We start from the raw sequence: 144,179 nt of genomic DNA, 5'->3' as shown, positions 1-144,179 counted from the left end.
CCAGCCCCGAAACTCGCCCTATGTGTCCAACCCGTGAGCGCAAACCCATGTGCCAAGCCCGTGAGCCCATCCCATGTGTCCAGCACGTGGGCCCATCCCATGTGAATAGCCCGTGAGCCAATTCCAGGTGGCCAGTCAAGGTCTAGTATGCCGAATATAATTGACTGTTACTTAAGGTTGGTTTATACCGGTTTTAACTGACTGGTAATGAAGTTTTTGATGGCAAGTTTCGCTCCATATAATAAGAGTTGTGGTAATTATCACATCCAATTGCTTAGGAATATAAGTTATCAATGGATGCATGACGACAGAGGCCACCCTCTTTGTTTACTTTTATCACCCTATATTCTATTTTGACATTCAACGACATAACGTGATAAATATGCATATTAAGTATTATTATTGAAATCTACGCATTTATGCCAGACAAATCTAGAAATGACCTTTCCACATACCCTTCCATTTAAAGTTATTTACAGAATGTATGAACCCGGTCGACGTTTGATTCGGCCAGGTGCCGTTTTTCGGGTGCGGAGGTAAAACATGTATACAGGAATCCCATCGTGTTTTTAACGCTGTACTACAGGACTGAGTGTTATATATATAAAAATAAATCTATAACAAGTCTAGCAGGAAATTATATATATCACCCTCAGTGATTCAGGGCTAGACTCGGCAGTTTATCGTTTAACCCGTGTTTCAGGGCGGCACTGTTTACGTTACTATGGTAATCCCTTGCTTCAGACAAGGGCTGTTTTCCCCATATTCGTACCCGGACTGCACACTTCAGTTTAGTATTCCCGTCTTTCAGGCCCGGACTGTACACTTCAGTATAGTATTCCCGTCTTTCAGGCCAATAATGTACACTTAAGTGTAGTATTCCTGTCTTTCAGACCCGGACTGTACACTTAAGTGTAGCATTCCTGTCTTCCAGGCCCGGACTGTTCAGGCCCGGACTGTACAAGTGTAGTATTCCCGTCTTTCAGGCCCGGACTGCACACTTAAGTGTAATATTCCTTTCTTTCAGGCCCGGACTGTACACTTAAGTATAGTATTCCCGTCTTTCAGGCCCGGACTGTACACTTCGGTATAGTATTCCCGTCTTTCAGGCCCGGACTGTACACTTCAGTATAGTATTTCCGTCTTAATGCCCGGACTGTACACTTAAGTGTAGTATTCCTTTTTTTAGGCCCGGACTGTACACTTCAGTGTAGTATTTCCGTCTTAAATGCCCGGACTGTATACTTCAGTATAGTATTCCCGTCTTAAATGCCTGGACTGTACACTTCAGTATAGTATTCGCGTCTTTCAGGCCCGGACTGTACACTTCAGTATAGTATTCCCGTCTTAAATGCCGGACTGTACACTTAAGTGTAGTATTCCATTCTTTCAGGCCCGGACTGTACACTTCAGTGTAGTATTCCCGTCTTTCAGGCCCGGACTGTACACTTAAGTGTAGTATTCCTTTTTTTAGGCCCGGACTGTACACTTCAGTGTAGTATTTCCGTCTTAAATGCCCGGACTGTACACTTCAGTGTAGTATTCCCGTCTTAAATGCCCGGACTGTACACTTAAGTGTAGTATTCCTTTTTTTTAGGCCCGGACTGTACACTTCAGTGTAGTATTTCCGTCTTAAATGCCCGGACTGTACACTTAAGTGTAGTATTCCCGTCTTTCAGGCCCGGACTGTATACTTCAGTGTAGTATTCCCGTCTTTCACGCCCGGACTGTATACTTCAGTGTAGTATTCCCGTCTTTCAGGCCCGGACTGTACACTTCAGTGTAGTATTCCCGTCTTTCAGGCCCGGACTGTACACTTCAGTGTAGTATTTCCGTCTTAAATGCCCGGACTGTACACTTCAGTGTAGTATTCCCGTCTTAAATGCCCGGACTGTACATTTAAGTGTAGTATTCATTTTTTAGGCCCGGACTGTACACTTCAGTGTAGTATTCCCGTCTTTCAGGCCCGGACTGTACACTTCAGTGTAGTATTCCCGTCTTTCAGGCCCGGACTGTATACTTCAGTGTAGTATTCCCGTCTTTCAGGCCCGGACTGTACACTTCAGTGTAGTATTCCCGTCTTTCAGGCCCGGACTGTACACTTCAGTGTAGTATTCCCGTCTTTCACGCCCGGACTGTATACTTCAGTCTAGTATTCCCGTCTTTCAGGCCCGGACTGTGCACTTCAATGTAGTATTCCCGTCTTTCAGGCCCGTGTTGTATACTTTACCGATACATTTACGTGGTTAAGGGCTGGACTTACCGTTACATTTCCGTGCTTTATACCCGTAATGTTTACTTAATCGTTGTATACCTGTGGTTTTTGGGCGAAAGGCTTTAAGACTCCATCTTTGCATTCCAAACTGCATATAGACTGTATCAATGCATCTGCAAATATATGTAGACTTTAGCGATGCATTCAGGGCCGGTCTGCTTATTTGCTGGACTGTATGTAGACCTTCCCGCTGCATTCCCATGTTTCAGTGTTAAACTGCATGTAGACTTTACCGCGGCATTCCCATGCCTCAGGGTTAAACTGCGTTTAGACTTGACCGCTGCATTCCCATATTATATGACAGGACTGTATGCAGACTTAACCGCTGAATTCCCATGTTTCAGGGTTAAACTGCGTGTAGACTTGACCGCTGCATTCCCATGTTTCATGGTTGGACTGCATGTATATTTTACCGCTGAATTCCCATGTTTCAGGGTTAAACTGCACGTACACTTTACCGCTGCATTCCCATGTTTCATGGTTGGACTGCATGTAGACTTCACCGCTGAATTCCCATGTTTCAGAGTTAAACTGCACGTACACTTTACCGCTGCATTCCCATGTTTCAGGGTTAAACAGCATGCAGACTTTACCGTTGAATTCCAATGTTCCATGGTTAAACTGCAAGCAAACCTCATCGCTGCATTCCCATATTTCAGGGCCAAATTGCTTGTAAATACAGTTGCATTCCCATCATCCAAGATACTTTTTTGGTTTCAGGTCCGAACTGTAGACTAGCTGTGAAGCCTGACGATGATCTCACGATCGGTCAGAAGCTTCTGCGGGAGCCGATCTGGATTGGCATGATCGTCATCCTGAACATCGTCTTCCTCTCTTGCGTTTCATACGTTGTCCGCCGTAAGTGCGGCACGAAAATCGCTAAAATGCTCCCAAAATGTCAGCGGCGACCTGCAAACGATTCGAAAGGTAACTTTCCTAGTTTTTGCTTAATCATAAAGTTCAATTAGTTGGAGTTTGTTGACGTATATTGCATTTTGTGAAGTGAATGTAATTGTGTGAGTTATTTGAGTGTTTGAACTCATTTCATCCAAGATTCATCCATAATTAATAACTAAGGCTATAGTTGGGTTCCCTTGGCACAATAAAACCTGCAATGTTGATGAGTCGTTAAGCAATATCCTATCACGTCGACGTGTTGATTGCAAACAGATCGGCGCCCACTCATGAGTGAAAAAGTATTAAGCCATAAAATAAATTTTGTTTACCATGAAATAGCCTAGCTTTCAGGTAACACGTACTGATCGTTGTCTGTGTATTTCCATTCCAGAGTCCTCAAAAGGCGAGCCTTCTTCGGCGTACAGTGGTGCGGAGCGAAGCATGTCGGGTACCATAGAGACACCAAACGTGTGCACGGGCCGGACGTGGAGCCCCGCTATCACGATTTCCATGTTCGGGAAGGACAGGGTAAGATGTTCGCGGGTGAAATTAAACTAATTAAACACAATTAACGTATTGTTAATCGCTTCAAAATGCATATGCCATGTGTGGCTTGGAATGAGAGGTAGGTTTTTTAACATAATGAATTCAATATTTGGTCATTTCGAAAATGAGTTCGACCGGCATCTAAACTTGGCAAGGCGAATGTCTCTCGCTACTTTTAGTTTCCTTGTTTGCCAGTTGTTTTGCACATGTACATTTACAAGGCGAAAAAAGGCATTGGAACGGACAGGTTAAAGATTTTAACACTGACGCCATATACATATTTGCTTAATTAAATTTGATTTATATATATTGACTCATTCCTGCAAGCAACAACAACAAAACAATATTTCGTTTGGAACGATACTCGTATTTGGTCAACTCTACAAATATTACTTTCGGCCATGAATAAGAGCTCTGCGATAAAATAATAAAAGACTAGTAATTGTATTGGTCTGAATTAAGGGGTATTTCTAAAAGGATGGCCATCGAACGCATGCATACTTTTTATGTTTAATCTGTGTCTGGTATCAAAACAAAATCACATTATATCATATTATCATATCATTTTTTATGTCGAGACTAGTAGCCTTCATTTTTGTTCATATGATTTCATTAAAATGGTACGTTTTTGGTTTAAAATAAACCAAGCATAAAAACTCAAATATCTAAACGTGGTTAATATTATAATGCTACACGATATTGACACACGTCCACGAATTTCAAATGCACCAACGTGTATCAAGAAACTCGTTATAGACTAAGGATAATTATATTTGGCTAAACCAGGTTGTCAATGATATCCTTCTATTGTTTTCATTTTTAATACTCCGTGTCATAGATAATTTTATTCAAAACATTGAAATCAGTATTAACGACTCTTCAATATTGAGCATTTCTGATTCCCAACCTTATTTGATTTGCATTCATTTATTTTTATTTATTTTTTTCATTAAAAAATAACCGAATACTACATAACATATCCATTATTTTATTATAAAATAATTTATAAGGCTTTTGAATTAAGAAATCAAAATGCTCAACTAAACAATTTATCATTACCCTGTTATTATGGAAGACATAGATAGATATTGATTCACACAGTTTCGCCGAAAACCATCTAATGCTATTTCATTTTAGTTCAGGCATTCATACAGTTATCTTTCTATTTATAAGCCATACACCATAGCCTATAATTATGTATATACGCATAAGTAAAATTTATCAATAATCAAAGGTATTTAAAAAAAAAATTGTTTGAACTGTTTAAAAAGAAATAAACTTTGTTCCGTTCTGTTTTGTTCTGTTTTGTTTTTTGGCATATTTTTGTATTATAACTCTTTCTGTTAATTCCAGGACACATCCGTACCGACCACACCCGTCATTAACGAGGACAACAAGGACGCTGCCCTTAAAATGTTCGAGTCTTACAAAGCGCGGCGGGACAGCACCATCCCCGGGATCGCCGCTTTAGACGTGCACGATGAACGTCTCGCGCAAATTAAGGTGCGCGACATCACTGCTTGCGGTATCCAGGGTGGCTCTGTCACCTTAAACCCCGAGGGGAGGAACCTGCCGGAGCGGTTCCACGGAATGCTGCGGTCGTACACGATAAGTACGGCGCTCGGAAATTATGAAACTAAAAAATCCTGTTTCCGGTCCGACGAACGGCGGGCATCGTCCTTTTCCGGCTCATCAGATTTGCAGCATGTTGAGATTTTGGATCCGCCACGTGGTACCGGTATTAAAGCCTTTATTCCGGGTCCTGATGAGACAATCACACATTGTTATCCAGAAATACGCATTATGAACGAAAATAACGTTGAGCAGCACTACTCTAGTGACGCGGAGTCCGTTGGCCTGGACATCGAGGCTGCAGAAGTGGCCGTGAAACCGAAGGAGGTTAAGGTGGTGGAAGTGACGGACAGTGGCTACCCGTCCACCACTATGTCCAACACGACCACCCAGTCGAGCACAGTGCACGAGAACATCCAGTCAGTCACAGGACCGAAGTCCTCCGCTTCCGTTAAGAGGAAACTGTTCAGTTCGAAAAGTTCTTCGTTCTATAACATAGGAACTATGGATAATGATAATATGCCGATGATTGATATTGCTAATGTGACTTTACTGGAAGATACCCGTAGAAATGAGATGATGAGACAAAATACAGACAAGTCTATTTCATTCGAATCGGATAACTGTAAAACGTGCCAAATTGAGCGACTTAGGCGGCAGGCGTATTCGTTTGACTCTGACAGGGAGCGATTCCATAACTTACCACACAAGGTTCACTCGTATGACAGTAGCAGTAGTCGATACAAACACAAGCGGCCTGGGCACAGGCGACGATGCGGGTGCAGCAGCCACCGGTCAGACCCACGCGACAATAGCTACAAACGAACCTCCTCTTGTCACCACAGGCACCACGCCGGCGCGTGCGCGAGCACGACCGACCACCGTGGCGGCAGAAGCAAATGCACGCGGACCAGACTCCCGACATGGTCCAGTACCGAGAGCGACAACGCTCTGTGTAAATGTTCAATCATTGACGAATCAAATCACAGGCGGAAGTACTATACATCACGAGGTGCCCTTTCAGAAACAGATTATGCAAATTTGAAGGACTATCGAGCCCACCGCGAGCCTAGGCGGAAACAACGCCCTCGTGATATACATTCCATTGACCATACCCAATCGTATAAAAATAAAATGATAAACTCTTTCCTGATAGACACGTACCAGGCCAAGTGTCAGGCGTACTGTGACGCCATGTTCGACCCCGACCGCCATAGGGACATGTTCCTGCCGCTGGAGACTGTGTCTCCTAGTCAGAGGCGTATGGTGAAGCAGCCTAACACCGTTAGGCCCTTAGACATGAGTGCAACCAGAGAGTCGCACAATTACTCACAGGCGGTGGTTGAAAAGTCGGTGAAACGCGAAGATAGCTATAATGCCCCGTTCACCTACCCTTTCTACACGAATTCAAGGACAATTGCTCCAAAACGGTTTGACTTTTCTGAAGAGTTCATATCACAGACTCATGGTGCTATGGCACGTGCAAGCCACGAGAATGAAGGGTTCGAGGATGAAGAGGACAAAACCCTCTCCTTTGACACCTCTGTGTACACCACGGATGAAAGCGGTGTTCAGCTGTATGAGCGGGACCTGGAGCCGACCATACCAGTGAGTCCCGGGGTACAAGACCTGAGGCAGAAGGACTCGGCCTACCAAACAAAGCAGTCGTCCGTGGAAAAGTTTAGAGAAGACAGTACATTTTCTCATTCCGGTTCTATAAAAGGAAAACACCAGTCCCTCAAGAATAGGTAAGTGCTAACTTTAGTTTATACTTTATTTATTAAAAAAATAGCATACAAACACACGTACGTTATACATTGTATGTGAAGTGCAAACTTTAGAATTCCGAACCACAACTTAGCCAACTTCTCGATATCTCCATTAACAAAACTGTTAAATGGTGATGATAGGTGACTCCCTGTGTTTTTGGTATAAATTGAATGGAGTGTGCTTGTTGATAACTACAATCGAACCCCGATAGCTGGAACTCCCAGGAACCCCGTTTGCACGACCTCCCAGGAACCCCGTTGGCTTGAACTCCCAGGGATCGTCGAAAATACTTCGAGCCTCGGAAAAAAAGAGCCAAACGGGAATGCTGACATTCAGTTTATAGAAATCGGTCCTTTACATCCAGTTCGAGCCAACGAGGATTTCGAGCCAAGCGATTTCGAGCCAACGGGGTTCGACTGTTATTTGTTTAAAAATGACAAATAAAGTTTTTACAGTTTGTATATTTGCCACTCATTTCGACTAAAATCAACCTTGAAATCCCATGTTGTGAAGTCCTTGAAAGTCAAAAAAGCTTGTTTGTTTAATTGTGAGGTTTAACTTTGACATAACTGTCCTTTCATAAGGTTACAAAATTAATATTTGGTGAGGAGGCATCACGTTTGCGAGTCAGACATCTTTATGTTCATGAAGCAGTTTATTCTGTATTCTGACTGAAAAAACACAAGGATATAACCAGGGACTTCTAAGCGATTATGTTTGTGAAAAATAAAATATGTACCTAAAAGGGAATGTTTGTCAACTGAATAAAACACTCTTAATTATCACCAGTGTATCATAAATTTACCAGCAGACAAATCAAATGACAGAGTAAGATGAAACTGATAATAATAATAGCTGAACACATTGCTATTTCTTGTAACTTAAAAGCATCATATGGCCAGTTGCTCTCAGCTGTTTCTTATTATAATGTTGTTTATTATTTTGAAATGTTATTTACACTACAGTAGCTAATGGTAAAATACAATGGGTATAATCATGTTTAACCATATATTCTATCATCTCTGTTAAGGAAAGTTAAGGGCATCCGGTCCGATTTCTAAAAACTTCTTACTTTAACTAATTTTCCGTAAGATTTACTGCTTTAATTTTTTTTAGAATCACACTTTTGATGCCCGTCGATAATAATTGTGTGTAAAGCTTATGAAATCTTAAGTTATCACACGAACTATCTTTATAATTATCACAATAAACCCTTTTTTACATTATTGAAATAAGCTACTTAAGTCTGTTAAGCCAAGAGAATTTCGAGAAAGTTGGGATCATGTGATTAAGGAAGGAAAGCGGAAAGTTGGTATCATATATAATGTTTCATATTTCTTGTTTCACTATTATATACAAATAATTTGAAATTACGTCATCTTTTTATCAGACCAGACGCGAAGGTCCGCAAGCACCTGCACCAGGCGGCGCTGAAGCTTGCCATGATCAAGCGTCTACAGAACCGAATGCACGTCTCTAAGGACAGCGCCGTGTGCACGTTCTCCGAGGAGGATCTGTCAGCAGACGATACAGACACTAGAATGTAAGGGCTTCTATCCTTAAACATTCTAGATTATTATTTTTGATACAGACTTTCAATCAATACTTGCCCTATTTATGCACTCTACTAAGGCATAAAGCATCGCAGAGGCACCGCTGTTAATACTGGAACGATTGCTATTTTCTGAAAAGCGTTAACAAATTCTCAAAGAGATGAAAAGAATCAAGTATATGTATATAATAGCAATCGCTTTTACGTTCTCATTTCAACACAACTGTTTTTTTACCACAAAATTTCCCTCTCATTGGAGGGAAATGGTGAAGTGTTCCTGGTGTTTATTGTAACCTGTCAGACTCTCTGTTAGTAATCGGTTATGTAATAGCGTCAAACTCCGTCATTATAAAATGTCATTGATTTCAAAATGTCTAGAACGTTGAATATAATCTGCCAATGTCACTTTTACAAATGATGTTTACGCTTTTCAAAAGTGAAGACTATTATTAGTAAATGAGTCTTGTTGTTCACGGTTGTTTTCAACATATGAAAAAAGTGTTTGGTAACTCAAGCGATGCACCAATCAATTGTAACCATGGCCCCCCAGATCTGGGGTATTGCGGAGACTTTGACTATCAGTCTAGCCAATATCGAGTAAAATATCTGCGGGACAAACTGCTGGTCAAAATCCCCGCAAAATGCCCCCGCACCCCGGGATACCTAGGTATGCCATTCCCCGCTTTTTTCGGCGCGAAAACAAAACCACCGCTTTCTCTCGGCACTGCTGGGCCACCTAGAAGGTAAAAACACGGCCCATTTCCCCGGCTATCCCCGGTATACCCGCGGACTTGGGGGCCCTGGTTACAATTGACCGGTGCATAAAAAACTAAATCAACTAAAAGGTAGATATGTTTTTGCAATATATTTTTCAATCAGGTATAACATATCTGTTAATGTTGGGACCATGTTTATCTAAAATCCGTCAATATAGCAACAATTGTTAATTCCCCAAACATAAACACAAATGCTTTTTCAACACGCTTCATACGTTTCGATAGGATTTTGGTCTCATTGTGTATATCACAAACCTATACCCTGCGTCATAATGCATCAGTCAATTGTAACCACGCCACGAAAACAAAACCACCGCTTTCTCTCGGCACTGCGGGGCCACCTTGAAGGTAAAAACACGGCCCATTTCCCCGCCTATCCCCGGTATACCCGCGGCCCCCAGGTCCGAGGGTATACGGGGGGTATAGCCGGGAAAATGGGCCGTGTTTTACCTTCCTGGTGACCGCAGTGTCGGGTGAATGTGGTGGTTTTGTCTTCGCGCCAAAAATAGCGGGGAATGGGCCTTAACTAGGTATCCTGGGGTGCGGGGGCAATTGGCGGGGATTTTTACCAGCTGTTCGTCACCGCAGTGCGGTGATTTTACCCGGGCATGGTTGGACCGAAAGTCAAAGTCCCAGGTATTCCCCGGACCTAGGGGAGCCGCGGTTACAATTGACTGGTGCATTACATTTTGGATCAAGAATGTTTTAACCTTACGTGAATGCGTCTATGTTTTAGGGTGCACCGGCCGCTAGCGAAGCGTCTGAGCTGCGGGTTGGCCTTCCAGCTGGGGGAAATGAGTCTTTCGCAGGTGAAGGAGGAGCTCTCCGGTGTATCCAGGGATACAGACAACTATAACACACCCACTAACGAGCCCGCTAACGACCACTCTGGGCCACCCGATCACTCAGGCCATCATCCGGAGCCCACCGTTCCAATGGCAACATTCTCCTCGAGGTCGGAGATTACGAGGGACATCACCGCGATTCTCCATATGGAGGAGACCCCTGTCTGATACCAGCACGCCGTCTTGTGTTTACTTGTTATAATGTCTGTCAGCTCATATGTCCGTGTTTGACTCGGCTGGTTGCGATGGTCAGTGGGAAATTATGTTCTAGTATAAGTATTAAAACATTATTGACAATGACATTACTGTGTACACGTTGCCAATACAACGCATTTATATTATATTTCGACGGTGTGTGTTAGTCTTAGAGAGCCTGTGATGGCAAAGAAATGAATGGGAACTCCTTACGCTTATCCATCTTTCTGAGATCGTCGATCAAAAAAGATACTATATATTCTCCACCACAGTAACTTCTCTCCTACCCCTACCCACAACCTCTTCGAGCCTTGTTCTAACGTACTGGTCAGAGGACTAAAACTGTGATTTAACTCTTTCAAAGCCGAAGAACAAACAAAATACTATTACCTATTTAACTAGTTGGTAAAACAAACGATTCATTCAAGCTTAAGAGCACACTTCATTTCTTGAAGATAGCGAAGTATTCAGGCTTATTGTGATATTAAACGTAGCCCCAACCCCCACCCCTCTCCCCTTGCGAATCGAATGTTGCTTCATTCTCTACCCTAATCCGCGTACAATTAATATTCAACTAATTTTGATATTTTACAGTTTCCGCGTACCGCGTACAACTTTTTTGAGTCACGAGTACTCCCCTGAATTCTGCGTACAAATGTGGGGCTACCCGGTCTCCGATTCGATTTTCTTTTTACATTTTTTTTTACAATTATGGTATCAAAGAGTAAAATATTTTATTAAATAATTGTCCTGAGATTCGTTACAGAAAAAAACTTTTTGGGTGCCAATCTGGTGTATAGTCCCTTTAAGGCTTGTCGTTGCTCATGATGGTAAACCAGTCATATAATCCGTGGCAATAACTTATTTTAATTGAGGCTTCTGTCTTAAAAATATCTTAGGTCATGGTAACAAGATCCCGAGTTTCTAGGAATACGTTTGACGTCAGTGTAGAGAAGGTGTGAAGTTTCTTAATACACAAGTGTATTTATTTATGAATAAGTGTACAACAGTCATTCAACAGCTTCGAACCATTATCAGTGTATATGTAATCTTGAAATAATCAGATATAAGCTGGGGCCAATTGAGGCGAAAACCAGAGCCAAATTACACCAAAGAACTTGAGTCGTATAACTGACTAAGCATGCAATATATGATATTTTAGCTAACTGATTGAATTGTTATTTTTACTATTTAACCAGAGTGTATGATTTTGAGTTGGGGAATATTTGTTTGTCTTAGAGTGTTCGTGAAGCCGGCCCCAGGTCACTAACAGGACGTATGGGGGAACATGGTGACGATGTGCTCCCATGGCAACGGGTGTCATGTCAATGCAAAGAGTTCCACTATTTGTGAAATTTGATGAATAGTTTGTACGAGAGCGCACATATTTAACTTGTTATACATTAAAACATACCTCAAACATCATTGTTAATACCAAATGTTCAATTTGTGATACGTGTTCAGTTGTTTAATAAAAATAACAGTCATTGGACTGCTAACCATATATTTATGTTTCTTTTCTTAAGAGTGTCACTTGTAAGGAAATAGATGTGGAAATAGTTGAAGTTTGATCTAGTACACTATCTCTCACGTACAATGAGATTTGTACTACCTGTTATTAAAATCCATCTTCATCAAGTAATACTAAGGCGTTACATGCACAATGTATTTTACAACATACAAAATGTATAGTCAGGCCCTGTAACGCCGCATAACAGCATCGCCGCATAAAAGTGTTTTTTCTTTTCTTTTATGCGGTGATTTTCAACGCATAAACAGGGCGACCACGTTTATGCGGCGACGCCCAACTATAACAGAAATTGCTTATATGGGGCGCAGCTGTGCCTTTGTGCCACATAAAGAGGATTAACTTAACCATTTATTATAAAGCTAAAAAGTAGAGTCCTAATATTTCAACAAAAACGATAGTGATGACGTTGATGATGATGATGATGATGATGTGATGTCCGTCCGGCCGTCCGTCCCGATATCTTGTGACATGGGAGTCTCCAGAGTCACTTACCTTTATTCATTGGTGTATGAAGCTGTGTACCTGCTTTAATTATTTTATTTCTATTGTTCCAGTAACGAAATATGTTCCTTGATTTAGTCAAAATTAAGATATTCTTTTCAGAATAATATTCAAAAGGGATTGGTTCAAAAGCCCCAATATTCCCCGGGGTGTGGCAGTTGTTACAAATCGCATGTGCATATCAAAACCTATTGCAATGGACATTGGAACAAGTAAAGTTTGAAAAATATTAATATCAGATGTACGTGAAGTTAGCGGCCTAGCGGCCTAGCGGCCTAACGGCGTGAAGTTAGCGGCCAAGCGGCCTAGCGGCCTAGCGGCGTGAAGTTAGCGGCCTGGCGGCCTAGCGGCGTGAAGTTGGCGGCCTAGCGGCCTAGCGGCCTAGCGGCCTAATTATTTTTTCTATGTCCAAGCAATTGTTAATGCGTTTTTTTTTTAAAACAATGATAAATCAAGGTTTTTTATTCATATAGTTACATAGCGGCCTTAAATTGTTATCTATTCAGAATATCTTTCTTTATCTTTTATTCTAAAACAATTTTAAATTAACTGTTTTATGCACATAATATCACTCTGAAGCGTTTTTCAACTTTTTTTCAAAAAAGTCGATCGAGCACTTCAGCGGCCTAGCGGCCTAGCGGCGTGAAGTTAGCGGCCTGGCGGCCTAGCGGCCTAGCGGCCTAAAATGGTATCCTATTTCAAAGCATGAATACATGCATTTTCTTCTAAAACAATGACATCTTAGCTATTTTTATGCACAAATTAACACTTTGAAGCTATTAGCGATTATCAACTCTTTTTTTTAAAGCGTCGATTAAGCAGTCAGCTATTTCAAATCATTAAACATGCCTGATCTTCTAAAACAATGATATATTTACTGTTTTTATGCACAAATTATCACTCTTAAGCGTTTTTTATTATTTTTTTTTTAAAAGTTCATCGAGCACTTCAGCGGCCTAGCGGCCTAGCGGCGTGAAGTTAGCGGCCTGGCGGCCTAGCGGCCTAGCGGCCTAAAATGGTTTCCTATTTCAAACCATGTATACATGCATTTTCTTCTAAAACAATGACATATTAACTGTTTTTATGCACAAATTAACACTTTGAAGCTATTAGCGATTTTTTCAAAAGTGTCGATAAAGCAGTCAGCTATTTCAAAGCATTAAACATGCCTATTCTTCTAAAACAATGATGTATTTACTGTTTTTATGCACAAATTATCACTCTGAAGCGTTTTTCAATTCTTTTCCAAAAAAGTCGATCGAGCAATTCAGCGGCCTAGCGGCCTAGCGGCCTAGCGGCGTGAAGTTAGCGGCCTGGCGGCCTAGCGGCCTAGCGGCCTAAAATGGTTTCCTATTTCAAAGCATGTTTACATGCATTTTCTTCTTAAACAATGACATATTAACTGTTTGAATGCACAAATTAACATTTTGAAGCTATTAGCGATAATCAACATATTTTTTTTCTTTCAAAAAAGTCGATTGAGCAGTCAGCTATTTCAAAGCATTAAACATGGCTGATCTTCTAAAACAATGATGTATTTGCTGTTTTTATGCACAAATTATCACTCTAAAGCGTTTTTTTTTTTTTTTTTTTTTTTTTGCCTAGCGGCGTGAAGTTAGCGGCCTAGCGGCCTAGCGGCCTGGCGGCCTAAAATGCTCTCCTATTTCAAAGCATGTATACATGCATTTTCTTCTAAAAAATGATATGTTAACTGTTTTTATGCACAGACTATCACTCTGAGGCGATTATCAACATATTTTTGAGAAGGATAGGCATGTTCACATGCTTTGAAAAGCTGACTGATTGTTCGACTTTTTGAAAAAAAGGTTGATAATCGCCTCAGAGTGATAGTGTTTGCTTAAAACAGATAATATATCATTGTTTTAGAAAACAATGAATGTATACATGCTTTGAAATAGGATGCCATTTTAGGCTGCTAGGCCGCCAGGCCGCTAACTTCACGCCGCTAGGCCGCTGAATTGCTCGATCGACTTTTTTGGAAAAGAATTGAAAAACGCTTCAGAGTGATAATTTGTGCATAAAAACAGTAAATACATCATTGTTTTAGAAGAACAGGCATGTTTAATGCTTTGAAATAGCTGACTGCTTTATCGACACTTTTGAAAATATCGCTAATAGCTTCAAAGTGTTAATTTGTGCATAAAAACAGTTAATATGTCATTGTTTTAGAAGAAAATGCATGTATACATGGTTTGAAATAGGAAACCATTTTAGGCCGCTAGGCCGCCAGGCCGCTAACTTCACGCCGCTAGGCCGCTAGGCCGCTGAAGTGCTCGATGAACTTTTAAAAAAAAATTAATAAAAAACGCTTAAGAGTGATAATTTGTGCATAAAAACAGTAAATATATCATTGTTTTAGAAGATCAGGCATGTTTAATGATTTGAAATAGCTGACTGCTTAATCGACGCTTAAAAAAAGAGTTGATAATCGCTAATAGCTTCAAAGTGTTAATTTGTGCATAAAAATAGCTAAGATGTCATTGTTTTAGAAGAAAATGCATGTATTCATGCTTTGAAATAGGATACCATTTTAGGCCGCTAGGCCGCTAGGCCGCCAGGCCGCTAACTTCACGCCGCTAGGCCGCTAGGCCGCTGAAGAGCTCGATCAACTTTTTTGAGAAAAAAAATAAAAAAACGCTTTAGAGTGATAATTTGTCCATAAAAACAGTAAATACATCATTGTTTTAGAAGATCAGCCATGTTTAATGCGTTGAAATAGCTGACTGCTCAATCGACTTTTTGAAAAAAAAAATATGTTGATTATCGCTAATAGCTTCAAAGTGTTAATTTGTGCATTCAAACAGTTAATATGTCATTGTTTTAGAAGAAAATGCATGTATACATGGTTTGAAATAGGAAACCATTTTAGGCCGCTAGGCCGCTAGGCCGCCAGGCCGCTAACTTCACGCCGCTAGGCCGCTAGGCCGCTGAAGTGCTCGATGAACTTTTAAAAAAAAATTAATAAAAAACGCTTAAGAGTGATAATTTGTGCATAAAAACAGTAAATATATCATTGTTTTAGAAGATCAGGCATGTTTAATGATTTGAAATAGCTGACTGCTTAATCGACGCTTAAAAAAAAGGAGTTGATAATCGCTAATAGCTTCAAAGTGTTAATTTGTGCATAAAAATAGCTAAGATGTCATTGTTTTAGAAGAAAATGCATGTATTCATGCTTTGAAATAGGATACCATTTTAGGCCGCTAGGCCGCTAGGCCGCCAGGCCGCTAACTTCACGCCGCTAGGCCGCTAGGCCGCTGAAGAGCTCGATCAACTTTTTTGAGAAAAAAAATAAAAAAACGCTTTAGAGTGATAATTTGTCCATAAAAACAGTAAATACATCATTGTTTTAGAAGAAAATGCATGTATACATGGTTTGAAATAGGATACCATTTTAGGCCGCTAGGCCGCTAGGCCGCCAGGCCGCCAACTTCACGCCGCTAGGCCGCTAGGCCGCTAGGCCGCTAGGCCGCTGAAGTGCTTGATCGACTTTTTTGAAAAAAAGTTGAAAAACGCTTCAGAGTGATAATTTGTGCATAAAACAGTTAATTTTAAATTGTTTTAGAATAAAAGGTAAAGAAAAATATTCTGAATAGATAACAATTTAAGGCCGCTATGTAACTATATGAATAAAAAACCTTGATTTATCATTGTTTTAAAAATAACGCATTAACAATTGCTTGGACATAGAAAAAACAATTAGGCCGCCAGGCCGCTAGGCCGCTAGGCCGCCAACTTCACGCCGCTAGGCCGCTAGGCCGCCAGGCCGCTAACTTCACGCCGCTAGGCCGCTAGGCCGCTAGGCCGCTAACTTCACGCCGCTAGGCCGCTAGGCCGCTAGGCCGCTAACTTCACGTACATTATTATCAGTCGGGCCAAACGTCATTTCAAACGTTTTCGCAGAAAGATCAATTGGTTTGGTTCACATTTAAACCGATCTTACTAAATCTTTGTTAGAATTTACGCCTCTAAAAGCCTGTTATAGTATGTGTTTTAATTGTTTTTATGTGGCGAAAGTGTGCCTTTTTGCCACATAAGAAAGTCCTGTTAATGCGTTGAAAATCACCGAATAAACGTGGTCAATTTCGTTTATGCGGCGATGCTGTTATGCTGTAATGCGGTGTTACAAGGCACGCCGGAGTCTTGACCTTCTGTGTCATATGATTCTGCCCGTCAGTAAGACCTTCTTCATTTAAACACAGGGACAACTTCTCCTTTATAATGTCTCCCCTGTTTACGAATTTTAATTAAATAGTAAATGCATTCAAAATTGTTCACAATAATCAACCGAAGCAATGTTAAAGTTCAAGGTCAAATTAGGGGAAAAGCCTCAAAAGGTCAAATACCGTTGTTGTTGTTTTTTCTTATACGTTCCATTATAGTTCGTTGTCACACTTTTCCCAAACATTTTCTGCATTACATTTAGAGGGTTATGTCACTAAATATGAACATTCCAAGTGTTTTCCCCTAGTTTCTGAATATCGTCTCGATGGTGCAACGATGACCTACACCTTGTATTGCGTAATAAAACAACTTCACATCCATGATGTAAGATGTCTACCGCAATAACTTTATTTTATCTTTACAAAGGAGCAACGTGATACATGATGTATGTGCATATTGGTTTATAGCACACCTGCACCAGACATAAAAGAACCGTTCATGCAATTTTTCTAAAATGTTCATATACCTAGATAGTACGGTGCACTCGTACTTACATTGACTAAAATGTTCTTGCACAGTGTCCAGACTTGAAACTGCACTCTGAGATTGACCGATTTAGCAACCTTTTTTTATTTTATGTCTTGGAAATCGCGAATTTTTCGTGAATGTCTGGAAACCAGTGATAAAGACTGCTGACAAATACTCAGTTCGCTTGTTTTCATATTTATATTTAAACCATGATGTTTTATGCAATTTTTCTAAAAGCGTAAGTAACGGTTTTAGCCATAAAACATAAAATATTTCGAACGGAAATATGAAAAAACTGCAATCTTATATGACTGGTTTCCTTATATTTACGCAAAGTTTGGTTCATTCCAAGACAAAAAAAAAGATGTCAAAACGGTCACTGTGTGAGAGTGCAGCTTTAAGGTGTCATAGCGTTGTACACATACGAATTATTTTGCTAACAATGTCTACCTTGCAGGTTGATTTAGTATGTTCACTTAACAAATGCACCATCTTCCTGATAAATGCAATTAAAGTAAGTTCAACTACTATAAAGTATAAATACTAGTAACAAAGCAAAGTAACGTTACGTTGCGTTTTCGCATTTCCCTTGTTATATAACAACTCCATATATTTCTAATTGGTCTAGACAAGTCCGAAGATAGACTTGATTATTTGCGTACACAATAAAACAAATAGTTTTGATGGCTAGAATTGACCATGATAATTTGTTTAAAAAAGGCGTTAAATGGAATGAGCAGGAAATGTCACACAAGTAATTACGCTAAAGAATGCACGTGTACATGTACGCCTCTGGTCATGAATAAAGAGGTGGAATACAAATTGAACGGGTACATGTACGCCTCTGGTCATGAATAAAGAGGTGGAATGCAAAATGAACGGGTACATGTACGCCTCTGGTCATAAATAAAGAGGTGGAATACAAATTGAACGGGTACATGTACGCCTCTGGTCATGAATAAAGAGGTGGAATACAAATTGAACGGGTACATGTACGCCTATGGTCATGAATAAAGAGGTGGAATGCAAATTGTACGGGTACATGTACGCCTATGGTCATGAATAAAGAGGAGGATTGCAAATTGTACGGGTACATGTACGCCTATGGTCATGAATAAAGAGACGGAATACAAATTAAACAGGTACATGAACGCCTATGGTCATGAATAAAGAGACGGAATGCACATTGAACGGGTACAAGTACGCCTCTGGTCATGAATAAAGAGGTGGAATGCAAATTGAACGGGTACATGTACGCCTATGGTCATGAATAAAGAGGTGGAATACCAATTGAACGGGTACATGAACGCCTATGGTCATGAATAAAGAGCTGGAATGCAAATTGAACGGGTACATGTACGCCTTTGGTCATGAATAAAGAGAAGGATTGCAAATTGTACTGATACATGCACGCCTATGGTCATAAATAAAGAGGTGGATTGCAAATTGAACGGGTACATGTACGCCTATGGTCATGAATAAAGAGGATGTACGTTTGTACGCCTTTGTTCATGAATAAAGAGGAAGATTGCAAATTGAATGGGTATATGTACACATATGGTCATGAATAAAGCGGTGGATTGCAAATTGAACGGGTACATGTACGCCTATGGTCATGAATAAAGAGGTGGAATACAAATTGAACGGGTACATGTACTCCTATGGTCATGAATAAAGAGGTGGAATACAAATTGAACGGGTACATGTACGCCTATGGTCATGAATAAAGAGGTGAAATAAAAATTGAACGGGTACATGTACGTCTCTGGTCATTAATAAAGAGACGGAATGCAAATTGAACGGGTACATGTACTCCTATGGTCATGAATAAAGAGGTGGAATACAAATTGAAATGGTACATGTACATTTGTACGCCTTTGTTCATGAATAAAGAGAAAGATTGCAAATTGAACGGGTATATGTACGCCTATGGTCATGAATAGAGAGGTGGAATACAAATTGAACGGGTACATGTACGCCTATGGTCTTGAATAAAGAGGTGGAATACAAATGGAACGGGTACATGTACGCCTATGGTCATGAATAAAGAGGTGGATTGCAAATTCAACGGGTATATGTAAGCCAATGGTCATGAACAAAGAGGATGTACATTTGTACGCCTTTGTTCGTGAATAAAGAGGAAGATTGCAAATTCAATGGGTACATGTACGCATATGGTCATGAATAAAGAGGTGGATTGCAAATTCAACGGGTACATGTAAGCATATGATCATGAATAAAGAGGTGGATTGCAAATTGAACGGGTACATGTACGCCTATGGTCATGAATAAAGAGGTGAAATACAAATGGAACGGGTAAATGTACGCCTATGGTCATGAATAAAGAGGTGGATTGCAAATTCAACGGGTATATGTACGCCTATGGTCATGAATAAAGAGACGGAATGCACATTGAACGGGTACATGTACGCCTATGGTCATGAATAAAGAGGTGGAATACAAATTGAACGGGTATATGTACGCCTATGGTCATGAATAAAGCGGTGGACTGCAAATTCAACGGGTATATGTACGCCTATGGTCATGAATAAAGAGGTGGATTGCAAATTCAACGGGTATATTTACGCCTATGGTCATGAATAAAGAGGTCGATTGCAAATTAAACGGTTACATGTACGCCTATGGTCATGAATAGAGAGGTGAAATGCACATTGAACGGGTACATCTACGCCTATGGTCATGAATAGAGAGGTGAAATGCACATTGAACGGGTACATGTACGCCTATGGTCATGAATAAAGAGGAGGATTGCAAATTGTACGGGTACACGTACGCCTATGGTCATGAATAAAGAGACGGAATACAAATTGAACAGGTACATGAACGCCTATGGTCATGAATAAAGAGACGGAATGCACATTGAACGGGTACAAGTACGCCTCTGGTCATGAATAAAGAGGTGGAATGCATATTGAACGGGTACATGTACGCCTATGGTCATGAATAAAGAGGTGGAATACCAATTGAACGGGTACATGAACGCCTATGGTCATGAATAAAGATGTGGAATGCAAATTGAACGGGTACATGTACGCCTTTGGTCATGAATAAAGAGGAGGATTGCAAATTGTACGGATACATGCACGCCTATGGTCATGAATAAAGAGATGGATTGCAAATTCAACGGCTACATGTACGCCTATGGTCATGAATAAAGAGGATGTACATTTGTACGCCTTTGTTTACGAATAAAGAGGAAGATTGCAAATTGAATGGGTATATGTACGCATATGGTCATGAATAAAGAGGTGAATTGCAAATTGAACGGGTACATGTACGCCTATGGTCATGAATAAAGAGGTGGAATACAAATTGAACGGGTACATGTACTCCTTTGGTCATGAATAAAGAGGTGGAATACAAATTGAACGGGTACTTGTACGCCTATGGTCATGAATAAAGAGGTGGAATAAAAATTGAACGGGTACATGTACGCCTCTGGTCATTAATAAAGAGACGGAATGCAAATTGAACGGGTACATGTACTCCTATGGTCATGAATAAAGAGGTGGAATACAAATTGAAAGGGTACATGTACATTTGTACGCCTTTGTTCATGAATAAAGAGGAAGATTGCAAATTGAACGGTTATATGTACGCCTATGGTCATGAATAGAGAGGTGGATTGTAAATTGAACGGGTACATGTACGCCTATGGTCTTGAATAAAGAGGTGGAATACAAATGGAACGGGTACATGTACGCCTATGGTCATGAATAAAGAGGTGGATTGCAAATTCAACGGGTATATGTAAGCCAATGGTCATGAATAAAGAGGATGTACATTTGTACGCCTTTGTTCGTGAATAAAGAGGAAGATTGCAAATTGAATGGGTACATGTACGCATATGGTCATGAATAAAGAGGTGAATTGCAAATTGAACGGGTACATGTAAGCATATGATCATGAATAAAGAGGTGGATTTCAAATTGAACGGGTACATGTATGCCTATGGTCATGAATAAAGAGGTGGAATACAAATGGATCGGGTAAATGTACGCCTATGGTCATGAATAAAGAGGTGGATTGCAAATTCAACGGGTATATGTACGCCTATGGTCATGAATAAAGAGACGGAATGCACATTAAACGGGTACATGTACGCCTATGGTCATGAATAAAGAGGTGGAATACAAATTGAACGGGTATATGTACGCCTATGGTCATGAATAAAGCGGTGGACTGCAAATTCAACGGGTATATGTACGCCTATGGTCATGAATAAAGAGGTGGATTGCAAATTCAACGGGTATATTTACGCCTATGGTCATGAATAAAGAGGTCGATTGCAAATTAAACGGTTACATGTACGCCTATGGTCATGAATAGAGAGGTGAAATGCACATTGAACGGGTACATGTACGCCTATGGTCATGAATAGAGAGGTGAAATCCACATTGAACGGGTACATGTACGCCTATGTTCATGAATACAGAGGACGGGTATATGCACGCCTATGGTCATGAATAAAGAGGTGGATTGCAAATTCAACGGGTATATGTACGCCTATGGTCATGAATAAAGAGGAAGACTGCAAATTGAACGGGTATATGTACGCCTATGGTCATTAATAAAGAGGAAGACTGCACATTGAACGGGTATATGTACGCCTATGGTCATGAATAGAGAGGACGGGTATATGTACCCCTATGGTCATGAATAAAGAGGTGGATTGCAAATTCAACGGGTATATGTACGCCTATGGTCATGAATAAAGAGACGGAATGCACACTGAACGGGTACATGTACGCCTATGGTCATGAATAAAGAGGTGGAATACAAATTGAACGGGTATATGTACGCCTATGGTCATGAATAAAGCGGTGGACTGCAAATTCAACGGGTATATGTACGCCTATGGTCATGAATAAAGAGGTGGATTGCAAATTCAACGGGTATATTTACGCCTATGGTCATGAATAAAGAGGTCGATTGCAAATTAAACGGTTACATGTACGCCTATGGTCATGAATAGAGAGGTGAAATGCACATTGAACGGGTACATGTACGCCTATGGTCATGAATAGAGAGGTGAAATCCACATTGAACGGGTACATGTACGCCTATGTTCATGAATACAGAGGACGGGTATATGCACGCCTATGGTCATGACTAAAGAGGTGGATTGCAAATTCAACGGGTATATGTACGCCTATGGTCATGAATAAAGAGGAAGACTGCAAATTGAACGGGTATATGTACGCCTATGGTCATTAATAAAGAGGAAGACTGCACATTGAACGGGTATATGTACGCCTATGGTCATGAATAGAGAGGACGGGTATATGTACGCCTATGGTCATGAATAAAGAGGTGGATTGCAAATTCAACGGATAAATGTACGCCTATAGTCATGAATAAAGAGACGGAATGCACACTGAACGGGTACATGTACGCCTATGGTCATGAATAAAGAGGTGGAATACAAATTGAACGGGTATATGTACGCCTATGGTCATGAATAAAGCGGTGGACTGCAAATTCAACGGGTATATGTACGCCTATGGTCATGAATAAAGAGGTGGATTGCAAATTCAACGGGTATATTTACGCCTATGGTCATGAATAAAGAGGTCGATTGCAAATTAAACGGTTACATGTACGCCTATGGTCATGAATAGAGAGGTGAAATGCACATTGAACGGGTACATGTACGCCTATGGTCATGAATAGAGAGGTGAAATCCACATTGAACGGGTACATGTACGCCTATGTTCATGAATACAGAGGACGGGTATATGCACGCCTATGGTCATGACTAAAGAGGTGGATTGCAAATTCAACGGGTATATGTACGCCTATGGTCATGAATAAAGAGGAAGACTGCAAATTGAACGGGTATATGTACGCCTATGGCCATGAATAGAGAGGACGGGTATATGTACGCCTATGGTCATGAATAAAGAGGAAGACTGCACATTGAACGGGTATATGTACGCCTATGGCCATGAATAGAGAGGACGGGTATATGTACGCCTATGGTCATGAATAAAGAGGCGGATTGCAAATTAAACGGGTACATGTACACCTATGGTCATGATTAGAGATGTGGTTCGTAAATTAAACGTGTGCATGTACGCCTATGGTCATGAATTTGGAGTGGAATGCAAATTGAACGGGTACATGTACCCCTATGGTCATGAATAAAGAGGTGGATTGCAAATTGAACTGGAACATGTACCCCTATGGTCATGAATAAAGAGGTGGTTCGTAAATTGAACGTGTACATATACGCCTATGGTCATGAATTTGGGGTGGAATGCAAATTGAACGGGTACATGTACGCCTATGGTCATGAATGGAGGGTGGTGCACAAACTGAACGGGTACGTGTACACCTTAGGCCATGAATAGAGAGGTGGTTCGCAAAAATTGGACGGGTACGTGTACGCCTACGGTCATGAATAGAGAGGTGGTACGCAACTTGAACAGCAACATCTACACCTATGGTCATGAACGGAGAGGTTGTAGTTAACTTGAACGGGTACATGTACACCTATGGTCATGAATATAGAGGTGGAATGCAACTTGAACGGGCACATGTACACCTATGGTCATGAACATAGAGGTGGAATGCAACTTGAACGGGTACATGTACACCTATGGTCATGAATATAGAGGTGGAATGCAACTTGAACGGGTACATGTACACCTATGGTCATGAATTGAGGTGGAAGGCAGCTCGAAAGGGTAGGTTTACAGCTTTTGTTATAAATAGAGAGATGGTACCACAGGTTGAACGGGTACGTGTGCCCCTATGGTCAAAAACAGAGAGGAGGTACGAAAACTGAATGGAACGTGTAAACGCATGGTCATAAATAGAGAGGTGGTATGCCACTTGAACGGGAACGTGAATAAGCTGAGTATCTGTGATTATTCAACTTTTAAGAGTTAATTGGCAAAGGTCTTTAAAGTGAAACTTTTACACATACATGTAGCTACACAGTATTTCACAACCCTTCTCATATGTTAAAGAATTATTCAAGCAATTTTCTTCGTAGTTGTTTACATCGCATTTTAAGTCATTTTACCAACAATTACGTCAAGCACACTCATTCACTCTTGAGTATACACTAATAGTAGTGAACACAAAGCATACACGGTTGTAATACTTTATTTTATTTCATTACATGTATAAACAGCACCAGATGAACATTGTAAATGGGTACAAATAAACAAAATAAAGTGTTGTCAAATTTCGTTAATATCAAACATGTCCATAATTATTATTACATTGAATGAATATATTGAAATTTATCAACATCGCAACAGAAGTTATCAACATTCAAATGTTAATGTGTATGTTTTCAGGTTAAGAAATCATACATACTATCGAGCAAAGGTATCTCTTTTGTCGACTCTTTTGGCTTTCAGACAGAAGGTTATAAGCTGTCAATAGGCCTGATGCTTCCTGGCTTCCTTTATTTGTTAATATAAAGAATTATAATGACCAATTCAAGAGTGTGGCTTAAATCTTCTCAAAAGTAATTGACATCTTCAACATCATGAGTCATGAGTCATGATATGTTGCTTGCTTATGGCTTGTCTGTCACTCGTTAATTGTCTGTTTGTCATTGGCCTCTGATACATGTGCCATCAAAGAAGATCAGAGTAATGGTTGTGCCCCCCCCCGTAGCTTTATTATTAAAGGCCTAGTTTAAAGACTGTTTGGCATGACAGGGGCCAATTTCCTGTGTTATCCTTTATTGGCTCAGGGCCATTTAGGGTCCATTTAATATAATAAAACCTCCCAAACTGCACAGCAGGATACTCAGATCGGAGATCTGATAAGAGGGATCAAGGCAAGTAGATTAAGATCAATACCCAGAGGTTGTGTATTGTACACAGATTGGGGGGGAGGGGGGGGGGGTCACTTATAGAAGGCTTAAACCTTTGAGAAGCAAGTATCCATAACAACTCAATAACTTATTTAGTTATTACTGATATCAACGGGGATCAAAAAAATATTAATTAAGAAGTAATGTCCCTTATTTAAACTAATAAGATGCAATTACAAGCTCTTTTTGTTTCCAGAGAAATAAACACGTGGTATGAAAGATATCTGGCTATTAAAACAAAACCAGCCCGATATTGACATCTGTACATTAACACTCCTATTGCATGTGGTTACATAAATTAACTCATTTTTTAATTACATTCATAACCAGAGGAACGCAATACCTCTAATAGTACAAAAACGAAGGTCCTAATTGGTCAAATTACGTTTTATTCGGGTAATATGAACGCAATGTTGATGACACAAGTGGCGTCATTGAAGCAAAGGCTGTTCAAACAGCCGAAATTATGCTACGTTCAATTGTCTGGTAAAACAGATCTGCCTTCCTCTGTCTATGAAAACATTAAGTCAATCAAAGTTTATCATAAACTGACCAAATATTTTCATACACCTTACCACAATACTAAATAATAATTCAATCCATAAATGTTTGTCAAAACTTCTGCGTGCATCCATCTTACCAAAGAACATACATGTATTGTAAGATTGAGCATTTATTCTTGGTTGTATTGTACACAGAGAGAGTGGCTGAAAAGGTTACACAAAGTTTATTTGAATATTAAACTCGAGTCTAACACATGCCTAGCATTTGTCTTACAATATCTTTTATGTGTGCACGACAGTAAGATGGCCCCCGTGCCTGTTTTTGATATCCACAGACCATTTTGCATGCTTGTACTTGACCAGTAAATAGGGTGCAGCATATTGCTATAAGCTTATGCACCAGTCAATAGTTACCACGGCCCCCCAGGTCAGAGGGTATACCGGAGATAGCCGGGTAAATGGGCAGTGTTTTTACCTTCCAGGTGGCCCCGCAGTGCCGAGTGAATACGTTTTTTTTGTCTTCGCGCCCAAATAGCCTGGACTGGGCCTTACCTATGGTCCCTGGGGTGCGGGGGCATTTGGCGGGGATTTAACCAGCAGTTGGTCCCCGTAGGCCAGGGATTCTACCCGGGGTTGGCTGGACCGATAGTCAAAGTCCCGGCTATACCCCGCACCTGGGGGAGCAGTGGTTACAATTGACTGGTGCATTATTAACTTAATAAAACATTGAATAATGAACATCTGACACTGGAGATAAGTGTTTTCATCCGTATTTAGACAACAAAACAAATTCATTTGATACTACATATACATTGACAAAGCCAGTTACTAAAATTTTGTATTTATATCAACAGTTCATTCCATATACACCAAAAATTTCTTCCATTATTTGACAGCTGTCCAGCATAGTATTACCAATACTAATGTTTATGTGGAGAATGCAAGCCCCGTTCACTGCGCGATAAGCCCAAAGCGTCAGCATCATGCAATGGGCAACTGTGTCAGACGTCCTTAAGCCCAGCCCCTACTGCCTGAGACACACTGGTGAAGCCATCCTTCCTGAAACATACATAATGACAACCATAAGACAGTTATACTCCTTCACCCACATTGGCGAATTCATCATGGGTGGACCTACAACCTGTTATGTTTTACACACTTGCATAAAAATGGCAAAACTAGAAAAATAGTTGAGGGCAAATTGAGGCCCTAAGACTCGTTTGCTTGTGCACACTATGAAGATTGGCTTAGCTGCTTCATTGACAATGGTCTAGGAATGTCTGTCAAGAAAATCGGAATTCGGAACAAACAGAATTAATTCAGTTTTACTGAGTGTATTCTTAAATGAATTTAATCATAAGTGAATTGTTGTGTCATATTGCAAATCACATTAACATTAGTTAAACTAAGTTCATGCCACAGTATATTGCAGGAAAAACATGCACATATCTTAGGCTATTTTTAATCAAATCTTGTTGAATTTTTAACCAGCACAACATAGATGGGATTTTTTTACACAAAAATGGAGTAAATCATGCACGTTTTAATGAGGGGAATAGGACCGAAGATCAGACCCAGAATCTTTACAAAGATGACCCTGTGGTCAATTTTATCTATTGAGAAACAACAGTCAATATAAGGAGCAATTAACCCACTAATAACCATAATTGCCACAATGTAGTGACGTCTGTCTTCAAAACTTGTTGATCAATACAAAGAGATATATATGGAATAACACATATGAATCATTCTGAAGGTTTTAATACATCAGCTTCCCATAATTATCCATAGTGTCAATGAACGGGCAATATCATTACCACTTTCCATGCGTATCTGATACTAAATATTCATATCATTTGTAATCCATTAAATACATAGATGAAAAACAAATTGGAAATGGCCAATTATGCTTTCTACTGCAAAAAAATATAATGTAGAGAAACACTAACTACTGTCTAAAGAAGAATTACAAGCAAACGTCAATATAATGGTAGTTTGCAACTGAACCTAATGACAATTTTTTTACATGCAGTGCTTTGACATAAGCCAGGATATTTTTTACATTGAAATACAGTGTATAACTAAATGAATTTTGAAAATATCTTAATGAAAAGCAAGTCACCTTTTAGAGCCCACAGGCCTGTTTTATTAAAATTTAGTTGTCAAGGGAAACTATCTTAGTGCATGTACATGTATAATGTTCTTGTCAATTAGCTATATACATGTATATGTATTTGTAAGAACCGTAAGAACTGGCCTCAAGTAAGTATTTAAGTTGAAAACAGAGATAATGAAAGAAATCAACTTGTTGCCATTTCTGATGTTTCTATACAATGAAGATTTGTGAAGGTATGACTGAGAGCCTTTAATGAATTGAGATCCTGAAATTCCACTGTTCTTTTTGCATGGATCATTCAAGTCATAGTGCCATTAAACTGACCATTTATCTTAATGCATGGATCATTCAAGTCATAGTGCCATTAAACTGACCATTTATCTTAATGCATGGATCATTCAAGCCGTAGTGCCATTAAACTGACCATTTATCTTAATGCATGGATCATTCAAATCTTAGTGCCATTAAACTGACCATTTGTCTTTTTCCTGAATCATTAAAGTCTCAGGGCAATGATTAACTTGACTAGTTATCTATTTGCCAGAATCATTCAGCGCCATTAAATAAACAAGTTATCTTTTTGCTAGAATCATTCAAGCCTAGTGCCATTAAACTAACTAGTTATCTTTTTGCCAGAATCTTTCATATGTTAGTGCCATTTAACTGACCAGATATATTTTTACCAGAATCATTTAAGTCATAGTGCCATTAAACTGACCAGTTATCTTTTTACCAGACTCATTCAAGTCTTAATGCCATTAAACTGACCAGTTATCTTTTTTCAGAATAATTCAAGTTTTAATGTCATTGCCATTTGACTGACCAGTTATCTTTTTGCCAGAATCATTCAAGTCGTTGTGCCATGAAACTGACCAGTTTTCCTTTTGCCAGCATCAAGTCGTAGTGCCATGAAACTGACCTTTTGGCCAAATCATAAGTCTTAGTGACATTAAACTGACCAGTTATCTTTTGCCAGAATTATTAAAGTCTAAGAGCAATTATGATTCAACTGTCCAGTTATCTTTTAACCAGAATCATGATTTAACTGTCCAGTTATCTTTTTGTCAGAAGCATTCAAGTCTTGGTGCCATTAAACTGAGAAGTTATCTTTTTGCCAGAATAATTCAAATCTAAGTGCCATTAAACTGACCAGTTATCTTTTTGCCTGAATCATTCAAGTCTCAGAGCAACTGTGATTAAACTGACCAGTTATCTATTTGCCAGAATCATTCATAACTTAGTGCCATTAAACTGACCAGTTATCTTTTTACCAGAATCATTCAAGAATTCGTGCCATTTTGATTTAAGTGACCACTTATCTTTTTACTAGAATCATTAAAGTCTTAATGTCATTATGATTAAACTGACCAGTTATCTTTTTACCAGAATCATTCAAGTCTTTGTGCCATAATGATTAAACTGGCCACTTATAACCTAGTATTTTTTTTGGCTTCTGCACTTGACCATTTTGTTTCATACATTCAGATTGAAATCAGCATCAGGCCTAAATTCCTCCAAACATGTCAATTCCCTTATAAACAGGTTTAGAATAAGCTCACTTTTATTTTGTTTCTGTACAATTTGTGTAATATTTCTGAAACAATTATCTTGATGATGATCACTCTTTTTTATATTGTAGTTTAAGTAAGCAGTTTGGCTAAAGGAAATAAGTTACATAAGCTTTTTTCACTGACTTATATCAGAGGGTTTGAAAAAATTAGGGCCTCTTGGACTTAGCAATTACATTATGGCAATCTGATTTGGGTTTGACTGTCTAATCAGATTTTTAGATTTCAGACAGGAAAGTATTTGCCCACGTAGATTGTTTGTGTAACTGGCCCATGCTCTAAGGCAACTGTATGATAATGGTGTTTCTCACTTACTCGAGCAGTTCAGCCAGCTCACGTTTGATGGTCTTTACGACAGGTGGCCCCTGGTACACGAGGGCTGAGTACAGCTGCACCAGACTCGCGCCCGCACGGATCTTCTCATACGCGTCCTGGCCACTCGCCACACCACCCACACCTATGATAGGCACCGCCCCTGAAAATATAAACAATGTTGTATTACTACTAGTATGAATGATGACAGCAAACAAGAGCTGTCACAGAGACAATTCTCAACTTTTCCACTATTTTTAAGTTTAATGATTGCAAAGATTCGGTGAAACATGCAAGGATCACTGAAATTATTATGCATTATATGCAAAACCTTAACCAGTCAAAGCATAAAGGGGCAAAATTTGGTATGCAAGATAGAGTTATCATACCTGATTGAATGAAATTCAATACATAAAGTAGTTGCAGAATTATTGTTTAAAATGTGCTTACATGCAAATCCTTAACCAGAATTTCTATGTTGAATAATAAAGGGGAAAAATATATATTAAACAAGAGCTGTCACAGTATGTGACGAATGCCCCCGAATGTGACATTGACCTATGAACAGGTCAGTACAAGAAAAGTTAAAGATCAAACAAATACATATGGCAAATTATTTTAAATTGCCTCTGAACATAAAAAATACCACCCATACTTGACAACCTACATTCTTATGTCCTTATATTCAGCATTCCATTGTGAATAAACACTAAGTGTATCTTTCACCTTAGAGGTAGGGACACGGGTCTTGCACATGACACGTTGCCTTGGTATGTCGTACACATGTGGCAAATTATTTTAAATTCTGTCCATACAAGGGAAAGTAACAGCCCGGACACGACAACCTATACTCTATGTCCTTATATGCAGCATTCCATTGTGAATAAACAGCTATTTGTGACCTTGACCTAAGAGGTAGGGACACGGGTCTTGCACGCGACACCTCGTCTTGGTATGTCGAACACATGTGGCAAGTTATTTTATAATCTGTCCATACAAGGGAAAGTTACAGCCTGGACACAACAACCTATACTCTATGTCCTTATATGCAGCATTCCATTGTGAATAAACACTAAGTGTGACCTTGACCTAAGAGGTAGGGACACGGGTCTTGCACGCGACACGTCGTCTTGGTATGCCGAACACATGTGGCAAGTTATTTTAAAATCTGTCCATACAAGGGAAAGTTACAGCCCGGACACGAGTTATTGAGCCGGACACACTGACGGACGGACGGACGTTCCCACATATCGACCTTTGTTAGGTACTTTACCATTACTCCCATTATAAAAATATACCCACTAAAGCCCTACTAACCCTCGGGGGCATAATGAAAAATATACTTATCTCACTTGATTAGTTAACAAGAGGGCCATGATGGCCCTAAAACGCTCACCTAAGCAAAGGGCCACAACTCTGTGATAAAGAATTAATAAAAATGTTGCAATTTAAACATATCTTTTCTGTTGACGATGCCTTTTTTTATGTTTGTAAAGGGTCATGTAATGAAGCTACCTGTGAAGTTTCATTGAATTTGGCTTGGTAGTTTCAGAGGGTTTTTTTTAAACAAAACAGTAAGTCGGCAATTTTATTGTTGTTGTTGTTGTAGATTAATTTCAATGCCTTGTTGTATTTTTGTAGAGGGTCATGCAATGAAGCTTCCTATTAAGTTTCAGTGAATTTGGCCTGGTAATTTCAGAGATGTTTTTTTAAAGCAAAACAGGAAGTTGGCCATTTTGTTGTTGTTGTTGTTGATCAATCGTGACCCCTTGTTGCGTTTTTGTAGAGGATCACCCAAGGAAGCTTCCTGTAAAGTTTCATTGAATTGGGAGTGGTAGTTTCAGAGGAGATGTTTTTTAAAGCAAAACAGGAAGTCAGCCATTTTGTTGTTGTTGCTGTTGTTATTGATCAATCGTGACCCCTTGTTGTATTTTTGTAGAGGGTCACCCAAGGAAGCTTCCTGTAAAGTTTCATTTAATTTGGCCAAGTAGTTTCAGAGGAGATGTTTTTCAAGCAATTGTTGACTGACAGACAGACAGACGACAGACAAAGACCGATCACAATAGCTCACCTTGAGCACTTCGTGCTCGGGTGAGCTAAAAAGTTTGGAAGGTTGGGAGCCCTTTATAAAGTTTAAATGCAAAACATGATGTATTTGCTGAGATATTGACTTAAGTGTGGTCACATCCAAGACCTAAACAAGAGTTTCTAAGTCAAATTATAAAGGGCCATAATTAATACTAATGCAAAATAGAGTTATCTAACTTAGCTAGTCAAGTCGTACGAATGGTGAGTACCATTGCACTAAGTCTCAATGCAATACATTAAGTATTTGCTGATATTTTAACCGATGTGTGCTTACATGAAAAACCTTTGAATTTTAAATTGAATAATAAAGGCCCATAATTTGCTGTTTTTTCGAAAAAGTGTTATCCTACTGCATTACCTTAATTAAGTAGGTTGGATAGATTGGAACACATATCTTAAGTTTATATACAATACATAATGTATTTGCTGAAATGATGACTTGAAGGTGCTTTCATGCAAAACCTTGGTTTGACACCAACGCTAGGATAAGTAACCTTAGCCTACGTTTGACACTGACACTAGGGTGAGTAGTATAGCTCTCCTTATTCCTCGAATAGTAAAACCATAAAGATGTCAATACAAGAATGATCTATCTTCCAAAGTGGAATGTGGTTACAATCCTCATCAAAAAAATTATAAAGCAAAAAGCTCTGCAAAGTTTAAGTTTGTATTTTATAAAGTCATTATGAATATGAAATTTGTAAACAGTTTGATGACAAATATAATATATTTTATTAATAAAAGAGCATTAACTCTCATGGTACTGATCCAAGCTAGGCCCAACCTATGTGTGAACCATCACACTATTGTTATACACACTTTATAAAAGTTTTATTTCTGCTCATGAGTTACATAGAAATTTCTGTCTATGAATTATGTAGAATTAATTGTCTGCACTATGGTTATTCTTCATATAATGCACCAGTCATTTGTAACCACGGCCCCCCAGGTCCGGGAAATAGCAGGGACTTTGACTTTCGGTCCAGCCAAGCCCGGGCAAAATCTCCGCTCTGCGGAGACGATCTGCTTGTAAAACCCCCGCCAAATGCCCCCAATGCACCCAAGGGACCCTAGATAATGCCAATTTCCCACTATATTTTGGCGTGAAGACAAAACCACCGTAGTCACCCAGCACTGTGGGGCAACCTGGAAGGTAAAAACACGGCCCATTTCCCCGGCTATCCCCGGTATACCCCCGGACCTGGGGGGGCCATGGTTACAATTGACTGGTGCATAAGACTCACTAATTTCTGTCTAATTACATTAAAAAAACGGATCTGTACAGATAATATGGACAGAAAGATAATGGACAGACATAATACCTAAAATCCAAACCCTCAGCAGGGAATTATAAATTATAAAAGATCAAAATTATTTTTTTATTGGCCATTTTGGACTAAATCAAGAGAAAATCACAATTTCTCCCACTATCATAAATTTTGAAATAAAATAAGTGTGGAATAAAAAGATGTGTCACCAAAGGTTTATTGTAAACAGTACGTCAACCATCTGTAAGTTGATACAGAAATCTTTTCACTGCTTGCCATATCACATTTCATACATCAAGATAATGATGTTCTATATATAAAAGCACACAGCATGCTATAATCTAATGGCTGTTCACCAGCTAACACCTGAGACAGATGAAAGGATCGATCTCAACAGTCAAACAATACAGAATCATGAAACAACTCTTTTATTGTAGCAATCATTTGATGGAGTTCGAGTTTTATAAAAAAATATCCATTGCCATGGTTTTAAATGCTAGTCAACAGTTCCACTATTTTCAAATACCATTTTTTTTATTAAAAACTGTTCTTTAATATTTAGTATGGTCATTCTATTGTACAAAAAAGTGGATTTTAAACAAAATGAAAGCAAGACAAAACCATGAATGCCCGCCTGTTTTAATCAGTAGATTAATTTGGCCTGTTTAGCAAATATTTAAGTCAGAGGTATGCATACATGACATATCTCCGGTGTGGGGAAAAATCCCCCAGAATTTTAATCATTCCCCAAGTCTCCCGGCCTGGGATAAAAATCCCCCGGAATTTATATAAAAAAAAAATGCCAAAAGGAAACTTTTACAAGAAATGATTAATTTCTTAGTTATAATGATCAAAGGCAAACACATATTACAATTTGGGAAAAAATATACTTGTAATTTCTATTCCATACTCTTTTTGTCTTTAAGTCATTATTGCTGATAATAAGCATTAAACTGACTTTGGAGGAAGGTAAAAGCCATTTAAATAGTCTCGAAAATGCATTTTTCCTATGACATGGTTTTTTTCTTCAAGTGCATTACAGTCTGACATGATCATAAGAATATGATGATTTATAAAATACCTCTCTATTTTCAAAAAGGTAATGGTTTTTATAGCAATAAATATTTTTTTCAATTTGCGTCTTAAATTATTTTGATATTTCACCAACTTAGACCTGCTGAAAAAATCCCCCTGAACACTACCAAAATCACCCTGAACACTACCAAAATCACCCTGAATGTTCAGCCTTTCTGAACAAATCCCCTGGAATGGTCTCCAGAAATATGGCATATATGGATATGTGACTTGAAAAGATAAGACAACTGTTACAATGACTATCACCTTACCATTAGTAAGCCTGTACATGTCTACTATGGTCTGTGTAGCAAGTGTTTTCAGTGGCTCCCCGCTCAGGCCTCCACTCTCACTCTTATGTTTGCTCTGCAAGCTGTCAGGCCGGGATACGGTTGTGTTACTAACTATCAGGCCATCCACACGACCCTATTAAAATGGAGCAAGAGGCTTTTATGTCAAAACTTGTAAAACTAGTTATTTTAAAAAACTGGTAAATGGTATTGTTCCCAATCAGATCAAAGAATGTGTCCTCCACCCCTAAAAAAAACAAAAAAACAACAACAACAATTTCTAATGATGCCATTTCAGTTCATCAAGAGTTCAAGAGGTCGTTGTCGAGGAATTAAGTCAAATGCAAATTCAAAATAGGCTTATGACTGCAGTTTACAAAATGCATTTTCCCAATTGGACCGGTACTTTAGGTATTCCCTTAGTAGTGAAAAATCACTGACTAACAACTTAACTTTGTTCTGCTGATTGGTTACTGCCTTGTTTTTGGTTTAGTCAGAGTTCCGAAAGTTACACACCCTGATATGCACACCGGACTGGAACAGTACTTGCTGATCAAATTGTTTAAGATAATGTATTCTCCCACCTCAGATAAGTAGATCCAAAAATTTAACCATGCTAGAAATTCTAATCTTGCCCACGGGCAAAGATAAAACGCCCGTATGGAACTCGTTTTTAACGGTTATTACATTGTAATTACCTCCCTTGTTGAAGACTGTCGTCTGTAGCATCATAGAAACCTTGTCTTGTTGCAACATTTAGAATGTTAATTAATTATTTCTCGCTTCAAATGTCACCATAAAAAAGTTTTCATGCACCTTTCAAGAAATAATGCTACACTCTAATCAGAACTAATTAAAGACCGATTTGACTATTAACATAACCTAAATCAATGCGCGCGTATCCATAAAAACCACGAATTATCACATCTATATCCATACGCATTTATTTTCACTATGCACAAAAGAGTTCCAGCATAAAATACACTTTTACTAAATTTTGTTTAACTGAGGTGGGAGAAAAAGCATCTACCATAGCCGCTCGTGTAAGATAGGTTCATCCCAAACCTCGCGCAGGGTGTTTTGCGGAAACCTCGTTTCCGCAAAACACCCATCCCAAGCCTCGCGCAGGGTGTTTTGCGGAAACCTCGTTTCCGCAAAACACCCTACGCTTGGGTTGGGATGAACCTATCTTACACTCACAGCCATGGAAGATACTTATATAATGTCCTGTGTTGGATAGTGTTGGATAGTGTTAAATAGTGTTGGATAGTGTTGAATAGTGTTGGATAGTTTTAGACATATTAGATAGTGTTGAATAGTGTTCCAAATTAAAAATGTGCATGCAAAGTAATAGAGAATGTACAAATTCAAACAGCCTCCTTAATGAGCTCTTGAATATTTCATTTCATTTACATTTGATAGCGATCAAGCATAATGCACCTTAAATTGCATTAAAACAGCTCGACCTAGTTACTTAAAATATGAGAAAATAACTTGCATTCTCAAGATGAACTATATATCTTGTATTCTATGTTATTAGGTCACACTGTTCTGCTTGTATCCCATATCTACACTATCTTTTACAAGTATTAGACTCTTGCAGTAGCCCCAGTAAAAATGTCAGTGGAATACCAGTGGAATACCACTGTATTCCAGTGGTTTACATAAATACACTGGTATTCCAATGAAATACCACATAATACCAGTGGAATACAAACGCATTTCAGTGGTAAACATAACAACACTGGTATTCCACTGGTAACCAATAATCAGTTATCATGTTCTTTAATTAAGATACTGAATATTGCTTCTTTACCAGATTGTTATGGTGGCAAGTGAGATGAAAACATTTTGAGTTAAAGAATAAAAAGTGCTGTCACAGAGACAGCGCACTCGACTATTCCGCCGCTTTTCAGTGTAAGGATTGAAAAGTTTTGGCGAAACATGAATGGATCACTGTAAAATTAGATTAGAATGATGCTTGCAAAGATTTGTTTAAAATTCAAAAACATTCAGCCTTTAATGAAATACAGACTTGATGGAAATAGCATGCAATACATTAAGAAGGTTGAATGGTTTGGAGCCTGTGTATAAAGTTTCAATGTAATACATGATGTATTCGCTGAGGTATTGACATAAAAGTGGTTACATGCAAAACCTTATCTAGAATTTCTATGTCGAATAAAAAAGGGCCATTATTTGAATTTAATGAAAACTAGAGTTATCTTACTTGGTTATTTAAGTAGATTGGATGGTTGAGTACCATTGTATAAAGTCTCAATGGAATACATCAAGTAGTTGCTGAGATATTAACCTATATGTGCTTACATGCAAAACCTTAACCAGAATTTCTAAGTCAAATAATTAAGGCCCATAATTTGCATTATATTCAAAAAAGAGTTATCTAACTTCATTAGTTTAGTAGGTTAGATAGTTGGGATTATATATAAAAAGTTACAATGCAATACATGATATATTTGCTGAGATATTGACTTAAATGTGGTTACATACAAAACCTTAACCAGAATTTCTAAGTCAAATTATAAAGGGCAATTATTTTGCATTAAATGCAAACTAGAGTGATCTAACTTGATTAACTAGGTAGGTTGTATGGAAGGGTACAGTGTATCAAGTCTCAATGCCATACATCAAATAGTTGCTGAGATATAAACCTATGTGTGCTTATATGCAAAACCTTAACCAGAATTTCTAAGTCAAATAATAAAGGGCAATTATTTGCATTAAATGCAAACTAGAGTTAATATGCAAGATAGAGTTATCTTACTTGATTAATTAAGAAGATTGAATGGTTGGGAGCCAGTGTATAAAGTTTCAATACATGATTTATTCGCTGAGGTATTGACATAAAAGTGGTTACATGCAAAACCTTAACCAGAATTTCTATGTCGAATAAAAAAGGGCCATTATTTGAATTTAATGCAATCTAGAGGCCCATTATTTGCATTATATTCAAATAATTGTTATCTAACTTAATTAATTTAATCTAAATAGTAGGTTAGATAGTTGGGAATACATATCCAAAGTTTCGATGCAATAAATGATGTATTTACTGAGATAATGACTTAAGGGTGCTTAAATGCAAAACCTTAACCAAGGTGTGACGACAATGCCGATGCCGACCCTAGGGTGAGGAGTATAGCTCTCCTTATTCTTCGAATAGTCGAGCTAAAAATGAAGTGATACGGTATCTTATATTTCTGGCTAGATTTTAGCGGTATCAATGCCAAATATTTATAAATCATCTGATGTTTCAGCCTGTAAAGCTCTTTTACATTCTACATAACATTCTGATATGTCCTAAGTTTATCTTAATGAAATTTAAACCAAAACACTTTTTTTCAATGCTGAAACATGAATAGACATCATTTTACTTGATACTGAAAACTTGAAGGCTTTGACTTCAAGTTAAGATGTCTTGAAAACATACATTGTCTGATAGAACCAATACACTATAGTGCTATGTTTTGTTGCTAGAAAAGTATCACAACTATGAATAATTAATGAGGCAGTTTCATTGGTTGTGCAAGAAAATCTGACACTAACATATGAACGGAAACACATAATAATGCTTTCCCATAAAAGTATTCTGGCAAGAGCTCAAATTGAACTCAGTTCGCCTGATAACTTCACAGTTTAAACCTGTCACTAAGACCACTCGCCTGCGGAGGCAACTGATAGTATAGGTTATTGAGTTGTATTCGATTGTAACCTGCAATTTCACTGGAAGAAGAATTGTCTCCCCTGCCTTATGCATTAACAAGATTCAATTTTCCCAAAGCATTTATAAAGTTTAACAGAAAAAGGTACTGTGGTTGCTGACAATGGAAAACTTACAGGTGTTTGAAGGACAACAGCTGCTATATCAGTTTTATCTTGTTCTGTCAGGTCGGGGGCTATCTTCACCAACAATGGCGGCTTTCTCTCGGAGTTGCTGCTATTTCTTTCCTCTGATACCTGCAGTATAAGATCACCAAGAATGGTATTCATAAAACATATTAAGTCATTTCTTAACTTAGATCAATGAATTGAATTCTTAGTTGTCAAATTAGAAGATATTGATGAGAGTTGCTTTTTACGTGATAGTAGGAATTTTGATTATAGTTAACAAAGCGAATGTCTTTTTGACATTGTCGACATATAATATCATTTTACATTATACCAAAAAAAAGAGTTAAAAAATCAATAAAAACAAGCATCATAATTTATTATGACCAGTAAGATACATAAATTAGGGAAATGACCATGAGTTAGGAAATGCTTTGAGATATTTTATGAATACCAGTCCCCATTGATAATTAACATCTGAAAGGACCAAACAAGAGAAGAACAAGAATTGGTCAATGCTCATCTGTTTTATTTCAGTCAATCCAAGGGCAACAACAGAGTAAATAGATTGGCCGGTGCAGAAATACAACCTTTCTATTTGTTTTATGTTAAAATATAAAAGTTTTATAGACATTTCATGTTTTGTTATACACCAAAAAAAAAGACACTTCAAAGTATAAACTGAACAAGCACTATCATAGAAATGTGACAAATGCCCCGGAAAGGCCTTGTTGGGCAGATAATCATTAGTATTGGGGCTTATATGGACAAATAGCCATTAGTTTTGGGACTTATATGGACAGAAAGCCATTAGTATTGGAGCTTATATGGACAGATAGCCATTAGTTTTTGGACTTATGTGGACAGAAAGCCATTAGTATTGGGGCTTATGTGGACAGAAAGCCATTAGTTTTGGAGCTTATATGGACAGATAGCCATTAGTATTGGAGCTTATATGGACAGATAGCCAATAGTATTGGGGCTTATATGGACAGACAGCCATTAGCATTGGGGCTTATATGGACAGACGGCCATTAGTATTGGGGCTTATATGGACAGACAGCCATTAGTATTGGGGCTTATATGGACAGACAGCCATTAGCATTGGGGCTTATATGGCCAGATAGCCATTAGCAGGGGGGCTTATATGGACAGACAGCCATTAGCAGTGGGGCTTATATGGACAGATAGCCATTAGCAGTGGGGCTTATATGGACAGACAGCCATTAGCAGAGGGGCTTATATGGACAGACAGCCATTAGCAGTGGGGCCTATATGGACAGACAGCCATTAGCAGTGGGGCTTATATGGACTGACAGCCATTAGTATTGGGGCTTATATGGACAGACAGCCATTAGCAGTGGGGCTTATATGGACAGATAGCCATTAGCAGTGGGGCTTATATGGACAGACAGCCATTAGCAGTGGGGCTTTTATGGACAGACAGCCATTAGCAGTGGGGCTTATATGGACAGACAGCCATTAGCAGTGGGGCTTATATGGACAGACAGCCATTAGTATTGGGGCTTATATGGACAGACAGTCATTAGTATCAAACATATTCCCCTACCATCTTGTGAAGTTTGTGAAGTTTGGACATATTGTTCGCTAAAATTTTAAAAAGCAAAGCATGAACATGAAGATGAAGAAGTCACAGCAAGATCGAGTGGATGTCAATTGTTGTCTGTTGTTCTTTTAAATGAGATATTTGCATTTTTGAACATGTATGTACATGTATGTGAACATTTGACATAACTTCAATAAATATTTTTGCCAGGATTCAAGCTTTTAATGTAAACCTAGAATAGAAAAATGGTGTGAATATAATAACCTTTTACGGTATGTTACAGAGAATGAAGAAACAAAACACCTAGCCCTGGAAACTTTTAAAAATAATGCTGTTGGTAAATGGTTTGATCATGTTTCCCTACTAAATCCTAGTATCCATTTTTCACTGTCAGATATGAATTTTGTGATGATCATATTATGTTCACTGTAAAACAGCAAACCTTTCTACAAAAAATATTTCACTTTGGTGGTGGTGGGGGGGGATTGGCCCTCATATATCGGCACTGTTAATGTATAATGTATGTACAAAGATTCATGCGAGTTCAATAGCTTTAATAGCATGTAAGTAATGGCCTACTGTAAAAACATTTGCATAACTTCAAAGGCACAAAAAACTAAGCTTACAGAGCAGAAACTTGCACCACAGCTAAGGGTATACTTGTTTGATTCAAAGAACAGAAGAAAACAAACGATTAAATGTGTGTGTTAGTATCAGTGAGAAATTAGAAATCTCAGTTGAAAAAAGATTTAGTAAATAATTCTGTACAATATGCAAATATATAGAAAAGAATTTCAACTATGTTTCTTTCCATTTATACAACAAATGAAGAATATACCTCACACCATTTATTTCTAATTTCTATGAGCTGAAACTTTATATTGAAAGAATAGATCAAACACCAGATCCAATATCTTTCTAATGAAATTCTATTTCTGTCAGAATATGTTCTTCCAAGAATAGTCAGTCTATTTTAAAGGCCAGGATTCTAGATATCATAATTTGAAAAGGTTTTATAAAAGTACTTTTGGTATCAATATTTTATCTTTTAATGAATAAATAATAACTTATAATTGTTTTTATTTTTATTTCAGTTCAATTTGAAATTCATCTAATTCATTTCAATAATTATCATTAACTCATCCACTGTTTCTACTTATGCTATGTTATGAATGATGACCTAAACACCACCATGACGGCTATGAATGATGACCTTGACAACACCATGAAGGCTATGAATGATGACCTTGACAACACCATGAAGGCTTTGAATGATGACCTTGACACCAACATGAAGGTTATGAATGATGATCTTGACACCACCATGAAGGCTATGAATGATGACTTTGACACTACCATGAAGGCTATGAATGATGACCTTAACACCACCATGAAGGATATGAATGATGACCTTGACACAACCATGAAGGATATGAATGATGACCTTGACACAACCATGAAGGCTATGAATGATGACCTTGACACCACCATGAAAGCTATGGATGATGACCTTGACACCACCATGAAGGCTATGAATGATGTCCTTGAAAACACTATGAAGACTATGAATGACAACCTTGACACAACCATGAAGGCTTGTAATAATGACCTTTGACACCATCTTGCAGGCTTTGACAATAACATGATTAAAAACAAGAGTTGTCACAGTATGTGACAAATGCCCCCGAATGTGACATTGACCTAGGAACAAGGTCAGTACATGAAAAGTTGATCTTGTCTTCACGTGTCAAATACATATGGCATGTTATTTTAAATTGCCTCTGAACATAAAAAATACCACCTGTATTTGACAACCTACACTCTTATGTCCTTATATGCAGCACTCCATTGTGAATAAACACTAAGTGTATCTTTTACCTTAGAGGTAGGGACATGGGTCTTGCACGCGACACGTCGTCTTGGTATGTCGAACGCATTATGGCAAGTTATTTTAAAATCTGTCCATACAAGGGAAAGTTACAGCCCGGACACGACAACCTATGCTCTATGTCCTTATATGCAGCCATTATTGTGAATAAACACTTAAGTGTGACCTTGACCTTAGAGGTAGGGACATGGGTCTTGCACGCGACACGTCGTCTTGGTATGTTGAACACATGTGGCAAGTTATTTTAAAATCTGTCCAGACAAATGAAAGTAACAGCCCGGACACGACAACCTATACTTTGTGTCTTTATATACAGCACTCCATTGTGAATAAACACTAAGTGTGACCTTGACCTTAGAGGTAGGGACACGGGTCTTGCACGCGACACCTCGTCTTGGTATGTGGAACACATGTGCCAAGTTATTTTAAAATCTGTCCATAAAAGGGAAATTTATAGCCTGGACACGAGTTATTGAGCCGGACACAAGGACGGACGGACGGACGGACGGACAGACGTTCCCACATATCGACCTTTGTTAGGTACTTTACCATTACTCCCATTATAAAAATATACCCACTAAAGCCCTACTAACCCTAACTAACCCTACCTTACAAGGGCTACCCAACAAATTTGATCTTCTATAAGTAATGAAGGAATTAGGTTTTTAATATGCTCACCTTCGGGGTCATAATAACAACAAGAAATGATCTAAAAGTGGATGTTTACTCTAGCTCTCTGCATCTAAATAATGACCAATTGTATAAAACTGTTGAATTTTATCAGTGTGCCAAAACACTTCAATTGGTTTGCCAAAATTCATCCAATAATAGCTTCTATCCAATCATACAAACTAGACAGTACAGTAGATGACCTGTGGACAACTTTGAATGGTGAAGATCGTAAAACACAGTTGAATGACATTATGTGCCAATGAAGGGTCATTCTGTAGGAACCTGGTCAAATAGCCCCCAAGTCAAATAGCCCCCATTTTGGTCAAATAGCCCCCACACTTTTGGTCAAATAGCCCCCACATAGAAAAAAATGGTCAAGAAATCCCCAATTTGGTCAAAATGCCCCCATTTTGGTCAAATAACCCCCACTCCTTTTTTATTTGAAATTATATTTTAAGGTCAGTTGTTATATTTTTAAGCACTTCATTTTGTAAAAATAAAGGTTTAAAAATGTTTTGGAATAAAATAAGTATGCATACATACATATAAAAAATAAAAAGTGGGGGCGTTTTTTGGGGGCTATTTGACCAATTTTAAAATGTGAGTGGGGGCTATTTGACCAAAATGGGGGCTATTTGACTTGGGGGCTATTTGACTAGGAAGCCTTCTGTAGCCTCATTCTGAGATTGATCTTTTCTAAAATAAAATAACTATGTAAAAATCAAACCAACTCGGGAACAATATAGTAAAAAAATGAAATGAAAACACATCCTAAAACGCTATACTATAGTTACATTTCTAAGCATTTCTAACATTGAAAACAGTTTATAGCAGATAACAAGCACATGTCATTCATATCATCACAGCGATTTGAGCAGTATTGCACAGCTTTATAACAGCCAAGACCACACATTTGTGTGAAGACTGATTCCTTAAACCCCAATTGGCATGGTCATTTAAATAAATGCATAACTGATTTTTGTTTTATGACACTTGTTCTAATAGCCAATTAGTGTAAGGGGGTGTGTAAGCTTATTTATACTCGCACTCCGGCCTTCCACATCCAGTGAGTGCTCTGATAAGATTGTTAGTCATTGGAAGACAATTAGAATTTTTCTAGTGCTGCGGCAGGGAATTGAACCTGCGATCCCTGGGTTGACAGTCAGGTGTGTTACCACTAGACCATAGATCCATTATTATAGTAAAATTACATGTACTGATTGTATAGTCCCAGACAATATGTCTCTAATTGACATATGGCACGCATATAGTGTAATGTCGTCAAATTCACACCTCATGCATTATTGTGAAATGTTGTAAACACACAATAAACAAACATTATACACAACAGCTCAGTTGTAGGCAAAAGGTTTATTATTTCAGTGATTCAACAAAAAACAATCAATATTTGAATTTCGATTTTAACATTCGAATACCAAACATTTGATTGATTATTCATTTGCATCCATTATAATAGACCTCTGTTTAAACAAAGCTGAGTGGCAGTCATTTCTAACCTGCATTGTGGCCACTTAATACAGTTTTGACAGTAGTTTGTTTCCAATTTCACTGCTATTGGTAGGTCTTCATTTTTTCTTTAGGAAAAGAAACGTCATTTTCACAACTAAGCCACCAGGGGAGAAAACTCCTGTTCCCTCTCACACATACAGAGTTACCTACCTTGGCTATGAGTTCTTCCAGCTGTTGTCTCCCCTGTAGGCTCCGGAGGCCTGGTGTGTTGGGGCTGGAGACATTCACCACCAGGTAGTCTGCCAGGGGAGCAAACTCTCTCACGCCTTCCACATAGTCTCCCACGAGGCTGTCAGAGGTCTTGTTCTTTCCCAGGTTTACCCCGACAACACCACCACAACCTGGTGTGATACAGAGGAGGGTTGCAATACACCGCATGAAAGCCTGATTAAGCATTAACTTGTGATGCATATATATATATTATAAGTCTCAACTAAAGTCAAGACAATACCATATTTTATCCAGTCAAGCATATCCTTTTTTACCTTATAGATCTGCCATAAAAAATGGTTTAAGGAAATAAACATTATCACATTTTCAGCTGACCTCCTGTCTATTAGAAAAATGTAAATTTATTTTTTTCAAACATTTTTTTGCAAAAACTTGTACCGGGTAACTCAAATTCAGAATGATGTTTACAGACACCTAAAAAAGATACAGATGAGCTTTAAGAAGGATGTTGACAGGCCCAAAATATCACAATTGAGCAACATAATAATCCTGTTGATGTCTTTTAGAGGCACAAAACAGCCCATGAAACCACAATTCACAGATGAAGATGTATATTAAAGCATGTGAATCTTCATTAGCCTTTTACCTTACTTTGACAGTGGAGCGGAGGTGTGTCCGGACCCCAAGTTTCTGTCCACATATTTATATTTAACATATTGCGCTCTTCAGATATGTACGGATAGTAGATCTCATCTAGTAAATAATCAAACAGATAATTCACTATCAGTTGAAAGAGGAACACCTGAAGGGTATGCAAACGCTTGTCTGTATTTCTATGTCACAGGCAATCCAGCCCTGCCCCATAGAAAGTTGGAAAAGATGTAGGAGCATTTTTTACAAAATATGTTTTTCACAATGAAGGTTTTTTTTACTTCAGTTTTTTAGTATAAACATTCAATTTTAAATGTCTTAGACCTACTTTATTAATTTTGATGAAACTAAGCGCTTTAAGATAGTTTAAAGTTGTTGAAAAATTATAACGATAGGGCAACTCAACAGTTAGATATTGGTTGAATCAAATGACAAGTAGTGCTGTGACCTCACAAGAAGTGGTTTTGAACATAGTAGCAATAAGTAAGATACCTTTTAAACTAGATGTAAAGGTAGGAATGCTAAAAAGCTTGCAGTTGGCATTGTTGCACATACATGTATGTATACTGTCACATGTACTGAGTTTTATGTTATTAATTTGAACAGATTTTGATTAAAATGCTGAAATTCTGCACAGCAAAGAAACTGTGACACTGTAGCTATGACAATACCTCCAAAATATATTTTTAAAAAATCTAGCACAAATTGATGAAATTTCAATAGATCTAAAAGTGTAAAAGGCTTTTCTCACACTTAAAGAGTTTATTAGTCCTGAAAAAATGGGGAAAAAGTATCATTTGATCATGTAACCTATTGTACCTTTCTTTTGATCTGCAGTTCTTGCTTGTAATCTTTCTTTGACAGCTTTGTGACCATCACTGTTGAAACCAAATCTGCAAAGTCATAAAAAAACCATTATTGATGTTTCCATAGCAACCTTTTAAAATTGAAATGAAATGACTGAAAGATACATAATTGTGGAATGTTTATTTATCAATCATGCTCCCATTCAGTAATATTGTAGTATCAATTTCATACTGGACTATTGTTTTGTGATCCTTTAAACAGGGTATCAGGTCTGTGCCATTAGTATATTGTTAACTGTTCTTCTTTCCATAGCTAAGTATCACTAAAATAACGTAATGTGAATTTTTATTTGCTGAAAATTATTTATTATGACATTAAATTAGATAAAGCAGATAAATATTCATAAAATAATGGTAATGTAGTCAATAAAAAACCTGAACATTGGTCAAATTCTTTAACTTTGGTATGAATATCAAATAAAGCAGATTGGTTGCCATGGGAACATGCAGAATAACTTTCTCACAAAGGTTTTTGTTGCTTCATAGTATTGTATTCTTGATCTGAACACTAAAGCTAGAAAAAACAAATGAATGACCATTGACATATTTGCTTGTTTCTCTCCAATAAACAGCTGTTTTTCAATTATATTGTAGCACACGCCATATAACAAATGTTGTCCAAAATAAACAATAACATAAGTTTTCATTTAATTGCGTTCAATATTAATGTGAATCTTCATTTTACCCAAAAATTCTTCAATTGATGGATTTTATTGATGAACACAAATGTGTTTTTATGAAAAACAATAGCATATGCAAAATAACAGTATAATTTTAAGACAAGAAATTGTCTCCATGGTTACCGTGGAATCAATTTCAATTACTGATAGCTTAATTAAAACTTTAACATATCAATATCACTGTCTGAAAGTTTGAATGCTGTAGAACAAGTATTATTTAAATTGTATTCTTTTTAAGTCAATGTGTGATATATTTAACATTCACTCAAAACAACTCAGCAGTGAGAACTGAACTACACTTAAAACATTGCAGCATGGTAAGGGTTAATAAAGAGCTTTTACTAAAACCTGGGCCACTATACTAACATAATGTACACTTTAAATCTCGCTTTTTATAATTATTATACTGTAATAGAACTTGTATGTATTTTTGTAACAAACATATCAAGTAATGTATAAACAAATAGAACAAGAGCGCCAACTGTCACAAAATATACCCTTCCTTAATTACGGACACCAACTTTGGTGTCTGTACGTTAAGCCAAATTTTAGAAAGTTATTGCCAATTCAAGGGCCATAACTCTGGAATGACAGAGGAAACATGGCTGGTTTTCAGACCAGACCAAGATATTCTGCCCATACACATTCTGTACAAAGGCTTCTAAAGTAATTGATCAGACAAGATTGATTATAGGTAATTTACCTATTTAAATAATGTCTACTTGTGTGTGACTGAAGCAATATGGCTGGTTAACAAACTTTTCCAAGATATTATGCCCATACACAATCTGATCAAATTCGTCGTGATTGGACAAAGGATTATTAAACTAATGATCAGACAAGTCGGATCTTAGATATCGTCTATAATTAAAGGGCAATAACTCTTGAGTGACTGGAGAGACATGGCTGGTTATCAATTTTGTCTGAAATATAATGCTTATACACATTCTGACTAAATTTGGTGATAATTGGGCATAGGTTTCTTAAGTAATTGATTGGAGAAGTTCGAGGTTATTTCTATAATGGAAGGGAAATAAATCTCAAGTGACTACAGCGCTATTGCTGGTTATCAATCTTAATTGAGATATTATGCCAATACACATTCTGCTACATCTGGTGATGATAGGACTAAAGGCTTCTGAAGTTATTGAGTGGACAACAGCCTGTACTACGCAGGTTAAACTATTAAAAATATTATGTCCAGCTTTTTTAAATGCTTTAATGTATTTATTGAAGTTGGGTATGTTTTACAAATATCATGTTCAAGATGTTATGGCATGTGTACAGCAGGTTATGTCACACGTGCAGCATGTTTTGGCAAGTATATTGAACAGGTGTATGGTATGGTGGTACATGTTTGGTGGTACAGCGGCCTTGATTTAAGTGTTAGCCTAGAGAAAGCATCTAATTTATAATTGGATTACCAGTACCGTATATAAAGGTCTGAAACTTAAAATATAAGTAATGTTTCACCAATCAGTCATGGATGTATAACTTTAAAAAATGCTGGGATGTAATTGAAAAACACTGCATTGTGTGTGCTGCATTAATAAAACCTCAGAGAACAAAAGAATCTGTGAGAGCAATACCTGTTAATGACTGCTTTATCTTCCACTAGCCTGAATAGTCTGGGTTTAGGGTTCCCAGGCTGGGGTTTGGGTGTGACACTGCCGACCTCAACAAACCCAAACCCTGATTCCAACATGGCATCAACCCCAACCCCGTCCTTGTCAAAACCAGCCGCTACGCCCACTGGGTTCGAGAACTCCCGGTCCCACACCTTGGTTTGCTGTGTAGGTAAAAAGTTACATGTACTCTATTAACTTTTAAATAAAATAAATGCTATATACCACTTAAACAAAGACATCTTTAGCTGACAAGAAACTGTTCCTAGTCAGTGACCATTTTCAGAACAGGTACTGCAGAAATATATGTTTTCAAACAATGTGAAAAGTTAAACAGTACACATGTTGCACAGGTATGTTATATCTTTAATAATATCATTGCTTGCATTCATATTAACACAACTTGATGTCCTACTACAAAATACGTAACAGTAAAATCTGCTTGAAATGATTTACCATAGGAATTAGTTGCTGGCAGAAATGATATGACTAGCAGGGATTATTTAATGTATACTTATAAACATTACCAAACTGGCAGGATCAGCGTAATTTTGTTTTGGAACAAGTTTGTGTTTGGCAATGAAGATGGCAAGATTGTGGGCACTTTCTGGGTCGAGGCAGCGCATCACACAGGGCATTATGTAGTCCCGGTAGAATCGCTCATTCCCATTGTAAACCTGGATTCCGACAAACGCCAGAGAGCCTCCACCGACTATCAAGGCCATCTCCTTCAGCTGTTTCTACAAATTGGATGTTATTGGTTATTTCAAATTTGTTAAAACATTTGTTTAACATTTTTAGGGTTTAATCGTTACTTTTACTAGTGATTCTGCTGATCTTTAGAACAAAGTCAACTGTCTAATAATAAAAATCTTCCTATGAGACAGCATGAAATGACTTCCTTCACTTATCATATATGCCATGTGTGCCATAAAGATGTAGTTTATTTCTTGCATTATACTGAAAGAAATAAAGTAGTTTGAAGCTGTTATTATCATTTGCAGTCTTAGGTGTCTTACTATGTTTTGTTTTGTTATTTTTCATGTTAAAATTGTTTGGCTATAAGATTTTGACATTGGCAATGAAAACATTCAAAGTCATAGCCACATTGGCTATGTTCTAAAAATTTAGATTCACACTGCTGGTATATTTTTGTAATACCCAAAGATTTAAGTCATACCAGTACAATGTACATGTAATAGGGTTTTAGCATTGTTTTAAAAGGGCAGGGTACTGCAGAAAATGGACAGGTGCTGTAGAAGAGGGACCAGGTTCTAAAGAATAGGCATATAGTATCCGGGATGAAATGAATTTAGATACTAGAATTATAAATTTGATAAAAACATGTAAGAAATGTGTTTAATTTAAGTAATCTTAGATTTCATCTGCCAGATATATTAAGTTTGCGCATATTAATAATAATATAGTGAGCTTTTAAGCACTAAGAATATTGGTTATATAGAGTAATCAATTCTAAGAATGCAGGAGGCTGCACAGTCATGCTGGTCTCAATGAGAACATAATGGTATTACCATAAAAGGACAGTTTGCAGCACCCATCTATTTAACTACATGGTAATTGAAGTTTGAGGAAATATATCTTGTAATCGTTATAACTGATTATTTTTCTACCAACAAGTATGACATATAACATGTATCATTGTATGTGATATCACCAGCTGGATGTTATGAAGTCTGTTGATATGATTTTAAAGTAAACCTGGGAGGAAAAGAGTGGGCGGTGTGGGGCTAGCCACAATAATGCGCGTATAGGGAACTTTTTTTTAACATTTGGATATTCATTTTGTTCCACAAGTCGACTGATTCATACCAATTTAAAATATATTCTTCAACTGTAACTCCACAATATTTAACACTTCATTGTTGAAAACACAAAAGTTACACATAAATTATTTTTAGCCAAATCCTTTCTCTTTAATATAACACTTTTAAAGTTTTTCATGAAACACAAATTCAGATTGATCTGTCAACAAAGCATCCCAAATTCTGAGCTAGCAGGTGCCCATTATCTTTCAACAATACTTCCCGCTGGGATCTGTCATTCTTGACTAGGAAAACAACGAGTGGGATATGGACGCGTAGACTCGCCAAAACAAAAATCGTCAAAGACTCTGAAGCGGCTGTTTATATGGACTAGTGTGGGGCTCGAACAAACGAGTGCCAGAATACTGTCACAGTGCCAACTGTGCTTACTGGGCAGCCTACCCACACACACTACACTCCTTCTCCATTAACCATTCAGGCAAATCAAATACATGTAAGTTGTGGATGCCAGATGTAGTTTTCACAGAATTTAGTCCACCTAAATGGCTGTCAACAAGTCTTTTGACGATTTTTTTACTATGGCAGACTCGTGACGTCCACCATCCCAGCAAAAAGTAGCGAACGGTCCATACGCAGAGAATCCTCGCGGCCACAATTTTGAAATTATCTCCGTGGAAATTCAAATTTCTACGAAAATATAATTGCCTACTACATGTGTATTAAACACATATTTATTTATGTCATTATGCCAAATATATTCAGATATCATAAAACACTTACATGTGTCGATTGTTAATCAAGTATCCTGATATCTGTAAATCAGGGACAAATCTGACAGGTTGTGTACATGTATAAAAGGGTATTCTCAACCCAGAATATATTTATGTGAAAATAATGACTCTAATGACAAATTCAATCCAGTTCAGATGATCACTGTCGGGTATATATTGAACAATTTTGTCATTATTATTCAACATCGATGCATAATATTATTATACATTCTTTCGCCCGGTGTTAAATGGTAGAGTTGTAGCGTTACAGGGATACATAAGAAATGTCAAAATAATAAAAAAAAAAGTATCCCTGATGATCATTATTGTAGCTACACCGAACTATGTGTCTTTTTGGCACCAGATAGAATGTGCGATGCAATACGATCAAAACGAGACTAAAGACCAACCATAAACGTTGTCTGGTTTCTTGCACCCATGTCTGTGGAATGTCAACACAGAAAACTGTATAGCGGTGACCTGTTATACAATGTGACAGATTCTACTTTCACTTTGCAAACGACCTTCACCTTGGATTTTTAAGGCTTCGAATATGAGAGTGAATAAATATTTTTTATGTATAACTTCATTCAAATCAATCGCACTAATTAAATGTTAAACATAAATTTAAATAATCAATGTCAATTATTGATCTAAGTAAAATATTTTAAATTGATTCGAAACTATGAGTTTACAATGTACGAAAGTCACATGACATACAAAATGGCGGACAACAGTAATTGACAGGTAATTTTTATAGGGTGCTATGTTTCGCCATCAAAACAATTTCATTTACTATTACAATTCATTTTATAAATAATACTTAATAAATACTAGTTTTCTTTTGTCAAGCAACACAGTGTCAAGTACAATTTGATGAATTTTAACTCCTTTAAAGTTAAACAATAGTCATGTTATTTTTTGACTACTTGTCCAAGTTGTTGCACTGATATTTTTTTCATGCTGGGGCAAATGTAAGATAACTACACCTCATAAAAGACTCGCGTAATGTGGAGATTTGTATTATCCAGTGTAAAACTCTATCCGATTTACCTTGGGGTAGCAAGTCAAAATGTCCCCAATACAAAATGTTCCCAAAGTCGAAACGCCCCCTTTTGGATAAAACACAACTACAGTAAGTCAAAACAAAGCAACACATATAATTGGTAAAAACATGGCCTGTTTGTGCAAAACTTCCCAACCTGAAAGTGGAAAGAGCATGATCCATGTGTTCATACAAATTTTACTAATTTCAAGACCATTCATGTATTGATTTAGAAATACTGACTACACTTTTCACAATTACTCAACACCTAGACTGTAGGCAGAGTTGAAAGGTGGCAAATTACCAATCAAGGAACAGGATCTAGTGCAGAGTAGCTGAACCTATGGATTAAAAATATGTATAACCTGTCAATTAACATTAAGAAATAATGAGGAATGTTTGTTTCTCATTACTTGTAGAAAATGATACTAAAGTTCAAGACAAAAAAGCATAACTTTTGTTTAATTATTGAGAAAAAATAGTATAAAAAAGAACTTTTTTTTCAAATTCATCCATTATCACCTAAGGTTGATGACACAGTCATCAAACCACTACAACTTTGAATAGTTGTCACCTTTTTTCTGCCTGAAAACTAATTATGTAATGACCTATTCATTTTTAGCTCGACTATTCAAAGAATAGGTGGGCTATACTACTCGCCCCGGTGTCGGCGTCTGGTTAAAGTTTTAGGGCAAGTTGGGATTTTCACTTATAAGTCCAATACCCTTCATTCAATTGACTTAATACTTCACACAGTTGTTCAGGGCCATCACATGATGAGGTTAGATAACTCCATATTATTCTTTACTAAGATTATGGCCCATGATTGACTATGGAACTTGGTTCAAGTTTTAGGGCAGGTTGGGATATTTATTAATAACTTGTATACCCTTTGTTCAATTGACTTAATACTTCACACAGTTGTTCAGAACCATCACACAATGAAGTTTCATAACTCCATATTATCCTTAATACAAGTTATGGCCCCTGATTGACGTAGGTTAAAGTTTAAGGGCAGGTTGGGATATTTATTAAATACTTCTATACCCTTCATTCAATTGACTTACTACTTCACACAATTGTTCAGGACCGTTACCCAATGAGGTTACATAACTCCATATCCTTAATACAAGTTATGGCCCCTGATTGCTTTAGGTTAAAGTTTTAGGCAAGTAAAAGTTAAGGGCAAGTTGGGATTTTAATAGAAAAAACTGCTATACCGTTCATTTAATGCACTTAATAAAATTCAAAATTATTTACGACCATCTTACAACAAGAAACATTACTCCATTTTAGCCCTAAATACAAATGATGGCCCTTGAATTGTTCTGTTTTATTTTTTTATTTCTTTTGAAAGGCATATTTGTATATTCTTAACCACATTTTCATAATGGAAAATCAAGTTATTTGAATGACTTGCGTCATTGTTCGGGCGGGCTGGTGGGAGGGCAGCATCAAAGTCACCTTATGTATCGAATAATTTTAGTTAGGTTTGACATAAAGAGACCAAACTTGGTAATATTACATCGTTATTGTATTCACTTCTAAGTCAAAGCGATGTAGTCGAGCGCGCTGTCTTACGACGGCTCTTGTTATTTGTTTTGTTATCTTTTGCACCTCCCAATGTAGGGTATGGGATAACTATATACATATGCATGATGTCAGCATCCTGAACGGGTATGCTTAAATGGTGCCAATTCCATTTTTTTGGAGTACTGCTTGACCACAAATCAATAGGGGTCTACTGTCAACGGCAAGGGGGCATAAAAATGGGGACATTATGACCGATCAGTAGATAGTTTTGACTGGCTTAAAATTAAAATAGAACTTAGCGGGGTAATTCCTAGATAGTGTTATGTCATCAATCTTAACATAATATCAACTTTAGGAGTTTCAGAAGTCCTCAAATACCATTTACTGTTACTTTCATAGTGGCTATGCGATGATTCTTTATTTGTTTCTTAAATTAGTCCATCATTAATGTTATTTGAAAAACTATTGTTTAAGTAACCATTTAATGGGTACCCGAAATAGTATTGTTAGCTTAAAAAAAACTCATTTTTAGAAAGAACTATAAGAAAAAAAGCGCCTTCTTAGAATAATAAAAAGTCCAGCAACTGATATCAACATTTGGCACATCCAGTAAAGAATGTTATCAGGCGCTTGTCAAAGAAATGAGGGAATACATTGCTTTGCACATGTCTGTCAATCGGTCAGTAGACCAAACATTGTTTAATTGAAAACTAGAGTGCACTTCGGCCTAAGGTCCTCAAACTTGATAAAGAAATTGGTCATGACATGCAGATGACCCCTATTGATTTTAGTTTAAAGGTCATGGTTGCCAAGACCTTAAACACAAAAAGCTTGCTTGATTGATAACTAGAGAACGCTTGGGCATAAGGTCCTCAAACCTCGTATTTCATCTAGGTTCACATTGTTTCTACCCATCCAGCCTAACTCTGTTTCATGTCCTTGAATATAATGTTATAACTGTGTCAAAATGAAGTTGTAAAAAGTGCAAGAACACCTGTCTTTAGTAATACAAATTCAATGTATGCTTTACAATGACATGGTATATATCATCCTCCATAACTTGTTTTGCTTTAGGGGTTTAACTGTTAACATGTCAAAATCATGACTGGTTTCTGTTTTCTTCAGAATGAATGTAAGAATAAAATATCTGTTTTAAACATTTGGGTGATGGCAAGTGACCACATTACAATGGAGAACGACCAAGTGGATGGACCGGGGACGAGCGCTGCACTCCCAAGGGTCAAGAAGACGCTGGGTAAATCGGGAACTGCCGTACAGGAACCGAAGGAAGCTGACAGCAACTTTGCCGCAGATGATGAGTACAGCTTCCTGGCTGCTGTTAGTATTTTTATTAAACCTGGTATAAACATCCCTCAATGAATGTACTTAAACGCAGTGTGTAAATGTTCACAACAATCCTGTTAATTGTTGAGTAAGCCTCTTGACTGGACACATGCATTCTGGCCCTAACTGAATTTATCCATGCTCTTTCTCGTCACAAAAACAAGTGAAAGTTATCCCGCAAAGTGTTCACACCTCGTATCAACAATTCACACACACATTATCAAATGCTCATGAAAATTTATAGGGAATTAATTTTGTGTTTGCGACAAGCATACGGATACGATGAAAACAGCAACACTACGTTCGAGTGTTAATGTATCTGAAGTGTCTTATTACAAGTGTTTATCCTTTCTTTACTCCGTTCATGTAACCTAGAAAAGACAAAAACAACTAGATTTGGAATTTCTTCTGTGCTATTGTGCAGCCTGTGTGTAGAATAGCTACAGTACCCTTTACAGCCTCTTTGAGATTTTGCCATTTTACCTGAAATTTTGGCCCATATGGATGGGTACCAAATCTTGAATCAGTGGATATATGACAACAAATAACAGAATTGTTATGACAAATTATTCAGTACAAATGTATATAATTATCTTGGTCATTTTATAGTTTAAGTTCACTGTCGTAGCCATTGTAGCCTGGAATTACAGTTGGTCGCTACATGTTAATAATTATAAACGATTTATCATGTACTCATAATATCATGTTTGCATGATAAAAATATATTCTTTAAAACCATATTTCAGTCATGCAGCATTTAGTATTGAAGCAGTAAGAGTTTATTTTTCAGCACTTCAATACCATTACTTGTAAGAATATTGAAAACATATTATTGTTGTTTCAGCAAGGTTTTTGTTACTGATGTTTTGTTTGAACAAGTTCAGGCGTTGGCATTTTTTTAAATATTTATTTTCTTTCAGGGCAGAGATTTTGAGTCTATGAACACAACCCACGTGTACACAGATCAGGAGCGTCAAACTCTGGCTGCATATGAAAGTCTGGATTACCTCCCCTCACACAGCGATATCTACAAAACCTGGCTGAAGAAACAGAGAGTTTCTATGTAATATTTGCTGTGCTTTCCATTAAGTTACTTACTACAACCAAGTGCATAAAACTGGTTAATTCTTTGATTTGGTTAAAGTCAGCCAAAAAAGTATTGATTGGGCAATATTTATTATACTTTTTCAAAAGTTTGTGTGTTGACCAATCATATTATTTACATGACTGCATGGATATCGAATTTAATTGGATATTTCAATTTGATGCTGTTTCCTGAACACATTTCAGTTTGTCTTAATTATGTCAGTAAATTGCTTGACTAACAAATGACTTCTTGTAGCTGATTTATTTAACAAATATGATTTACGATGTAAGGCAAGTTTTATAATGGGTTAAAGATATCATTAAAGAAATACATTATTGTAATTTTAATTTTTATGAGGTGCTTCTGTATTAAGTCATTGCAAAACCTTGAAAACTACAAGACTTTCCTTTCAGTTTGCTTTTATTTTGTGAGAATTTAGTAATATCACTTTTATTGTGTTGCAAATTTAAAACTTGCTTTAATATGATTTTTTTTAAAAGGGGGATAAACCTTTTAAAAGCGGTCAAAACACAGAAAACCTTGAAAAAATCCCTGTCAGTTTATGGCAATCTGCATCTGTGTTCATGAAATACCAGCATGATACCAAAATATTAATAGATATGGGGTCACTGGGGACCATATTCACTATAAATAAACATCTTAAGTCTTAGTTTGAGAATTAAGACTCATCACTTAATTTCGTTGAAAATTGCTTTTTGAATAGCAATAACTTGCTTCATATGTTTAAAATAACATGTTTTGCAGTAATTTGCAAATCTTTTGTCAAAAATAATTATATCAAAAATACTATTCAACTGTTTTTAAATTCGCCTTTCTGTGTCTGAGTCTCAAACCCAGACTGTAGACCCTAGTGAATATTGACCTGGGCATCCAAAGTTCACATCTGTGTGTACCAGATACCTTATGTTAGGTGCCTTGCCCCAGTATCACGAAAATACTTAAGTCAAATCTCAATCTTAGTCTCACCAAAGGTCATGATTGATCAACAACAACAACAACAACAACAAAATGGCCAAAATGTAAAATCTGATAGTGATGTAAAGTTTGCTCTTGAAGCAAGGGCAGCAAGTCTTGCTTATATGGTCTCCCTTTTTGTTGGAGATTCCACTACTTTTATTTTTAGTAATGCACCACGTAACCACGGCCCCCCAGGTCCGGGGGTATACCGGGGATAGCCGGGTGAAATGGCCATGTTTTTACCTTCCAGGTGGCCCTGCAGTGCCGAGTGAATGCGCTGGTTTTGTCTTCCCAAAAATATAGCTTGGATTGGGCCTTACCTAGGGTCCCTGGGGTGCGGGGGCATTTGGCGGGGATTTTACCATCTGTTCGTTCCCGCAAAGCGGGGATTTTACCCGGGGTTGGCTGGACCGCTATTCCCCAGACCTGGGAGGGCTGTGGTTACAATTGACTGGTGCATAACAAGGGAATAGATTTTGAATTTTATTAAGTCTTCAACATAGTCACTTAAAGGCAATAAATTATTATTGTTCATTTTTAAGTTCATAGTTTCAAATAATTATTATACACTTCATTCTTTAGAAGAAATTTCATTTTTACTTAATAATAAATTTAATAATCAGACTTTTCCATTGAACTTCATGTAGATTATTTTAAGCTACGATCTCATCTTCTGTGTGGATAGTGAATAAGCCTTAATGCATTTAAAGATATTTTTTTTATTTTGAACATGTGAAAGAAGGTGATGTTGACACAGATGGATGAAGCAATGATATTAGTGGAAGGTGCTGAATGTGTTCTGATATTTTGATTATTAGAGATTAAGGCAGTTTATTGATTTTATAGGATGGTGCACTGTTTGTTGTTTGTGTATCTATACTAAAAGTTCTTTCAGTGTGCAAGCAATTTAAAATAGTTTTGTCAGTGTGCAGGCAATTGAATGAAGTCCTGTGTGTGTGCAGGCAATTGAATAAAGTCCTGTCAGTGTGCAGGCAACTGAAAAAAGTCCTGTCAGTGTGCAGGTATCTGTACCAAGTGCTGTCAGTGTGCAGTCAATTATCAAGTCCTGTCAGTGTGCAGGCAACTGAACAAAATCCTGTTAGTGTGCAAATATGAGAATCAAATTCTGTCAGTGTGCAGTCAATCACCAAGTCCTGTCAGTGTGCAGTCAATCACCAAGTCCTGTCAGTGTGCAGGCAATCACCAAGTCCTGTCAGTGTGCAGTCAATCACAAAGTCCTGTCAGTGTGCAGTCAATCACCAAGTCCTGTCAGTGTGCAGTCAATCACCAAGTCCTGTCAGTGTGCAGTCAATCACCAAGTCCTGTCAGTGTGCAGTCAATCACCAAGTCCTGTCAGTGTGCAGTCAATCACCAAGTCCTGTCAGTGTGCAGTCAATCACCTAGTCCTGTCAGTGTGCAGGCAACTGAACGAAATCCTGTCAGTTTAAGGGCAACAGTGACAAGTCCTGTCAGTGATTATCCTGGCAACATGTTTGATCAGTATGTTTTTCAATACAACAAATATCAAGCTTTATTGATTACAAAGGTCAAACTCTTTTACTCTTTTACTCAGGTGAGCGATTTAGGGCCAATATGGCCCTCTTGTTAATGGAATGTGTTGATAAAAATAGTCAATATTTAGAAGAAAAAAAAAATCTACAGCAAAAATATACTTAAGTAATTGTAAAAAAATAATGGATTGTACTCAAATACTATTTGGCTGTAGAATTATTTTTCCATTGGAATCATGACCAAAGGTTTTTAATCAACATCTTCTATGATAGAAAGGCGCTCATAAAAGGTGTAAAAACATGAATTTAAATAACTTTTGATGTTATATGGTAAAATGAGTTAAGTTTGAGATTTGAGATTGAGATTTGACTTAAGTATTTTCATAATATTGGGGCCTGGTGATCCCACACCTATTAAGGATCATTTGAAAGGATTTTATGTTCAGAAAAAAGTATATACAAAAAATATGATAAAGATAATATTACAACTTTTTTTGGTCTTGAAATATTGCAAAATAAGTCATTCCGTATCATTTTTTAGTTGAAATAAAGAGCAAATATTCCAATAATAAGTAATAATTGAAGGTATAATGTATTTTCAGTTACAGTATTTCATTCAAATATTAATAATCAGCATATGATACCCATTCAAACGATACTTAATTTGTATTGGGTGCCAGACATCAGAATTTAACAGTGTGGTAAGGGAAAGGTTACCTTATATCTTTGTTAGATACCTTAAATCTTTGTGCTGATTTTCAGTTTCCAGCTGGATGTGTGGTTTATGATGGGCCTTATTGGGTTCTGTATTGGGCTCATTGGCTTCGTTCTTCACCAGCTGATAGAGAAGATTGCCGCCACCAAGTGGACCATCACACAAAAATATATAGAGGTAGGGAATGTGTGGCACATACCGTGTATTGTATTTTCTAGCACTCCATACATAATGTTGTGACTCAGAGATTGTAAAATATCTTAGAAGTGTGCCTGAAAGTTCTTGTTTTTCAGAGGTTTTCAGTATAAAATACTTGATAATAGAAAACATTATAAGTGAGTGTAAAAAAATATTGTCCACTTTTGTATGTTGCAGGATGGTGAGTTACCAACTGCATGCTTGTTTGCGACGGGATACAGTGTGCTCTTTATCCTCTTCAGTGCTGGGATTGTCATTGTAAGTAGTCCTCTCAGTGCTGGGATTGTCATTGTAAGTAGTCCTCTTCAGTGCTGGGATTGTCATTGTAAGTAGTCCTCTTCAGCGCTGGGATTGTCATTGTAAGTAGTCCTCTTCAGTGCTGGGATTGTCGTTGTAAGTAGTCCTCTTCAGTGCTGGGATTGTCATTGTAAGTAGTCCTCTTCAGTGCTGGGATTGTCACTGTAAGTAGTCTTCCTCAGGGCTGGGATTGTCATTGTTTGTAATCCTCTTCAGTGCTGGGATTGTCATTGTTAGTAGCCCTCCTCAGTGCTGGAATTGTCACTTAAGTAGTCCTCTCCAGTGCTGAGATTGTCATTTTAAGTAGTCCTCCTTAGCGCTGGGATGGTCATTGTAAGTAGTCCTCTCTTAATTGGTCCTCTGTAGTGCTGGGATGGTCACTGTTAGTAGTCCTCTCAGACTCTCAGTGCTGGGATGGTCACTGTAGGTAGTCCTCCTCAGTGCTGGGGATGTCATTGAAAGTAGTCCTCCTCAGTGCTGGGGTTGTCATTGAAAGTAGTCCTCCTCAGTGCTGGGATTGTCGTTGAAAGTAGTCCTCTCAGTGCTGGGATTGTCATTGTAAGTAGTCCTCTTCAGTGTTGGGATTGTCATTGAAAGAAGTCCTCTTAAGCGCACAGATTGTCACTGCAAGTAGTCCACTTCAGTGCTGGAATTGTCATTGTAAGTAGTCCTCTTCAGTGTTGGGATTGTCACTGTAAGAAGTCCTCCTCAGTGCTGGGATTATCGTTGTAAGTAGTCTCCTTCAGTGCTGGGATTGTCTGTAAGAAGTCCTCTTCAGTGCTGGGATTGTAACTGTAAGTAGTTTTGCTCAGTGCTGGGATTGTCACTGTAAGAAGTCCTCTTCAGTGCTGGGATTATCATTGTAAGAAGTCCTCTTCAGTGCTGGGATTGTCAATGTAAGAAGTCCTCTTAAGTGCACAGATTGTCACTGTAAGAAGTCCTCTTCAGTGCTGGGATTGTCACTGTAAGAAGTCCTCTTCAGTGCTGGGATTGTCACTGTAAGTAGACCTCTTCAGTGCTGGGATTGTTACTGTAAGTAGTCTTCCTCAGTGCTGGGATTGTCACTGTAAGAAGTCCTCTTCAGTGCTGGGATTGTCACTGTAAGTAGTCTTCCTCAGTGCTGGGATTGTCATTGTAAGAAGTCCTCTTCAGTGCTTGGATTGTCATTGTAAGTAGCCTCGCAGTGCTGGGATTGTCTGTCAGAAGTCCTCTTCAGTGCTGGGATTGTAACTGTAAGTAGTCTTCCTCAGTGCTGGGATTGTCACTGTAAGAAGTCCTCTTCAGTGCTGGGATTATCATTGTAAGTAGTCCTCTTCAGTGCTGGGATTGTCACTGTAAGAAGTCCTCCTCAGTGCTGGGATTATCATTGTAAGTAGTCTCCTTCAGTGCTGGGATTGTCACTGTAAGACTTCCTCCTCGGTGTTGGGATTGTCACTGTAAGTAGTCTTCCTCAGTGCTGGGATTGTCATTGTTTGTTGTCCTCTTTAGTGCTGGAATTGTCATTGTAAGTAGTCCTCCTCAGTGCGGGAATTGTCATTATAATTAGTCCTCTTTAGTGCTGGGTAGTCATTGTGCATGACAAAGGTACCTACTATGATGAGATCTACCATTGCAGTGCTTTTACAAATGTTTTGAATATTTTGTAGTAATTCCTGTTATTATACCCCCACAAATGAAGTTTGAGGGGGTATATAGGAGTGAGCTTGTCGGTCGGTCGGTCTGTCTGTCGGTTGGTCGGTCGGTCGATCTGTCTGTCGGTCGGTTGGTCGGTCAGTCGGTTTTCATGGTTTCCGGACGATAACTCATGAAGGCTAGACAGATTTGAAAAAATTTTGGTACACAGGTGTAACATCAGAAGATACAGGTCAAGTTCGATATTGGGGCTGGTGGGGCCAAGGTCAAGGTCACTGTTACTAAAAATAGAAAAACGGTTTCCGGACGATAACTCATGAAAGGCTTGACAGATTTGAAAATTTTTTGGTACACAGGTGTAACATCAGAAGATACAGGTCAAGTTCGATATTGGGGCTGGTGGGGCCAAGGTCAAGTTCACTGTTACTAAAAATAGAAAAACGGTTTCCAGACGATAACTCATGAAAGGCTTAACAGATTTGAAAATATTTTGGTACACAGGTGTAACATCAGAAGATACAGGTCAAGTTCGATATTGGGGCTGGTGGGGCCAAGGTCAAGGTCACTGTTACCAAAAAAAGAAAAATGGTTTCCGGACGATAACTCGTGAAAGGCTTGACAGATTTGAACATTTTTTGGTACACAGGTGTAACATCAGAAGATACAGGTCAAGTTCGATAGATCCTTCAAAAACTAAATGAGCAAATATTTACCTTAAAAGTAATTGACTCTTGGAAGATAAACAAACAAAACAAATCCAGCATGCTTCATTTGAACCAGATGCCAGTGGAATACCAGCAGAACTTAAGTATGGCATATTTGCCACAGTAGTGCTTACTCCAAATATTGACCTGTCAAATGGACTTGTTAATTCGGCTACAGGAACAGTCCCGGGATTTATTCCCAGGTGGATAAGGATGCATTCAAGCCCAAATATGTACTTGAAAAATTTGATGATGATCATGTTGGAAGAAAAGCTCGTGAATGCTCTAGATGTCTTATTCCATAAGAGATCAGCTAGAGCATCAGCTAGTTTTTCTTGTCAGCAGTGTAACTTCTAAATTACTCAACAGATTTAAATAAAACAATACATGCATGATAAAAGAAGATGCAGTGTGCAGTAACCTTGGAGTTATGGCCTCTTTTCAAAGGAATGGTTTGCCATTCCTGTGTCCAGGCGGCATTTGGGGGTATTAGTCACTCCTGTGACAGCTCTAGTTTTGAATTTAGCATTCTGTGATTTGTTTATATGATATTGATGTATTTATAATAATACAAAATCAAGTTCATTGTAGCTATATTCTTAACATTTAATTAACTGTATTATATATTCCCATATGTATTTTGAGTGTGTTCAACCTAAATAAGCATCGATCAATCAATCAGTATATTAATTAATCAATCAATCAATCAAGTCTGTCTATGGGGTTATTAACTATTATATTTAAAAAGTTGTTTGTTTCAGCATAAAAAATGTCAAAATAATGTACAATATTATTCATTTGTTTGTGTTCCATACTATTATGAGAAAGTTCTCTTTTAAAGGAATAAAGTGTAGTAGAGGAAACCTAGAAGACCGTATAGGTTCCAGACACCCATACAGATAGTTACAAGTTAAGTTTGAGATATAGGGTACCCGTATATAATTATTTAGAAATTTAAGTAAGAAGACAAATAATTAATTCCATGATTTCAATATTAATATAAACTGAACTATTTTTATTGCAACATTTAGTACCTGCGGCCCTGTGCTGGAGGCTCTGGTATTCCGGAGATCACAGGTTTCCTGAACGGCACAAATGTTCGGCACATCTTCAACATTAAGACAATGGTGGTGAAGTTTCTGTCGTGTGTCGCCTGTGTGGGCTGTGGGCTGCCTGTAGGGCCCGAGGGACCAATGATACATCTTGGGTTCGTATACAATAAAAGTCTTGTTGGCTTTTCTTGATTCAATGTATGATGTAGTACATCATTAAAAACCAGAAATAATTCAATCAATATTATAAAAACCTTAACCTAGAATACTCAATAAACTTTCGGCTAAGTTGGGTTTGAAATAATTTTAGGTATTTGATTCATTGAAAAAAAAAAGTTGATTTTTTTCGCATAATTGTAAGTTTAAGATATGATTTTGTTCCTTAAATTATTAGCAATCTGGCAAAAAGCACCTGAAAAAATTGTAAAAAATGTTTACTTAAAAGGATACAAAGATGAAGAAGAATCATGAAAATCATGTTCAGGATTGTGTGAAACTGTTTCTCCATTCCTGAATGAACTTGGTATTTCAGAGCGTTGATAGGAGCGGGTGTGAGTCAGTTTCGCTCCGAGACACTGGGTATTAAACTGCCAATTCTGGAGAAGTTCAGAACCTCGGAGTCCAGGTAATGAATAGAGGACTACATGTCAAGTCACATTGTATCCCGTGTCTGTTAATCTTTTCCCATTAAAGGAAATTATGAACATAACTAGTGAAAAAAGATTTAACTTCTAACTGTGAATATTGTGAAAGTTAAGAAATGTTAATTGCTAATGTTAAAAGAAAAAGTGTTTATGTTTCTACAGTTGTGCTTCAAGCAGGGAAACACTGATATCAATAGAAAGCTTTTAAACAGATATGTTACTACATGTACATTGACCATCTGTTGAGTTGCATTGTATGTTTATTGGTACAACTGTTGACACATTATCTATTTAATTCAAGGAGAAACTTCATAACTGCGGGAGCTGCGGCAGGGGTGGCCTCGGCATTCGGAGCGCCGGTGGGCGGGCTACTCTTCTCCATGGAGGAAGTATCATCGTTCTGGTCCGTCACGTTATCATGGCAAATATTCTTCTGCTGTATCATAGCAACATTCACAACAGACCTCTTCAACTCAGCATTTAAAGACTTCAACTACACTGGAAGTTTTGGAGAATTTAAAACAAACAGATATATCTTATTCCAGGTGGGTCACTAAAAGGGGCTGAAAATATGGTGTTTTGGTTTTGAGTGAAGATATTCGTTGAATGATCCTACTGTTAAACAAAGCATGATAACAATGCCATATCACATCTAGAGGCAGTCAATTTGTACAGCCCGAACAGTTGCTTTCAACATTCAGCTTCAACACTTCTCAGGATTTGTTTGTCACCTCACCGATCTTGCAAATGTATTTTAAAGTTTATCAATTAATGAGAAACAAATGAATACTGTACATTTATGGATGCTTTACGAGGGTTAAGAACCTGCCTCTCAAGTAGTTAGTTCCACGTCATACGTATAATATACTCCAAATTACTGATAGGGGCAGTCAGTTTCATTGATGTGTTAAAGGACCATACAGGTTACAGTTGCTGCACTTGATTTGACAAACATATTTGATGAACTGGGAAAGAGTAAACACTATAGAGTGGACTCTAACTATATGTCTTGAAATATGGCTACGCGATCCAGAAGGGATTTCAATGACATAGAGTTAGAGTCCACCCTAGAAAGTCATGATCATCCAATACTTCAACAACTTGAAACACTAGCTAGTTTCATTTGCAAATGGTAGTAGGAGTGAGTTCATAATAACAATTTATGCCTGATTCTTTGTACTGTTATGGCAGATTAGTGTAAAACAGCAGAGTTTGCTATTCACATTTGATAATTTCTGGACTCAAACTGTTGCTATGCACTCTCCAATTTTGTAAAAAAAATTGCTAAAAATTTAAAAACTAGACTTGTATGTATTGTAAACTGAACTGGACTTGTATGTTTTGTAAACTGGACTTGTATGTTTTGTAAATTGGACTTTACGTTTTGTAAACTGGACTTGTACTTTTTGTAAACTGGACTTTACCCTTACACTTTTGAACTTATCTACATTTTAACAGGGATGTTCACACTGTATTTATGTTGTTGTTGTTTTATTTCAGATTGACCAGGGAGTTGATGTCAATATTGTGATGTTCTTGCCAACTGTGATCATTGGAGTTATTGGGGGATTGCTTGGTAAAATAATGTGGATCTTTATGAAAGAAATATAATCAGTTGAACCCCATTGGCTCAAACTCCCATGGACTGGCAAAAATACCTCAAGCCTCAGAAAAATTCTTACTCTCAATATAAAGAAATAGGTTCTCAACGTACAGTTTAAGCCAATGAGGAATTCAAGCCAAAGAGTTCAAACCAACAGGGTTTTACTGTATAATAATAACTTTTCTTTTAACATCTCATCATCAATACTGCTCTAGTTTTATTTTGTAAACTGACACTTGATGCAATCTACATTTTGTTTAAAAAAATAAACAACTCATGCTCGTACTCTTTCAGTCATATACTTTGAATAAAATGCTAGGGCACAGCAACTAGTAAAGTAGCGCTTGTAAGATACTATAAGTAAGATACAGTTAGTAGGGTACAGCTAGTGAGGTACAGCTAGTGAGGTACAGCTAGTGAGGTACAGCTAGTAAGGTACAGCTAGTGAGGTACAGCTAGTGAGGTACGGCTAGTGAGGTACAGCTAGTAAGGTACAGCTAGTAAGGTACAGCTAGTGAGGTACAGCTAGTAAGGTACAGCTAGTGAGGTACAGCTAGTAAGGTACAGCTAGTGAGGTACAGCTAGTGAGGTACAGCTAGTGAGGTACAGCTAGTGAGGTACACCTAGTGAGGTACAGCTAGTGAGGTACAGCTAGTGAGGTACAGCTAGTAAGGTACAGCTAGTGAGGTACAGCTAGTGAGGTACAGCTAGTGAGGTACAGCTAGTGAGGTACAGCTAGTGAGGTACACCTAGTGAGGTACAGCTAGTAAGGTACAGCTAGTGAGGTACAGCTAGTAAGGTACAGCTAGTGAGGTACAGCTAGTGAGGTACAGCTAGTGAGGTACAGCTAGTGAGGTACAGCTAGTGAGGTACAGCTAGTGAGGTACACCTAGTGAGGTACAGCTAGTGAGGTACAGCTAGTAAGGTACAGCTAGTGAGGTACAGCTAGTAAGGTACAGCTAGTAAGGTACAGCTAGTAAGGTACAGCTAGTAAGGTACACCTAGTGAGGTACAGCTAGTGAGGTACGGCTAGTGAGGTACAGCTAGTGAGGTACAGCTAGTGAGGTACAGCTAGTAAGGTACAGCTAGTGAGGTACAGCTAGTGAGGTACGGCTAGTAAGGTACAACAGCTAGTGAGGTACAGCTAGTAAGGTACAGCTAGTGAGGTACAGCTAGTAAGGTACAGCTAGTAAGGTACAGCTAGTAAGGTACAGCTAGTAAGGTACAGCTAGTGAGGTACAGCTAGTAAGGTACACCTAGTGAGGTACAGCTAGTGAGGTACAGCTAGTAAGTTACAGCTAGTGAGGTACAGCTAGTAAGGTACAGCTAGTGAGGTACAGCTAGTGAGGTACAGCTAGTGAGGTACAGCTAGTAAGGTACAGCTAGTGAGGTACAGCTAGTGAGGTACGGCTAGTAAGGTACAACAGCTAGTGAGGTACAGCTAGTGAGGTACAGCTAGTGAGGTAGAGCTAGTGAAGTACAGCTAGTAAGGTACAGCTAGTAGGGTACAGCTAGTGAGGTACAGCTAGTAAGGTACAGCTAGTGAGGTACAGCTAGTGAGGTACAGCTAGTAAGGTACAGCTAGTAAGGTACAGCTAGTGAGGTACAGCTAGTAAGGTACAGCTAGTAAGGTACAGCTAGTGAGGTACAGCTAGTGAGGTACAGCTAGTAAGGTACAGCTAGTAAGGTACAGCTAGTGAGGTACAGCTAGTAAGGTACAACAGCTAGTGAGGTACAGCTAGTGAGGTACAGCTAGTGAGGTAGAGCTAGTGAAGTACAGCTAGTGAGGTACAGCTAGTAAGGTACAGCTAGTAAGGTACAGCTAGTAAGGTACAGCTAGTGAGGTACAGCTAGTGAGGTACAGCTAGTAAGGTACAGCTAGTAAGGTACAGCTAGTGAGGTACAGCTAGTGAGGTACAGCTAGTGAGGTACAGCTAGTAAGGTACAGCTAGTAAGTTACAGCTAGTGAGGTACAGCTAGTGAGGTACAGCTAGTAAGGTACAGCTAGTGAGGTACAGCTAGTGAGGTACAGCTAGTGAGGTACAGCTAGTGAGGTACAGCTAGTGAGGTACAGCCAGCTAGTAAGGTACAGCTAGTAAGGTACAGCTAGTAAGGTACAGCTAGTGAGGTACAGCTAGTAAGGTACAGCTAGTAAGGTACAGCTAGTGAGGTACAGCTAGTGAGGTACAGCTAGTGAGGTACAGCTAGTAAGGTACAGCTAGTAAGGTACAGCTAGTAAGGTACAACATCTAGTAAGGTACAGCTAGTGAGGTACAGCTAGTGAGGTACAGCTAGTGAGGTACAGCTAGTAAGGTACAGCTAGTAAGGTACAGCTAGTAAGGTACAGCTAGTAAGGTACAGCTAGTAAGGTACAGCTAAAGGTACAGCTAGTGAGGTACAGCTAGTGAGGTACAGCTAGTAAGGTACAGCTAGTAAGTTACAGCTAGTAAGGTACAGCTAGTGAGGTACAGCTAGTGAGGTACAGCTAGTGAGGTACAGCTAGTAAGGTACAGCTAGTGAGGTACAGCTAGTGAGGTACAGCTAGTGAGGTACAGCTAGTGAGGTACAGCTAGTGAGGTACAGCCAGCTAGTAAGGTACAGCTAGTAAGGTACAGCTAGTAAGGTACAGCTAGTGAGGTACAGCTAGTAAGGTACAGCTAGTAAGGTACAGCTAGTGAGGTACAGCTAGTGAGGTACAGCCAGCTAGTAAGGTACAGCTAGTGAGGTACAGCTAGTAAGGTACAGCTAGTAAGGTACAGCTAGTAAGGTACAGCTAGTAAGGTACAACAGCTAGTAAGGTACAGCTAGTAAGGTACAACAGCTAGTAAGGTACAGCTAGTGAGGTACAGCTAGTGAGGTACAGCTAGTGAGGTACAGCTAGTGAGGTACAGCTAGTAAGGTACAACAGCTAGTAAGGTACAGCTAGTGAGGTACAGCTAGTGAGGTACAGCTAGTGAGGTACAGCTAGTGAGGTACAGCTAGTAAGGTACAACAGCTAGTAAGGTACAGCTAGTGAGGTACAGCTAGTGAGGTACAGCTAGTGAGGTACAGCTAGTGAGGTACAGCTAGTAAGGTACAACAGCTAGTAAGGTACAGCTAGTAAGGTACAGCTGGTAAGGTACAGCTAGTGAGGTACAGCTAGTGAGGTACAGCTAGTAAGGTACAACAGCTAGTAAGGTACAGCTAGTAAGGTACAGCTGGTAAGGTACAGCTAGTGAGGTACAGCTAGTGAGGTACAGCTAGTAAGGTACAACAGCTAGTAAGGTACAGCTAGTAAGGTACAGCTAGTGAGGTACAGCTAGTGAGGTACAGCTAGTGAGGTACAGCTGGTAAGGTACAACACAACTTTTTCTTGAATCCTTACCATTCGTTACCCTCCCCAGATGCAGTGTTCAAAATAGTGATACTGAATATTGTATAAGCCAAGATGCTCATCCATGAGATGAAGAGAGAATGTTACAATAAGTTAGCAGTCACCAGTAAGCTCTTTCAGTAGTCATTCCACTCCCCAGGTGCGGCATTCACGATCGTGAACCTGAAGATTGTGCGAGGGAGAAGTACTCTTCTTCACAAGATACAGCGAGATTGGGTCCAGAAACTCTGCAAACTCCTAGAACCCTGCATCATCATGGTAATAACATTTAGAGACGCCTGCCACATCGTTATTTTTGCAAGCTTTTTATACTTTCTTTGCAAATGCTCCCATGGTCTGTATAGCCAAACTTTAATCATTTCACAGTCCTGGAAGGCATGACCAGCAAAAAGCATCAATTATAAGTTTGTGGAGTTCATAGATATTTTCTTTCTAGAAAGAGTCTGATAGAAACCTTCTCCAACCTGTTGCTTGTCCTTGGTATAAATCAGCACTTGTGAATAAAAATGACCGAAAGAAGACACCAAAAGCTAAAACTAAAAATGATGACAATCGTTATAAGAAGATAAATGAAAGAAGGTACCTGGTAATTGTTCATGTTTTGTTTGCAGATACTAGTGACAGTGTTTTCCATCCTCGTTCCCAAGGCCTTTGCTTGTTCCAAGTTCACATGTATAGAGGGCAGAAATGGAGACCCCACGTAGGTTACTCGTCATCTTTAATTATGAAAAGGATTTTATGTGCCGATATTGCAGTCTCTAGCTTATGCACATACAGCTAATTATGTATAAACAATTTGACTACTCACAACATAGTTAAACGGCTATAAAAGAAACAAACTGCATGGTTTAATCATGCAATATGCACTTGTTATAACAAATCTTTAGCAGTTTATTGTGTTAAACTAGGATAAGTTGTCCACATATCATAATTAGCCTAGCTGGGTTATTTAAATGATATAATTGGTAAGAAATAAGTATTAGATACATTTGTATAAAAATGTTTTTTAGTTTAGTTTAATTTATTTAAAATGTTATCCATCAATAATTAACCAATGAAAACATTTCAATGAGCAAACTAACCAAACAATAACCTGTGGACAACTTATCAATGTTTTCTACAATTGACTGAAGGTAATCTTCTTGCCAGAAGAAGTGGGTAAATTTTTACCTAGTAGTATTTTAACCATGAAATAATAGATATATAAAGTTTATAATGTCACAAGATTATGATTGTTCTACGGTATATATCTGCATACTACAGTTATTTAACTTATTTCAGTTATGGTTGCTATAATGACAGTCGTAACCATCTGCATGTTGACCCAGAGGTGGTGCGCTACTCGTGTTCCCAGGGGAAACCTTACTCGATCTCCAATACAACATTCTACACCAACTCAACTTACAATGAAGGTAAGTACTCCCAGGGTGGGGCAGAGTGGGGTTAGAGAGGGTTTCTTGTGTTCCCAGGGGGAGCCCTATCTGATCTCCAGTACAGGGGCAGGTTGGGGGTGGAGGGGTAATCATAATCAAAGGGTTAGCCATTTTAGGTCTTGAAAGCGGTATTCAACACCAATTCTACATACAAAGAAGGTAACTGTTCCAAGGGTGAAGAGGATGGGGCTGAGAGGTACTGATGTTCCCAAGATGGTACAGGTTGGGGTGGGTGGCAGAGGAGGTATACTCCTGGTCCCAGGATGGGATGGGTAATTGGGGAGTGTATTCATGGTCAAAGGGTGGACGGGGGAGGGGTGTAGGAGGATTCTCATGTTACGGGATAGTGGAGGGGTACTCATGTTCCCAGGGTGAGCTCCATCAGGTCTCCAATACAGCATTCTACACAAAATCTAACATAAAATGAAGGTTAATGATCTCAGGGTCTAGGGGATGGGTAATCATGTTCCAAGTTCCAAGGATTGGGCATGTTGGGAGGGTAGGAGGATAATCATGTTCAATGGTAGGGGAGGGGTACTCATGTTCCGAGTGTAAGCCCTATCATGTCCCAAATACAGCATTCTACACCAACTATAACATAAAATTAAGGTTAATGTTCTCAGGGTTTTTGGGAGGGGTACTCATGTTCATGATCCTTTCATAATGTCTTGGACACTGCCTGGATGGTTTGTTCTCTCCTTTCATATTATCCAATATTCCTTGCTTGGCCGTCTTGCATCCATATCCAGTATAGTAAATTTAAAACAAATGCCATTGGTTGTATTTCAAGTTGCCTCTCTGCTGTTTGGTACGTTGGAAGATGCAGTGACGTTCCTGTTCTCTCGCGACACCCACCTCGAGTTTAACTACGCGTCTCTGTTCTCCGTCCTTCCTTTCTACTTCCTGGCAGTGCTGTGGGCGTGCAGTACTGCCGTGGCATGCGGGGCTCTCGTACCCATGCTGTGAGTAGAGTTTTTTTTGCCAAGATTTGTTGCTGTATTATTTTGGATTTGCTTTTGTTTTAAAATGACAGAATTATTTGGAAATTATCATCTGTTTTATACAGTTATTTACATGAAAAGGCAGAAAGGTGCCAGACTAACCAATTTCAAAATATTTGTCTTAGAGCCCATAAACAATTGACTGGAATCATATCATTTTGGAAGCTCTGTCCTGGCCCATAATAATGAATATCAGACTCAAGACTCAAAGCTGAATATTGTTATTTCATTGTTATGTAAATATTTATTTATCTTCAATAATATCAGTGGTCGAAATTAGCACAAGCCCGCAAGCCCTGCACTGGTAAAATGTCTTCCGGGCTTGCTCAAATTCTGAATTTTATATAGCTGGGCTTGTTCAAAAATATGATTCCATGCAATATTATAAGAATTCGGGCTTTTTCATATGAAAGTCTAATTTCAATGACTGTAATATTGATAGTAAAATTAAAAATTGCTGTACATTTTACTCCTAGTATGTTGAAACATCAATAACACATAATTAGTAAAAATAAAGAAGATAAATGTTTGTTGTAGTGTAAGATTGCAAGATATTTTATCGAGTGCGCATCAAAAGCTATACAATATTTCTCGATTGGTAAAGCCACAAGTGAAATATTTATGTTTGGTGTTCACAGGGTGAAATACATTACAATCCGACACTGAAACAAACAACTTTTCCTTTTCTTATAGGCATTAAAAGGATATAAAATGAATTTTATTTTTATTTTTTCAGAAAAGCATGCAAACATAACTCCACTTTAGAATTGACATCATTAAAATTGTGTTGCACTGTCTGTGTGCATTAACATTTGATTTTCACTTCATGGTCTTAAACAACAGTGAAAATTATCAATTTTATATTTTCCCTGTTTGAAACAGTGAAATATCATTAGTATTTCACTGATACATTTCTATAAATCAATTGAATGCATATTAAAATAATGCCATATGAATTATTTTATTGTATCATCTTAGTCTAGACTCACATTTTGGATATGTACCGGTACATGTAAAATTGGTAAATTGACACACATGTATGTTAATGACAGCTTAAGAAAGCCGTTCCTCTCTTATCCTCCAGGATGGTGGGTGCAGTGTATGGTCGTATTGTTGGTCGTTTGATGGTGACCTTGTTCGGGGTTCACCAGGCGGGCTACTGGGAGTGGATGGACCCCGGGGCCTTCGCCCTCATTGGGGCCGCATCATTCTTCGGAGGTGTCACTAGGCTCACCCTGGCAACAACTGTAATAATGGTAAGGAAGGCATTTCGTCGCCAATGCATGACTGAATTATTACCCTTGATTATTACCCTTGAAATGCAAAATAATTTTCTAAGGAAGACAACTTTTTACAAAAGAGTTGTGTATTATTGTAGTAGTTCTTTCCCTTTGCTTGAAAAGCTGCCAAGCAAAATTATTTTCTAAGGGAGACAAATTGATACAAGTTTGAAAGTTTATTTCATAAATCAAGGCATGTTACATGCATGTGATTTGAACATGAAACTGACATACAACTACATGGTTGAAACAAGTACCGGTTTAACAATATGTAGTACACATACAAAGCGACAGTTTAAATATAGTCTTTAGATGTTTAAATAGATATATTAGTTTTGTTACATATCAACATTAGCCAAAAAAAATTCAAATAAATGATACAGGGAGAATTAGATCAATTAAAGTTAGCTAGAATAATTTTACAAAATAATGCCATTTTCACAAGAACAACTCTTTATCTTTAGTGTTCACCAATTGTTCAAATTTGTAAACATTAGGATGTTTAATATAAAATTGCTGAATATACTTTTTTCTGTCATTGCTAAAGTATCTGCATTCCATTAAATAGTGATATTCATCACCCAACAAATTATAAGTACATACAGAGAATTGTGTATTATTGTAGTTTAGTTCTTGCCCTTTGTGAAACATGATTTACTGATTTAGTTTATTTGAATATGTTTGCCAGTAGAGCATAGGCCCTTGTGGGCCTCTTATTATTTGATATTTACCAATTTCAGACAGTAGTTAGATATCCATGAGGCCTTAGCCAGGTCTGCCCATGCATATTATGGGAGCTCTTTTGATTACAGAAATGTTGCCATTTTCAAGAGCCCCCATAATATAAAATGAAATTAACATTGCAGGTTATATGTTACATGAATGTTATGACAGGGCCCATTAACTAGCACAGAATGTTTCAAATGAACTATCAGTATGTTGCCTATTGCCATACTTACATGCTCTGGGTAGAAAATGACCCCAAAAAGCTGTGGCAGTAGAGCATAAGCCTTTGTGAGACTCTCAATATGTTTGATATTTAGAAGGTCCCTTTGATGTTTTTTCATTAAGTTCATGTGTTCTGACATAACAGCCTCAGTGTGTGTATCACTTATGCAACAGGTTACTTCACATCTTCCTGATTGAAATCAAATTCAAAGACAGAGAATCAATATAAGCCATTACTTTAAAAAAACATTTTTATTTTAAAGACCTTTTTGTATAATAGGATATTTCTGTTGATATAAATACATCATATTATGTGGAATATAATTATATTATTCCCCCTCAATACCAGAGCAATGGTTTACAGCAAAATATATGGTAAATGTCAATTTCCAAGAGAGAAGATTTACAGATAAATAATAGTAATTCATTATTCTGTCTGTTTCATTTAACAAGTTTTTGTTTGTACAAGCGTATATTTCTTGTTGCCAGGAATATTATGTGGAATATAATTCCCTCTCCCCTCTTGTCATCAGATGGAGCTGACAAACGACGTGCAGGTGTTGTTGCCTGTGATGGTGTCTGTGATGGTGGCCAAGTGGGTGGGGGATTTCTTCACTCACCCCATCTACCACGCCCTTCTAGAGCTCAAATGTATCCCCTTTTTGGATCCTGAGCCCCGTGTCACTGTTGATAAAAAACAGTAAGTGCCTGCTTATGCAATGGTAATGTGTACGTGGAATGTGCATCCGTGCATCTGTAAACAATTGCTTGTGAACATGATACAGTCTTCAGTTTTGATTGTATCTCGATCAAACTTGTACAGTATTTAGATATCCATTAGAGCTCGGTTCCTTTCGAAAACCAGCCAGATCCACCTATGCATGCCTAGATTATGGGTCTTGGAAGTATAAAAAAATGCTATTTTTAGCAAAGTCTATTTTTAGCCAAGTCTTCATGAGCGAAGTCTATTATTAGCCAAGTTTACATGTTAAGTCACAAATGCTTATGAATGTTTGTTCAAATTATGCCCCTGGGGGCATTACTGGCCACGCCCCGGGTTCACAAGTTTGGTATACTTAAATTGGGAAATGTTAAAAACCTTTTTGTCTGAAACAGCTATGCAGATCCTTGCTATTTTGAATAAGACTTAATTTAGTGGTCCACTACCATGGTTGTTCAAATTATGCCCCTTGGGTCAAAACTGGCACTGCCCTGGGGGTCACAAGTTTCCTAGAGACTTATTTAAGAAATATTTTCAAAATATTCTTGTTTCAAACCACAAGGCCCATACCTTTAATATTTGTTGTGGAGCATCATATGATGACCGTCTAGCAAAACATTTCAAATCATGCCCCTTGGGCAAAAGCTGGCCCCACCCCTTTTGGCTTACTATTTAATTTTTAAAGCTACAGCAATGAAATTTTGACCATGAGTACAGTTTTGAAAGCAAATAATTTTAACCCACAGATTACCTTTACTTGACACATATTAAAATAGTTCATGCAACTAATCTGCTTACAACACTTTCTGTCCTCAGAAGTTGAACTTGCAGCGTTTTCAGCTAACCCAAACACTAAAAGTGAACTATATATTTGTTGCCTATTACTCATACGTACATGCTCTGGATTGAAAATGACCACAAGAGCCATGCCAGTAGAGCATAGGCCCTCTTGGGCCTCTTGTTTGTCATACGAAGAAAAAACAACAAATTGTCATCATTGCAAGCATTCAATTTGGATAAATATGAAGTGATTCATGATTTGACAACTGTTGTACTTCTATTTTCTAATTAGCTATCAAGGCATGATTGGAGGTATTTTGAGATTTGCAATTCATGTGAAATGTAGCCTGTCTACTTTTTCTGAACTCATTTTAAAATATTATTTCATTAATTACACTGAACTATCTCTTTCATATAAAAACTACTCGGCCAGTGCCCACATTAAAGTGTTTTCTTTCTTTTTTGCACCTAAAGGGTGCCATATAGGTTTGGCAATGTTCGTCTGTCCTCATGTTTGTCTGCTATAAAACTTTGTCCTCACATTGGCTCCAGAACAGTTTCACCTGGAACTATCAAACTTTAGTGATTACTCATCACCAGTAGATGACCCCTAGTGGTTTTGGGTCAGTAATACAAAGGTCACAACATGGTCAACAATCTTAGTTAAAAATTCATCCAGTACAATAATTGTGAAGAAAGTTATATCAAATTAAGTCACTCTAATTGGCATGATGTTGCACAAGAGTGCTGTAATGTGTTGTAAGGGAACCAGAGAACCCAGAGAAAACTCATATGGTCGGCTAGGTGATCAGGCATGGATTTGAACCTGGGTCTCCTTGGTGAGAAGCTAGTGCGCTAACCAGAAAACAGTCTTGTGAAATCTTAGTCCACACAATATCTTAGGAATGGTTTGATCTATTTCTATAAAACTAAGTGGTAGACTGCTAATGACCAGCAGATACCCCTATTGATAGTGTGTTCAGAAGGTCAAAGGTCAATGAAGCATGCATTTTTAAAAAACAATTCCATTGAATTATCCTTTGAATGTTTCTGACAAAGGGGACGTAATGTTTATTGATAAAACATATTATGCTTTAAATGTCTGGTGATATAGGAACACTGTACTGGCTGGAAAAAGGTTTGTACAACATACTAAATGTTCTTTTTTTCATAAAATAATCAAAAGTACATATACATTTATTTTGTTGAAGTTAAAATTATTATTATAGTATTTATAGTAATTGTTAAGAATTGTTTATTGTCAATAAATTCATCTTAAGACTTAAACAGTTGTAAATTAAAACATTAGCAACTTTCATTTAATCAAAATACATAAATTAAACCAAATACGCTTGCTTAGACCCCGGCTTTCCTTTCATGTAAGTTTAAGAAATATCCAAGGCATTAGCTTTGCTTCCACATTCTAGTATTGCTTTTGGCACACATCTGTCTTTGATATTGTATCTTGCAAAGCTTACAATTTGTAATAGCACTTGTGTACATAAAAGTTAAACATTAAGTTGCATACTATGATCTATGATTTTAAACAGATGCCAGAATATTAAAACAAACTTCATTCAATATACATTGTTTTCAACTCAGCCATCAGGCTTTTCATGCAAATTTACAGATTTGTACTATTTCCCCACTTGAAAAAATATATTGAACACAATCATTTCATGGTTAATGGGTAACAGTCAAAACTGTTGTCCCAAGGCGGAGGGGATGACATTTGAACTATTCCTCGAGGCTGATATGCCGAGGTCAACAGTTTAGAAAGTCATCCCTTACACTAAGGGGCAACAGATTTGACTGTTACCTAAAAAAACATGTAATCGAGTTAACTGGTTTTTTTAGTTTGTCAAAAGTTTATCTAAACAGAAAAGGAAGTAACTGTTTTATTATTTCTTATTATTTATTTTCTGATCAAAGTTTTACTTTAAGAGATGTACAAATATTAATGATATGCTGTCAAAAAATGATATGCTGTCAAAATATAAAATTTGGAAATTGCAATGACGTCATAGCGTGCGAGAGTGAAACGTTCTATTTATTATCAACTGGGGAATAGTTCAATCAAAGACTAATTGATAGCTTTCATGTTAAACAGCAAAATATAACAGACTTGTACTTATATACTAAATCAGGTTATAATAGTTATTAGGCCAGTCTACCCTTTACTTACGAAATATATAACTGAACTGTTTCACTTCCTCTCTATGCAGGCTGCAGTTAGAGCTGTACACGGCCGGGGACATCATGTCACACCCCGTGATCTCGGTCCGGTGCCATGAGCTCATCACCACACTTTCCCACCTCCTCTTAGAGACCTCCCATGGTGGCTTCCCCATCATCAAGAAGGGACGGGATGGTGAGGAGCACTTCTACGGACTAATTACCAGGTAAGGGGGCACTGTGTGGTGTGCACCATAAGCCAGGGACAGATTGATTAACATGGGATAAAAGCCTTTCACTTGCCTTCATTAAACTGCTAATGCAATTTTCCTACAGAAAAAGAAATAAATGTCCTTTCCTTTCTTTAGCCTTTCTTAGAAATAATCATGACAGTAGAACATATATGCCTTTCATCAATAAAGGCTGTATTGCAGCCCTATATTGTGTTTACAAATAAATGGTATAACAGTACTATAAATGGTAAAGTTCTGAAGTATTAAAAATGAAATCAATTTTTGAAATAAGATGACATTACAAATCGCCATTGTTATCCACTTCTGTACCTTAATCCTCTCCTACTCTCTGTTTGCAGGTTGGAGTTGACTGTGATCCTAATGAATGAGGACTTGTTTGTGCCGGCCCAGGATCTAGAGGACTCGGACACGGCATCCTTAGGCTCACACGATGTGAACTGGATAGAGTTTGACCAGGTGGGTTTCTGAATTACGGGGCTGAATCAGACATGTCATCGACTATGTTTCAGTGCTCCCCGAGGGCTATTCCAGTAAAACATATAATCCCCGGGGGGAAGGCAATTATTTAAATAGTATATAAGTGGGTGTCTTTTTACGCTAGTTTGGAACCAACAAGGGTAAATTTGCTACTGTAAGGGAATGGCACAATTTAAAAGTGTCTTCCCCCCGCCACCCCGGGGGTTATATGTTTAAATGGAATAGCCATGAACAGTTTGTGTTGGGTCAGATACCATGCTTTCATCAGGTCAGAGGATGCACATGGCTAGGGCTTCATCAGCTGTAGCCGATTTTATGATTGGTTAAACTTCATTTATTCCCTGAACTATCATTGTAGCATTGTTTACGTAGTCTTACTATTAAAATAAAGAGATTATACTGAAATATTAAGGGTATGAAATAGCTTTTCCTAACTTTATTTTTGAGTCATCATCACTGATCAGGGTTGTTTTTTCCTTCAAACTTCTTGTTTCTGATCTATAACTTTTGAGCAACTTGATGTAGTATTGGTATTCACGTTGCTACTGGTCAGTAAAGGACTTCTATTGAGTTTGGGGTCAATGTCAACAACTAGAACAATTAATGTCACTCCTGACATTACATCACATCTGGTTTTCAAAATTCTTGTTTAAAACAAAAAAAAAACATTTACATTTACATTTTATTTTTATCTAATGCCTTTTATAATTGTCTCAGTGTTTACCATGTGTGTATTTCAGCTGAACATCCACAAACTCAACAATCCTGAGGAGACAAGCAGAGTTCTCAACAAGTACCTTGATGATCCAAAATATAATAATCTCTGTCTCGACCTCGTACGTACCAAATTCTTTCTGTTCATGTTATCTTGAGAAATGTTGTGTCTGCCATGTGTATGTTTGAAAACAAAACAGTTCAGTGGTAGTTCAATTTTATTAAAATGTCTACCAAATTATAGGAAACTTATGTTATAGGACACTCATGTAACCATTGATAAACAATAAAATAATTTTAAAAAAAAATGTAAATCACTTTTTGTTCATTTCCTTCTAGTGGAAACTATTTGAATGAGAATAACTCATGAAGGCTTTTAAGAAATGTTTTCAGTTTTAGTTCTTCAGTTTTCTGATAAAGATAATGGAGGTTTTGTCATAGCTATGCAATCAGTGTCATTCGCGTAATCATTAGTGTGCAAAATTGTTAACTTTGGCCATACCTTAAAACCATTCAATATATTCAAATGAAACTTGGTACATATGTTTGCCAGATAAAATTGCACATACACAGTAAGGCTTTAATAACTGTTTTACACCAATCTTGATTTTTTATATAAGTTGTCAGGTAGCAAAACCCTAGAATTGTTTTGGGGTCACCAGGAAACAAAACCTTTTTTTTCTTTCGCCCTTCTTCTATCCTGTTTCCCTTTTAGATGCCATACATCAACCAGTCAGCCATGTCAATCCAGGAGAAGTTCTCGTTGAAGCGTATGTATGTCATCTTCCGTACCCTCGGCCTGAGACACCTCGTTGTCACCAACAGTCGCAACATCGTCAAGGGCATTATTACGCGTAAAGACCTGATGGGATTCAGTATCCAAGAGAGACTTACGAACAAGATCCTCAGTGATCATTCTCTGAACGGTACGGTGGAGTTACATGCTGTTGCCAGTTCAGATAATAAATGTGTTTGATGTTTGGTGCTTATGTAGGAGTGCTTGTAATAGTCATAGGACAGCCATCTTGGTCAGCCTTGGTCAGCCATCTTGGTCAACCTTGGTCAACCATTTTGGTCAACCTTGGTCCGCCATCTTGGTCAACCTTGGTCAGCTGAATTGGTCAGCATTGATCAACCAGCCTTGGTCAACGTTGGTCAGCCATTTTGGTCAGCCAATCTTGTTCAACCTTGGTCAGCCATCTTGATCAACCTTGGTAAGCCATCTTGGTCAGCATTAAAAAGATGATCTCTTAGAATTAAATGCTTGTCAGTTTTAGAGAGCAACTTCATTTCATTTTTATAACAAATGTTTTTGAATAGTTATAGATAAAAGCCAATAATGTCCAAATGTATGAGCTGTTTCTGTATTCTTTGTCACAATGTATCATGAAGAACTTTCCTGCTAAACATGTAGTTTGAGGTCCAAAACTTATTTTTGCTTTTCAGCTATTAAAGATGTGTTTGTAATGTGTGTTATTCTTTGTATCATACTTCCATATCATTCAATATTTATTTGCTCAAAAATCATTTAGTTCTCTTCCATCCAATTTTAATGTTCTTTTGTGCAAGGGCTTTTGTAATTGTAAGTTTGTTATTTTCAACTTTGATATAATTCTCCAAAATATCAATTACGTATTTCTTGTATCATACAAATGTAATATAACTTGAATTGACGTCATTTCACCCTACTAACTTTGCGTCAAACTTTTTACCAAAATGAATAAACTCTATATTTTGGCGCGATGACTGTGACTTGTGATAATTTGAATCTTAACATTCTTTGGAATTAAAAGGCTAACAGTACAGGATTAAGCAAAAAAAGAAGACGTTAATTTTAATGCATTTTCATGTTCAACTCATATTTAATGATAAAAAAGCAAATAAATTTGGTACAGATAAAAAAATATTTATCATTATAAATGTTTGTTTTAAATTAGTTGCTATGTTGCAACAAAATCCCAAGTAATAAAGCACCAGAATGTTGTGTGTTATTCATTCTGCACCTAAATCATATGCTTTTTTTGTTTTAATCATTAATTTAGATGAGTTAAACATGATAATGCATTAAAAAATTTAAAAAATTGCATCAACCTATATTGTGCGCATTTAATATAAAAACTATTTTTATATATTTTTTGTGTGAAATGGGAAGTCATGTAAGATCCCATAATTTTATGAACTGGTATTCCATAAAAAAAGTTTAATTACAGTTTAATACTGCTATTTCAAGATATTTTAGCCAAAACAAATTCAAAATGTATAAAAACTTGATAAGAAGATTGTTTCATTGAACATGATTGTTTAATTGTTCATTTAAGCTTGTGATATACATGTTGTTATCCCTGTTTGTTTTATTTTCAGTTTATGAATATCAGAGATTGTAAGTCAGAAAAGTGTGGTACTAATGTTGGAAAGTTTTCAGTTTCTTTCTTAACATTAAGGAAGATGACTTTATTTATTGTTTGTTCTACATAAGATGTAAACCAGTGTTTGCGCTGTCAGATTAGGAGATATTAGTGCTCACTCAGTTGAAATCCTTCGGCCCGTTTCATAACTTTCTATGGTCTGTATCATTTATAAACATCACAAATGTCAAAAGGTTGATTATTTATATTTCTTCAATGTTGTTTTCATTTATAATACTGGCTTAAGTTCAATTCACACAAATATGTTGAAAAGTAATGAAAATAGGACACCAAGATAATTTCAATTCACGACTAAATATTTTCTTGAAATGGGCCCCAGGCAACAATTGCTCGAATAATATTAAGTGTAACACATTTTTTTATCTTGTTTTATGTAGTGGAATGGCTCGCTTAAAGTTAGTTTTACCAATAAATGATAGTTTAATTGTGATTTTCTTTAAAATAATACCAATTTTACTACGGTAAACACCTCCAGAAACAGTTTATAAATAATTCTGTTATTCATTTTTCTACTTTAAGAATGTACATGTGGAATGTCTCACTTGATTTAAGGGATAAATCATCTCGATAATGGATAAAGTCAATTGATTTTATATTTAATAATGGTATTGTTAACATTTGTTTTATGTAACAATTACATGTGTTGTTTTCTAATATGATTTGCCAGTGTGTGCCAACATTAATACTGTTACATTTCCTTGTTATTTAGGTGTAAAATATAATCATTGTTTGTTTCCAACTAATCTGACCAACTTCTTTTTCCCCCCAGGACCATACATCTGTTTTTTTGCTGTAGTGTGGATTTTTTGTCATAATTTCCTAAATATTAATCATTTTTGGAGAGTATATGTAAGCATTTGACCATTTTATTTCTAAAAAAACTATTTCTTCACAGTGCCGAAGCTACACTGAGGGCATATAACAATTTCTATAGCTCTAAAAGGAAATCGCTTCCAGGTGGGTGGGGGGGGCAATCCCCCAGTCCCCCATAGACCGTTCTGCCTCGGTGTTTGTTTAAGTCTGGCTACGGCACTGCTTCAATAGTTATATACCCTGATATAGGTCGGTTTGGTAATGAATTCCGGTTCTCAAAAAAAAAGATTTGATTAAGAATAAAAGTTATGCCTAGCTACATGTGCCTACCCTATTTTGTTGGAGATGTAAGTGGAAACAAAGAATGTTTTATTTTGGCCTTACAATATCCATTTTTATGTATAATAATTGTTTTATATTTTATTCTTAGAATTCAATTGTTTATGTATATTTTATTTGCTCTACTTAAGTGACTTTGCCTTAGAATATGTATATAGAGTAATGCATAAACTAAGTTTTACGTAGTGTTCTTAATGTATGCTGTTCGAAATTGCTTTGCTACATGTATTTTGTGGACTTGAGATTAAAGGGAGAACTTAATGATAGAGAGGTTGCAGATTACTACATGTACAGGTGTATGTGTGGACTACTTGTACAGGTGAATGTGTGGACTACTTGTACATATGTATGTGTGAACTACTTTTTGTGCACTTTATCATCCAGGTATGTGTTCATTGCACAAACTTAGAATTGCATGTAAGCCAGCACAAAGAAAGAGATTAAAGAATGGCATGTACCCTAATGCCAGCACAAGGAAAAGGTTTAATGCTAGTAACAGCAAGGCTATAAGTACAAGTTCAAAATGAATTTTCACAACCAACTTTGAAACTTAACTAGAACTGTTACATGTGACATGTGCGTATAATTACACAAAGAAGTTCACATACACACTTTGCAGCCTCTCTTTTATCAAGCCTTCCCACATGGAATACACAGTGACCATTCAACTTATTGAAAAATAAGTGATAAATAGCTTTTTACCTGATTTGAATTTGAAGAAAAGATAACGCTTTTACACCAATATATAAAAATAAGCAAGAAAAGAGTCTAAACAATAATTCATTTAAATAAATCTTATGAAAAATAGAGGGTATTTAAAAATATCAATTGTTAAAAAACAATAAAAAAAACTGAGTTGAAAACTTTCACAAAAAAGCTTTATAGATATGAACCCAGTTGTTTCTTTTGTCCGAGTGCTGTGTCATGACTGCTAGAATATAGTGAAGCAATATCAACTTGAAGTACATATTTCAAATAACTTGCCACAACATTATTCAATATTCAAGTCCAAACAAATATATTCTCTTGCCATTTCTTAAAACCCATTTTTTTCAGTGTTGTAAGGTTAATTCAGGTTAATAAGAAACTATGTACCCCCAATACCTGCTTGTAACATGAACAGGGTTGTGTTAAGATGAAACTATGTACTCCAATACCTGCTTGTAACATGAACAGGATTGTGTTAAGAAGAAACTATGTACTCCAATACCTGCTTGTAACATGAACAGGATTGTGTTAAGATGAAACTATGTACTCCAATACCTGCTTGTAACATGAACAGGATTGTGTTAAGAAGAAACCATGTACTCCAATACCTGCTTGTAACATGAACAGGGTTGCATTAAGAAGAAACTATGTACTCCAATACCTGCTTGTAACATGAACAGGGTTGCATTAAGAAGAAACCATGTACTCCAATACCTGCTTGTAACATGAACAGGGTTGCATTAAGAAGAAACCATGTACTCCAATACCTGCTTGTAACATGAACAGGGTTGCATTAAGAAGACACCATGTACTCCAATACCTGCTTGTGACATAAACCACAGGCACCAAAGTTTCTTTTTTGTATATCAAAGACACTTAATATCTTCAGATGTGTTGTTTATCACATTGTATGTACCCAAAATAGTTTTAAACAACATTTTAGTGACAAACAATGATCCAGATGCCTGTGACATAAACAGGGTTGTGCAATTGTGCTTACTGTTGATATCTTTATTGCTAAATATAGCATGTTTATTAAATAAACCAACATATTTTCTTAAGATATGATTTTTATTGAATTATTGGTGAACGGAATGTGGCTATAAAGTTCTTGGATCTTTTTTATACATTCCTTTTCAGAATGTTTCTATACAATATATAGGGTATTAAAGGAATGGCTCTATACAATATATGAGTGTTAAAGGAATAGCCCTATACAATGTATGGGTGTTAAAGGAATAGCTCTATACAGTGTATGGGTATTAAAGGAATAGCTCTATACAATGTATAGGTATTAAAGGAATAGCCCTATACAATGTATGGGTATTAAAGGAATAGCTCTATACAATGTATGGGTATTAAAGGAATAGCTCTATACAATATATGTGTATTAAAGGAATGGCTCTATACAATATATGAGTGTTAAAGGAATAGCCCTATACAATGTATGGGTGTTAAAGGAATGGCTCTATACAATATATGAGTGTTAAAGGAATAGCCCTATACAATGTATGGGTGTTAAAGGAATAGCTCTATACGATGTATGGGTATTAAAGGAATAGCCCTATACAATGTATGGGTATTAAAGGAATAGCTCTATACAATGTATGGGTATTAAAGGAATAGCTCTATACAATATATGTGTATTAAAGGAATTGCTCTATACAATGTATGGGGGGTGTAAAAGGAATAGCTCTATACAGTGTATGGGTATTAATGGAATGGCTCTATACAATGTATGGGTATTACAGGAATAGCTCTATACAATGTATGGGGTGTTAAAGGAATTGCTCTCTACAATGCATGGGTATTAAAGGAATAGCTCTAGACAATGTATGGGGTTGTGAAAGGGATGGTCCTGTACAATGTAATGGTATTACAGGAATAGCGCTATACAATATATGGGGGTATTAAAGGAACAGTACTATACAATGTATGGGATTTGAAACGGATGGTTCCGGACAGTGTTGGATCAGGTTCTTTATAAATGCTTTAGGAAAATTGGTATACAAAAAATGATCCTTCAAACGATAAGGTTCAGTGAAGGAATTATAATATTTAATGAGTTGTTCAGGTTGTACATAGAATGGTTGGTGCAAGGAATGGTCCTAATGACTGATTCTTTTCCAGTAATGGCCCTATTCACGGTATGGCGCCATACCATATCTGATTCTCTACCAGGAATGGCCCTATTCAAGGAATGACCCCATACCATGACTGGTTCTTTATCAGTAATGGCCCTTTTCACAGAATGGCCCCATACCATGACTGCTTCTTAACCAGAAATGGTCATATTCAAGAAATGGTCCAAATGACTGGCTCTCTACTAAGAATGGTCCTATTCAAGGAATGGCCCCATACTATGACTGCTTCTTTACCAGGAATATTCCTATTCAAGGAATGGCCCCATACCATGATTGCTTCTTTTCCAGTAATGGTCCTAATTGATGAATTGCCCCATACCATGACTGTTTCTTTACCAGGAATGGTCCTATTCAATGAATGACCCCATACCATGACTGGTTCTTTATCAGTAATGGCCCTTTTCACAGAATGGCCCCACACCAAGACTGCTTCTTAACCAGAAATTGTCATATTCAAGAAATGGTCCAAATGACTGGCTCTCTACTAAGAATAGTCCTATTCAAGGAATGGCCCCATACTATAACTGCTTCTTTACCAGGAATATTCCTATTCAAGGAATGGCCCCATACCATGATTGCTTCTTTTCCAGTAATGGTCCTAATTGATGAATTGCCCCATACCATGACTGTTTCTTTACCAGGAATGGTCCTATTCAATGAATGAGCCCATACTATGACTGATACTTTACCAGGAATGGTCCTATTCAATGAATGACCCCATACCATGGCTGTTTCTTTACCAGACATGGTCCTATTCAAGGAATTGTCTAAATGACTGGTTCTTTACTTGGAATGGTCATATTCAAGGAACGACCCCATACTATGACTGGTTCTTTACCCGGAATTGTCCTATTCAAGGAATGGTCCAAAGACTGATTTTTTACCAGTAAAGGTCCTATTCAATGAATGAGCCCGTACAATGACTGGTACTTTACCAGGAATGGTCCTATTCAATGAATGGCCGCATACCATGACTGGTTCTTTACCAGGAATGGTCATATTCAAGGAATGGTCCAAACAACTTGTTCTTTACCTATAATGGCCCTATTCAAGGAATGGCCCCATACGATGACCTGTTCTTTACCAGGAATGTTCCTATTCAAGGAATGGCCCCAAATCATGAAAGGTCCTTTACCAGGAATGGTCCTATTCAAAGAATGGTCTTAATGACTGGTTCTTTACCAGGAATAGTCATATTCAAGGAATGGCCCATATACCATGAATGGATCTTTTTCAGGAATGGTTCATTTCAAGGAATGATCATATAAATACAGGGACTAATTTTATGCAATGGTCCTGTATAAGGAATGGTTCTGCATAATGTTTGGTCCTGTACAGTGAATGATGCAAGAAGGGGTGATCTACTAAAATGATCCTTTAAAAGATCTTTTTCTGTGAAGGAGTTATTCATTGCAAGGAGTTTTTCATGAATGATTATATCCAAGGAATGGTTTGGTGCAAGGAATAGTCCTATATTTACAAAAATTGTCCTTAACCAGGAATAGTCATAAACCAGGAATGGCTATAAAAAGAATGATCCTATGCAAGGAATGGCCCTATACCATAAATGATGTTTTAATTAGGAATGGTTCTATTCAATGAATGGCCATATACATTGAATATACAAGCAATGATAGTATACCAGGAATTGCCATGCACGTGAAATTGTAACATACAAGGAATGGTCCTGTGCAAGGATTTTTAGTATACAATGAATGATTATATACCAGGAAAACTCTGACAAAAGATATGAGCATATATCATTATTTCTTATGGTCCTGAATAAGGAATGGTCATATACAAGGAATGGTCCCGTGCAAGGAATGGTCATGTACAAGGAATGGTCCTGTGCACGGAATGGTCCTATATTTACAAGAAATGGTGTTATATATGATGGACTGTATAGAATCACTGAGGCGTGGGCAAGGATGCGATACGGCCACTGGAAGGGTCTAGACCGGGGTCGTATGCACACGGATCTATACATGCCGGTGTATTGGTCCGTGGTAGCGACTGCATTTATAGTTATCAAGTAATAAAAAACTATTGTTTTAGGACAGTATTACTTATATTACTCCCAGTTATGTGTGAAATGCACACGATCTCAGATTCTCGTATACACTCGGAAAGACCACAATAGTTGTTGGATGATATCGAAATAAGTAGCGAACATTTGGAATGATTTTATTCATCATGTATTTAACAAAGGAAAAACTTAAACCTGTCACAGTCATAGATAAAGATATTAAACGAATCATCACAAAGGAAATATGATTTACTATCTCCGGTTATCTCGTAAAGTCGTGTGGCAGAGGGCCCATATCATGTCTCCAAGCACGTCCAACTGCTTCGCTCCCAGATAACAAGGGCGCTTATCCTGGCCTTATGCGCTCTTACACCTCATCTTGTGGTTAGTGGACGTTGTAGTTTATCTTCTGAAACATGGCAATTACACATTCGGAACTCCTCGGCCATTTTCCATTGCAAACAACCTTGGCTGTGTATGGACGGTTTACAATGTCAGAAATCTTTACAATTAACTACACTGCAAGCAGATTGCATAGTAAATTCAATTTATCATTTAAACTTAATGACCTTACTCTTGGGAATCTTAATAGTTTATGCAATAAAACTCTTTACTGGCCATGAATTCAGACATATAATAGTATATATACAACATACACTTTAATAAATACAATTATTAATACAATTATTTAAAATTTAACGAACTACTTCTACTGATGTACCGTCATACACCCGAGGTTGTTTTCGATGAAAAACGGCCGAGGAGATCCGAATGGACAATTACCGTAACCGTTTCATGAATGTAATATATAATGTTTGTTGATATTTATCATTAAAAGATCGTGTAACACGCTTCGAATTCATCTTCTGCACATTTTTTTAAAAACCAAAACAACATGTGGTTAAATTATCGATCACTCTATTATTATACTCGTATTCCTAGAACGACAAACCGACTGTTTTTGTCTTGAATAGTTTTGCTTTCAATAAAAGCTGGGACCAATCAATCCTACTCCCAGATTAAAGGCAGTAATGAAAAGAATTATAGAGTGCTATTGTTGAGCAAGTCTTTTTACAATGTTATAATAAAGATAACGGGTGAATACTAGTACACCTATACATCCATTGGAAAGCTACCATGTCGTGTTGTGAATGAAACTGAAAGATTTGAGGGAAGCCCGACCCTAATCGATTACTCCGTCAGCCGCCGCGGCCATCGGCAAGGGACCAGCTTCCTGTTGCGTAATGGATGACTGGATTACCAGACAACGTGGTTGGAATGAGGGGGGTGTACAGACAGGTTAATTTTTATCGGAACAGTTTCGCGAACTGAAATGTTCATTTTATGGTAATACAGTGTCTCCATGAACATCACTGATACTTCAAATTGAGGCCATAGGCCTAAAATAAAAATATCTTTGTTTCAAAGGGTAGGTATGTAGGCATACCTTTTTTATTGTTTGAAAACCAGCATCCTGTACCAAACCGACCTACATCTGTATTGCAGAACATATAATTAGTAATTATATTATGGTCAAAATTTAACATGTTTACTAAAATTTACATGTTTTAAAAAAATGCAGATTTATTAGGAATTTACGAAAAAAATCCACTGACAAAAACGTGAAGGATCTATAGACGATAAAAATATGGTCGGGCGGGATAATGGAAACAAAAAAAAATAACGCCTTACTGATTATAAGGAAACTTCAAGATCAATATCATAACCTAATAATTGGTTAATGCAATCAAATTAAGTACCATCGTTATTTTTTTAAAAAGAGATATTTCATTTGTATATAGGTATGGACATTTTGATATTGTAAGAAAATGTGGATATAACATGGGCACACTAGTGGATGTGACATATGCTGGTTTCAAGCACGTGTATGCTCTATATTCGACGTAACACTGTCGATAGTGGCTGCTGCAGTTCCGTGCTTTAATGCAGCGAATGTCCAGTGGGAGGATGGAAGTGTTGAGTTATTTTTCCTGACAGATAGTTGATCACACCGCCCCAGGGATGGACTTTCCACCAGATTTTCCATTGCGTAGTTTACGCTTTTCTAATCAATTCATTTTATTTCACGGCGTTAGTGCGCCTCAAACTTTGTTGCGTCTCCTGATTTTGTCCGCGTGTTATTTTTTTCCAAAAAGGCTTATCATATAATAGTATATGTTATGTCAAACAACCTTCATAACTCATTCTGGTAACTTCTAGGTTCTATAATTTTCCGACTTCGAGCATGTGCAAAGTCTGTATTTACGTTTCTAATCTGTCGGCATACAATAAGGCGGTAATTACTTCCTGTAAGCATGGGGTCACGATGTGTCATTGAGCCCCTGTCTGGGTAATTTATATGTCGCCGCTCGCCCGGCCCTCTTTGAGAGGCGAGAGAAAAAACACCCACGGGAATCAATAGAAAATCAGCGATTTCACAGTTTAGTCACGGGCGCAGCACTCCGTTACATCGAAAAGTCGTTTTACTTTTCACTATTGCTAAGAGAGCGCTCCAAAAACACAAGAACCTTAACATACTACAAATTAAGTGAAAAAACAACACAAAAACATTTCATTGAAGTAAGATATTTAGAAATTCAAGCCCCTGACATCTTTCGTTTCAAAAGTCACATGTTACTACATTCAGTATCGTGTTTAAAACAGACTTTCAGGTAAAATCTGGATGAAATTAAATTGGAAATATTTATGACGATTCTTGATTTGAACAAATGGAAAATGCGAAAATGTTTGTTGTTTAAACTGACCTTTATGGCAGTATAAAACATGTAAAAGCCTGTATCAATATATCGTGCAATCAAATAAAATGTTCTGCATTGAATTGTAGTTCCCCGAGTTGCAGCCAAATCCGTCCAAAATTGTTTAACTATAAAAAAATAACCATGCAGAAATGGTCACTGCATGAAGTCGACGGGCAGCGCTTGTTCCGGCCACGTGACTTCAAGGTTAGGATTACTCATTGGTTTAAATTTCAGATAGCCGGTTTTATGTACCTTCTCCATAACTCATCAAATGAAAGGATTTCAAAATAACTTACTGTTACTATTAAATGCATACTATACGAAAGCGACGTACAGAGTGGATGTACCAGCCACTGCATTTTCGTTTCCATTCCACCTCTCCCCGCTAAAATGGTTTAAACTATTAGTATGTTATTTTCCTTACGTCATATGAATATTATATTGTTTGGCAGAAGTAGTTTTTTCCCATTTGCTCCCTCTGCCTTTAAATGACGATCGGGAGGCTAGCATTCATCATCCCTTACACAATTCCGTCATTAGAAAATATGCTAACAACACAGAGGCCTCACGCTCTTGGACGTAGTTCCCGCACTGTGAAATCCCACTTGTTGGAATCGCTTGGTAGTACAATAAAATAAATGTTGTTAGTTTGATACTTGACTCCAGTGTACATGAGATTTGACCGCTGACGAGAGACTTTTCAGCAAGAATGGATCTGTTTGCATGTTCAAGGCTCCATTCACAATAGTCATAATGAACGGGACATGATTGACCAGGAAACGTTTCGTCTATGGATAGTTTCCTTAAGACAGTATCCATCAACGTTAGTTTGTTCTAAAATGAAGAACCTCGGCGAACATTGAGTTATTAATATACGAGGCATCGGTTCTTTCAGTGTGTTTGTGTTTAAATATTAATTAAGAAAGATGATAGACTTATTTACAATGGAATACACTTCTATTGGTAGAAGTCGTTTGATTTTAAGTGACCAGTTCTACTAATATTTACATTAGCGCTTCCTATAGCGCGTTTAACGGAGTTACTTGAGGGATTTATACTCTGTGCAAATAACTTTTATCAACAATTCACTGCGAAAAGTTCGATTTTATGTTATTTGAATGAAACATTGCGTACATATTGACATAGCGGTTAATTTTCGTCAAATACCTTCCGTAAGTGGGAAGTCTGTGGTCAAAGATTTGTAGGAAGAGTCTAGCAATTTATTCACAAATTAATATAACTCTTAAACCGCTAAACGGAATTTCCAGATCTGCAAGCGGAAATCCTTGGCCATTAGTTCTATTTGTGCTCAAAATTCTGTAATTATGAAGAACTCCAGAACGTGACATTTACTAAAACGGCGAGAATCGTATAATTGTGGAAATTGTCTGAAATTACTGCAACATGTGTCGCCGAAGCAATTGATTGTGGCTCAGTGAAAAACAACAAGAATACTCACTGAAAGCTTGAATCTATTGAGAAATTTACTAGCAAGCTGTTGTATGTCGTCTGCAACAGATTGGCGCCATATTTTTGTTCCGGTTGTCATTTTTCTGCGCGCGCATGCCGCAGAGGCCCAATAGGTGACAATACCTCAGTGGAACTTATTGTCTGATTAAGTTTAAGATAAAGAACAATATTTTAAGTTTATCTCCAATAAATCATAATCATTCATTAAAATCAAATTGCATCCTGTGCAATGGGCAATCAGATAAATTATCCTTTCATTTTACGGCCCAGCTATTGCATATAAATACCATACAGCTATCTGATTGTCGCTTTATACACCTGAGAAATTTACCTGTAAAATAGCGACGACATAATTAGATACCCTGCGGCGAACCTCTACTTTTATCGCCACGTTTGGGACACGGACCAATAAGATTGCGTGTATTATTTTGACGGTAAAAGGCTATAATATCTTCACATGGCCATATGAATAACAAAACATTACCTGTACATGTAGCATAGAGTGAACATCATTATATATGTATTTTTACATGGAGAACTAATAGTGACACTGAAACAAGCCATGAAAATTAGTGAAGTTAGTACAATGGCCAGTTCTTCATATCTGGTGGTGCTTTTTTGTGCAACAGCGGGCAAGAACGGTGATGAACTTGGCGTGGACGAAGAACAAGTGGTGTTATTTGTGTACCTTCTCTATGATGTACCAAACAATAAGGTAAGCCCACTGTTTCTATGTTGTATGTTCTATGTATCCACGTATATGGTATGGTGTATGTTGTTCACCATATGTTACCATTGATGTTGTGTTACCTTCTATTTCTCATGATTGTGAACATTCGTTGTATGCGCAGTAACTTCTACTAACTTTTTTAAAACGAAGGATGGTATTTAAATACATGAGTCAAAAAGCCCCTACTTATTAGATAACATTTGAGTCTTTTTTATAAATGCACTTACTGCTGTACTAAAGACTGAGGAATTGTTTCCTTTGCCCTCCCATGTGTTTGAGATAATTGCACCAAATACAGCCATAAATGTAGTATTTTCACAATTATAATTACACAATTCAGTAGCTTTCATTCGCTCTAGCAAACACTTAATCAGAGAAAATGGGCATACCCTTTAAATTTTGTGTTTATACTACAATCCTGACTCATTGAAGTAGAAACCGAACTATGTTGAATGTATGGCTTGAGATTTAAAACCAAAATCCGGTCGTTTTATCTTTAAAATTTAGTTCGCCGTTTTTATCATTCCGTATTTGTTCAATTATTAGGCATTTCAAGACCCCCATTTTGATAAGTTTACATTTTGGCAGAAGACCCCAGTAACAATGTGAATGAAACATAATACTTGATAATGTGTTGACATTGTATTTTAGGCGATTGACAAATATGATTATACTGTATCAAATTCGGTTTCTGTGTAATAAAAAATCTGTCACACTTTTTGTGTTTGATTTCTTTGTTGAAGAAAGGAAGCGTTAGTAAAAAGGCAAGTAAATGAATGACAAGGAATGTGTCTATTAAGTGATCATTTGGCAAATACATGCTAAATAAGCATCATACATAACGAATACAATTTAGAAACAAAAGATTTACGTAGTTTAATATAAACAGACACCCAAAATTCGCTTGTATAATTAGGTATAGTACGGGGTTTTTCAGATGAGATAGTTACTCTTTGCATTCAAAGAAGTCATTGTTTATAAAAGAAAATATTAAAACGTCAAGATTTACCACTTTTAGCCTAAAACGTCACGGAAGCGTGGTTTCTTTTTCCGTTGAAATGAGCATAAATTTTGTACAAGCACATTAACATATTCGTAATGCATAACTAATGTTGGTCTCTTTTGAAAATGGCAGTCATATCAGTGCTTGACCAAGAACCCCCCCCCCCCCCTCCCCGCCCCAGGGGCATTGGCGCTGTGTTTAATCTGAAGTCTTACTCATTGTCCGTAAATTTGAATAACACTAGATGAAACATTGGTCTCTTACGCACGCTACATTAAGCCTTAACCTATGCCTCGCTTATAATCTAAAAGGTAGGTTGACCAGAGAGAATAGTTAGTGTATATTTTAACATGAACGCCGCCGTGATGGATGGATTTCGCCTCGAGCAATCTCGCGTTAACGTACCGTGAACGTTGCACAAAAACAAACGTAATCAATGATGATAGGTTTATAGCGATGTACATTGCTACCATCGCAGTTCATCACATGATTTTAGAAGTAAAATGAGACTCCCAATGTGACCTTGCTTAAAAGTTACAGTAACATACTAGTTTCTTGTTTCTAACGTAACGAAATTCAATACGTGCACGACGATTCTCAAAACGTTACACTAATGAAAAAGGCGTTTAGCCTTACAGTTCACAGTGTGTGTGTGTATATACATGTAGGGATGGCATGCGTATAAAGATAGAATAAAAATACGATTTGTCAAGATTACCTAGGTTTACTGAAAATTGTCTTTCCCTGATATTCGCTGGCTTCTGTCGTGACTTTATGTGTACTGAAAGTTGAACGAGGTCTTGCATGCCTTCTGTTTATTAGAAGTTTCATCAATGCTTTCAGCACGGTCGTTGCATAATGCAAATAAATAAGCACTTACAATTTCGCGCGACCAGGAAACCCTACTGCTAGGCTTTGCTCACCAAACCCTACATATGATACCCCATATAATATAAACACATACACCTTTGACAATTATGTCTTCTCTCCGTCCGCAGGTGATTGCGGTACAGCAGCACTACGTGCGACCGACGCCTTCAGAGCTGTCGGAGACGGTCATCACAGAGGAGTGTCGCCTGGAGACGGGCTTAGACGAAGAGGTCGTCAAGAATGCACATCCGCTGGACCACGCCTTAGACGAGGTAAGCTAAAGTGTATGGGTAGCAAAGTAGATGTCGAAGTCAATGGACGTGTGTATTCAAGCCATTCGCACATCTTTACTGCAGTACATGTAAGAGTTTGGTTGAATTCGATCTGCTGATATAGAAGCCTTCCATTTAGCGGTCCTATGAAATCATCATTGCGAACGAGAACAAATGGGTGTTCACAGACTGTTTCCGAAATAATGGTTTTGCAGTAACATGTTAAAAGTAATATTTCTGGGGAAAAGTCGTCTGCTTATGGAACATTTTGCCGTTGTTTGATGCGCCTCTCATTCATCCGATTCTGGCGGTTCTCTATATTTGTTCTGGTAATGCCCTGGAGATCAACAGGTAACATACCATATCATAATCAAACAAAAGTACCGTTAAAGCTTTTAATCAACGTTCAACAGCATTCCAAACATCAAAAGTGCCGTTAATAATTATTATGTGTACATCACGCGAGGCAAACGACAGTTCTCCATTCTGAAGACGACATCTGCAACCGGAGCTGTCAATAGAACGCCACCTCGCGGTGGTGTCATCTTGGGGCTAATGTTATTCTCCGAACCAATAATTTAATCATTCATTTCTTGAAAACGGTACACAAAGACTTTGAGATATTTATGTATAAATATGGTAACATTTGCCTTTATTCGAAATGCATCTTCACTGGTCGAATGTGGTGTATTGATTCTGAATCATGTTCATAAAATGGCAACATACGAAAAGCTGTTGTCCTTTGATTAAGTGTTGTGAAACATGTGCGGCCAGTTAGCGGCGACAGAACGTTCACCAGGTTCTTCACTAGCTCCTTCATTGTGCTTAATTCAACAGCACGAGTTGGCGAATTCTTTGTTATAAAAATTAAAAACTACTTCAAATAATATTGTTTTCAAAATTTGAATTTAATGTATTGTATGATTGATAGTTTATTGTCAGTATACTGGAATGTTCATTATATATCTTTATCCCATAATATGTTAACTAAACATCTCATTTGGAGATATAATTCTTCAAATAGCATAAGTCTATTTGTTAAGTTGATAATCCCGGAATTTAACGCCATGTCTATGTAAGATAATGCCGTAAATAAACAAAACCGGACATAATTTCCACCTGACGAATAAGAAATAAAAAGGAGTTTTATGATTAACTTTAAAGAAAGGAAATAATCTTTTAAGGAAATGAAAACATTTTCTTTCCTCATATATAATGAAGCCTTCGAAACTACATTGGCACCGGGTTAAATTTCTTTGATAATACCTTATACACGCCGCGAAAAGGAAATATTATCAATCTTGTGTAATTTTACTGTAATCACTTTTCTCTCGTATTTTTACATCTGCTTAGAGAAACTAGGTTAAGTAACAAGGAAACAATCACTCGGAACAAGTGGCTTTTTTCTTCAATGTCAATTATTATTTTGCTAAATTAAATATAAACATGGCGGTCGATGAGAATGAAATTAAATAAGACCTTGTTTTCATTATTCGGTGCGACATTCGGTTCACAAGTTCACCAGTAAAACTAAAATATAAATGGCCAAGTAGCTCATGTGAAATGTTTGTCCAAAATTGCAAATGTTCTGTAGCCCGTGTAAGCGTGGCCACGTTACTTTTGCTGTCGGCAAGGGTTAAGAATGATGTCTGGCCATACTGCCCTTGTAAAGGTAGGCTTGCTGGCTGGCTCGCCGCCCTGATATATACATATATATATATAGCCAAATAGCAGATGCACCCGGCGTTTCCCACACACTCTATCCGCATATGGCCTTGTATACCAGCGCTGCAGTATGATAGTGGCAGTACTTGGTACCAGTTTGCCGTACACCCATTCACGGATCCGAACATGTGCCGAGTGCACTTCAAAAAATTTAAGAATACCTTGTAATAGATAAGTGTATTTAGAAACACTTTCATTCAATGTTTTGTAGTGGAGAAGTCCTTGGTCGGAATGTGCTTGACGTCTTAGCTGTGATGTGAGGCAGGCCCCTAATTTATCGAACAATTCTGATGAATTACATGAATTTGTGGAAAACAAGCCCCGAAATATGACAGAAAATTATCAAGAAGTATTGCATCTATCGGTCATTATACTGTTACTGTTAGTCCATTACTCGAATGTATACAATGTGCACCATTTATAGTGTTCACTGTAACCATGGTAACGCCCTCTCTTTCTTTTTGTTTGCAGTTTGACCGATTCCTGGTTTCCAAGGGCGTGCATCCGGAGCACGGCGGCAAGTCCTTCTGTCTGCTGACGGACGGCCCCACCCACATCCGGCAAGTGCTCCATCCGGAGTGCTCCAACAAAAATGTCACAATTCCCCCATACTTCTTCTCATACTACGACATTAGAAAAGAATTTGTGAAATTTTACAAGGCGGAAAATATAGTGAACATAAAGTCTATGTTAGACTGTATCCTTTTCTTTGAAAGTTTGTGAAACCGCTAAAAAGTTAGGGGTTGAAAAGAGAAAGTGTTACAGAGTGGTTAAATATCCAAGTGTTAAATCGAGTCGACTAGGGTAAGTATAAAATGTATAAACTGTAATCAACCATTGAAATGAAAAATGTAATCACTATTTACCATCTCCCTTGTGGCGAAAAACAACCATTAGAGCCATCACCAGTTCTGCACACATGGTAATACTGCCTTACACCATCTGAACATGCATATAGAGCTACTCATGCAAAATATAGCAAAAAAAAGTTTTTATTGTGAATATTTAAAAATTACGAGTTAATGTTTGATAATTCGCTGTAGGATTTGTCTTAATGTTCTCCTATTACACGCAAGAAAGGACAGGCCACGTTGATTTTATAGTTTTAACCCAAGGTGCAATATTGTTGTTGATCAAGGGATCTGTTTTTAAGAATCACTTTGACTCGAGCCAACAAAAGCTACCTGTCAGCAAGTTTTGACAATTTCAAACGAGAGAGATGACTCAAACCATTGTTCACTTCACTGTGAAGAATAGATAGATAGTTCACTTTTAAAGACGCAATTATTTACCTAACGAGTACTGCTATGTATTGTCTTCATTGGTCATCATTCTTTGTCCCTGTTTTGTCTTTTGTCTGGCAGGGACGACCTCCTTTTGTCTCATTCAGTCTCAGACTTCCATAGATTGTAACAAATGTTCCTGCCTGAGGTTCACGGTTTTGGAATGGCAATTGGTCTCATTTCGTTTTATCAGTGGTAGAAACAATTTAGCGGGCACTTGCTCTCATTTTCTTTTAATTACCCAATAATAGTTTCGGCTCCCCAGCACGCGAGATCAGTAAGGCAATTTCCACCTCTCTTTGTCATTTTTGGTGTTAGGCAATTATTTACGAGGAGATTTCTATAATTGGTTGTTAACATTTTTGTTTCCTTAGTTTCGTATTTTGTATATGGATACACATATTGACACCGACTGTAGTAAGGAATCCTGGTTTGTTAAGCTCGCTCAGCAAGCCTGGCTTTAATTACCAGATTTCACCTTGATAAGACTTTTGGGGCTAGAAACAAAACTATTCCTACTTTTGACACAAGCGACCCCGGACAATCAGTAAACAATGTAAGAGGTAAATGAATACCGAACGTAAAGGAATCCTGGCAAATTGACTTGAACAAAAACAAAACAACACTACAAAGGACTGAGAGAAACTTGATGAAAAATGATAAGATCTTGACAAAGTCCAATGACTATTTTTCAAGCGAATAGCATGACGAAAGAAACTTATACTACTTATAATTTTAGTGAATGCAATTACTCGTTTGCAAAATGTTTTCAAATTAGCATTCCATAGAGAAATTAGTTGGTTGGATCTATAGGTTTAGCGTGAAAGAAATTTTCCTCATTGTCTTTCTAAAGTTTAGTCATCATATTTGGCTCAAAGTAAAAACATGTTTCTATTTTCTTTCTGAAGTAAATATTTGCAGCGTTTCAAGTTTTCTGAAATTTCTAGACATTTGATATTAATTTCCTATCTGCTACTCCATTAATCTAAAATGACCAATTTTTATTAGTACCCCTATCATGTTATCAAAATGGCCATTCTGTAAATGCAATCTGTTGACATCACTATCAATGCAATATGAAATATGTTTCTCTATGTATAGCAAATTTATTAACAAAAAGTGGAAAAACAGCGTGACAATTTCTAAATCCGATCAACATAAATACACGAGCTCTGACGATCAGTTTTCACTGGGATGCTTTTAGAAGAAGGTTAAAGCCATGTTTGTTCAAGGAGATTAAAGATGAAAAGTTTAGGGAAGAACTATTTGTACCACTTATTGATGTGATTTCGGGCGGATTAGTGTCTGTATAGATTTTCAATAGGTCCAAGGCAAACTTTTTGTTAGGGTGTTCTTTCGGTAATGATCTTTGGGTTATAACACTGATAAAGCCAGCAGGGATACTTCCAAATTCGTTTATTTAATGCATTAAAAACGGCAAAAGAAACATTTTCGTATGAGACAGGGCAAGGGCTAATCATCTATCAATATATTGAGAATCCTTAAAGATTATTTCATAGATATTTTGATGCAAGGGATAATTAGCTTTTAAACCAACATCTCACAATTAATTACAAGTCCTTGAGCATGCGTTATCAGTGTAAGTTGCGCTACTCTGTGCAAACACCAGTTTAACCTCTTGTTACGACAGTGTAAACTTATCCTTTCCATTCTACTATATCTACACTATCTCCGTGACTTGGCCTGTCAGTTTTATCCATGTCGTTGGTAATTCAGGAATGTTCGGAGCCGGATTTTCGGGCTGGCAATACGGGATTCCCTCAAACGTTTGAAAGATGTATGGATCACAGCGATGTTTGTCCGAAACATCCTCCTGAATCTCTGCGTCACCATGTAGCTTCAATGGAAATTAGACAGAGCCTGGACATGTTTGATGAACATCTAGCCAGTTTCCTGTATAGCTAGTGCATGTCTAAAGAGTAGGGTTGTTGTTTGGTCAGACTTCGTTACATTAAAGGTTCTCGTATTGTCCAGTAGCGTTCATAATGTATTGCTGTTTCCAGTCCACATACAGTCTTCATGTAACCAGTGGCCATTCTTGCTCCTATAGACATGTTCTTCACATTTTAAGCAGGTTTGATACCAATAGACTTTGTTCGATGTAACAGATCTATCGACCTTACATTGTATTCATGGACATTGCGTCGCTGGGTGTTTAAAGCTTGGCAATATCAACACCCCAGATCAGCTGGGAAGTTGAAAGTTTATTGATTTTCACCAAAAATGTACAAAACCACAGACCACTACTTTCACTTTAACAATGGATTGCGCTGTTTTCTGGGGTTTCTATCTATAATAATACCTTTATTAATAGTGACACATTTGTAGTTTTAGAGTTATTTTAACCAGCTGAGTATCTCTAAGCGATGTCTATAGTCTCTACTGACATTTTAACTGTTGTGCTCCATTGATTTTATATTTAACTGATCTTAACGACATTTCTTTGTATATTAACTGCGTTTCACCTTAAACAGTAGCACAGTAATTATGCTCCCCGCTTATCTTAACATTTAATTTGTTTTTACCTCAAGCAACAATATACATCACTTCATTAAAAGATCACAACATTGATAAAGGCCCTCGGGGGTTTTGTTTTAATTTCCTTCATATCTCGTTTATAAACAGTAAATACTTAACGTATCAGGATGGGTCATACATCACCAGTATTGACAAGTGCGAAATGCACGATATAAACTCACTGCCACTGTTCCCGTCTGTCCCCAACTGCTAGATGCAAAACTGAGATTACAATTGCTTTGCCCGAAGGTTCAATACAAATATAGTTTGTCTGTATAGAGAATAAAGATGCTCTTTTTGCGAAATCAAATGGTAGATTGATGGTTCTAGGGGCAAGACAGGAAAATGTGTCGTCTGCCAATACAGCTTTTAGGTCAATTTTTACAATTCAAAAACCTGCTACTCCCGAACAATGTTCATGTTGTCTTCCACTTAATATTCGCCCTCATACTTGCTGCAGATACTTTCATTATTTGTTTGCTCTTTAATGTAAATTATGTATCATAAATTAAACTGACATACCCTACCGTAAGTGTAACGAAATAAACACATGTAGGCGTTGCGTATAATTTGAACGACTGCTATAGGGCGTGGCTTTCCGTCTGATATAGTGCGTGGGTTTCGGTCTGATATAGGTGTAAACAGCTATCAATTTTATACATCTACATTCTTAATTGTTATTTCATTCGAATGTACTTCTACGTGCATCAAGCGTCTGCATACCTTTATGTTTTTTTTCCATTTCGTTAAGTAAGTCGGCATAGGCTATTGCAATACCTTAACTGAAGGTGCAGTTTCATATAAATAAAACCCATTTTGTGATCAAGCGAATACATTTCCATCTATTGTAATGGCTTTATTTCCTGGTGTCCTTGCTGTCTATACAAGTGTCATGCTTTCCATTTTTAAGATGATCCATTTTCATAGCACCATAAAACTGCAATAACTCCTTGACATCAGCTTCCTTGTGTCGCTGCAAAACTGTTGTAACTGTTGTTTATAGGAGGTATTATTAAGATAAGTGTTAACCATCTATGCTGTACTTATGAGGTATAACATGCTGCCGAGGAACATGCAGTTGAAGTACATTGTTTTTATTGAAACGGTTAAATACATATTTGATTCTTTTGCCGCTCTTCATTTATGATAGTGTATGCAATTGAAGGAATGCAATCGTTTTGAGGACTTAATAATCTTACCATATATATACGTATACCAAAAAAAGTACAATTAAAGCAGGATCTTTTGTCATCAACAAAGCTTTTGAGGCTGATGTTTATCTGATTTACAGTATTACTTTGGTCGCGATACATCGCTACATCTACTGATCTCGTCTGCTTGTCCGTGTCTTTGTAGTACAAGGAGACAGTACTGCATACATTGCTGTACCTATTCTTCATTCATCTCTTTGCCCTTGTTACTTATCTCGCTCATATAACGTGTCAGATCTCGAGATCAGCTAGATCTCTCAAGTCGATTTTTCTTACAAATCCCAAGATCTGTCACCCATACAGGGTCGCCATTGTTCACAGGGCATACTGTCTCTTAGGTAAAACAATGCCAACTATTTCACCAACACAGAAACCTGTCAGCACCTTATATATCGCCATTGCTTCAATTGTTTTAACGCTATCAATCTTTCGATGGGCCTTTTGTGTCCAAATCTTAATCTATTCTCTTTTCTTTGTTTTGTTTCAGATCACAATCTTTGTAAACTAAAACTGTGTTCATGTTTTGACCATTTTTTTGGGCAAATATTCGGTCTTTCATCCGCAGAATTTGTGTGTGCCTTAGTAGTTGGTAATATAAATTGCAAGTTTCTTACTGTATGAGGTATTGGGTGCTGTGATATTGTGACCCTAACCTGTCGCCGCTTTAACACAGTATAATGTTATTATTTATTCATGCACATTCACAATGCCTCATTGTTTTAGCGGCTGTATGGCATACATAATAAGGCAATCTTATGTTTTGGGGTGTATATAGAATTAAGTTCATAGTCTGGCTAATGCTTTGTTCGTTTGTTTATTAGCGGTATCATTATTTCATCACATCGACCGACGACAATATCATTATCGTTGTGATGATTTGAAATATTGATAAGTTAGGCTGTTATTTCTGCTGATAGCCACCTTGATTGTCTTCCAAAGCTTTTAGCTGATTTCATACATCTGTGTGTGTAATCTGTATAGTTCTCACATTGCTACCCTGAACACTTAGTAGCTATGCGGTATTCTATTGCACTCCTCGTACTTCACTAACCAAAATATGTAATGCAATTTAAGTTCTTGTAAGCAATACAAATCAACTATTGCTGTACACGGTGTAAATATGTGTACCGTACTCTTTTAACTGCTGTGCGTGTATATGAACTCTTCCTTTAATGGCTTACTCTGGTTTGTAATCGGCTTGTCAATGTCTCCATGAGCACACCTTCCCCTCCATGCAGCCCCCATGCCCGAGGGTTACACCAGGCTTTATACAAGGCTTTCATGTTCAGTTGGCCATGTAACACGGTCGTTTGTCTTTTGCCTTTGTGTTTTACTCATGTTGCGGGCGTGTACATAGTTGACACTTGACATATCGCGACTGTATATAGAACTGAGCATCTGAATTATAAGTAGCGAGTACTTTTCTGCACAATTTAGCATCGTGACCGACTGCGGAACCAAACATGAATGGCTGTATTCGTGTGACGATGTTCTTTTGCGAGTAATTTTCAGACGTTTAAAGGTCGACCCCATTCTGACATTGGACAGAAGCGATCCATCATTTCAATTGTCGAGTGTTATTTTATTTGTGAATTGATACCTACCTGTTTCGTGTGTTTAGATGATTTGTAAACGATATAACTAATGGCGGTTTGCTCGGGGTAGATATTGCATTGTTGTGATATTTGCCCAAAACGTACATACTCCATTCTCATTGTATCAAATGCAAGATTTCACAGTTCTGATAGCTCCCAACAATGTTTCAAAAGGATTAAGTAAGTTTATTACCAGATTAATTTTCTCTGAAGTATACAGGGAAGAACTACACTGCTTCCTTAACACCGAATGAGTTGGTTTTAAACTTTTAATTGATCGGTGAATGTAATTTGATGAATGTACCTAGCAGGCAAGGATTTGTTTCGAAATCTGAGACCAATAATCACGAGTTTACCGTGTCCATTGTCTCCAGCTGTAACATTCTGCAGCTAACTTCTCTTCATTATTTCATCTGAAGTTAATTCTGTCGCAAAAAAACTTGGTAATAACTTTGAAACAATTCCGCGGAAGAATACTAATGAAGCAATTCCAGACAGAAGCTTGTTGCACGTGACAGGATCTGTACTACGCACGTGATTGGTTGATTTTATCATTGGCACTATTTGTCATGATTGATAGCGGGGCAATACGCCATTTTCTCGTTAGGTCTCATTAATTAGTTTTAAACACATTTATATTTTTCAAACGTCGGCTCTACGATTGCAGGCTTTGTTTCGTCACTGACATTTTCTATGAGATGTTTTCGTATAGAAATAGAACTGATTAATGCGCTCAAAATACACAGGATGACACCAGTTGCGTAGTTAGATCAGACTCGCGATTTTGTTTTAATGCAGGATGGCACTGGGAACGTTTTCCTCTATATCAACTATAAAACAATAATAAGTGCAGTTTGTTTTACTTTTCGATCATTTTTGAGAATCATGTACAATTCTGGTGGAGCTACGTCAGTGGCCACTTAGTTAATGATATCAAAGGTTATGCAACACTTTAAATTAAAGCAACCCACTTTATAAGAAATTATATTCGAAATCTAATGTAGAATACCAATGTTTTTTTCCTTGACCAAATATGTTCAGATCTAGGTACACAGGAAGATCAGTCTGTAGATTACGGAATACGGAAATGTCAGGATCTAGCAGCCATTATTCACAGATTACTAGTCGATGGTGAGTAGACTCCATGTATAAATCATGTTTAACCATCTTTTTAATGTATAATTATGCATGATTTAATGGTGAGACTCCAAATCGCTTAGTGACAGCAATTTTCATTTTTAAGTTATGATTAAAACAACGTTCAATCAACATGTGTAAGCTTGGTTCAACTCCTATTTGACATCACAGCATTATATTTTCAGGACACGTGTTTGACGAGTCAGAAATAGTCAATGAAAGGCTCGAACCAGGAATATGGTAAGTTTAAAAAAAAACACGCACGAAAATTGAAAATATCACAGTGGAGAAGAACCTAACTTGATTGATGTATAGGGAATTTCTTAAAATTAAGATTTCCTTATGTTAACGAAACTGAAATGTGTTCAGTGATTGTTATGTTTAGATTTATTATAAAATACACCTGTAGAAAAACAGACGTGTGGTTTGATGACGTGTCTTATTTGCGAACGTCGACCAATTACATCGATGAAGAATAAGGTAGCGAGATTTATTTAACTTAGTTTCTGTTGTTCATATATATTCCGTGTTTCTATTTCATATTTTGTTTACTTCAGGTTTTATTTTCTTCCCATTTTACAATTTTCTTTCCGGTTTTATACCTTAAAAGAAAAAAAATGAAGTTTTATGAAATAGTGAAGAAAATGAAGTATTGATACCATATAGTTCGTGATTCTTGTGTTTTGCTCTCAGAAATGCAGAGCGAAATATGAGAATTCATTTTCTTGTATCAAATATGTATTATCTGATCGCTTATATTGCCGTCGCTGACACATCACGTGATCTCGAGATAATTCCCATCGTATACATTTCTCCTATTCCATTTGTAGATATTAATTTTGTACAGCAATTATGCAAGCTCTAAGATGACAACGCTTAGAAATTGTCCACGTGTTTTTCTTTTGATCGAAAATGTCGTGCACAAGGAAACATGTGTATCAAACCGAAAGATCGCGGACACTGGCTGATAAATGAAGTGCTCAATGATTGGAGATTGTCATGTCCTAGTATCTATATTGGGGGTTAATTGAGTCACGTCGGCGGGAGAGTGCCCCTGGTAATGGCGCTTTTGTGCCTTATCTCTCGGCCTTATCTAGGCATCTGCGGCCGCCAACAGATGTCTCTTGTTCTGTTGAATCAGAAATCAAAAGTTACTAGGCTATGAATAATGTCACGATAGAAATACGACAATGAAAACTGTAAAAAGGACACATGGCGTAACAAATTGACAATGGCCAAAATAAAGCTCTTTCCTTTTTTAGCGCTGGTCCTATCAGATACATTTTGATAATAAATGAACACTTTTGCTGACAAATCGGAACAACAAAATAAAGAGAAACTTGTTAAAACGCTCTGTTTGACCATTACAGCAGCAAGAGTGACGTCGTTGATGACGAGGTGGTGGTACGGGCACGTGGGTTGCCATGGCAATCATCAGACCAAGACATCGCACGCTTCTTCAAGGGCCTCAACATTGCCAAGTAAGTTTTGAATTGTGAACGTCTCCTGAACCTTATTATTTGGTGTTGATACTGTTAAAAGTACTTTCGAAACTTGTTGGAACATCCTTGCACGTTTATTTGTATAAAAACGTCGTACCTTTCTACCACCCAAAACTTTATAATAAAGCGTTTGTTATCTCCAGGGGTGGCGTAGCTCTTTGCCTGAGCCCCCAGGGTCGGCGTAATGGGGAAGCGCTGGTGCGGTTTACGAACCAGGAGATGCGCGACCTGGCCATCCGGCGGCACAAGCACCACATCGGTCAGCGGTATATCGAGGTCTACAAGGCCACCGGCAAGGATTTCCTCAACGTCGCCGGAGGTATGTGAATGTGCGAGTTAATGCTTGGTCATGTGGTAGAATAGAAGTCGGTTTAGGGGCAATAATATGCATGCACGGCGGCCACCTCGTATATGTCCTAGTTAACAGACGCCTTTATCATTATTGATACCCTTCAATTCTATATATTTCATCCTACTATAAGCTTTAGTTCGCCATTAAACCATTGCAAGTTAGTCAGAGTGCAGATCATGGGCGCTTATATGTATAGAACGAGGTTTACCTACAAAATCTAGAGAAAGTTACTTGGAAAGCCAAATTATTATTATAATCAGTTACACATGAGACGTTATTGAGTGAAGACAGTCAACAATATTTTAGACGATTATGGTTTATTGCAGGGAGTAACACTGAAGCACAGGCATTTCTGTCTCGAGGAGGGGAAGTGATTATACGCATGCGCGGTCTTCCATTTACTGCAACCACACAACAAGTGGTGAGTACAGATCTTAGAGCTAGATGTAAACTAATACATATAAAAGGCTCTGATATGATTTACATAACCTGAAAGTGCACAAATTTAGTCAGCTACTTCCCTCAAAATGAATTTGTTCTTAATTGAATTAACAAAATTGGAACAACAAATAATAAATTGTAATAAATATCTGACGCTCATGTATTAAATTTTCAGCCGAATGGAAAACTATGTAGATCATGGTTACATAAAAGATTGCTAAAACAAACTAAATGTTACTGTTGAGAGCACAAGGTAAGTTTAGGGAAGGCTTAAATATGTCTATGAAATGGTACTCGGAGTGTGGTTAATGGCGGTACTAGAGTTTCGGTCGCCATATTGGATATGGTAATTAAGGTCAAGGTGATAGCAACTCAGCCAATCATATTGCAGGTGTTCTATGCGGTGCAGGGCTGTCTCAAAACTGAGTGCCTCGTGCAAATGGGATAATTGCCGTTTTCAAACCGGGCTGGATCTTTTTTGAAATTTTATTTACTGTTTCAGTAACCTTATTAGCTGAAGTCAGACGGTTGTACCGAACATTGGTATAACCAGACGGGCTTTGATTCCAGTTAGCACACAGAGATACTCCTTCCGAACTTCCTTAAACAGGCAAAGCATACCACCTAAATATATAGTCTAACATTTCCACCCAGTAATGTCAATTATGTGGTAGAGGGTCAGCATACTTCTCTACTTGGCCGAATACAAACATCGTGTGCACGTTCCCACTGACACTGACCAGTCCTCCAAAACAATGGACCCTGTATCTTAAACACTACCAAAGGAAAAACAAACCGATCAGATCCAAACTTATATTCAATCAAATTGATTGTAAACGAAAATTAGGCACCGAAAGTGGAGTAACTAGGTGGTGTTAAAGGTGTCCATTGTTAAGGTAACACTGGTCAGTATGTCCGCGGAAACTCTCCCCTAGTGAGTACACGTTGGTGAAATGTGTACGCGTTCAGTCTGCTACTCTGTGCATGGTCAGACAGGTGGTGGACAGGGGTCAGGCGGTCAAGCCTTACTTCATAGCACAATATGTACAGGGCTGCTCAATATATGTCCATTAACAGTAACATGGCGAACATTGTACATTCATGTATGTGTAATTCTTGAGTGGTAGAATAGATATATATTTAACAGGTTGTCACCTTCTAAATTATGAGTTATGTCATGAAACGTATCTAGCTTAAAAGTAAAATTAAATAACTGAACTTCCTTAGTTACGTGATTCTATTTACTCATCCTAATGATGACATATAACCTTTAATGAATTCATATCTTAAATATTTATAGTCATCGTCTTTAATTATGTCGTTAATTATAATAAAGTGTACAGCCTCTTTTCCGGTTTGTGTTATAAACTTCTGGAGAGGAAAGAAATATTCTATTTTTTATCTCTGTATTTGTCATGGCTATATAGCGGTGTAACTTCGCTTCTGCTAGACCGTTACGCTAGACCTTCTATATTTGGAAGCCATTCGTATGACCTCTCTCTTTGCCCATCGCAATAAGATCTCCAATAACGAACATTGTATCTCAGTAATCATCTTTCTGACCAAATCATCGCGCTAGGTTCCTTCCAGCGTCTGATCCGTGTGGAGCCGTACTGGACCGGTGTAGCTTTATCTCTTGTCACGTTTCTTCATGTTATTACCATTTATAACATGTCTTTAAGAACAAACATGTATACATACATAGAACGGCATTCACTAACCATTCGCTAACCACTCCACCCTGTACATCCCGCTCTTCTAACGCAGACACGCGTCTCTTGGGTTACAGATGGAGTTTTTCGCGCGGGAGCCGACAACATGCGAAGTGCTGGACGGCGAGGAGGGTATTCTGTTTGTACATTATCCGGACGGCCGCTCAACCGGCGACGCCTTTGTCCTCATGTCGACGGAGGAGGAGGCGGACAAGGCGCTCAAAAAACACCGCGACATCATGGGCACCCGCTACATAGAGCTATTTAAGTCAACCACCGCTGAGGTCCAACAGGTACAAGTCGTAAATCTGCTCATATAGTCACATATTCATGAAATTCGGAAGTTAAACTGTGTTTTTCTACTTTCACATGATACGTGTTACGTTCGATATGTAAACGGTAACAAATGCAACCATGTTTTATAACTCTGGCACTATTGTAGTTAAGAATCAACATGAATTCATCATGGATTAAGGAAATAAATTGAACGTTCCGCAGAAATATTTCACAATTTAACAAATCATTCTTTTCCAGGTGTTAAACAGAAGTATGGACCCACGAAACCCAGAGCCCCAGGAGAACCAGGTGGCGTTGCCGCCCCTGATCGCCCAGCTGCCGCCACAGGCTGCCCTCCCATACATTCCACAGAATCTCATCACGAGCGGCCACAAACGCGATTGCATCCGACTGCGGAACCTACCCGGCGGCTCCCAGGTGACCGACATTCTCTCCTTCTTGGGAGAATTCTCGCAGTTCATCCTTTATCAGGGTGTACACATGGTCTACAGTGCACAGGTTGGTACCAATGAATTTTTCCTCAACGTTCAATACTTTTACAAAATGTCTCTGTGTTTCATTTTCCCTCCACGTTTTGCAGCCTTTCCATCCGTTCCTTATTCTTATCTTTATATACTTGAACTCTCATTTGTCACGCTACTTCCGTTCACAGGGTGAGGCGTCAGGAGAGGCGTTCATCCAGATGAGCTCAGAGGAGGCCGCTCAAATCACCGCCATCAACCGGAATAGACGACAGATAATTTACGCGGGGAAGAAGCGCGTGATCGAGGTGATCCAGTGCTCGGGGGAGGACATGAACCTCGTTCTGACGCACGGTATTACGTCACCAACGCTGTCTCCCGTCACACCCATTGCTCACCAAGCAGCCATTCCAGCCATCTCACACGCATCGCTCGTCCAACGACAACTCATCTCACCAGGTACAATGCCAGGTATGCGCTGAAAATTTAACTTCTGATTGAAACTTAACAAAATTCTGACCAAAGAATAACAATACACGTGTTCTTTTAAGTCAAAGAATCTTCCAAAATCGTTTGCGTTTAGTTTTGAGTCGGTCTGTTCAAGCCTTCGTTTGATATGAATATGATAAATCAATGTTGTTGGGTTTTTTCAGGGACCACCGCCCTGCTGCCGTCCTTGCCCAGCCACGCCAACCCGCTTGCCACCTCCGCCTTTCAGATGACACAGTTTCCGCAGCCGATGTACGGCGCCCCGTTCCAGCAAGGGCTGTCTCCCTTTATGACAGCTGGTGCCCGGCCCGGCATGTTCCCACAGATCATCTACTGGTACCAGTCTCCGCAACTCTCACCCACACAGACGCTCTATACTAACACACCGGCTTCTCCCCCCATGGTCGTCATGCGGGGTCTCCCCTTTAATGTCTCGCTGCAAGATATATTAAATTTCTTTCAAGGATTCCCCGAGGTACGTCTTCCGGTGAAATGGGGACATTACGACATTCAAATTAAGATAAAACAAACAAAAATACATCGTGAAGAAAATAAATATATTTGGTATTACACGTACTTGCCTGAAAATGTTCGCTTATTTTTAAATAATATATCCGGGCAATGCTGCCGCTTAAAACATGACTGTTATAACTTTAAATTCGATTTAACTTCTGTGAAAACAAACAATAAAATTAGTCTGTTCTCTATAAATAACGATACCCTGAGTTAAACATGAGTACTAAGATACTGTAGGACAAAGGCGACCATGGACGCGGGTGAGGTATTCTGTATATCTCAGACACTCTATATCCCCCTCACTAACACCAGTACAACACTAGACAGTAACTGTTGTCTGCTACTCTTGTTAACATATCGTTGTTGCATCCTGTTTGCAGTCTGTCTGAATGCAGTTCTTGTTTTTAGCTCGTTTGTTTGTCACAGCCTTGGTGTCATTGGAACACTTGCTCATTATGACAACTTTATGTCGCATATATAGCAAGGACAATAACTCTGTATTGTATAGTTGTTGAGTTATGCCCCTTTATCGACTGAGAAAAACGGACGAGCGATGACAACCGCTTGTGGTGCTCTTGTTCTTTTCAATAACATTCGCTTTCCGCGTACCAAGCACATCGTCATGCATGGTTTAACCAGTTTTCTTTCTTCTGTTCCGTAACTATATAAGTGTACATTGTGGTACATTTAGATAACAAATACTCGGAAAGCTTGTGTATATTGATTTGTCATCAATACCCAATCAACATGTACACGCATGCAAAAACAGTACTACTTAATCATTTGGTCCACATAGATATTTCTTAACCTACTAAAACTTTAAAGAATGCATTGGTGTAGCAATGTTTTACATAGATTTAAGCATTGGGTGTTGATGGTTTTTATTTCTAACAGATATTAGTGCTACATTTATACTTAACGAAATAATAGCTAGCAATGTTTTCTCTCAGCAATATTGTATCATTTTCCTCTGATTTGCTATCAATAGTTATTTAATTTTACTATTCACTTGAGAATAAATCAAAAAGTTATTTTAAACCAAGTAATTATTTGCTGATTTGATTTGGTCATAGTAAAAGCTAAGAATTCGTGTTAGATAAATTGCTGTTGATAATTAATGTTTATTCCTCGTTAAATTTGAAGTGTGGCCTTTTTATTTCATATTTAAACAACTACCGTATTTCCGCTTTAGGTAACACCAGAGAGTGTCCAAGTGCAATACACGCCAGAGGGCGTGCCAAGTGGTGACGTAGCCATTGTGTTCATGTCACGTGCCGAAGCGGAGCGCGCGGTCAACGAAAAAAACAGACAGCTCGTGGGAAACAGAATCGTCGAGCTATTTTTAGCATCATAGTCAAAACCTTTTTTCATATTGGTCCATATTGCTGTTTAAATTTATGCCTATATAAAGTTATTGAGGTAGAAGAGCAGTAGAAGGCCGTTAATGGAACCAGCATTACTTATTTTGTTGGCAAAATTCTTTCATTCATCCTGTCTCAAAAGATTCACAGTGTTTTATCATAAATGGCCAAGTTTTTACTATATAATTTCGCATTCGATTTTAGATGTCAAATAGATCTAATGGTCGTTTACATCTCTTCGTTTTAGTTTTGCTTTCTGTTTAAAAAAATCTCAACAGACTTCCATGACCAGGTCTGTTTCAGCTGTGCATCATATTTGCCCATTCATCTGTGTAAAATCTTAACTTTTATGTATTTTGTCTCATTGTATTTTTGCTTCTTAATAATTGATGTTATATATATTATATGCATGCATATGTAATATGTGTTGTAATGATAAGCAACTGTCATTATAGATATTTGTATAGTTTTATTTTTTGTTAAGTATAAATATACAGCATTTGTTGACATTCTTGTAAATTTTATCATAGAATAGGTTTATTTAGTAAATCATTCACTGATCTATTCACGCTGTAAATATATTATTTAAATGCATCACATTTACATAGGCATTAACTTCTTATGAATACGCATCCATATTTTTATCAGCAAATCAAATGAGAATAAGTTCTAGTCAAAACATTGTTTATTTTTTAAATCAAAACAGACATTAACCAATATGATAAATCCAGACAGATTGTTTGTATCTATAGTGTGATGGATTGAAATATACTTTTTATATAACTAAATGAGACACATTTAATGATAGTGCAAAAAAGTAATGATAATACAATTTATAATAATAATAATAATATGGAGATGACGAAGCAGTTTTTTTAACAAAAGTTGTTTTATAAACTTATAGTGCCTTTTATGTGTTCAAAGTGCTATTTTAAGTGTTAAATGTGTATTTAAATACACGTAACGTGCACCAGCTACGCATTGATAAAAGGCGTGCCTTTCTGTTGCCTCCATGCAGGTCACATTCCAGAAAGAATGCCTAGTGTAGGGTAACCTATTACCTGTATATTGTACATACAATTTGTGTAGATACTTTTTCAAGGACTGCCTTTTAGCAGCAAAATCATTCGTCTTCCAAAATATTGTGTAGTAGAATAGTTTTGTAGAGGAGTCTACATTATTTTTTATCCCATTTACCAAATGTATGTCTTCCTAATTAGGTCTGAATTGTTTTCTGTCCGTATGAGAAGTACAGAGTTCTATATGCAAAACTATAGCAAACAATTGCTCATTGAAAATATGCCAATTTTTGACATTCCATGTTATTGTTTATTATGGCTTCCACAATGTGCCTTATTTGTAAAAGTATATATTACCATCTCAACGGCATCACCTTTATACAGAAGGAGACTTGTTAGATCTGTTGAATTTCTGACTGGAATGTATGTAATCTCATGTTTTTTTGTATATATATAGTATTGTTGTAACAAATTATGTTGTATTGCAAATCAAGGAATTTTGTATATATGTATTGTTCCTTAAAACTGTGCAGGGTATACTAACCATAGCTTAATAATAACAACCTATTTTACTACATTTTTGCAGTTATAGGGATGGAAATAAGTTTTTAATAATGCATGAAATTAGACATTACATCTGAGTGGAGGAAACTGTCTATTCAATGCATACCCGTAAGTTTGACTAGAATGACTTTTCTAAAAGAACGCCATCACAATTAACGTATATTCGTGGTATTTCTATAGCAATATATTTCATATTTGCAGAGAGTATGCATTGAATTCTGTGCAGCAGATAACATGACATTTAACTGGTTCAGTGCAATACGGTATAGGGTATAACTACTAAAAGCTAAGCCTCCGTTTTGTGAACGGTTCTGGTTTCATTCTTCTACAGCTTTTCTGACACATTTGAAACAGATACATGTGCGTTTCTCCGAAGGATTTTACGTTTTTCTAAATATTAACAATCTTTTTAATATTCGAACATCTTATTAACAGCAGTGTGTATTTGTGTCAGGGAGGCTGGACAGAATATCTTTGCAGTCACATAGAAGCTTTCGTCATATATATTCTTTTCTACTTTAGAGACAAATGTATTACCTATTTCTTTCTTCATACATAAATGTTTAGCGGGAAAATATTCGAAGATAAGCCTTGCTTTTATATATTATATGTTCTATGCAAACAGCTCTGGGCAAACCAATGTTCCATTTATATATATATAAAAACTAGTTCTTTATAATAAAACATTAACTTCTTGAGATGTTGTCAAAGATAAACACCCAGAGCTGTCTGATTATTTTACTGAATTTCAAAAACAAACCATTCCTCACAATTGTTTCTTTATGTAGACTATACCTTAGCTTCATAATAAAGAGTTCAGCAATAAACATTACAATCGTATTTGGTGGTGGTTACTGGGCGTGGCTCAATCTATTTGGTGACGGTTTTTGCTTTGTTTATAATATTGTACATGACCTTTTTTGGGCGAAGCGCCAATGGGTGATAGTTGGGCACGTGAGGGCGTTCTGCAGTCCTCAACACGGGTATTAACACACGGTGTGTGATAAAAATTGCACGTTGTGAAATCTACTCATAAAACCGGAAATAGGGATATTAATAAAGTTTGTATAATCTCGGAAGGATGGAAATTACATGTAATGTTAACATTCGAAACAGGGGTGGTTTTCCTAGCTTGTCTTTTAACATGTAGATAACTTATATTGGGATATGGTACTCGGGAGTATTTTAATAGTATTTCGTTTTCATGTGATGTAAATATCAATTAATTTAAAGTGTTGTTAAAGTTTAAGAGTATTTTATACAAGTCTCAGACATTGTATTTTATTTCTCAAAGAGTCTGTGATAGATGAAATTATTTATTTTAAAAACACAGTCATATCTGACGAAGTTTTATCGTAAAGTATCAGTTGTTATATATGTTGAGTGCTCTTGTACTTGTTTTAAGTATTTTAAAACATATCAATAAATCATGTTTGTCACTTCCTCCTACATTTACTGATGTCCATGGTACAAATCACAACAGAATGCCCACACGTGCCTAACTTCAACATCCGACGTCTTCGCGCGTTTTATGTGACGTCACTTCTGTTCAATGTTCGTGTATTTCCGTGTTTTTCGCGAGCTCACACGGAAATTAACGAGTTATTTTAATTGCTTCAAGTTGATACAAGTGTTTCAGCAAAATTACCACGGTCAAAGACAACATTGGTCCGTGTACGCCTGGTTTGCGGGTAATGTGGTTACGCGTTTGTTGTTCGTACGCGTATGCATGTTCGAGTCCCAGCATGACCCCGGGGGTGGGCGTATCCTCCTTATGTGGTGACAGAATTTACACCCGTCGCTCAAGCTATGGGAGGCTGTACTTGTGTTTAATTCTATATTTAAAGCACCAACATATTATATTGAATCAATGGCTTCTTCAGTAGTCAAAATCTTAATTATTCCAACACAACTACAGCTTTCCCAAATCAGTTGCAAAGTGTTCACAATAAGTGCAATATTGTAAAAGGAAATCTAACCAACAATGAATAGTAATTATACAAGAGGTGTAGTCGCGTATAACTTAGTTCAGGGTTATGGGGACTAATTGTGTAGCATATTGTAAATAGGAATATTTATCTTCCTTGTTTTACGAAACTAGTCATTATGGGTTATTTACCCATTTTATTTAAATTCTATACATGTTGATATTTGATTGAGGATTTTAATATCTCATGCGTATACATATCGCAGAATAACTAAGTGTTCATCTGCCGAAATATATTGTTAAGTGACCTTATTTATTTAATTATAAGTGACCTTGTATGTTTAATTTTAATGTTTTTAAATTTGAGAAAAACTTGAGATTTTCGCCATGTCCTGTGTCTAAGTAAATGTTGTTTTAATATATTAATATTAATTAAAAGTTGTTTTAATGTTTAAAGTTTATTTTAAGAATAAGAGTAGAGTTGTTGTGAATCTGCTATTGAGAATGTATGAATGAAAAGTGATTAAACTTAGTAACATAATTTTCTCTGACATTCAATTAGAAGGGCCGATATGTATACGAGGGACGAACTCTACAATTTATACATCAAACGTTTTTAACAACTATCGATGCGTTGAATTCGACTGAAGGCAGACATATATTCCCTTTGAGTCTGTTTAATAACCAACACAACAAGAAGTAGAAACCTTATTAACATACTAGTATAAGTTTCACCGCCGGCATCCACACTCCTGTGCCATGGATGGCCCAGTGTTGATATGCAGACAGCTTACTTCTGAAAAAAATAAGTGTCGATCTAATATGTAAATGTTGTCCAAGTACTACAAGCAACTTCGCTGCTTGCAAATAGTCGTGTATGTATATATTACACAATTGAAACCACAATCTAAAGATATAATCCTCTTTATCTGCCCGTGTGTTGTCACTTATTTACCGTTCAACCGATACCACACCGTGAGCCATAAGCTACTGCAAGCACAGCATTTCCTCACATCAAATCCTAATTGTATCTCAATCCATGCCGCAGGAAATGAAAGGCAATCAAACGAACCAAGTCTGGTTCAGTGTTTTTTTCGACATAAATGGAACTCCCTTCCACGGCCAAGCACTGTTGTTTTTTATCATGACCACACATGGATCCGTGAGCAATCGTCTAACAAAACAAACTGTAAATACGCCGCGACTGTTTAGAAGATGGGGTTCGCCAGTTCCCAGCAGACCAAGATCGCAACGGGCGCGAGGACGATGCAGCCCGCTAGTCCCTCGCCGTTAATTTTCCACTGCGGACCGCAATATCGTCCTGGCGTGTTTGTGTAAATGCTGCCCAGGGTACGTGGGTTGTAGATATTCCAAAACCAATGCATAACACTCGCGCCCCATAGGCTGTGACTGGAATATTAAATTTATCATAATATGCACATGGTATGGTATTTAATATTGCTCTTCTCAGATCAAGAAAGGTCATACGCGTCAAAAAGTAGTCTAGCTTGCGACACATGTGCACACAGTCAGGGACGTTTACATTTAACGTTTTGCATTTAACGTTCCATTTCAAAAAAGTGTGTTAAAAGGTTTCTTAATCGTTAGTCCAACACTATTGATCAACCATATTTATAGACAACGTAAACATGTTTACTATATAAGCACGTGTTGTGGGTCATAACGTCCATGTGTCAAACAATGTTACAACGGGTTTGATAACGTTGGAATCATGATATTTATCCCGACCGCGTGACGTCCCATGATACAACTGTACATTACCCGGTTTTGATGGCGACCCAACCGTGAGGGAATGCCGCCAGCAGACAGGAGAGGCACTGGACGGTCACGGTGGCGTAAGGCTGGTCGGGGCGCTTCAACCTCGTCAACAGCGCCATCACCGGTACGTGGAATAGACCCCACACCAGACCGCTAGCAATAGAACAGTTGTTTCTTTTTAAACTACCACATAAAATGTGTTCGAAATAACGACAATGCATGGTCAACAGGGATTTTTTCACCAAGAATCCTAGTACACATGAAAGTAATTTGTTTAACACTGCTCAGTACAACTGTTGGAAATTTGTCAACCGCGCAACCGCTCCTAATTACGGCCTCCAGCACCTGAACCGAATGTCCAACGCTCTTGCTAGTCCTCAATTAGTCAGGGGAAATGCGAAAATATATATGATTAGCCACTCGCCTGCTTCGAATTCCACTGATAACGCAAAATAACAGTTTACTTTAATAGTTCAATGTAAATACATTGAATGGGGTTTAACTATGGCCAGGGTTAAAATTTGCTATACTTTTTTCTGACAAACAAGAAGCATAACTGTTAAAAATGTTAAGTTTCATGAGAACTGCTGAATTATGTTTAGTTATTCCCAAGGTTATGTTTTTGCACGTTAACTCAAATGCCTAAGACGACACCAATGTTATGACAAGCGTCTTCAGTTTTTCAATAAAAAGGATTAAAATGTGTTACCCACATACACTTTTCATCCAGATAGCCAACGCAATCAATCGGACTTATGAACAACTTATACGCCATACAATTCACCTGATTACAAGCGCCTGGTCGTATCTGTAGTTGTAAACATCCAAGAGACAAGGCAGCAAGAAGCAGCGCCAGCCGACCTCCTCCCCCGCCGCCCGCAGGAAGCCCATTACGTAGTTCCGGTTGTGGCGGTGGATCGCCGCCCCCTGCACCTCCGCTGAAACACATGTTGGAAACCGCTTAGGTACCATACTGCATTGCTAATATGTCAGTAAAAACGTACACAAAAATATCCATAGTATACGTACTAGTTTTACTGAGGTATAAGAGTAGAGGTATCAGTTGCAAAGTGAATTAAATGGCCAATATCTCATCTACCACAGTTGTGTTACAAAGAACAAATATTATATTACATCATATGTTTATTCAGATATATATGATCTAAATTGTAAGTGTGTAAAGAGTGCGGTACGTACCTCTCTGTGCCCAGCCCAGCCCCCTGGCGACAAGGGCACAAGCCTGCACCAGCCCCAGCACAATACAGACGGACATCAAGCTGAACCCCGCACTCAGCAGCGGCTGAAAGGACAGGCGGTCTTGTTATACATTCAGTGCTGCTGATATCAAATTTAATAAGTGCATGCATATGATGGAGTTGTTATTTCTATGCACCAAATTTCACATAATTACAATAAGTTGGTTAACCAAAAAAACAGATAAATGATATGTCACGTTCACCCCAATATTTTTATAATAATTGCCTGGCTGCGTACCTATCAATATATGCGTACCTGGTCGAACCCGGATATGGTCCAGAGGAAGTTGCCGATGGAGCCTTTCCATGCGCTCCATGCGAAGGCGGCGGCCCCGGGAAAGAACATTGCGTACGCCAAGAACTCAAACGGCTGGCTCCGGAGCACCCAAACCCATACCGCCGTCAACACCACCACAGCACCCGCGAAATACGCGCACTCCGACGTTACCATGGCAGCGATTTTTGTTTTGCCCAGTGACGATAATAATATTGTTGACCCTCAAACTGACACGGCAGATGAATATTGCCGAGAATGGTGCCCTCACGAGTCGATATCACCCTGCAAAAACTGTGCAGTTTTAATATCACAGTGCTTTCATCCGTATTAACATAACATCTACGATCTAAATATGTATATCCTCGGTTTTAAGTCGAAAGTGAAAGTTGCCTAACCGTTCACTTTATAAATGGTGTGACATGGCATTAAAATAACGGTGATATTTACATGCATGGAGCTTAAATAAATAATCGATGGCGACATGATCTTCCGGATCTTCCTGGAATTAGACCTGTAGCCACAGCTTTGGTTTTATAAACACTACACAACCATCAAGGATGTCCTCACAATTGAAGTGATATCCGCTTAATTGTCAATGGTTTGTACTTTTTAAATAATAAAGCTTGTATGCACGCACGTTTACTCCATCTATTGTATCGTATAGCAAATATGAAACATTTACATGTCCACGATTATGATTCACATCACATAGACCGTGTCTGTAGTCGGCTAAACTATTTTTCAATCGACAAAATTTACAATTGCACTTCCTTCTCTCAGCCACGTGATTTGCCTTTAAGATGGCAAACTAGAACACGGCCGTACATGACCATACCTAAAATTAAGATAACTTTTAGCTGTGTATGTATATAAATCAGAAAGTATATTCCGCAAAACAAAATAGCATATCTAATGAAATATCAAAGCTTGATATGTATAAAGCATAGCCGATGATAGTATTAGTATCAGTAGTAAATAATCAGGTGTAGTTGTCTGTCCCACAAACAACAACAATAAAATATAAAAATTAAAATGATAATTTATAAAAGAAAAATACCCCTACCTACCGACCAATATTCTGTCAAAGCCGTGACCAGAAACTAACCTATTTTGGCCTTATCATGAAACGAGCATGTAGGTTACACACAACCATTTTACTAAGCATCAACCGCAACGATTTGGAAAACTGTATTCATAGGCATTTGGATCATATGTTTTGGTCTAAAACCTACAAGAACGAGGGTATCACAGTCACAACAGATGTACCAGTATGTGGTAGTTTATTGAAACGAAGCCTGGCAATGAGCCTAGTTGTATATGAATTGTTTATATTGTGATTAATTACGTGGAAACAGGGGCGGATCCAGAAAATTGACGTTAGAGAGGGCGTAACTTCCCTCAGAACCGAATGTATAAGGATAACATGCTTGCATGGGGATTTGGGGTTACTCCCTCAAGAAAATTAAAGATTTGTAGTCGGAAATTGTTCATTATAAGCGTATTTTATTACTTTTTTCTCCCATATTGATATAAAAAGTACAATAAGACGATTTTAGAGGTGGCGCGTGCCGGGGGCGGGTGCGCACCCTCTAAATCCGCTCGTTGGAAAATAAGTTGACTTTACCTATGTTTAAAACTTAGTATAGGTTATATATTATGGGCATTCAATGTCCTCATCTGTGTTGTTCATTAACCTAAATGTCGCCAAAATGATGCAGTCATTACCCTCATGCCTGTATTCTCAAGACACACACGCCCATTTCGGCGGCACAGCAAAACGTACTTTATATAACACTGTCTCGCCGTCAAACAGATCAATACTACGAAAATAAGACTTATTTGGCTTTTTACGTCTACCTCATATGCTCATAAATTAATGACGGTAATGTTGGAAGGTAGTTGGTAGTTGGTAGTAACTATCAACTACCTTCCAACTTTACCGTCATCATAAATTATCGTTTTTGTTGTCGCTGTTTTCTCGGCTACCTATGTCGTTCTACGAGACCTTGTGGTGATCCTGGAGAAACCAGTCCCTTAAAGATCATAAGCGGCACGTTTGAGTTCCCGACATTACTGGAGGCTGAACTATTAACGCTAAATGCTCATTGACACATAAGTCCCGAGTGTACCGCGTCAAAGCTCCCGGTGTGACGTTGTCTTTGTGAGTGAATTAGAAGTAAAACATTTCCATAAAATCAACATTTACTCAGACCCCTGGCTCGCTATATCTGGGTTTTCAAATCATCGTGGCGGCGGGGGCCGCTCATCTGTCATCTTCCGGTGACACGGCTCCACAGCCTGCACAGTTCCATGGTGAGGGGAAGCACTTCACAATCACATCCGAGCTATTTCATAGCACTGTCTGAATGTATCATTTCAAGTGTGGCAGTTGTATATTAACTGGTAGTCATTTTGGGGTTTGAAATATTACAATAAACATTTATAAATGGACATAGAAAACCAACATCGTAATTTCTACGGGAAAGCGTTGGTGAGTATAAACTTTTTCTTAATTTCTAAATATCGCGACCTTATATTGACACAGTTATATTCAATTAACAATTTTATCTCCTATTAAAATGGTTTTTAAAAAGGAAAAAAGAACAGTAAAATAGTTTTGACGAGATTACAAAATTATATCAAGTGAAAAATAATACATATGTAATATGACCGGTTTCAAATTATGCATTGGTGAGCTAGAATAACCAGAGCAAAGACACTTTTGTTTAAATTGTCCAGCCAATATACAGCCTGGTTGTAAACGAGCATTTAGACCGGTCAGATCACGTGCGTGCTGTGTGGGGAGGGGACGCCATCACTGGAAGCCTAAATAGGGACTTGACGTTTTATCCGCCACGACGTCAATTTCAGACGTAAGGTTTCTTGCGTTGATATATTATGCTATATGCTATGGTAAGTTAAAAAATCGAGATTTACTGTGCCTGAAATTGTTTTGATAACAAAAATAATTTAATTAATTAATACCGTACCTAAAACAATATTCGCATTGGCCTGACCGACTTACCTAAAATGTAGGGATTACGTACGTTTTGTTTTCTTGGAGTAGGTCAACAACTGTTGTTAGGAGCATTTGAGTTATATTTATTTGGACACCTGCAGATCATGGGTAGAACCACCACACACTTTAGACGGAGACTCCCCCGGCAGTTCTTCCAACCGGAAGGTGCAAGTGAGGGACAGCACGGGCGCTCTAAAGTTGTGGCTCGTGCAACACCGGAAGAACCCGTATCCAAGCAAACCGGAGAAAATCATGTTGGCGATCCTATCGCGCATGACCTTGATTCAGGTGTCCACGTGGTTTGCGAATGCCAGGCGGCGCCTCAAAAAGGAATATGCAGAGGAGCAGTTCTACTCGGCAGGTCGGGCGGCGGCAGGGGAGAGCGGGTCCCCATCAGTGGAGGGCACTTTGCAATAGACAAACGATCATATTATACACTTCATTTATACACTATGAGTCGATTCGGTTTCAATATTGTTTCAAATTTTATTTTCTTCTTTGCCTTTTTGCGTTGAAGAATATAATGCAAATATACTTGATTATATATTTGAATTTGTTTGCATTCTGAGTTTGCAAATACTGAAAAAAATGATTCTGAAGTTATATTTCAACAGCCTTATCGCTTCAAATACTATATCCTCATTTTAGTCATATATATATATATATATATACACACACACTCTATTCGATATCATTATATTCACTCACTCAAAGGAATTACTGAAGTATTTCTCAGATTTTTTTTATTTGCTTGTAAAGTAGATTAAGATGACTTCTGAGTAATAAGAATAGTGTTCGTACAATATATTTGTTCATGGGCGTTCATGGTTGCACTTTCAACGGAAGTGAACCTTCTGCTGCTTAAACCTAGACAATGTAAAACAGGTAGCAAACAATTTGACAAGCTAGTTTATGCTGACAATCTGTACAATTATACATTGTTCAACATTTCATTTAGAGTTGTAAATGTGCGCCTTTCAAATATTATCAGATTGGCTTAAAGATTTAATATACGTCGCCATCGGATCGGTTCCGGTACATTTGGAGTTGGGATATGTTCATGAGTCAAACAATATACTAATAGTTTTTTTTCTATGGTACGAGGGGTGTCTTTTAGGATGACTTTATTTTTCGAATGTTGCATAATGACAATTTATTTGTAGATTTATTCGGAAATAACAGTATTTTAATTTCGCCGACTTATTTTCTTTTCGAATCAGAATCCAGTTTGCTCTATTATTGTAATCTGGCGTACATACCCTCAGCATCCAGAATGCCACACAAAATTACTGCACTTAAACAATGTCAGAAAATCTCGAAATGCCTAAATAAGCCGTGTCCTCTATTTAGGCATTTCGAGATTTTCTGACATTGTTAAAGTGCAGTAATTCATAGTTATTTTATGCTAGATAGTTGGTATATTATTGAAAGATTATTTCAAGATTTTTTGAAGTTTAAAGATTTATTTTTTTAACATGATTTATTTTTATAAAAAAAAATATCATGAATAAATGTCTTTGTTCAGGTGTATATTTGTGTTCAAGTATAAAGATTTTTTCTTTCAAATCTATTTTTTTTTATCATTTTTTATGCATAAATATAGCTTTATATGAATAATTGAAATTTTATGTTTTTTTCTTATATTAAGAAATAAAAAATAAAAATAAGGGCCGAAACGTCTCCGTAATCAGGAGCCGAAAGGTCTACAGGATGGGGCCGATTTGGTAAGGGGCCGAAAAGGTAACCGTTTAAACTAGGGGGCGATTTGGTAAGGGGCCGATTTGTGTGGTAGCCGTTGGAGTGACCCCTTTAATAAAAAAGAAAAAAATATATACTTCAGGTTAAATGCCACTAAATTTTGTACAGGTCAAATGACACCAAAGCAGGAGCTCATTCCCACCAAATCACTGTGGTGCAATACCTACTTCGTCATACTTTTTTGCCCCAAAAGTGTCGCAACTGGAATATTACATCTCTAAAATGATTAAATATTAGTCGTCTGTAGCCTTTGAAGCGATGAAAATCGGGTCCCTAGACTTACCGAAATACGATTATTTACCGAAAGAAGGATAAAATTACCGAAATACGCATGAAAGTAACCGAAAGACGCCTTCTAATGCATTTATTTTTTAATAATCTTGTATATATAATGATTATACGCATTGTAGCCAAAAAATATAAAAAAAAATATTTAGAAATAATGACTTTATTGACAAAAGAATTTCCCTTTTTTAGTCAAATAGAGTTATCTCCCGTCGTCAACCGAAATACGATTTATGGATATGGTTAAACTGGAGTAAACATGATAGAAATTTACCGAAAGACGCTTGCTATTGTATTTGTTTTTAATATTCATATATATTTGATGATTTTACACATTGTAGCCAAAAATTATAAAATAATATCTAGAAATAATGAGTTTTTTGACAAAAGAATTTCCTTTATTTAGCCAATTAGAGTATTCTCCTGTTCTCAACCGAAATACGATTTATTGATATGTTTAAGGTGAAGTAAGAACATGACAAATATATACAGTTAACTTTATACTAAATTTTTATTTTATTTTTCATCATTTCTCTATATACATGACATATACATTTGATTAACATCGAACATGGAAGGCTGCATAAAACATACAAGTTTACAAGTTTATTTCTCTTTTCCCAGAAGGTCATAGACCATGTGGTACAATTTGCAAAATATATATGGCAAACGTGCATCAATATTAAGTTGACATGATCTCATACATGCATTACGGTAGCACATTTTACATAGGAGATGACGACTTATATTCACCTATTACATGATGTACATGTTTATAATAATTCACATTTTCGTCGTATGTGTCAAAAGTATATATGCAACATAAGACTTAAAAGAATAAAGAAGTGTGACAAAAATCCAGTTGTACTGACTTTACATATTAGATTAGACCTATCACTAGTGCTGTAGATAATTTGACAAATTAAAACCTTTCTCATTTGAATTATTGAATTTAAATCACATTGATAACGAAAGTGTGAATTTTACATACATTTTACATACTGCATACACCATTTTCGACAATAGTAATATTTAAAGAATTTATTTAACAAATTTGATTTGATTGTGCACGGGAGATGATTGCTATGGTCTTATCACTCGACCTGTATATCGAGTTATGTAACATCCGCCGCACTATACCTTTAACAATATATTGACATAGTTACAATATAATTTCTTAACATAATTGACTGCAGTTATCTAATAAAATGGAACAAATTTGTATATAAATGTGTATTGTCCAAACAATTTTGGTTACTGATAGCGAACATTACGTATTGTGCGATTTTTTGGGAGATAATCAATATGGTCATATCGCCTGACCTATATATCGTGTTGTTGAACGTTTAATGTACAGTATAGAAATAGACACCGCTATACCAATATGATGGAATATAATATATTTCTTTAATTGATTAACTGTGATATCCTAATGAAATAGATTAAACTGCTATATTTATGTGCATTATCCAAACAAATGTATATAGCGTTACTGAACTACTTTATATATGAAGAATAGATTGAAAACTTAAGGGACATAATATTGTCAAAAAGCAAAATACAAGATTAGCCACCCGGTAAATCTAAAGATGTATGTTTACTTATGTATTTCCTCTATCCCAGATATTGCCATCAATGACAAGATATGAGGAGGAACAATTAGATAACAGCAGTTTCGCTTGTAAAATAACTAGATATACATATATTTGAGCTGTAAAAAATTATATTATATAGGATGTATCACACATTTACATGGCTGAAATTGAAGAAATATCACATATTCATATGACTAACATATATTGATCAACATGTCAATTGGAACAATGATATAATAAGAGAAAACATACACTGTAGTACTATACTGAAATTGAAGAAATATCACATATTCATATGACTAACATATATTGATCAACATGTCAATTGGAACAATGATATAATAAGAGAAAACATACACTGTAGTACTATAAGTCTAGCTTTAACAAAAGTATAGACACACACGAAAATCAATAACATACTAATCAGCTCCATATAAAATATCTGAGCGCATCACGAATGCTTTTGAAATATATATACTCAGTTTTCTAATTAACAATTGACCTTACGACAGGATTTGATTGACAGGTCCTATCAGCCAATCAGAATGCAGGGCTGATAAGCCGTGTTGCTATCCGCCATTTTGTCCGTCAAACTGACCAGAGTCCGTCATATACATGCGCTGGCAATTCCTCGCCTTTTTAAGTATTATGGTAAAAAGGTGTTGTCATGGCACTTGTAATTCGGATACAAGGTAGCCAGGCCGACTAAAGATGGCTTCCAATTCGTTCCGTATTCGAAACCAGCGAGTTATTTAGAAAAATACAAGTGCTGTATCAGACTCTGTGGAAGACCTCATCAACAGCTGAACTTGGAAATTTTGAAAGATCGTTCAAAGGCGAAACATCTATACGTCTGTACAAAAGTATTTTTTTGAACAAAACTACTTATTTCAATCCGCTCAAAATTTATTTAATACTGAAATTGTCCGTGCATGACCTAAATAAGTGTTACTATTTTTAAACTATAAACATCGTACATTTATGCTTTGGCTTGTGTTGTCAAATCGGCATTAATGGCCATTTAATATCAGGTTCAACATGGACACGAATTGAATTATGTTTCATTATTATGTGCAATATTTATTATTAACTATGTAGATATTTTCATCGTTGAAATCAAACAGTTAAAGTTAAAATACTTTATTTGTTATGATTTAGCATGGTGCATTAGAAATAATAGCCTGCATTTCCAGCACATATAGCACAAGGAAACTCATCCATCGTTAATGATTTCAGAGTGTAAAGTTCTATTAATTTAGACTTCTTTAATACTTACAGCAATAACTTACCTTTTTACTCGCGATTGTTATTTATGAATCTTCAAATGAAGCCGTCAATTTGTGTGAAAATCACCCGCAATTATAAATGTACACGTAATGCCGTCCTTTGATGCGTAATTATTATGGTATTTACTCAACACGTGTCACAGAGCCGAAAAGGGTTTACCCAAATTAACACACTTTCAATAATACCAAACTGTCCCCCAAAAAACGTGCCGCTACTTTGTGGGGTGTCATATACCGGGTGATAATTATGTTGTTTTAAACATCGCCTGATTTTGTGTATTTGGTGTGGTCTGGTTATTATTGTCCATAAGTAAGCTAATTTATCTGGAGATGAGAACTTCGCTGTTTAAAAACCTCTTTTTTCAATTTTCATATAAACAAAAATTAAAATTTGAAACGTAGATCTAAGTTAGTTAAAAGAAAATGATTTTAGCGACATTTTCGACCTATTTCAAAGGCAATGTTTCAAGTATATTTCAAAATACTTTCAAATGCTGTATATGCAATTGATCTAACATTTCCATAAGAATATAAATGCTATTATTTGAATCCAAATTCATAATCATTTTCATAATACAACAACTAATAAGTTATTTTTACCTGCGTTAAATCGTCTTTCGGTTGGCGAAGGGAGACAACTATTTCACTGACATATTGTCTTTATTCAATTGAACAATAAGTAAATATTTTCATGAACTTTTTCATTTTTATGAGTGTGTTTTAGTTATATGAATATTATGAGATCATCATTAATTGGAATAATTGATTATTTTGGAAGCTTTTATCTGTCTTTCGGTTGGCGAGTCGGCACGTACGCGGAATTCGATCTCGAACACTGAAATTCCAACTGCCTATTACATCATTATATTTTAATATTTTTCTCTAATTTTTGATTTGGTAATGTATTTGTATAATATTAATATAAAAACAATAAAATAAATGCATTAGAAGGCGTCTTTCGGTAACTTTATTGCGTATTTCGGTAATTTTATCCGTCTTTCGGTAAATAATCGTATTTCGGTAAGTCTAGGGACCGATGAAAATCGAGCGCATCAAATCCAGCCAATGAAAATATTCGACGCAAATGAACACCCGCCAATAGAGACAGTCGACCTAACTTTGAAACAGCTGGCAATTAACAACACAATTTTGACGAAAATAAACGAAATCGACACATTTGATGTAAGTATTATCTAGATAAACTATTTCCTTTAATTACCATTGTTGTTAAATGTCTGAAGTATTTCTTGTATTTATTGGCGAAACTTTGAGAGTTGCCATGCTGACAAGTTCAGTCATATTTTGTGAGTTTTTCTCTACTTCATTGTTTTCACTTTTTCAGTCCATGGGCATGGTTCAGGATGTGTCTCATTTGGCATTGAAGAAATGCATTGATGAATATTGGGGACAATTGTGTGTTTTTTCTTGATCAATTGTTTTGCGTGATAAACAGATAAAACTGACAGTTGTACAGTTCATGTAGCAGTTCTCTCGCAAGGGGGTGACTTAGTCCAAATAATTGTACGTTGACGGATTTTTTTTAGATTTTTGATATTGCAAATCCTTCACGTACAAATTGTTTAGTATCAAAAGTGGGTAGTTGTTCCGATCAGGATTCCGGGTTAAAGCATATAGCGTCTATAAAATATCATAAAAACAAGAAATATTACCAGATAATGTTATTTTATATTAGTTCAGTACACAAAAAATAAATATCCAACTTATAATTATGAGTTTGACGGTTTTTCTTCATTTCATTCTGTCAAAACATAACGATATATACATGACGGGCACCTGCAAGGCTTCAGGGCACATTTTTAAATCGCTCGGAACATTTCGGCCATGGCCGAGTTGCTACGATTGTGTAACAAGGTCTATCTCGAAGCTTTGTCGGAGGAGGCCGAGTTATTACGATTGTATCGAGTTGTTCCCCTTCGCATAATTGTTTTCTGTGTCAGTCAACTTTCGTTTTATTGGAAAGGTAAACAACTTGTTTTAATGCATTAAATGCTTGTTTAGTGCAAAATAACATTTCACTTACATGGATAAAAATGAATATAACTCTTTATGATCAATTTCAACCATAAAATACTTCATTTAAAACAATTTCAATATTTTTAAAACACCCCCGTTTTTTGCACATTCCCGTTTAGACGTTAGGGATTGGAAGAATCCCGTATAACACAGGGCTTTTTTAGCCCAAATTGGGAAGACACCCTAGCCTTTCCATTTTGGGAAAATTAGCGCGTAAAATGCTGAAATTGGGAAGAAAACGCACATTTTTTTTGAAATTGGGAAATATGTATTCTTTAGACATATATCATTAAATAAACAAGCTTTAGAAGGCAAACAGATTTGTTTTCGCTTAAATTTCACTTACTGACAGGTTAAAGTTCAAATAGTTTGGCACCCATCATTAAATTGTTAATCAATCATTCAAAGTATTTGCCTGCTAATACTCGTTTGTTGCAAGTCATCAGCATAAAAATAAACAAAACAGAAAACTGTTAGCATTTATTTCTTCAGACACTGAAAGTTCACAGGACAAGCTCTCTGTTTTTTACGATCTTTAAACATCTACAAAATCAACAATAATTATAAATTTTGGTTCATATACTAACCTTTCCCTTCACTGTGACGCCACAGTCAAACAGCGATCGATCGGGCTTCAATCGTTTTAGCGATTTTTTATAATACTTGCTGTTGTGCGACATCGTTTTATTTATAAATTCTTGCAAGGAATTAAGTCAGAGTGATTCCCCTTGTAATTGAACGTAGTGAAAACGAAAGTACAAGTTGCGCGCGCATGCGCAGCGGAAGTTCTTGCCGAAAAAACAAAAACAAAATAATAAAGAAAACATGACGATTTTGCATTGGGAAAATGGATATTTTTGGGAAATTTGCTCTGTGAAATTGGGAAAAAGGTTGATTTTTTTCAATTGGGAAGACGCCGAATATCGGCGTCTGTTAAAGAAGGCAAAAAAGCCCTGTAACACATCTATTATTTTAGACTAGGGGGTGACTTGGGCGCCTTAAATTGCCATATTTTGCCCATTTTTAACAGCAAGGTGATATTTACTTTGCCAATTTTTTTAGCAAAACGGAAAAGTGTCAATCTAGTCAAAATTATTCATTTATAATCAAGTAATCGGTAATCGCCTAATAAAATATCAACCAATCATCAAAACCAGTTACTTGGTATTTGGAAGTTGCAGGTTTGGCCAGTTGAGCTACCTGATTCAAGGGATTGGAACCTAGGGTGATCTCTTGGACTGAGAATCATAAAAAATGTGTTTTAGTACTCTATGATACACATTATAAACAAATAATCCACTTTTAGTCGTATGTTTTTACATATTAAGTATTTTAAAATTTCAAACAATTTTTATCATTCACAAGTTATGAAGGTCAGCAGATTTCGGATATGTATGGAAACGAGCTCAGATCTACAAGATTTTTCTTATAAAACAACTGTATACGTTGCATGCATGTTCATTGTATATACATTTATATAGACAAATACACTTTGGCTGAGCCAAAAGGGATACTTTTTTATGAAAATTCCATCAACAAGCCCTGCTATATAAAATACAGAATTTGAGCTACCCCGGAGAAAATTTTACCAGTGCAGGGCTTGCGTGCTTGTGCCACTTTCGACCATTGATCTTGTATCTTGTAAGGTGAACAATGAATATATAAATTGGGGTTTTGTGTTATGGCTCAGTATTTGTATCAGGTGTTAGGAAAAGTATCACTTCAAGTCTCCCCAATTTGACTAGAGGGAGAAGTCACTTTACCCAAAAATTTCAGCCTGGTTGGAGCCTTTGTCATAGTCATTTAACGATTTAAGGTAGATTTAAGCAGACTCCTGCTTCCATACTCACTAGCGTTAATTCCATGGCGATTGCTGAACACAGATGTTTAACGCTGCCATTGGTTCAGATTTTATGAAATTAGAAGCTATGAAAAATTGGAATTAATATCAAACACTTTTATATCAACGACAACCTTTTCAGTGAGTGTATACCACCTGAAAAATTATGCCATAAATGCTAGACGGAAGATACCCTTTTGCTTCAAATAAAGACTTGAAACAAAGATAATTTTTTCTTCATTAATTATTGTCACCATTACATAATTATTATTGTCAAACTGAGACATTATAAAAATGCAAAGATGACTGGAACAAATAAATGCATTGTGAAGATCTGATGTTTATATGTTATCAAAACAGAAAGTGAAATAAGTGATGATTCATAAATTAAGCATGAAAATAGATTACAATGTATCTAGTTTATTTCAAGTGGTATATTACAATACCCGGCATGGCTTTTTCACCAAAAATTGTGAAGAGGCCTAGCCTTTTCATTTTGGGAAATTTAAACGCGTGACATTCTGCAAATTGGGAAATTTAAATGCGTAAAAGTCTCAAAATGGGAAATTTATGAAGTAAGATCTTCCTTTTTGGGGAAAATATCTGGGAATTGTGAAAAAAATATCTTGAAATTGGGAAAATATGCCATTTTTCGCAATAGTGAAGAAGCCTTATTTCGGCCCCTAGCAAAGAAGGTGAAAAAGCCCTGCCCGGCACATATTATTTTATGCTGATGAAATATTGTCATATTTCGAAATACAATTTTGCTAATAATATCCATTCCTACAGTTGCCCATGTAAAGTACCTAGGTGTTTTTGTTGGCAACACAAAATGTACTTTGTCTGAATGTTTTACTATTAATTGTTTTCGTGTAAACAGAAATGGAGCGCGTTCTGCAGCCTGTAAAAGAAGAAAATCGTCCCCATCAGCCGGCTCCGCAGGGAAAGCCCCAACCTCCTGCAAGCCGCCCAGAACATCAACCAATGTCAGCTGGGGGCTCGCAGCAAGGTCTTGGACAGGAGAGGTAAAAATAAATGCAGAATGATGGGTTTTAACAATAATGTAACTGTGTGTGTGTGGCCATATTTCAACATGTTTAAAAAGACAAAGTATAGAAATAGTATGAAACACATTACATTTCTTTATGATCAAATTGGTTTTTAAAAGAAAAATGAGGCAAAAGCTTCACAATGTCTATAAAATGTTCATAACAACTTTCAGGAAAATCAAAGACTTTGAAAGTTATTTTTTGTTTATCTGTTTTTTCAAGAATGTTTTTGTAATAGCCATGGCATCAATGTCATCATGCATAACCTTTAACAGTGTCCATGACCCAATAACTGTTAAAAGATGATCAATTACAACTTGGTACAAATGTTGCCACTGACATTTAGCAAATGTACAGCAAGGCATTCTGTCCTAACTGTCTGTGGAGTTGTGCCCCCTTTTACTATTGAAAAACAAACATGAGCTTGGTGTTCGCTCGTCAGCACTCTTGTTTGTATATTATAGCAGTAATAGTCATTTGTATTTGAATTCTTCTTGAAATATTTCTACAGTTAAAGTATTATTTTGAATGTTGCAGAAAGCGGTGGTGTCTAGATGACTTTGAAATTGGGAAGCCACTTGGAAAGGGAAAGTTTGGAAGTGTCTACCTTGCTCGAGAAAAAAGCAGCAAATATGTGGTGGCCATCAAAGTATGTGATTTCTCTTTTCTTATCAACAACTGATTTTACAATTCTCAATAAAATAAAACAAAAAATACTGTATTAAAAAATTGTTATATTAATGTGTTAATTTTACTTTAACAATACTTTTGTCCAGCCTCTCAGATTTAGGTACTTATTTGTCAAGTAAAAGTTTGTTTGCTGTCCGATAACAGTGTTCTTTTCGAATAATTTATTGGCTAAAACAGCAGCTGCTATAGGCAGTTGCTCTGGGACTCGCGCTTTTCAGATTCATATATGAGTTCTAGGCTCCTTCCCTTATTTATTTTTATACCCATACAGTTTGAAGGGGGGTATTTTGGAGTCACCAGGTGGTTGGTCCGGAGGATGACATGAAAACTACAGGAAAAACTTTATGGATGAAAGAACATAATGAGAATAAGTGCAGTGTACAAGAACCGTAACTATATTTTAGGTTATGCCAGAGTTATTGCCCTTTGTTACATTTTCTTGTCGGGAGAATAACTTGAAAATTAAACTTTATGTTATGGTCAAGCAAAATAAGAGAAAGTGCATTGTACAAGCACCATGACTCTATTTCAGCTTTTGACAGAGTTATTGCCCTTTGTTACCTTTTTCTTGTTAGCAGTGTTACTACTTAATTACTCAAAGGATTTTACAACATACTTTGGTCAAGCATGATGAGTGGAAAGCAGTGTACAATAACCTCGGAGTTATGGGTATCGAGGAAATGGGTATTATTACAAAACTGTATTTTGCAATGGTCCTTTTTCAGGTGTTGTTCAAGACCCAGCTGAAGAAGTCTGGTGTTGAGCACCAGCTTCGTAGGGAAATTGAAATACAATCACATCTCAGGTAAGGTCCTCTTGTGACTTAAACTGGGAGGATTACATTCAGGATTAATGAGAAGTTTCAATTTCATACAATTGTGAATTTGTTAATTGTGTTTTTGCTGGTCATTTAAATAGTAAGAAGTACCTTGAAATTGCTTTAAAAGGCAATATTAACTGTCAGAGGTTTAAGGTTTGATTCACCTTTGGGCCGGAATCCCTCTTACTCCAACTAAATTTTCAGGATAGGGATTTTGTGTTGTGTATCCTCTTTGCTTTATATCTTTCTGGTTGTTTTTCACTAACACTCATATGATACTACCAGGCTGTTGTTGTTTGCAACATAATTTTGTTGTGCAATAACTTGCACTTTGGCCATAATATAAAATTGTTGAAGATATTCACTTCAAACTAAGTAAACATAGCCAGTGTCTGTGACAGTTTGCATGTGTGTAGCAAGACCAATAATTCAGCCTTAGATAATAATTGTTGAGTTATGCCCCTTGATTGAATGATAAAAATGAGTGTTGGTAGAGCTGTTTAACCTCGTTACTTAAAAGATAATTACAAAAAAGGTGTACCCCGGTACTAATATTTAATGTTTCTTCAGGCATGAGAACATACTGCGGCTGTTTGGTTATTTCCATGACAACTCCCGTGTGTACCTGATCCTGGAGTACGCTCCGAAAGGGGAACTCTACAAGGAGCTGCAGAGGGTTAAGAGATTTGACGAGAAAATTGCTGCAAAAGTATGCCATTTATTAGCATTATGAATGTTGTCTGACCTACCATGCCTCTCTGATAATTTTGAGATGCTCAAGTAAAAAAAAAGGTTTTGCAGCAGTGAAAAAAAAATCCTTTTGGCTAATGTATGCAGTGCTGAGATCAGATTCTGGCTGACAGATAAATAGAAGGGCTACATTTTTTTTTAATCTTTCTGTATTTAAAATTTACTAGTGAAAATGCTGTATGGCATGTCTAAAGAATGCTTAGTGAATATTTCTTATAAATAGTATATTAAGTTTAGTTTATAACCCCCTAACCTATAATAATGATGTGTTGTATTGCAATGTTTCAGTACATAAGCCAGCTGGCAAGTGCCCTGAAGTACTGCCACAGTAAGAAGGTCATACATCGAGATATTAAGCCGGAAAATCTGCTTCTTGGCATGACCGCTAACCTCAAAATAGCAGACTTTGGCTGGTCTGTCCACGCCCCATCTTCCAGGTAAATTGTGGCAAATATTTGCAATACTAACAGATATTATGGGTTTAGCTTTAGAGAAATGGAAGGGTGCTGCAGCATTTCCTTATTTGAAAGCACCCTTCTGGCCACCTAGAGACAAGCTTGGGCACCATTTAGCCTTCATAGAACTAATTGTTTAAGCCTGTTAAAATAACATTAAATCTTATAATAAGATTATAAATTCATACAAACTTACAAACATATTTGGCTGTTAACCCTAATATTACCTTAGTTAAACACAATTCCTAGCATTTTTGGTCAAAACATTATGTTGAAGTTTTGAATCAAGCCCATTACTATTGGTCCTTTCCTCCTGAAGCACCCTGTCCCTCTTCTGCAGCACCATGCCTGTTTTCAAAAAGGGACATATAGGTTAATCTGCGACGTGCAGGTATTACATTTGGCTTTATATTTAAAGGGGCAACACAGCGAGTAAATGGGGAGTGGCTTATTGTAAATTCCCTCAGCTATGTACCTGTCTGTTAAACTCAGTGTTCTATCTTTAGCACACACAAGAGAAATGTAAACAAACAGGGCTGATCAGAGCAGATGATGTATTTCCCCACACTACTATCTTTTATATGAAATAAAGATGACAGAGCCATCTTTAACAGATGTTTTCTTTGAAATGATAGTTTTCTTGTTCCTGACTGGCATTTTGTTATTTCGACTAAATACTAAATCTTTTTTTCTGTATGGGACATCCCTCTCAAATGTTTAGAATCAACATTCTCATTCCAGTCCAAAATAGCAAGGTTTATACTCAGTCTGGAATCCAAAACTAATAATTTGCCAACATACACAATTCAGATAGTGTTGACACCTTTAATTGGTAATTAAATGTCACTGGCTGGAATCTGGTTTGTGTATTGATAACTGGAAATCAAATGCACATTTTGAGTCAAAAAGGAGGGAACTCAAACACAGTTATACATGAACATTTGCAAGACATGGAACTAGTAACTGCCTTCCTTTAAGATAATAACTTTGGGCCGAGTAAGAAGACTCAAAATATGGAACAAAATAATCAGGACATATATATATGTATATATATATAGTTTACATGACTGAAGAACAATAGGAGATATTCACTTTACCTGGCTGGGACATCAACATTTGTTGATAGAAAAGCGAAGGAGCAACTAACATTTAAGCAATGAGGTTCATAATTATTTTTTTTTAAACGACAAATATGAAAACAATGTAACAAATTTAAACCTGGGAAAGATTCACCAGACTTATTTATTACGTAACGCTTCAAAAGGAAAAAGTGTTAATTTCATAGAAAACAATTAGACTAAAATGTAGCATATGAAGCTGATGATATCTATCAATAATTTTGGGATATGCAGGGGGAATAAAAACTTATCAAGGTTTGTTCACTTTTGGTACTACAGTATTTGATAGTGAGGCATGTCGTCTGCTACGAGCAAGCTGCTAGGGATGTAAACACCAGCACGTGGTAATGTTTACAACAGAGAGTTCATAACCCCCAGAACACCAATTAGCCACTCCCCCGGCAAATTCAAATTTTCAATCTGACAGTTGGATTTTTTTCTCAGTCATGTTTCTAGTAATGTTTCAAAAACAAATTAAGGTTTTCTTATTTGTTTAACCTTCATTCTACATGCCTGCAAAGTGTCATGTCTCAACTTTTTGTAAGCATTGCATAAATTTGGAAAAAGTGTCCCTGATGTGAAACATGCATAAAATTATACAAAAGTTTGCCCCAGCGCCACCTGGAGGTTTATATAGTCCTGTTGCCCCTTTAACAAATTGGTGTCTTAAAATTAGGACAGGTGTATATTGTGATAGTTGGCACTCTTGTAAAAACCCGTTTTAAATCCTTTATAGTGTGGATTGTAATATTAAACTTACTAATTATGTCTCAATTAGCATGAAATATGAATTTCAAATTGGTAGTGTTCACTGCCTGTCTTAAATTAATTAATTTAGGATTTGTCACGATTATTCATACATATGTATTACACAATTTTATTCAGCGAATTCACAAACTGTGTCTTATTGTAGCATATTATTACAACTAGTACATTTTATAGATGCATTAGTTTTTGTTGTCAAAAATGAGCATAAAACACCAAGTTAGTCATAGACAACTTATTATCGTGTTTATCACGGCAAACATGAGAAAATATGTCCAAGAGAGGAATAAAATAATCATTCGTTTAGTAAAAAGCCTTCATTTAGTAAATTATTCCTTTCATTTTCAAATGAATGCGATGGAAATAAAGCGATACACTTTTTACAACAATACCCATCTCTATTTCTACAGGAGGACGACGCTATGTGGCACACTGGACTATCTTCCCCCGGAGATGATAGAAGGCTCGTATCACGATGAAACTGTCGACCTGTGGAGTCTCGGAGTGCTGTGTTATGAACTTCTCGTGGGAAAACCTCCCTTTGAGACAGAGAGCAACACGGAGACATACCGGAAAATCACGAAGGTGGATGTTCGATACCCCTCTTACATGTCGGAAGGTGCTAGGGACTTGATTGGAAAGGTAATTACAGGCAATGCACAGTTAAAGTAATAGTTACTGCACCTGCTTTCCAAGTTATTAAAATTATACACAAGCACAAGCCGATAATTATAATTTCAGTCACAAGGGTTTCAGATGAAGCAACTGTTGTGTACCTTGTTTTCAATGTCAAGGTTCAATAACTAACAAGCGTTAAAGTGCAAAGTGTTGCAATTTATCAGCATGGTACATGGGTGCTGGAAAGTTGTTTTATTTCTACTATATCAGCTAACATGCATACATGTATGAAATGAATTAGATGAAAACTAGAACATAATACAAATAAGTAATATAACGGTTGTTTGATAACATATTTGCTTTGCATGTAGAAGTTGTCTGTGAATTAGGCACTTTTGAGTATTATTAAGGATACTGAAAATACTGAGTTAATGATACCGAAAAACTTGTGCTTCAGAACTAATATTCAGTTTGGTATGAAACTATTCACATGTCACTTGTCTGTTTCAGCTGTTGAAGCACAATCCCAAAGAGCGGCTGCCTCTAGAACAAGTGCTGGTTCATCCCTGGATAACGGCAAACTACCACTCTAAGGAAAACCCACACTAACCTCACGTCCCACCGGCTTCTCTACTCTTCAGGAACACAACCATCAAACAGTTACAGCATTTTGAGTTATGAACAATGAAATTAACTGTTTTGGGGTGATTGTGAGGGTACTGGACATTCTGGTTCTCATAAAAGTTCTTAACATTGCAGAAATGATGGTTTTTCCAGATTCTAAGTGCTTAGAAGTTGGTGCCTTATACAGGATATGATTCTGTATCTGCAGTGCAGTTCATTAAATAGTTCTTTTGATCATAGTGCTGAGGGCTTTTCTTTATCTACAGGTTCTTTTCAGATGTGCAGAACGATTAAAATGGTTTTTAATAATATTGTAACCCTAGCATTAGCTCGAGACTGTGTGTTCCTGTGAGTTTTACCAGCATTTGCTCGAGACTCGGTGTGTTCCTGTGAGGTGATAACTTCTCTGTGATAGTGGATCCGTATAAACCAATTGACTTACATATTGTGTCTATTCATTGCCAGACGGGCCTATCAGCATTTCAAGTTGGTGCTGGGAATAATACCAATTTCGATACCGATTATTGGAATTTGATCAATGATCAATTAATAAACATTCCCTTAGCCCCATGGATTCATTATTTTATATCTATGTCCTTCTTATGCACATTTATCTGTAATGTTTTTTCATTGATATATCCTTGATTATTTTCATTATATTTTTAGAAGAACAAAATGAGACTAAAATAGTCTATAAATAGCTCTTTGAGGGTATAACTCGTAATGAATTAAGACATATCACTAATGAAAGCTGGTGATGATGACCTTTTCAATTTGTTATCGGCGAAAATAAATTATTGGAACAAACTATTGGAAATACATCACACATGTATTATTTATCATAAATTAAAGCTGATAAGCCCTTGAAGCAATCGGTGGATGATCCCTCTGTGCAATTTCCTCACTAGGTCAGTCCAAGTCCACAGTTGCAAATTATCTGTTATTCTATATTACATGAGTCTCATGCACTGAAATGTGAATACAGTTATTAATATTATATTGTATATATTGGTTAATTGTCTTTCATCTTTGTAACATAAACAATATTGAGTTGATGGTAATAAATGTATAAGGACAGTCATTTTGAAAGCACTGAGAGTACCAATTTGTAGTCATTTCTTGTACATGTACATAGTTTCATGTATTTCTTACATTCTTTTCTTTATTTACAAGACTTTCTACTAAAAATTTGGTTGAAAAAATACTTCAACATTTGTATGCCTTTTTCAGAAGGATTCATCCATCAAATAGATGGTTTCTGTTTCTAAGGACATATGTTAAAATAATTATTTATTATAAATTGACATTGTATATAATTTATACTTGGAATTTTAAACATATTTATGTGAGTAGGCGATGAGTCTTATTCAGTACTGAGGCATCCAGTGAATAACATGAAGGATTTACTTACTGTGGTTAAACTTACAGGTAAAATGACTCTCAGAATGTATTTGTTATCTGAGCCACATCGCTCATTTTTGGGTCTTTGGACATTATAATTTATTATTATGCCCCCTTTTGAAAAAAGTGGGGTATATTGTTTTGCACATGTCGGTCGGTCTGTCTGTCTGTCTGTCTGTCTGTCGGTCGGTCGGAATACCAAATGGTTTCCGATCAATAACTTGAGAACGCTTTGACCCAGGAACCTCATACTTGGTAGGTGTATTGGTCATGACCAGCAGATGAACCCTATTGATTTTGAGGTCAGTGGGTCAAAGGTCAAGGTCAGTGTGACCTTAACATGAAAAACGGTTTCCGATCAATAACTTGAGAACGCTTTGACCGAGGGACCTCATACTTGGTATGTGTATTGGTCATCACCAGCAGATGAACCCTATTGATTTTGAGGTCAGTGGGTCAAAGGTCAAGGTCAGTGTGACCTTTACATGAAAAACGGTTTCCGATCAATAACTTGAGAACGCTTTGACCCAGGAACCTCATACTTGGTAGGTGTATTGGTCATGACCAGCAGATGAACCCTATTGATTTTGAGGTCAGTGGGTCAAAGGTCAAGGTCAGTGTGACCTTAACATGAAAAACGGTTTCCGATCAATAACTTGAGAACGCTTTGACCCAGGGACCTCATACTTGGTATGTGTATTGGTCATCACCAGCAGATGAACCCTATTGATTTTGAGGTCAGTGGGTCAAAGGTCAAGGTCAGTGTGACCTTTACATGAAAAACGGTTTCCGATCAATAACTTGAGAACGCTTTGACCCAGGAACCTCATACTTGGTAGGTGTATTGGTCATGACCAGCAGATGAACCCTATTGATTTTGAGGTCAGTGGGTCAAAGGTCAAGGTCAGTGTGACCTTAACATGAAAAACGGTTTCCGATCAATAACTTGAGAACGCTTTGACCCAGGGACCTCATACTAGGTAGGCTTATTGGTCATGACCAGCAGATGAACCCTATTGATTTTGAGGTCAGTGGGTCAAAGGTCAAGGTCAGTGTGACTGTAAGCTGAAATTTTATTTAAGTGTCCAAATCCTACTAACAATTTGGCTCCCAAGGGGGCATAAATGTTTCACTAACATCTCTTGTTACAAGTAAAATAATCAAATATAAAAATAAAAAAATAATGATTTTTTCTTGGTATATCAATTTCTTCCAAATTTCTTTCTTTTAAAGGATTGTCATTGGCACATCAAATTTTCAATGATTTATGACCATTAGTTCACTCATGTTTCCATAGCAACCACAGATTTCATCTTAACTTTATTTGACTGCATATAGTTTAAAATAGCCCAATGGATTGAAAATACAAAAATGAATCATCAAATTTGTCTTAATGATCCATAAAGATTCTGTGTTATGAAAACAACTGAAATTATAATGTAGTTGTAATACTGATATGTAAATGTTGCCCATCTTCATTATTGTACTTCCGTAATGATGTCATGTGGCTGACGTCAAACTTAGTAGTCAAAATATACAATACATGTCCTCAATTGTAAACATGTATCTGAGGCATTAGGTGATATCATCATGATATTTTCGTTATTACTGCAAGGTCATTTCATTCAAATGCCTAATAAAAATAAAAGTAAATACATGTTCTGAAGGCCCCTTATTGCATGACGGGGCTCATATATTTACTTTACATTGCAGTGTTTCTCATTACCCAGATAAACTTAAAGCAGGCATAAAGTTTCATATAAGCCTTTTTCTATAAGCGTTGTTTTTATCATAGCTTTTTTGCCGTAACTTAAAAAAAAACCCAGACAAGAATGAAATTTGGAACACATGTTGCCAGATACAGAACTCTTCTTTAAGTAATTGTTATGTTTTGCCTCTTTTCGACAGTAGAAAAAAGAGAGCGATGGTGTTCATACTTTGGGAGCTGCTATTGTTTTTAAAAAAATACTTGCATTTATATTATGAACATTTTGTATGTTGAACATTATTGTATAGAACATTTCTCTGTGTATGCTCATTGACCAGGTATGTCTGTTCTATTATTTTCCGAAATGACTTTGTTTATTCTACTGTTTGGAGCGACTTGTTCAGTAGCAGTAGTGTATTACTCATACAAATTGTAAAATATGTTGGCATAAATGAAATGTGTTTAGTACACGCTTGTACAAATGTTTAATTAACATGTATGTGTGTCTCTTATTGTGACTGTTATCAAATTATCAATAAAGTCTGGTACAAAATATTTATTGAAATCTTTAAAAAAAAACACAGTTAAAAAAATTCACCCAGATATGTCTTTTTAATAGTTTGAAACTTGGTACTACATTCCGGGAGGAAACATTCAAATAAGTGGTTAAGTATTTTCCCTTGTTGGGCGCCAAATGTAACAGACTGCACAAATTGCAATGTGCACCTGTCAGGGTTCGAACCCACGACCTCTCGCTCTGCAGGCGGACACTCTACCGCGTTGCTGTAAAAGCTAGCTCTATGGCGAGACAGTATAAGTGCCGCTATATACATTGTATAACCGGTTACATTAGGTTTCAAGTTCTTTAACAAAAACAGCTGTGAAAATAAAACATAAGCTGCTCATGGTGTGATTAAAGTGTACATGGGTGTTTTTAAAGATAAACACCCATTATTGATAGCAAAGATTAATTAGGTTACAATTAATACAGAAGTTTAGATGAAAGAAAATATGAAAGTACATGAGAAATAAATTGTAACAAAAATACTTCAAAGGAGGAGAAAACAAAAAAGGACATGAAAAGCTGAATTAGCTTATGCACTGAAGATAGGGGCCTCTGATCTCTAGGACAACATGCCCTAGATGAGCTCCGGTCAAAACTTTATATCAACTGATCAGATGTTTGTTGGTTGGTTGAAAAGCCACATCATAGTATGACCTGATACTAGTTAGTTTTGCAGTCCTTACAGATATGATGCTTTGCTGGTTGTAATGGAGATGGTTTGTTGGGACAGTGAGAGATGGTTTGTTGGCACATGGAGAGATGGTTTGTTGGGACACGGAGAGATGGTTTGTTGGGACTGGGAGAGATGGTTTGTTGGGACATGGAGAGATGGTTTCTAAGGACATGGAGAGATGGTTTGTTGGGACTGGGAGAGATGGTTTCTTAGGACATGGAGAGATGGTTTCTAAGGACATGGAGAGATGGTTTGTTGGGACATGGAGAGATGGTTTGTTGGGACTGGGAGAGATGGTTTGTTGGGACTGGGAGAGATGGTTTGTTGGGACATGGAGGGATGGTTTCTTAGGACATGGAGAGATGGTTTGTTGGGACATGGAGAGATGGTTTGTTGGGACTGGGAGAGATGGTTTGTTGGGACTGGGAGAGATGGTTTGTTGGGACATGGAGAGATGGTTTGTTGGGACTGGGAGGGATGGTTTGTTGGGACTGAGAGAGATGGTTTGTTGGGACATGGAGAGATGGTTTGTTGGGACATGGAGAGATGGTTTGTTGGGACTGGGAGATATGGTTTGTTTGGACATGGAGAGATGGTTTGTTGGGACATGGAGAGATGGTTTGTTGGGACTGGGAGAGATGGTTTGTGGGGTCATGGAGAGATGGTTTCTTAGGAGATGGAGAGATGGTTTGTTGGGACTGGGAGAGATGGTTTGTTGGGACTGGGAGAGATGGTTTGTTGGGACATGGAGAGATGGTTTGTTGGGACCTGGAGAGATGGTTTGTTGGGACTGGTGGGACTGGGAGAGATGGTTTGTTGGGACTGGGAGAGATGGTTTGTTTGGACATGGAGAGATTGTTTGTTGGGACATGGAGAGATGGATTGTTGGGACTGGGAGAGATGATTTGTTGGGACTGGGAGACATGGTTTGTTGGGACTGATAGAGATGGTTTGTTGGGACTGGGAGACATGGTTTGTTGAGACTGGGTGAGATGGTTTGTTGGGACTGGGCGAGATGGTTTGTTGGGACTGGGAGACATGGTTTGTTGAGACTTGGTGAGATGGTTTGTTGGGACTGGGAGAGATGGTTTGTTGGGACTGGGAGACATGGTTTGTTGAGACTGGGTGAGATGGTTTGTTGGGACTGGGAGAGATGGTTTGTTGGGACTGGGAGACATGGTTTGTTGGGACATGGAGAGATGGTTTGTTGGGACTGGGAGAGACGGTTTGTTGGGACTGGGAGAGACGGTTTGTTGGGACTGTGAGAGATGGTTTGTTGGGACTGGGAGAGATGGTTTGTTGGGACATGTCGAGATGGTTTGTTGGGACTGTGAGAGATGGTTTGTTGGGACTGTGAGAGATGGTTTGTTGGGACTGGGAGACATGGTTTGTTGGGACTGTGAGAGATTGTTTGTTGGGACATGGAGAGATGATTTGTTGGGACTGGGAGAGATGGTTTGTTGGGACATGGAGAGATGGTTTCTTAGGACACGGAAAGATGGTTTGTTGGGACTGGGAGAGATGGTTTGTTGGGACTGGGAGAGATGGTTTGTTTGGACAGTGAGACATGGTTTCTTGGGACATGGAGAGATGGTTTGTTGGGACTGGGAGAGATGTTTTTTTGGGACATGGAGAGATGGTTTTTGATTGATGTGGTGGTGTGGAGAAAGTTATGTTTATTTATGCAAAGCGTGGTTTGGTAGATTTAAGGAAACCAGAGAACCCCCATTGACTGGCTTGGTGACTGCGAATTGATCCCTGGACACCTTACTGTGAAGTTGGTGCACTAACATGGCATTTGATGTTTTTTTAGGTAAACGTTTTCGTATATTAAAATATTTTTTTTAGTATGTTTCCATGAGGTATCACTTTTAGCATTGGCCAGTTTATATTCTTGTCTTGGTAGCCAAATCAAATCGAATCAAATTTTATTTTCAGTCAGTATGACATAACAGAGAAACATTAGCTAAGAACTATTCACCGACTACATATTGTAACGCATAATTATATAACATACAAACGAGTATAACAGCATAAGTAAACACATTTAAGTATAAAATTTTAATGTTGTAAATTAATGAATAAGCACATGATTAAAACATGAATACAGATTTCCGCTACCATAGCCGCCTAATGCAGACCATAAATTCGGGTGTCCCCATTACCTCTATCATTCACCGGCGAACTACCACAGCATTGTAAACCGTACTCAAATATTCGGCTTCTGATTACCGCTATCGTACAGCGTGGGAATACCGCTTATTTTTATAATCCTGTACATGTTTTGCTAAAAGCAGAGACTTGAATCTCCCGATTAAAATGCGTTAGCAATTAGGTAAAATGTTTATCAATTTTGAAACAGTACAAATTTATAACACAATTAAAGAAATTAATTACAAACATTATATAGTACATAAAATTATATAACATAACACCCTTATAAATCAAGTTTGCATTTCACGAATTAGTGACATATACATTATCCCTAATAAGGTAATGTTCTTGTGAAAATGTACATTTTTCCTTTTACTTAAACCCTTTAATAGACATATTAATACAATAAAATGCATTTTATTTGTTTTATTATGAAACGGCAATTAAAATATTCACTTATTAATAAATATGACATATCGGCATAACTACGCTCTGGTTGACTTTGGAAAAATACAAAACTCTCATTAATACACTACGGATATGATGAATTTTGAACAAATGTAGGATTAACCGTAGACGTGTGTTGTAGTAATTTGATTTAAGACAACAGCGCAATGGTAATCCTGTGATATGTAGGTTGTGGTAATTTTCATCTTCGGTATTGGCTACCTTTTTAATGTTTATAAAACTACTATAGGCGAGTTTTGTAGATAGGAATTACTTCTTTGAACAATTTGTTAAGTACATAAAGGATAATACACTCTAGTAGTTCTAGCACAAACATTTCAGGTATATGTATTTCAAAATTGCCGGAGACGTTTAATGTTATGATCAATCTTGGAATTATACCACGTGTGCATGCATAGATACACTATGGCAGTTTTAACTTTTGTAGTAACTCGATATTTATGTCTGTTGTTTTCCTCATAAATACGCTACGGCTTGTATTTGATATTTCTAAACAGCAATTTTGTACTACAGTACTTAGTAGAAAAAGGTTTTCCAAAATATTTCAAAAGTACAATGCTTAAAAAGATGTTTGTAAGGCAACCTTGCGAAATGTTTTTATTATTTCAATCATATCATGCATGTGTGTGCTTGAATTGGAGTAAATTGAAAAAATCCACATAAACAAATCAGACATCACATTATCACAGTTTTCCAGGCAAGTGTCATTCTATGTAAAATTCAGTAATAAAACAAAAAGTGAAACTTATGATTTAAGAAGTGGTGTAACAATGTTTGTGTCTCTAGTTCAGTGTTGTTTGGGTCCTTGACGTGTACCCCTTAACATGGCCTATTTTTTACTGTTCGACTAATGGGCTTGTCCCTGTAGTTTTCATTATATTATACATATTTTGTTTATTTTAGTATTTACACATGCATAGAGCGATTAAAAAGCAATATGTTTTTTTTATCAAATAAATCAGAAAGGATTTAAAATAACAATTCTCTATCATGATATTTTACACACATGTTCATTCATTTCCTATATAAATGTATACTTATAGGACTAATATCCAAATATGATTCATAATTCATCTATATATCAAGGTTATAAAATGTATAGATCATTTATTTACATCATAGGAACTTGAGGAAAACATAGGGATAAAATCAAACATGACGAAAATCAATAATGATAATATTTTTTCTCCTATCAACAAAGAACACATGTACATAATTATATAATAGAAAAACATAGACCAAAACATAAATCAAAATATTTGACTGTAACTATTATATTGCTAAAAATATCGCAAGATTTGTCACGGGAAACAACACCAGTATAATCACAGCATGCGATTAACGAAACGGCAACAGAGTCTAGTGGAGTTTCTGGTGCAATGCAATAGCATCGATCTGTAAAAAGAAATCACATATTGATGAATATTTGTTATAAAGACACATTGTTAGCGACAATTGCATTGTTTATGTGTAATTTCGAAAAATATGTCCTCATATTAAGGATGAAATGTTTAATTCTGTAAAAAAAACATTAAAACAAACATTATTCGTCCCTTCAGGAACAAAAGGTTAACATCTGAACAGCATTTTGTTATGATTATTTCATCAATACTATATTGAATATTTATTTTAATACATGATTGATCTAAACGGCGCTTTCTTTTACTAGACTCTGAAATTCAAGATGTGCCATTAAACAGTAG

The 144,179-nt window shown here is 37.2% G+C and overlaps 9 protein-coding genes across 18 annotated transcripts in view; 6 read left to right on the top strand and 3 right to left on the bottom strand.

The window, feature by feature from the left end:
• LOC128244443 (protein eyes shut-like) overlaps positions 1 to 5,484 on the top strand; it is an 8,785-nt gene extending 3,301 nt beyond the window's left edge. Inside the window, exons 3-6 of the mRNA XM_052962447.1 lie at positions 2,996 to 3,202; positions 3,564 to 3,700; positions 5,072 to 5,319; positions 5,466 to 5,484. Of these exons, the coding sequence (XP_052818407.1) occupies positions 2,996 to 3,202; positions 3,564 to 3,700; positions 5,072 to 5,319; positions 5,466 to 5,484 (611 nt within the window). The remainder of the gene's footprint in view (positions 1 to 2,995; positions 3,203 to 3,563; positions 3,701 to 5,071; positions 5,320 to 5,465) is intronic.
• LOC128245145 (uncharacterized) lies at positions 5,413 to 10,491 on the top strand. The gene is made up of 3 exons (XM_052963388.1): positions 5,413 to 7,038; positions 8,451 to 8,603; positions 10,125 to 10,491. Exons 1-3 carry the CDS (start codon positions 5,522 to 5,524, stop codon positions 10,399 to 10,401), a joined length of 1,947 nt encoding a protein of 648 aa, XP_052819348.1. The 5' UTR covers positions 5,413 to 5,521; the 3' UTR covers positions 10,402 to 10,491.
• A 13,801-nt stretch (positions 10,492 to 24,292) lies between these two features.
• On the bottom strand, positions 24,293 to 50,841 carry LOC128244809 (dihydroorotate dehydrogenase (quinone), mitochondrial-like). Of its 2 annotated transcripts, XM_052962891.1 has the most exons (10): positions 50,711 to 50,841; positions 48,274 to 48,486; positions 47,711 to 47,910; positions 45,395 to 45,468; positions 44,576 to 44,677; positions 43,904 to 44,094; positions 38,106 to 38,225; positions 34,233 to 34,386; positions 29,534 to 29,693; positions 24,293 to 26,593 (listed from the first exon to the last, which is right to left on the bottom strand). In XM_052962891.1, the coding sequence occupies exons 1-10, from the start codon at positions 50,738 to 50,740 to the stop codon at positions 26,536 to 26,538; spliced, it is 1,302 nt and encodes a 433-aa protein (XP_052818851.1). In that variant the 5' UTR covers positions 50,741 to 50,841; the 3' UTR covers positions 24,293 to 26,535. The 2 variants fall into 2 exon arrangements, with proteins under 2 accessions (XP_052818851.1, XP_052818852.1); XM_052962892.1 differs by lacking the exon at positions 44,576 to 44,677.
• Positions 50,842 to 51,003: 162 nt separating this feature from the next.
• On the top strand, positions 51,004 to 83,146 carry LOC128243294 (chloride channel protein C-like). 3 transcript variants are annotated; one of them, XM_052960975.1, is made up of 20 exons: positions 51,004 to 51,047; positions 54,004 to 54,216; positions 55,143 to 55,285; positions 58,561 to 58,690; positions 58,889 to 58,969; positions 62,376 to 62,551; positions 62,929 to 63,021; positions 63,342 to 63,585; positions 64,541 to 64,616; positions 68,156 to 68,274; positions 68,628 to 68,716; positions 69,298 to 69,428; positions 70,240 to 70,411; positions 71,535 to 71,706; positions 73,212 to 73,378; positions 76,405 to 76,581; positions 76,947 to 77,064; positions 77,826 to 77,921; positions 78,515 to 78,725; positions 80,161 to 83,146. In XM_052960975.1, exons 2-20 carry the CDS (start codon positions 54,046 to 54,048, stop codon positions 80,181 to 80,183), a joined length of 2,589 nt encoding a protein of 862 aa, XP_052816935.1. In that variant the 5' UTR covers positions 51,004 to 51,047; positions 54,004 to 54,045; the 3' UTR covers positions 80,184 to 83,146. The 3 variants fall into 3 exon arrangements, with proteins under 3 accessions (XP_052816935.1, XP_052816933.1, XP_052816934.1); XM_052960973.1 differs by having other exon boundaries at positions 78,515 to 83,146; XM_052960974.1 differs by having other exon boundaries at positions 51,026 to 51,047; positions 54,054 to 54,216; positions 78,515 to 83,146.
• A 7,809-nt stretch (positions 83,147 to 90,955) lies between these two features.
• LOC128242664 (epithelial splicing regulatory protein 1-like) lies at positions 90,956 to 113,005 on the top strand. Of its 3 annotated transcripts, none has more exons than XM_052959906.1 (13): positions 90,956 to 91,199; positions 93,216 to 93,359; positions 95,556 to 95,781; positions 102,753 to 102,842; positions 103,034 to 103,088; positions 104,219 to 104,329; positions 104,494 to 104,669; positions 105,029 to 105,123; positions 106,933 to 107,148; positions 107,390 to 107,650; positions 107,805 to 108,072; positions 108,267 to 108,577; positions 109,811 to 113,005. In XM_052959906.1, the coding sequence occupies exons 1-13, from the start codon at positions 91,047 to 91,049 to the stop codon at positions 109,970 to 109,972; spliced, it is 2,268 nt and encodes a 755-aa protein (XP_052815866.1). In that variant the 5' UTR covers positions 90,956 to 91,046; the 3' UTR covers positions 109,973 to 113,005. The 3 variants fall into 3 exon arrangements, with proteins under 3 accessions (XP_052815866.1, XP_052815865.1, XP_052815867.1); XM_052959905.1 differs by having other exon boundaries at positions 90,957 to 91,199; positions 107,805 to 108,084; XM_052959907.1 differs by having other exon boundaries at positions 90,958 to 91,199; positions 107,805 to 108,084; positions 108,267 to 108,438; positions 109,811 to 109,949.
• Positions 113,006 to 114,128: 1,123 nt separating this feature from the next.
• On the bottom strand, positions 114,129 to 117,951 carry LOC128242666 (uncharacterized). Of its 5 annotated transcripts, none has more exons than XM_052959911.1 (6): positions 117,869 to 117,951; positions 116,781 to 117,083; positions 116,466 to 116,568; positions 116,053 to 116,206; positions 115,272 to 115,421; positions 114,129 to 114,899 (listed from the first exon to the last, which is right to left on the bottom strand). In XM_052959911.1, the coding sequence occupies exons 2-6, from the start codon at positions 116,973 to 116,975 to the stop codon at positions 114,698 to 114,700; spliced, it is 804 nt and encodes a 267-aa protein (XP_052815871.1). In that variant the 5' UTR covers positions 116,976 to 117,083; positions 117,869 to 117,951; the 3' UTR covers positions 114,129 to 114,697. The 5 variants fall into 5 exon arrangements, with proteins under 5 accessions (XP_052815871.1, XP_052815872.1, XP_052815870.1 ...); XM_052959912.1 differs by lacking the exon at positions 117,869 to 117,951 and adding an exon at positions 117,484 to 117,501; XM_052959910.1 differs by lacking the exon at positions 117,869 to 117,951 and adding an exon at positions 117,249 to 117,477 and having other exon boundaries at positions 116,781 to 117,092.
• A 1,296-nt stretch (positions 117,952 to 119,247) lies between these two features.
• LOC128244441 (iroquois-class homeodomain protein irx-4-A-like) lies at positions 119,248 to 120,237 on the top strand. The gene is made up of 3 exons (XM_052962446.1): positions 119,248 to 119,292; positions 119,541 to 119,674; positions 119,922 to 120,237. Exons 1-3 carry the CDS (start codon positions 119,248 to 119,250, stop codon positions 120,235 to 120,237), a joined length of 495 nt encoding a protein of 164 aa, XP_052818406.1.
• A 5,592-nt stretch (positions 120,238 to 125,829) lies between these two features.
• LOC128244780 (aurora kinase A-A-like) lies at positions 125,830 to 136,644 on the top strand. The gene is made up of 8 exons (XM_052962858.1): positions 125,830 to 125,926; positions 129,499 to 129,643; positions 130,205 to 130,316; positions 131,083 to 131,162; positions 131,748 to 131,886; positions 132,216 to 132,364; positions 134,676 to 134,907; positions 135,394 to 136,644. The coding sequence occupies exons 2-8, from the start codon at positions 129,501 to 129,503 to the stop codon at positions 135,490 to 135,492; spliced, it is 954 nt and encodes a 317-aa protein (XP_052818818.1). The 5' UTR covers positions 125,830 to 125,926; positions 129,499 to 129,500; the 3' UTR covers positions 135,493 to 136,644.
• Positions 136,645 to 139,783: 3,139 nt separating this feature from the next.
• LOC128244440 (uncharacterized) lies at positions 139,784 to 140,509 on the bottom strand. Its single transcript, XM_052962445.1, has one exon. The coding sequence runs from the start codon at positions 140,507 to 140,509 to the stop codon at positions 139,784 to 139,786; it is 726 nt and encodes a 241-aa protein (XP_052818405.1).
• Positions 140,510 to 144,179: the final 3,670 nt, after the last annotated feature.

Source organism: Mya arenaria, chromosome 8 (genome assembly GCF_026914265.1).
Source record: "Mya arenaria isolate MELC-2E11 chromosome 8, ASM2691426v1".
NCBI classification, from domain to species: Eukaryota; Metazoa; Mollusca; class Bivalvia; order Myida; family Myidae; genus Mya; species Mya arenaria.
Note: the sequence above shows the minus strand (reverse complement) of the source record. Positions and strands in the feature narration are given on the sequence as shown.

Coding starts and splice junctions, on each gene's coding strand:
- LOC128242664 (XM_052959905.1), top strand. CDS start 91,047: ATGAAAATTAGTGAAGTTAGTACAATGGCCAGTTCTTCATATCTGGTG. Junction 102,843..103,033: donor TCACAGATTACTAGTCGATG/GTGAGTAGACTC, acceptor TTATATTTTCAG/GACACGTGTTTGACGAGTCA. Junction 107,651..107,804: donor ACATGGTCTACAGTGCACAG/GTTGGTACCAAT, acceptor TTCCGTTCACAG/GGTGAGGCGTCAGGAGAGGC.
- LOC128242666 (XM_052959911.1), bottom strand. CDS start 116,975: ATGGTAACGTCGGAGTGCGCGTATTTCGCGGGTGCTGTGGTGGTGTTG. Junction 116,569..116,780: donor CCATATCCGGGTTCGACCAG/GTACGCATATAT, acceptor CTGTCCTTTCAG/CCGCTGCTGAGTGCGGGGTT. Junction 114,900..115,271: donor TGGGTCGCCATCAAAACCGG/GTAATGTACAGT, acceptor TTAATATTCCAG/TCACAGCCTATGGGGCGCGA.
- LOC128245145 (XM_052963388.1), top strand. CDS start 5,522: ATGAACGAAAATAACGTTGAGCAGCACTACTCTAGTGACGCGGAGTCC. Junction 7,039..8,450: donor CACCAGTCCCTCAAGAATAG/GTAAGTGCTAAC, acceptor TCTTTTTATCAG/ACCAGACGCGAAGGTCCGCA. Junction 8,604..10,124: donor GACGATACAGACACTAGAAT/GTAAGGGCTTCT, acceptor TCTATGTTTTAG/GGTGCACCGGCCGCTAGCGA.
- LOC128243294 (XM_052960973.1), top strand. CDS start 54,046: ATGGCAAGTGACCACATTACAATGGAGAACGACCAAGTGGATGGACCG. Junction 54,217..55,142: donor AGTACAGCTTCCTGGCTGCT/GTTAGTATTTTT, acceptor ATTTTCTTTCAG/GGCAGAGATTTTGAGTCTAT. Junction 69,429..70,239: donor CAACTCAACTTACAATGAAG/GTAAGTACTCCC, acceptor TTGTATTTCAAG/TTGCCTCTCTGCTGTTTGGT.
- LOC128244441 (XM_052962446.1), top strand. CDS start 119,248: ATGGACATAGAAAACCAACATCGTAATTTCTACGGGAAAGCGTTG. Junction 119,293..119,540: donor ATTTCTACGGGAAAGCGTTG/GTGAGTATAAAC, acceptor TAAATTGTCCAG/CCAATATACAGCCTGGTTGT. Junction 119,675..119,921: donor CCACGACGTCAATTTCAGAC/GTAAGGTTTCTT, acceptor GGACACCTGCAG/ATCATGGGTAGAACCACCAC.
- LOC128244440 (XM_052962445.1), bottom strand. CDS start 140,509: ATGACCCCACAAACCATCTCTCCCAGTCCCAACAAACCATCTCTCCAT.
- LOC128244780 (XM_052962858.1), top strand. CDS start 129,501: ATGGAGCGCGTTCTGCAGCCTGTAAAAGAAGAAAATCGTCCCCATCAG. Junction 131,887..132,215: donor ACGAGAAAATTGCTGCAAAA/GTATGCCATTTA, acceptor GCAATGTTTCAG/TACATAAGCCAGCTGGCAAG. Junction 134,908..135,393: donor CTAGGGACTTGATTGGAAAG/GTAATTACAGGC, acceptor TGTCTGTTTCAG/CTGTTGAAGCACAATCCCAA.
- LOC128244809 (XM_052962891.1), bottom strand. CDS start 50,740: ATGGGTGCAAGAAACCAGACAACGTTTATG. Junction 48,487..50,710: donor GAAACCAGACAACGTTTATG/GTTGGTCTTTAG, acceptor TCCAATTTGTAG/AAACAGCTGAAGGAGATGGC. Junction 29,694..34,232: donor CATGTACAGGCTTACTAATG/GTAAGGTGATAG, acceptor TTATATTTTCAG/GGGCGGTGCCTATCATAGGT.